Source organism: Cnephaeus nilssonii (assembly GCF_951640355.1).
Source record: "Cnephaeus nilssonii genome assembly, chromosome: 9".
NCBI lineage: Eukaryota > Metazoa > Chordata > Mammalia > Chiroptera > Vespertilionidae > Cnephaeus > Cnephaeus nilssonii.
The window spans coordinates 86,617,482-86,733,692 of record NC_137080.1 but is presented as its reverse complement, the minus strand read 5'-3'; the positions used below and the strand labels follow the sequence as shown (position 1 = coordinate 86,733,692).

Genomic DNA, 116,211 nt, shown 5'->3' with positions numbered 1-116,211 from the left:
AACACGCTCTTCCGTGCAGGAATGTTTAAAGGGTTAAAAAGATATTTGTAAATTAGGCAGCCGCTCAGAAGTAGCCTCCTACAGATATCAAGATGTGATTGGAGAACTGGAGGTAAAAATTAGCTATTTAAGCAAATAATTAGGACACAATTAAGGCCGATTTGGCTTCTTGCTGAGGGTAAATTAGACTCTTACAGAAACAGGCCAATTACCCTCAGGAAAGAGGGTAAAGAATTCTTTATTATCTTTTTTTTGAATTTGGTCTATTCTACATTGCTCCCACAGCAAAGCTATGTATGACTAAGTCCCTTTACTAGGCCTGACTTACTGATCAAAGTCCTCCAGTAACTGGGAATGGGTCTTCACCACGCTCTTTAAGCAACCTTAATTTTGGAATAACATATTACTAAAACACAAAAGAAGCATGCTTCCATGAAGTTACTCATTTTTGGTGTCTCTGTTCATATACTTAAGATGCACCTCATAAACATGTTTTGAAAATATCAATTTCTGGAAGTTGATGTTGGCAGGTGTTTGCTATTAGACATGCACTCAGGGTGCCTGGTCATCCTCCAGACCAGCGGTCGCCATCCCAGGGTCCGTGAGGTCCAAAATGTTGGCGACCGCTGCTCTAGATGAGCATTCGCCAATCCATAAAAACAATTTTCAGCCATTTCTTACAAAAAACAGGACCCAATCATTGAATTCAGTGAGACTATGGTCAGGTAATGTCACGTGGTACTCTTTACATATAAAATAAGACACCACTTTCAGTAGTAATACAATCAGATTTCTAAGGGTGACCTCTGAAGATACAAAATTAGCTTTTAAATTCCTTGAAGATTTTATTAGGGTAATTATAAACCCTACATAGATTCTACAGAAAGACTAGTAGCTTAATTTTTAACCCTAGTATACTTCTTAAACATCTTTCAGAGTCATGGGCCACTTCTTCCAGCTGCCTAACTAGCAAGTCCTCAGGGATTTGTGTTTGTTGTCGTTGTTTTTCCCCCATTAAGTCAAATGAGATAGCTAAGTCTGCTATAAAAATTAAGCATTTCAGGGAGGATTAAATAGAGCTATTAATTTTAGATAATTGAGGGTTGTACCTTATGCTAATCTAAACAGAAGGAAAATAGATAAATCAGTTTGATGGAAAAAGCCTATTTCTAAGTCAATTTTTTCTTAATAAAATATTATTGGACATTTTCCACATTATAAGCCTCTTTCCATTAGTGGACATACCTATATTATCTGGACCCATTATTAACATGCTTCCCTGTACTCTACTTGAGTTGCTCATGTTCCTGAAGGAAAAGGTTAAAATGTACTAAGTTTTTTTTTAAAATGGCATGAAATAGTTATCTAAAAGACCAAAATAACAACTTTGCTTAACTAAAATACTCCCAAGAAATAGGCATTTGCTAAAGAAAAATTTCCTCATATTTCTTATTCCATCTTTTTAAAAAATGACAGACTAGGATTTAGCCATGTATTCAACTCAAAAGAACAGAGTTAAAGCAGATCTCTTCTGGGGTTTTTCTGTGTGAACCATACCAAACATGAATGGAACAAATCAAACCCTGGGTAAACCAGAAGTCACAGGACACAATGGAGAAATTCCGGGACTTGGGGAAAGCACACAGAAAACGTAATTAAAAAAGAAAATTCTTCATTGTTTGGGGCCAGCACAGCTCTCAGTAACATGTTTTCTGTTTTCTCAAGGTCTGCCTGCTGCTAAGAGATGGCAGTGACATGTATGGACATCTGGGACATGCCTGACTTCCTAATACCACTTGGAGCTGGACAACATTTAACACCAACCAATCCCACTGCACAAGGCCCTCTCAGGACTCAAAATATACTTATCATGCTATAAATCATTTTAGCTGTGCCTCTCTCTCTAAGGCTGCTCTTGGGAAAGAAGAGAGTTGCAAGGAGAAATAGCAAACAAATATGGGCACCAGGCATCATGGGTCTGAGGGTCCTAATTATTCCCCCAAATGGGCTGCTTAAGGCAAAGAGCCTCAGACCCAAGATCTGTGCACATTTCTTAAATATGTCCAGAAATGCATTTATGTTAAGTTGGTCTTTTTTTTAAAGAGAAAAAAAAAAGCAGCATTAATAAAAGTGGTGTGGTTTTTCTGTGACCAGGTTTTTAAAGAAACTTGGACATTTTGAAGTTAACTATGGACAGTGATAAAGTCCCAGGAATAGGGATTTCCCAGGCTACATTTTAAGCCACATTTTAAGTGGGAGGGAAGCTTAAACCAGGACCTGTCTAGGCAACACAGGATTCTAACTCTCCTATGTAGACTTCTCATTCTGGTCTTGACCTTCCTAAAATATTTCCTTCCAAGATTCCTTAGTAGAGGGTGAAACAAAAGGCATGGGAAATACTTACAAAATATCCATATTTTGTCCCAATAGCCAATAATAAGTAATTAGCCTCTTAATTAGAGGTGAGTAGGATTTTAATGTTCAGATACACAATATGAGGAGTCAACATGTGGTACTTGATGGTGATGGCAGGATGATGTCAAAGTCTCATTTCTTAAAAGATTTGAGTCCTATGTAGAAGTAAAATTTCACATGTGAATTGCTGGGTAGTTGCCAAACTCTAACTAGTTTTCCAGGAATAATGTGCTCATTCTGATTATCAGGCAATGCCTTTCTCCAGGCTTGGGGTGTGATAAGTCATCGGAATTTGACCCCAAGACTATCTACAAATAACAAAACATTTTATCACATCCCTGCTGAGTCCAGGAATTCCACTTACTGCCAGCTCTCCACAAAACTAAGCTTTGTTAAAAGAATCATGAAGGTTCTTACTCCATGAGAAGAATTGCCCTATGTAGAAGCAGCAATGTTTTGACCCAAGTGTTAAGATTTATGTGCATAGTTAGCAAAATATTTTAATTCTAAGTTTTCTCTTATCACCCATTCTCATTTTCAGTTTTGTGTATTGAGACATTCCTTCCCTTCTTTCCCCCTCAATTTTACTACTAATAATGAACAGAAGCAAAGCTTCTTTAAGAAAAGCCTTAGTCTAAAAGTTTGATCATGAACTTGCTCCTGCACTACCCCACCCCAACTACATGGAGAACTTGTCTGTTCCACACAGAGGTACAAAAGATGTGAAATTCTTTTTTTAAACTGCTGCCTCCTATCAGGCTGCAATGTGATAAGAACACAAGTCTAAAGTACAAAGGTTATATTTAACCAGTGCTCTCCTGCGGTTTCAACAAGCACATTTTAAAATCCACTTCTTGTACACTTGAGAAAGCAAGTCCTATGAAGGCCCAGAACTCACTCAAGGGAGAAAAATCAATAGTAGGTCTGGCTGTTTTAACTCATAACACCATAGTACAGGGGACGGGAGTGGCGGGGGGGTGGGGGGGGGGGTGGATGAGGAACAAGAGATGAGAAAACCACTAGTTTTCCCAATACCTCTGATAGTGAACTACTGGCTAAACTCATGAACTTTCTTCTCCCACACAAAAACAGGAGTAGACAAAGTGCTGCTTTCTTAGCTTAAGAAGAGGATTAATATTTACTGCTCTCCATCCCAGCTGGTTATACCTTACTGTCCTCTGGAGCTTAAAAACAAAGAAACCTGGCCATCTTCCCTAGCCCCCCACTACCAAAACAGAAGTTTTTTTGGAAATGAGTCTTTTTTTGAAGAAGATTCATATGGATTTTGTTGAGAACAATGAGTCATTACTCCTCAATAAGCACTTTGCCAAGCATTTACCATCAATTATTTCATGACTGAATTCAGAAAGGTTCAATCACAAACTATGTAGTAAACAGAAGAGTTCACCATGAGTGGATTCTAAAATCCTGCCTTTCCAGTAAGCTGACCCATAGATGCTGTCCATTCTGTTTTTCACCTTGCTGCCTTCCCACTGGACCCCTCTCTGATTTTTCCAAATTAAGTTGTAGGTGAATCCTCCATTATCCAAGTCCAGAATAACACACACATGTGTACAGAACCTCACTGTAGCCCAAGAAGATATTTATTTTCCCACTTTTCCCCCCACAGATTCCTTGTTAACAATGTAAAAACCCATTTTTGTAATTTAAACAACAAAAGAAACACACCTCAAAATTCTTTCCTAGGATGAATTTGAGGACATAAGGATAATACAAAGTAAATGCACAAATAACAAAAGATGCAAAATTAACTGAAATGTTCATTTTTCCTAAAATTTCTCTTAAACAGCAGAGAAGTAGAATCAATGCTGCCACCTAGTGGCAAGCCAAACAAATTATGTAGCATCCTGGGGCAAAAAAGGATCATAGGGCCCAACACCTGGTTCCCTGCCTAATATTATCAGGCTATTACCTACCTTCCTGAAAAGAAAAGAAAAAAATCACAGCAACATTTCCCAAGCAATCCCTCCTTCAGAGTCCCAGTCCAATCATGGGAATACAGAAACCCAAGCATGGCCTGTTGACAGAATATTTCACATGAAACTTCCCTCTGATCATTTTTAAAGTCAGTTTGCCCAGTCCTTTGGCCCAGTAAGAATGACACAGGAAAACATGGACACATCCAAAATGCTCATCTGTTCAGAGTGTGTACACAGTAATTCTGATGTCTGTTGCCTCAAACACCTCCTCAATTATTGTGGATACATTTTCCCATTGCAGACGATCAAGACCACACCCAATCCTGAAAAAGATAAAACATCTCCATTGGTTGCGATGAAGGTATCGAGGAAATCAATCCTTCTCTCTTCCTTTAGGCTGCATTCACCCAGAGCATAAGAACAAATTATCTGACCTCACACTATAGGCAGTCCTGGTGGAAGCTTGGAATTCCTGTTGTGAGTCACCCAAGGCTGTTCCTGACAGCACCAACATCCCACAGCTGTCACTTCTCTTTTACCTACTTGTTACCACTTCCCCATTGTTTCAAGCAACATTTAGCAATGTATAACTGCTGTGACATGGGACAAACACTATCCATCTATGTCTACTGATGAAAACTAGCTGTGGGAGGATGGGGAAAGACTGGCATTTTAAAAATACACTTATGATCATGGAAAGTTAAGCAAGATAAAAGAAAAAGACAAAGGACAGGATCTCTGCAAAAAAAGAAATCAAGATGGAATGCTGAGAAATGTCAAGCTGACTGCAATTCAGTTCTTTGCAACACCCTAGTGAAAAACCTTTATTGACCCACAAAACTCTATTACCTAGCACCTTTCTTCTAAGATGTTACTTTACTGATCCTCAACATCTCTGGGGGGGGGGGGGGGGGGGGGGGAGAGAAAGGCTTTAAAATGCTAATCTCATGTAATGTGATGATTAAGTCCTTGAAAAATACTGTGATTTAAAAAAAGTTTATGATACATAATCTAAGTATATTGAAGACCAGTGTAAGACGAGGGACCCTGTAGTCACTTAAGTAACTTAAGAGCTTGAAATAAACCTGCATGTATGGTCAGCACTGACGCAAAACTAGACTGACAGAAAGAGAGATGAACCCAAGCTTATTTCCTGAAAAGGATACAAAGGGCCTACAGAAAAAACCCCAATGTCATTCCTTAAGTTCCCAATAGGTAGTGTCTAAAACATTACATCAGGGATATATCCTCTGGCTATTGCCCAAGGTGACCATCAACAAGCAGGCAATTTAAATGGTAGAGATCCTTTACAGCTTTTTTTGCACAGGATTAACAGGTTTGGGACACCTGAAGGGGCCCAGAGGAAAATCACAATTGCTCTGTCTTGGTTCTTAAGCTTATACTGCTTCAGGAATAGAAGCTAAGATTCAGGCAGAGGATTCTAGAAATTTAACAAATGTGACTGAACAACAGTTCCTCCCTACTACATAGGTTGAGGCAGGTGTGGGTTTTAATGACCAGCTCCAAGTCATTCAACCCAAGCTAAGAAATGGGTATGCTTTGGCTTAAGGTCTGGCAACTGGTCCACTGGTGATATTTCTCAAGTTTTGAAATTTGCCCACCTTTAAATTACGTTAGTATTTTGGATTAAGCTTTTAAGTCATTTGTCTAAACCCCACCAATCAAGTCTTCACTTAAGGCCCTGGATTTCCTTGCCTGGGCATGGAGAGGTCTGTGACTCCATTCTTCAGACAATGGGACTTCATGGCTTCTAAACTCTTCTGTAAGTTTTCGTAAGTTGGCTTGTGTGAAGCCCTTTTCTTTGTAATCTGAGTACAAAGAAAGAATTCAAACTTCTATTAGTCCAAAATGATAGCCAAAGAGAAGCCATCACATCTCCCAACATCCTGATAATTAAAACAAAAAGTGTATTTTTATAGAACAGTCTAAAGCAGGGATGACAAATGTCATACTGTCCCTTGCAGTTATGGGAGGCCTTCAGGAAAATCAACTAAATAGGGCCTGAGAAATTCAGACACTCCCAGGTAATAATCTTTCCTTCTCTCAAGCCCAGGAGGTTAAGAGGCTGTGCCTATTGTGTATTGTTTTTAAGCAAAGTAGGTGAAAGTCTTTGTGCCACTTCCAAGAGATAAGCTGCATATCTGTAACAAGAACCCATACCACCCAAAAATGTCCTAAGTCTATTTACTTAGAAACTATGCTTGCTTGCTTTTTGTTTCTCTATAAAAGAACAGAGACAAACTGGTAGTACTCCAAATAACACTGAAGCCCCAGCAGCCTTAAAGACAGCATTCAAAGACATGACACCACTTAGTGTGCTGTCCAAACCAAGCTCTTAGTGGGCTGGCTGTAGGTCACCAGCACCATCGCCAAGAAGCCACACTCTTTCTGGGGCCGAAGACCATGTGGACAGGGAAGACTCCCTCAGAGGCAGCAGGCAGGAAAGCAGCTGAGTGCATTTGATAGGGAAGAATGAAAAACTGCTTTGGGCAATCTGTCTCAAGACATTACAGTTTTTCTATCTCACTATGAGGAGGAAGGAATTCAAGTATGAGAGGCATCCCTAACTTTTCCAAGTCTTAGAACACAGGCCTTTGGAAGATGTCACAGTACTCCTTCCCATGAAGCTAAGATGCTTCTTTTCTAACCCGGAGCTCCACACACACAGCCTCACCTCTGGACCTGAGTTGGCATGAGATCAGAAGCTTTTTGACATGTTTAGTTGTCTAGAATGGACTATCATGGTCAACACAAATTCAGTGCAGCCTATCTGTTCACCAGTCCTTAGAACATATTGAGAATAGGCCCCATCTTACCAAGTAATATATGTATCGCCCATCTCTCTTCAGAACAGCCACTTCTCCAGATTTCTTTTCTAAGAAAAAGTTATTTAATAGTAGAAAGAAAAATGAAAATCAAAACACTGATCTCCATTCTTAGATTTTTAAAAAAATCTTTAGATTGGTTTACCTAAACCTATTGTCTCCTATGAACACTTTGCTCCTTATCAGCCTTCCTAAATACTGTATTCCTGAGCATCCAGCTTTCTTAATCATGTTTTCTCAACCATTTTCCTCACACCCATCTCCTGTCCTGCTCCTATTTTCAAGTACACCCTTACTGTTCACTTAAAAACTTTGTCTACTGCCCCAAAATGTTTTAGAATATACAGCATTCTTCCTTTGCCAAATATGTTCATTTTTACATACAAAGAGCTAATGTTTAAGCATTATGGGGAACGTAAGTACACAAAAAAGTTTCTAATTATAAGCTTTCCATCAAGAAAAAGTGTCATGTTCATATATTAACTATAATACAAAGCAGCAAGAAATTGCTTTTTTGAAGGCTGGGATCAGAATCACTGGTGGAGAAGGTGATTGAATAAGCCTACACTGTGGTCTGAGCAACTGCTTCAGAAGCTCCACATGACTCTAATACACACCTCTGGTTTTAAATCACTGGCAGGAAATGAAAGGAGGGGTTATGGAAGGAGGAGGATACTAAACTCCTAAATACAGTATGGGTAAACAAACTAATAACTGGATTTTGCTAAGCACTTCAGAATAATTAAGGTTTCCAGAGAAGTGGAGCATTATCAATAGAGCTTTATGGTAGAGGAAGAATAGAAACTTTTACAAGAATTCAAGCTTGGCGTGATAAAGGACCCAAACTAGAGACTATTTTTGTGGAGGAAAAACTTAATCTGATGAGCACAATAAAAGTACTCAGTGGTTAGGAACCTCCTCTTTACATGTATATCTTGTTTAATGAGTGTAACAGGTCAAAAGATGTTCCAGCCAGGGAATAAGAATTAAATTGTTTTCAAAAATCACGTTGAGCCCTATCTGGTTTGGCTCAGTGGATAGAGCATCAGCCTGTGGACTAAAGGGTCCCAGGTTCGATTCAGGTCAAGGGCACATGCCCGGGGTTGTGGGCTGGATCCCCAATGGGGTTGTGCAGGAGGCAGCCAATCAACCTCTCTCTCTCATCATTGATGTTTCTGTCTCTCCTTCCTTCCTCTCTGAAATCAATAAAAATGTTTAATAAAAAACAACTCACGTTGATTTAACAGTTCCTGCACCCCTCCAAATTTCTTCTTGAAGAGGACAGCTATCCCAGCGCCCATCCGACAATCCTCACTGATACAGTGGGCTAGAGAGTCTGTTTTGGGGCATGCAAAAAGGTCTCCTTTCACATAGGTGATCTAAAACGTGCAAATGGGGAAAATGTTTTATTAGATGCAGAAAAATAGTTACTTGTTTTCCTTTACAGTATCCACCACCCCTACCCACCTTCTTGATTAAAAGCCAAATCCTTAGAATTTAAGCAGTTAACCACACGAATCAAAGCATATGTCAAAGGAAAGTGATGGCTGGTGTCTGTCTAGGTTGTATTAGCCTTTCTAAAATAAATCAGCTATCGAAAAAAGAAAGACAATTCAATTACTGGTTTCATTAAAAAGTGTTTATGTTTTTGACCTCAATTATTCTGAATTTCAGTTCACCATAACTTAATGGTTATTACGCACTCTGCTTCCTTCTGCATCTTCATTAGGGCTGCCGGCCATGATACCGAGTTGCTATCTCCAGAATTTAAATATTTCTTCAGCTATGAGGAGGGAAAAGTAAAGAAAAATGCTTAGGCAGCCTGAATATATTATATTCAGATCGCCCTGACCACGCATTATTTCCCCCTCCCCCCCCCCCCCCCAACTTATATCTCTGAATGTGACACCGTTCAGCCTGTAGGAAATAAATACAAGACTCCCGGGGCCAGGAAGAGGGAAATGCCTTAGGTTGACGGCGGCTGGGCCCCGCTCGCATTTCGCGCTTTCCCGGGGCGCCCGCCCCGCCCTCCAAGAAAAGGCGGCCCTAAGACACGCCTCCGCCTTTCCCCGCGCCCGGCGGACCTAGGACAGCCCCGAAACTCGGTGGGTTTGGCCTAGAAGAAAAAAGGAGGGACTTCGCGCGGAGGGAGTGTGCTGCCCCGCGCAGGAAGGAGAGGGAAGGCGGCCTCTCCAGGCTCGCTCCCCTCTTCTGGGGGAGCAGGCAGGAGCCTGGAGAAGCCTCCCACCCTCTGTCTCCTACCCTGCAGCGGGTCAGCGAGGGTGCACAGTCTGTCCTTGGGTCCCGTGGGAAGGAGCGAGGAGGCTCGCTCTAAGCCTCAACGTACCGGGGTTACCCTTCACCTGAAGTCGGCCGTTAGGAGGTCCCGCCCCGCGGGGAAGGGCTTCATACCCGGCCCTGGTAGGTTGGGAACAGCCTACGAGACCAGGCGCGGAACCAATCCCGCCACAGCCCTTGAGTACGCACCTAAGATGGCCGCCCACCACCTGGGAGCGACGCGGGAACGAGCCCCTCTAGCTAGCTAGCCCAACCAGCACTCTTTGGTGATGGCCGCCGAACTTCCGGCGGTAAATACCGTGCAGTCTCCCGCCGCCACCCGAGCATGCGTAACGAGACCGCCACCTCGAGCGGGAAGGAACGGCGCTTGCGCATTAGCCCAGGGGTGTGCCTCTCGTGGCCGCAAAGAAAGGGGTGGGAAGTTGGCAAACGAGCTCGTTAGCGCCTGCGTAGTAATATGTCCAGGGCAGTGTACTAGTCGAAGGGACTGGCGCATCTAGAAGACGCCGGCGTGTTTTTTCCCGTAGGGAGGGGTAGCTATTCCGGAAAGTGGGCGTGGCTTCAAGGACGCCTGCGCAGTGCTCCTTCAACCAGGCGTGGGGCGTGCCCAGAGCAAGGTGTTAGGGGGCGTGGTCTCAGAAGCGCCTGCGCGGAGGCGGTTGGAGGGAGGCCCGATTCCCCTTTGTTCAGGTTCGCCATTTTGCGAGGCAGCGGCAGTGGCGGCGGCAGCGGTGGCTGGAGCCTCTGATTGGGTTTCGGAGTCCGGTAGTGGAGCCAATCAGCGCGGGCAGCGAACCGGGGGAGCGAGGCACGGTTAGTATAAGGAGCCAATATCCAGCGGCCCAGAGCCGGCCCCAGCGCCCGGATTGGCGGGTCTCGCTGACCACTCAGGAAAGGCCCAGGCTCCCGTCGAGCCCGGGGAGTCGAGCTGAGCCTAGCCGAGCGGGGCCCCAGCTGGCGGCCCCGGCCTAGACCTTGCGAGCGCCGCGGGGCACTCCCGGCCGAGGCCTTCAGAGGGCTGCCCCGCGCGGGGATGGGGCCCCCGGGGGCAGGCACCTCGGGGTCCTGTCCCTTGCAGGGTGCCAGGGCCAGCTGGGGATGCGTCCGGGTTCCCCCGACCCTTAGGCTGAGGTTCTCAGCGCCCAGGCTCGGGAGTGACGGGCTTGCCTGTCATGAATGTTTCTACACTCAGGTGCGCACGCCTCGGTGGTTTCCTCCGGGTCGTTCCGGCCTCACACTGAAGCCCGTCCTAGCACTCTCCGCGCTCCGGCCCTCGGGACGGGAACCTGCCCCCTCGGGGCTCGCGTCCCCCAGGCCTCCGGGAGCCGTGGCAATCCGCCGCCCTCCGGGGTCGGCAGGGGGGCCTGGGGAAGACTCGCGTCGCCGCCGCGGGGCCCCTACGTGCGGCGGGAAGAGGGGGCCGGCCCGGCCCGCCTCGGCGCCGCCCCCGCCGTTTCCCGGGGCTGGGGAGTCGGTTAGTGCGCCCACTCTCCCAGGTCTGCCGGGCCCCTCCTTTCATCAGGCTCGGCTCGGGACCCGGGCTGGCGCCGTTACCACCCCCTTTTGGCTCGTCATTTCCTCTCCCCGCCGCGCTCGCTGGGGCAGCACCGTACACCTCAGTCTTGGAGCCCGACCAAGCGGTCTCCCCTTTCTTGCCCGGGCGCTAAGGCCAGCCCACTCGGTGCCTGGAATCTCACCCTTAGAAGATTGCTAGCCCTTCCCGTTTCTTTCCCGCAGGCTGCACAACTTGCTTTTCATACTGTTACTTCTACCTCGTGAACTCTTCCTCCCTTGACAATGTACATTCGTTTTTCAGCTTTCTGTGTCACTTTGAACTGATCAGGCTTGACTTCTTAGCTCAACCCACAGCTACTCTTGGTTTACTTTTTCTAATATGCTTTCCAATTCCATATTAACGTGTGTGGTTTTTTTCCAGCAGATATTGTTGGGTTTTAGGGTAAGAAGAAATCTCTGTTGACAACCAAGTATGAAACAGTTAGTAGTAGGTACCAGGCATCAGTATATTTGATGGGGAGGGAGAGGGTAGATGTAAATAAGAATCTTCCCTGCCTAGTGGAGATTGACAGGTGAACAACTAATTAATACCTAGCGGTTAGTGATGTAACGGGGCCAAGTTTCTTTTTGTGAAGTACAGTACTAATGTGTGACTACCAACAGCCTTCTGGAAAGCTTAATATAGCCACCCTTTTGATTGGCCTGAAGGATGATTGGATTTCTTCTGACAAGAAAGAAGAGCATGGGCAGAGACACCAAATTGTGCTGTCTGAAAGGGGGTGAGGGGACAGAATGGGGCAGTAGGCAGTAGTGGTGAGAGTTTAAGATTGGGAAAACAAGTTTCTGACTTGTGGGGTTCTGTCCTATAACAGTGGCTTCTTTGGGGGAAGAAAGGGAGATTTCCCTAGGACTTTAAGAAAACTCTTTACTTATGTGAAGCACCTAGTGCAGTCCTTAGCACCCAGAGTAGGCCTTCAGTATGATGCCGGTTTTTCTAAACACATTTACTAAGGTCATACAACTGGTAGGTTTCAGAAAACAACTAATCCAGGGCTCTTTAATTCTTATCCACATTAATGGATGTGCAGTGTGTCTTAGATGTTTTTTTTAAAACATATCACTTTTAAAAAATATGTCTTTATTGACTTGAAGGGAGAGAGAGATAGAAACATCAAGGATGAGAACCATCCGTTGGCTGCCTCCTGCACACCCCCTACTAGGGATGGAGCCCAAAACCCAGGCACGTGCCCTCACCCGCTGGGCTATCTGGTCACTTTAAAACCACCAAACACTTGCTAGACTTTCTAAAACAGTGGTTGTCAACCTTTCGGACCTCATGGACCACCTGCTGTTCTAAAAGACGGTTATTGTCTGGTTACTTTTTTGCTAAACACCTGGAACTCCCACCTGTCTACAGAAGAACTTGGAATTTTGAGAGACAGTAGTCTAGCCTCTATCTTTCACTTGAGGTGTGGGGCCTTTTAGTCTGCTGTTCATATGTTGAAATTTTTGTGTCCTTGTTACTATGTTGGTTCTTCATTTGGAGTACTCCACCCCTTCCCACATCATCACATATAAATCTTTCTTGAACTTAACACCAGGTTAGATGCCATGTTTTCCTAAAGTCTTCCTTGATTTGTCTATCCCCGGTAGAAGAAATCTCTCCTCCAGATTGCCTTATTACCTTCTGTCTCTTAGATTCCAGTACAGATTTTTACTCCTTTACTAAACTTAAAGACTCTTTGAAGTTAGAATCTTTGTCAGTTTCTTTTTCTAAAACATTTAGGACAGTGTCTGGGACATGATACATCATTAGTGGAGAAAGGAGCAAATTAGGAATTCTAATCCAGAAACCTTGAGCAGTAAGGAAGCTGGACAGCTATTCGTTCTAGTCTTTTATCAAAGAACCAGGACCCATTTGTTGAGTTGTAAAATCAATTTAGTGGGCTAATGCTGGTAATTTTTATAATAAAATAGAAAGTAACAAAGTTTATATTTTATGTTATAAAAGATAAGTATTCATTACCTGACCAGCATGGCTCAGTGGTTGAGCGTTGACCTATGAATCAGGAGGTCACGATTCAATTCCTGGTCAGGGCACATGCCTGGATTGCTCAGATTCCCAGTGGGCGTGCAGGAGGTAGCCAATCATTGATTCTCTCTCATTATTGATGTTTCTATCTCTCCCTCTCCCTTCCTCTCTGGGGGGCGGGGGTTATATATATATATCTAGATATAGATATATATATAATCTACACTAATAAAAGAGAAAGATGCAAATTGACCATACCTCTGTAATGCCCACCAGCCAGTCAGGAGTATGCAAATTAACCAACAAAGATGGTGGGTTAATTTGCATATGCAGGCACAAGCCAAACCTGAAGGCTGAAGTCTTGGCTCCGCTGTGTCCTGGGTGCCGGAGGAAAACCTGTGCTGGCAGCCAGGGGAAGGAAGGCCAATTGCACGAATCTTTGTGCAACGGGCCTCTAATATGTGTGTGTGTGTGTGTGTGTGTGTGTGTGTGTGTGTGTGTATGTATGTGTGTGTGTGTGTGTGTATATATATATATATACACACACACACACACACACACTAGAGGCCAGGTGCACGAAATTCGTGCATGGGGGGTGGGGTGTCCCTCAGCCCAGCCTGCACCCTCTCCAATCTGGGACCCCTCGAGGGATGTCCAACTGCCTGTTTAGGCCCGATCCTACTGGGATAAATGGGCAGTCAGACATCCCTCTCACAATCCAGGACTGCTGGCTCCCAACTACTCGCTTGCCTGCCTTCCTGATTGCCCCTAACTGCTTCTGCCTGCCAACCTGATCACCCCCTAACCACTCCCCTGCCAGCCTGATTGATGCCTAACTGCTCCCCTACCAGCCTGGTCACCCCTAACTGCCCTCCCCTGCAAGCCTGGTCCCCCCCCCCCCAACTGCTCTCCCCTGCACGCCTGGTCCCCCCCAACTGCCCTTCCCTGCAGGCCCGGTCACCCCCAGCTTCCTTCCTCTGCTGACCTGGTCACCCCTAACTGCCCTCCCCTGCAGGCTTGATCGCCCCCAATTGCCCTCCCTTGCAGGCCTGGTCCCTCCCAACTGCCCTCCCCTGCTGGCCCTCTTGTGGCAGCCATCTTTGACCACATGGGGGCAGCCATCTTGTGTGTTGGAGTGATGGTCAATTTGCATGTTACTCTTTTATTAGATAGGATAGAGGCCTAGTGCAGGGATGGGGGCCAGCTGGTTTGCCCTGAAGGGTGTCCCGGATCAGGGTCAGGGTTCCTTTGGGGTGTGGGGTGGCCTGGGTGAGGAGCCTGTGGTGATTTGCAGGCCAGCCATGCCCCCCTTGCAACCCAAGTGGAGGCCCTGGGATCTGGGATTTATTTATCTTCTATAATTGAAACTTTGTAGCCTTGAGCGGAGGCCAAGGCAGGCCAGGGCTACAGAAGCTTGGCTTCCTCCATTGCTGGGGAAACCCAAGCCTCCTGCTCTCTCCATGGCTGCAGCCATCTTGGTTGGGTTAATTTGCATACTCACTCCTGATTGGCTGGTGGGCATGGCTTGTGGGTGTAGCAGAGTGATGGTTAATTTGCATATTACTCTTTTATTAGATAGTATATATATATATATATATATATATATATATGATAAGTATTCATGAAACTTTTGTTTCAGTTACTTTTTTAATGTTTGATAGGAAATGGTGTTTCTTACTGTGAATTGTGGTCAGAGAAGTTTGAAAGCTTCTAATCTAGACTTACCTGGTAGTGATTGTCAAATATGGTAATTTTGAGGGCTTTTACATGCTTACAGTTGACTCTCTGAAAGTTTAAGCTTTAAAAATATGTGTGGGTCCACATAAAATGTATTCCTAGTAATTAGCTACATTTCAGGTTCTGTGCCTTGAAGTGGAAAGAAGAATTTTCATGCTAGCCAGAATAAGCACATCTCTTTGAGGAAAAAAACATTTGAAACTTTGAGTTAGAAACAAGAGCTAGACAGACTAAATCTGGCTGATTTAATTTTGTCAGAATCTTGGGCAGAGTAGCACTTGAGAAAAGACAATGTCAGGTTTTATTACAGTTCTGTTATTGGCGAGAGGACTAGATCTTAGTTCTTGTCTTCTTGAAGGAAAGATTTTGATCAAGAGACAAAGTGCAACAAAGCAAGCAAAAACATACTTAGGACAGTGTAACAAGAGCCTAGGCTGCGCTGCTTTGGCTCACTGAGAAGTCAGAGGAAAGGGAGCCTTGGAGACAGGTTTGGGGGCTTAGCCTGGGACAAGCTGCTGCTGCTCATTGCTCCCCTGGTTGCATGTCTCACTGGGTCCCTTACAAGGAAGAAGAGGGGAAGGGAATGGCAATGGCGGGGATGTGCTGCCCGGGGGGCAAGCAGGCACTGGATCCTTTGTGTTGAGGGTATTTATCTCTCTCTTGCAGGTGGGAATCTCAGGGGAGGGTCTCAACAGAATATGCATCTGTTTTCCAGGTGTGCTCTTTCATGGTCCTGGGCCAGAGGTCATTAGTGCAGCTGGTCCTGAGGCTGCCATGGCATGCTTGTCTGGTTTTGCTGCTTTTCTAGGCCTGGAGCTGAAATACAACAGAGGCCTAGATGCTATCTTTAGGGAGGAAAAGGCCAGGGGTCTAAACCACATGGCTAGCAGTATGAAAAGTCAGGGAAGGAAAGGTTACCCTGGGGGTGATATTCTTTGTTTTCCCAGTTTTGCCCCTTGCTAGGCATCCAGGGCTTTCTGCCCTCTGGAGTTTCTGTACTAGCCCATTGTCCTTGCTCTGCTCATGTCTGTCTAACTGCCTGTAACAGTTCTGCTAACTGAAACTCACAGCAGTAGGACATATGGCTTCACTGAAGCTAGTTGTGTTATTGAATTCACCATTAGCAATCTCAATATCATGTTCCAGACTGAATCACTTTCACATTAATATGAGAGAGGATTGCTATTAGATTTGAAACAGCTCTTTTTTTTATCCTTCAGAGTAGAGTGGATTTAAATGTTTTTAATTTGGAGCAGTTGTGTTATGGGATTAATTAGTTAAGAAAATCTGCATGACCTGTTTATTAGTAACTCATATGCTATTTAAGTAAGATGCAAATTTCTGGAAATTAGTGGTCAAGAAAAGAATCTCATACAATAAGGAGATCAACTTTATCAATTAACTTTGAGATAAACAGTTTAGATACAAAGGGTAATTATTTTAAATTTAGGTTTGGATGAATTTTGACAAATTTATACACCTATGTAACCACCACCACAATGAGGATATAAAACATTTTTATCATACCCTAGATGATAAGCTCAGTGGTTAGAGTGTCAGCCCTTGGACCAAAGGGTCGTGGGTTCAGTTCCTGGTCCAGGGCACATATCTGGATTGCAGGTTTGATCCCTAGCCTCTGGTCATGGTGGGTAATGAGAAAATAGCTATCAAATTTACTTGTGTTGCTGATTATATATACCCCTTATTGACTAATCTATATATACGTAAATGCAAATTAAAACTACATATTTGCTTGGTGAGTATTTCATTAGAGCAATGGTAGCGAGTTGGAGAACTGTATGACCTGGTGCGTGATGCTGTGATGACACAGTCATCCTGTCATTTATGGCTCTTATATACTACATACCATTTTGGTTATGAGTGATAAGCTTAATTAATTTTTGTTAGATTTTTTCCTTTCAACATTTTAGTATAAAATTGTTCAAACTCACAGTAAAGTTAAAAGAACTTTACAATAAACACCTCTATACCCATCACCTAGAGTCTACCATTAACATTGTACCATACTTGTCTTATTAGATATCCATCTTTACACCCATTCATCCATCAGTCTTATTTTTTAATGCATTTCAAAGTAAATTTTTGCCATCAATACACTTCTTCCTAAATACTTAGATATGCACTTGAATATATTTTTATTTCTTTCACACAATATTGAGACACCTTGCAAGTGACTAATCTCATCCATTATGTGTGGATTAATAGAGAGTGGTGCCTTGCTTTGCTGCTATAATGTGCAGTTTAGTTCTCTCACACAATGTTATTCACTTTTTAGGATTTATGAAGGCCTAGAGAAAAATTGAGGAAAAGATTTATCTGCATTTTGTTTATATACCTGTGCCTCCCCGGTATTTCCAAGGAGAATTACCCTTAAATTTTTGAATCAAGTCTTTATTCACAGTTCTCAAATATCACTTCAATTTACCTAATTGTATCCTTATTTTCTACTGTTAAAGTGTATGAGAATGGTAAATTTGGACATGGACTAGCTATTTAATGATATTACAGACTTATTTATTTTTTAATATTTGAATAATATAGTAGAGACAATATCATTGTTATAAATTGATAAACAGAAAAGAGTCTCTTTAGAGATAGATGCTAAAGTATTTGTGGATTTGGGGAATAATATGGTGTCTTGGATTTGCTTCAAAATAATCTAGGGGACGGTGAAAAGTGATTGAGATATATGTGAAACAAGATTGACTATGAGTTGAAAATTGTTGAAGTTAGATTATGGCTATGGGGGTTCATTATAATGTTCTCACTACTTTTGTATATATTTGAAAATTGCCATAATAAGTTAAAATGATACAATAAAGGGTGGCATGTTATTAGGCATTCAAATTCAAGACTAGAAAAAATTTACGGTCTTTTTAGAGAAAATCATAGCCATTTAAAATTTTTCCTTATATTTAATCTGTAAAGAATTATTTTTGCCATTAGTATAATTACTTTTTATTTCTTGCTCTGGATTAAAATGCAAACTCCTAAATCTTTGCTAGGGCATTCTTACTTGGTGCCACTTAATGGAGATTTTGATAAGCAAAATAAATGTTTGACTTCAGGCCTGGGTAATTTACTTATACTAAATAATAAACCCTGAAGTTTTAAATATGTAGGGAACTAGAGTTACATGTTTGGCTTGCAACACCTGTTATAAATTAAAGAAACTGTTTCTTCTCTAAAGTACATGTGCAGACTTAAAAATCAGTGTTAAATAAGCCTGTAACAAAGTGATATTATAACTCATGAGTATTTCTAAGATACAGGTATTGCTTTTTTATTATTAAAAGGTAAGATTGCCAGTGAAATGGCTAAAAGCATTTTTAAAACATGAAATAGAATTATGATATTGTTGTCATGATTGTACCATGTAATCCTAGTTAAAAATGACACTGTATAAACATTTTCTATTTTCTTATGCTGATTTCTTACAAATAAAGTACAGTGATCAGTCTCAAAGTTAATCATCTGGCATAGCCTTATTGACAATCTCTACTCTTGTTTTTTTCCCAACATTTCTAATAGGAGTGCACCTCACAGTCTTCTCTAATCTCCGGAGTGAAATTCCCTGTGTACAGGATTCTAACTTGGAGGGACCATGGAGCAGTATACAGCGAACAGCAATAGTTCAACGGAGCAGATTGTTGTACAGGCTGGTCCGATTCAGCAGCAGGTATGGAAGTAAAACTGCTTTAAATGTCTCAGCAATGGAGCTGATAATGGCACTACTCAATTGGGGAATTATTTCAGAGATACCAGATCTTATAAAGAATGGGTCTAATGACTTGTGCTAACAACGAAGTGGTTTTTGAAGATTAAACTTGTGATTTCTCTCCTGTTTTCCGTGTTTAGAACTCTATATCCAGCCCGTGACCACTGAGAATTTGCTCTTCATGGGAGCCTGGTTTAATGTTTTTATTGATTTTAGAGCGAAGAATGGAGAGGGTTAGAGAGATAGAAACATCAATGAGAGAGACATATCGATTGGTTGCCTCCCACAGGTCCCCCACCGCCCAGGAATCAAACTGGTTACTTCCTGGTTCAAGGGTTGAAGCTCAAACACTGAGTCACACTGGCTGGGCTAAATTGCCCCATTTTATCTTATTAAAAGTCAAAACACCTAGTCTGTTTTCAGATGGAAATTTGGAGTTTTTATTTTCTCTGGATTCAATTTGTGTGTTTTTTCTACTTGATTAAGCTAGTGTGTAACCTACTAAGGTATTGGCCACAATACACAAACCAAGATAGTCAGCGTCTAAGAAGTCTACTGTTCTTTGACTTGAATCCTCTACAGTGTTTACTGTGAAAAGTTCTAGTTTACCATGAGGATAATAGACAGCCATTCTTCTGGATAAACACATATTAGAAAGCAATTCCCTATTTAAATGGGTTACTTTCTTGAATTTATACACAGGTTACATTTTCTGATGCTTTATATGTGGTTTTATTTCAGTGAAACTTCTCTTGTTTTTCTCCATAGGAGAAATTATGTATCAATTTAACTTTAAGATTAGGAATATTTTGTTTCTAAAATGGATCTTAGATAATATAGAAAAGTAGTTTGTAGGGAGGGCAAAGGAAAATTTGATGGTGAGTTCTATCTAATGATCAAGGGAAAGAGCTACTCTTTGTTAATAGAGTAGTTATTTAATAGAGTAGTTATTTAAACTTCTTTACTCATCTTTCCTTCCATATAGCTGCTGTGGCTCTGGCAGCTTCCTTCACCTGCCTTCTTTGTAAATGGGATTCCACAAAGGGCTCTCCGTTCACACCCATGCCCTGGTGGGTGAATTTTTGTTTTGTCAAAATTTGCCATCACAAAACATAAAAATTAGGTTGAAATTGCTTCTAAGGTAGTCTAATTGAGTAGAAGTAATCCTAGTGTGGGGACATGGGAACAGTAACCTCATGAAAATGATTTTGGTTCACAGTGATTTCCTTTTTGATGATTGCATGTAAGCCCCAGAAATTTTTCATTGTAGCTTCAAGGTTGTTAAAACCTTTGTTCTTGTGAACTGGTTTGAGGAAATAAAATAAAAAAAGGCATTAAAATAACATAGTAGGCAAAAGGATCAAATACTTATTTCTGGAGGGGAAGGGCTGCGTTAACAGTTTTTGTTTTAAGGGTAACTGTTTTGACATTTTTGAGTCATGGAAGTATGTTTTGAGTTCCACTCTGGAGACAAAGGGCTAATATCTTCAGTCCTACTACCTTCAACCAAACAGCTTCAGGATAGGGAGTCTGTACAGTTAGAAAGTCTTGTGTAGGGTGGGGTTGTTAAGACATCTCTCCCTCCACTATAAGAGGTAAGGTGATCTCATGCCTTGAACCATACATTTTCTTCCTGACACATTTCAAGCTCTTCCTGTTCCTGTTCTCAGCAGCAGGGTGGTGTCACTGCTGTCCAGTTGCAGACTGAGGCCCAGGTGGCATCCGCCTCAGGCCAGCAAGTCCAGACCCTCCAGGTAGTGGTGCCCTCTCTGATTCTCTGTAAGCACTGCATGAACTTCTCCTTTCCTCATGTCTGGTGCTGTTTGTGGTAGGATCTCAAGGAGGAATGGCAAAGTCAGTTGCATGTTTTTGATGCTAACTTGTCTTTGAGACTTACACCATGCCAGTTTTCCTAATGTTTCATGCCAAGTCATGTAGTGACTCCAGTGTGAATTTTCTGAAAACAGCATTTGGCTATTACGTTTCTTTGGGAATGCCTTGGAAAAAATTGTCATAAGGGATAGGAAGAAATTCTTACAGTGACATCAAAATCTATTTAGAGTTCAAACTCTGTGTCAGATTGCAAGATAAAATTTCATGAACTTTACTATAATAGTAGAGGAGAAAATGCATGCGCATTAGCTAGGCTAGATTGTTTTTATTAAAAGGGTAAATCAGGTGCAAAATAATCATTGTAACTTGGCAAGTTTTATCTAATCACTAGATCTCTTGTTAATCTCTTTACTATTTTCTAGGAAAATAGTGACCTGTTTTTTTTATCAGATCTGCAAAGATTATCCCATACCTCTAGATTGGACATAAGTGGGATAGATATACTTTCGATAGGTCTTAGGTGTTATAGCCACTATAAGAATTCTTACTTAACCAATTCAGTTCCCTAACATGTTGGCTAAGTTAAATATCCAAATTTGGCATGATATTTTGGCCAGCTCCAATATAAAATCAGGAGCAGGAGCATTAGTCTCTTCTGTGTCTATAGGTTACTTTGACTAAAATGACTGTATTTTTGAGAAACTGGTAAGACTTCGGTGCCCTATCTTTTTTCATCCACTAAAATGGAAGTAGTTCAAAGTAGGACCTAGAACGTAGAACCGATAAACATCCTGCAGTTAACTACCCATTATTGTAATCATTTTACTTTACCGTTTCAGCCCCACCCCCCACATCTGCCACCCACAGTGTTTGATGATGCCAATTCTGAACATAAAATAGCCTGAAAGAACCTAAACTTGTAGGTTCTCCCAAACTATAAATCTCAGAGTTCAGCTGCTTGTAATTTATGTTTTCATGCTTACTTCATCTTACTGATGTGTAAAATAATACTGTCATTAACCACTTTGGAATGGGAATGTAACATGCTCTTAACTGTATGGCTTTTTGTCTGATGCATGTATCCTTGCAATCATTCATATGTTGTAAATACAAGTGGGCTTCTTGGAGTCTCAAATGGTTTATTATGTGCAATCACAGCATGTCAACAAGGGGAAAAGTTAAGATGACAGCGATCTTGAAAATTATTATAGTTATGCCTTAAAACTTGTATTTCCTACATATGTAAATTTTATTTAAAAGAAGTGGAGACAGTTTATGGAAATAATAGAAACTATTCCTTAAAGGTCTCATTATTTTGGAAAACTTTAAATAGTACTTTTAGTTATTCATGCAATAAATATTCTGAAAAAAATCTTTCCTGCTAGAACATATGCACACATTGGAATAACGGGGGATTTGATTTGGGGTGGGGAAGTAAAGGGAGGAGAAAGTAGTGGAATCAGATTGTAAAGTTCTTAATTTTAAACGAATTTCTAAATGAGCAGTTTCACAAAAGCTAGGATTTCGAATATTTCTAAAGGTTCTAGAACATTTGGGAGGGGGTGCTTAATACCTAATTTACTCCTATACGTCTGATTGATAATTTTATTTGAACATTTTTTCCACTGGCATTAAGAATGACTATTTTAGTCATGCAAATATTCTTTTGTAATATTATAAGTAATTCCTCAAAGATAGAATCTGAAAATGAGTTTTTTACTTTTAGCTATTCTGTTGAACATTCACTTCATTTCACTTTTTAAATGGCTTATTTTTTGGCTTCTAGAAAGTATTCTATTAGCTAGGTATTTTTTATTGGGACTCAAAATGTTACAACAGAGCATTTACAATGGCCTGGCTTTTAGAGTTTTCTGTTTATTCATGGGAGCTTCAAAGTTGGAAATTTTTTTATATGCTTGAGTGCTTTGTATAATTTCCATATTTGTCATTGCTTCTGTTAAAATTAAAATAACTGCAGGTATCGCAGGGCCCAGTGCAAGGAATTCCATCGCAGATACTACAAACTGATCAGAAAATATTTCTAGGCAGTTTTTACTAGTAGGCTCTTTTCAACAACAACCAGACTAGAATTCCCAGAATATAAGGTGAAGAGAGTAAAGTATGTACATTTCATATATGCTTGAGAAAGGGTGTTCTGCATAAGATTCCAGAGTGGCTTGCTACCCAGCCTCCTGTATCGATGTGTAGTTTGATTTACTCCCTCCAGGTTATTTAGAATTTGTATTTAACCATCATCATCACCACCATTAGCTACCCTTCTCATTGCCTCCTCTTCAGCCCTCACTAGAGATCATTCCTGGATATTAGTCTAAAAAGGCAAATAGTCTTGACATTTTGTTTAAATGCTTCTTATGGAGTTAGCCTATATTTGGTGATAAATGCCTTATATCTATTGAGACTTCCCAAAGACTGGATATACTTCATTATATCTGACTTTAAAGTATTCAACTTGGCCTTTAGTCAAAAATACCATAGATGCTTGAAGAAGATAGGACTTCAGACTTATTATTGTGGGGGGCTCTCCTGCCTTTTCCCCCTCTAGCAAGGCAGCAAAATAGTTCCAGTAATTGTCTTTTAGTAAAAGCCATTTTGTGTCTTATGTTATTTCATTGTACTTATTTTATTTCATTCTAGGTCCAGGGGCAGCCATTAATGGTACAGGTCAGTGGAGGCCAGTTAATCACATCAACTGGCCAACCCATCATGGTCCAGGCTGTCCCTGGTGGACAAGGTCAAACCATCATGCAAGTACCTGTATCTGGGTCCCAGGGTTTGCAGCAGGTGAGTGGTATGAAAAAGTGTTTAGACAGAATATCAGAGTAGAGGTTTTTAAAGAATAGTTATTACAAGCTGTTTGACAATTGATATTGTTGCATTTAATTGCTTCCTACCCTCTCTTTGCATTTAGTCAATAGTCCATCTTTGTAGTACCAGTGATAAAGCAGAACTAGACAGAAATTGTACATCTCTGGTAAGGACTAATTAGACATGATTTTTGAATCAATGTAAAGAACATGAAGAGATGGAAATCTAGTTTTATAGAAGTAATTCATTGGGTGAGCTTTGTTGGCATTTTATGTCATTAAGGGAGGAAATTTATAATCTGCTTTGGGGATTCTTGTTTTTGCTCAGAAGTGCTATCCTTTTCATTTCTTTGAGTCATCTAGCAAGTAATGAAAAAAAGATATTTCAATCCATACCCATCACACACACCTTACACTGTATTTAGAGCAAAACTTAACAGACTTTTTAAAATTGAAAATAAATTAATATTTCTCATAAGAAGTTAGGAAAAGAACAAAATGAGCAAAAAGGTAGGTTAAAATTACTAAAGAAGAAAACTAACAAAAATGTAGAAAAGGTAAATAAAAGCTGATTCTTTAAAGAGATCAATAAAATAGATAAATCCACTGGAAAGACTGATTCCAAAACAGAAAACAAAGGTAAAAAAGACAAAAAAAATGTAGAAGAGATTAACACAAGTAGGTAGGGTGTTACATCAACTCTGGATGTTATGTGCAAATATTAAAAGTAGAGGGATTTTTATCAATTTGGCAAAAATTAAAAAAAAAATTATTATATCCCGTTCTACTATGGGTGTGAAGGAAAGGAAACACTTATTACGTAGGTAATTTCAAATTCTGAAGTCATTTTGGATAGCATCTTACTCTTAAATACATAAACCTATCCCACTTCTGAGAATCCTATAGGATGAAAAGCATTGATATATAGGGAGAAATGTACAAATACATTTATTGCAATATTGTGCTACCAAATAAAAGCTGTATTATAACCTGAATGCCTATTAAAAAGAATAAGGAAGTGGTTGAATAAGTCATACGATATTCATATATGGAATAGTATGTTGTTAAAAATAATAAACTGTTGACATAGAATGGTGGTTAATACTGAAGTACTTTTGGTAAAAAATAATTTGCACGGAAACATATACTATGTGATATTATCTTTGTAATTAGTAGCCAAACCCCTGTGTAATACATGTGTTTGTTAGCATGGGAATGGGAATGAGGAAGAACTATTAATTTTTTACTATATAGATTTTGTTTTAATAGTTAAAATGATCACATTGGTGTCTTAATGTTTTTGGAGGAATTTAATACAAGTTGAAAAAAGCCGTGATCACACTGCTTAATAAATCAAACTTCTAATTTTTCCACATTCCTTTGTTTTGTTTTGTTTTGTTTTCAAATCTTCACCTGAGGTTATTTTTTCCATTGATTTTTAGAGAGAGTGGACGGGAGGGAGGAAGGGAATATGAGAGAGAGAGAGACAGACAGACATTGATGTGAGAGAGAGACATCAATCTGCCAACCTCTGCCCTGCCTACTTTATTTTATTTTATTTTTGCCTTTATAGGTAAGGTTACTATAAATTTATTTGAGCATGATAGTTTTATTTTCAGTTGAATTCTTAGGGTAGTTTCTTTGGAGTGGGGAAATTGCTTGGCTAAGGAATGGGAACATTTTTAAAACTATTGGCGCCCTAGCTGGTTTGGCTCAATGGATGGAGCGTCAGCCTGCAGACTGAGGCGTCCCGGGTTCAATTCTGGCCAAGGGCACATGCCTGGGTTTCGGGCTCGATGCCCAGTGGGGCGCATGCGGGAGGCAGCCAATCAATGATTCTCTCTCATCATTGATGTTTCTATCTCTATCTCTCTCCCTCTCCCTTCCTCTCTAAAAATCAAAATATATTTTAAAAAAATAAAAAATAAAGCTGTTGGCATATTTTTGCCACAAGAGTTGTAGTGAGGATTAAAAATAGTTTTCACATTTCCCCATGAATAAATGTATGGCTTTAAATATATTTCCAGTATGTGTACTTTAACTCTGTTTCACACTATTTCATTTCTGTCCTTCTATTGTCTCCTCTTCATCCCCTTGCCACACCTTCTTTTCCACTCCTGAATGGAGCCTTGTGATGTAGTGTTAGGAACAGTGTGCTGGGGATTCAGTGATCTGACTTTTCATTCCCAGGTCTGCCATTAAGCAAGCTTTCATATGTCAGTTTTCTCATCTGAAAATGCAGTTTATATCAGGTGATTTCTAGGGTTCATTCCAGTTCTAAATTCTATGATTCTATGGTATGTATGTATGTATTTTCCCTTAAGAGTCTCTGACAGGGTTATTTTATTCTCCTCCAAGCAGGACTGTACATGTAACCAATCAAACCATCCTAGAAAAATTCTTTTCTGTTATCGTATATAAGGCTCTAGGTAAGATCCCATAGCCTTTCTTAGAATGCATAAGATTTCAGTTCTATTTTAGAAGAGTACTTCTTACTCTTTATTATATTGGATCCTCTATTTTAGAATTCCAGTGTGATCCTATGCCCTCTTCTTAGAAAAGGTGTAGATGTCCAGATAAATGGGACATATTGCATACAATTTTAGGTTAGGATCCCTGGCTTGATATAGACAATGGAACTGGAATAGAGAGCCAAGAAACAGAGTCCAGAATAGTGGAAGTTGGTATATGTATAACAAAAATAGTATAAAATGTCAGTGAATAAATTGTTTAAGAATGAAATCTATATGTATAAAAGCCAGGCGACTGGAACAATGGAACTACCAGAATGACCGGTTGCTATGATGTGCACTGCAGTGGCCAACTGGCTTGATCGGGGCCCTGATTGTCTGCCGCCCCCCCCCCCCCCCCAACTTTTTGCAGACCCTCACCCTGGCCAGCCCTATCCCTATAAGCCTCCCACCCCGATAGGCAGAGGGGATGGCCAGCCAACCACTCGCAGTCCCTCCCCTGGGCGGCCCCACTCCCGATCCCCCTGCACCACGATCGGTCCCTCCCCCTAGCTGGGCAGCCCCCCAATAGGCCTTGATCACTGGCCAGGCCGAGGGACCCCACCCATGCACAAATTTGTGCACCGGGCCTCTAGTAGATATATAACATGGAAGGACCTAAAGGGTATTATGTTAAGTGAAGTAAGTCAGACAGAGAAGGACAAATATATAATTTCAGTTATATGTGGAATCTAACAAACACACAGAAACAGACTCATAGATACAGAGAACAAGAGATGATTGTTAGAGGTGAGCGTGGCAGGGGAAGGAAGAAAAAGTGAAGGCGATTGAGAGGTACAAACTTCTAGTTATAAAATAAGTCTTGGGGACGGAATGTATGACAGAAAATTTACATACATACATACACACACACACACATATATATATATATATATATATAAAGAGGTAATATGCAAAATGTCTGGGATGCCGTAATGTCACAACTGCTCAGGAGGAGGCTGCACGTGCAGATGGGTGGGAAGGAACTGCGTGCACAGTGAGGCAAGCCACCGATGGCGCAGGCCCGGAGAGAATGAGGGCCTGTCAGCCACAGCGCGCTGGCAATCCTGCCTCTGCGCATGAGCTGCGGAGGAAACACCTTTTCTGACCGCTCATTGGCTAAGCTCTGGTATGCTACTCGCAGTGTTTTTGGTCACTTGGGTAATAAGAATCCAAGAAGGTGATCTAGGGTTTTTCCACCTCACTCCTGGAGAGGAAAATGAAGGTCCGCTGCTGGAGGGGCTAAGAAATGTCATATCCTGCCCTAGTCGGTTTGGCTCAGTGGATAGAGCCTCAGCCTGTGGACCACAGGGTCTGGGTTTGATTCTGGTCAAGGGCATGTACCTAGGTTGCAGGCTCCTCCCTGGCCGGGGCCCAGGTCAGGGCTCATGCAGGAGGCAACCAATTGAAGTGCCCCTCTCACATTGATGTTTCTCTCTGTCTTTCCCTCTCTCTTCCACGCTCTGAAAATCAATGGAAAAATATCCTCAGGTGAGGATAAAAAAAAAAGAAAGAAAGAAATGTCATATCCTATGAAAGACATTTTGAAAATGCCTAAAGAAAGTTTGTCATTTTTTTCGTGGTGAAGGGACTGGATTCCGTGTTGATGAAAACACCTTGGTGGCTGCGGCGGCCAGCAGTGGCAGCAGCAGTGGGGTGATGGGGGTAGCGCCTTCCCCTGATCAGCCCGGTCACCTCCTGCAGAGGTCAGTAGGACATCACCTGAGGGCTTCCAGACTGTGACAGGCGGCAGGCTGGGCTGAGGGACCCCCCTCCCCAACCCCCCCTTGCACAAATTTTTGTGCACCGGGCCTCTAGTCAATAATATTGTGATAACTTTATGGTTACAGATGGTTATTAGACTGACTTATAGTGACACTTCATGTGTACTATGTTGTACACATGAAGCTAATATAATGTATATCAACTAAATTTTAATTGAAAAATGATACAGAAACTCTCTATCTCATACTATATACAAAAATACTTGTTAGATTAAAGATCTAAATATAAAAAAGCATACTTGGAAACCTTAGATTCTTTTTCCAAGAGAATTTTCTTTATGCAATGGGGTGGAGAAGGATTTCTTAAAGGCATTTTTAAAAATTTGATTTGACTAGAGTAGCCCCTTCTTATTTGTGGGGATTATGTTCCAAGACCCCCATGCCAAAAACCATGGATAGTACCAAACCCAAATGTTAAAAATGGATGAATAAATTGTAGTATAATTATGTAGTGTGATACTTCATGCCAAATAAAACGAGTGAACTAGTTTGATTTTAATTGGCTATATCTTGAAAACAATAGTGACTGAAAAAGCAAATTGTAAAAGGATACAGTATGGTGTCATTTATATGAAATTTAAAGACTTATAAGCAGCACCATATATTTTTATGAATATACATGTATAAAATATGCTCTGTAATGAGTATCAACCAGTTTTAATATAGTATAGTGATTACCTTTTAGTTGGGAAGGGAAGGTTAAATGAAGGAAATATGGCAGAATACTAACTTGTTAAATCTGAGTGGTGACTGCAGGTGTGTCTAATATGATAGTCTCAATTTTTCTGATTGTTTAAGGACTTTTTATACATTTTTATACAATCCCAGCTTAGAGTTGGAAAAATTCGAAATAACTTGTATACCTCCAACATTTTATTATAGAAAATTTCAAACATAGACAAAAAAGAGAAAACTGATAAATCACCACACTCATCTTCAACATTTATCAGCATATAATCGGTCTTCCTAGTTTCATCTGTATTTACCTACTCTCTTAAGAATTATTTTGAATATATAAAATGTCATTTAATCTATAAAAAATACTTCAGAATATATTTTTAAATAAAAATGCTTTAAAAATAATGTGACTGTGCCAGCACTATCATCTTTAAAAAAACTGACATTGTTACTGTAATATCCAGTATCCAGGCAGAAGTCAGAATTCCCCATTGTTTCATAAGTGGAAAACAAATTAGCTCTCAAAATAATAGCCAAACAGTCCCAAACTGGTTTGACTCAGTGTGTAGAGTGTTGGCCCAAAGACTGAAGAGTCCCAGGTTTGATTCTGGTCAAGGGCATATACCTCGGTTGCAGGCTTGATCCCTTGGCCTTGGTTGGGGCGTGTGTGAGAGGCAACCAATCAATGTTTCTCTCTCTCTCCCCCTTCCACTCTCTAAAAGTCAATGGAAAAATATCCTTTGGATGAGGATTAACAAACAAATTAAAAAAGCAGAACAGGACTTCTGTTTTGTTGTTTTTTTCCTCTTCACAGTATTTTCCACTTTGTAGAGGAATGTGGATAACTAATACTCCAGGACCAAATGATACCAGTGTCAACAGCGTACTAACCTTTCTTTGTATTGTCTTCCACAGATCCAATTAGTCCCACCTGGACAGATCCAGATCCAGGGTGGGCAGGCTGTGCAGGTGCAGGGCCAGCAGGGCCAAACCCAGCAGATCATCATCCAGCAGCCCCAGACAGCCGTTACTGCTGGCCAGAGCCAGGTAATTTCACTAGCTCTGAACACAGCACAGCTGATTTAGAAGGGTCAAACAGCTGAACCATATATTTCACATGTAGTAGAAATGTGGGAGAAAACCATCAAAATATATATAGAGAGAGAGAGAACCAAGATGGCGGCATAGGTAAACACCTGAACTTGCTGCCGTGCACAACCATTTCAAAACTACAACTAAAAGACAAAACTTATATCATCCAGAACCATGGGAAGGCTGGCTGAGTGGAAATTCTACAACTAGAAGGAAAGAGAAAAGCACATTGAGTCCTGTAAGAGGTCCGGAGGCGCGCGCAAAAGGGGCTGGCAACTGGGTGCGATGTTGTCTTTTTCTATCAGGAGGGAGATACAAGCTCCTGACTGATCTGAACTCCAATTCTGGGTGAGACTCTGGGGACCCAGACTCATATGAGGAGAAACTAACTGGACTGTCTGGCATTGGGCCGGAACGCGAGGGCGGCTTTCTCTCAGGTGCTTGGAGCGATCATTGCTTCTGCATGGTGCTGCGAGGCACAAAGACCTGGGGACCTCTTTGGGGCAGGGCTGACGGGAAGCCATTGCTGTTTTCTCCACCCTGGTGATTCCCTGAGACCCCATCCAAGCTGTTTTCATAGGCTTTTTCATATGAATGGACTGGCCTTTTGCAATCTAAAACCTAACAAACTGCTGGTGGGTCAGAGAGCCCCAGAGCTTCCAAAAGAAGGCCCAAGGCTCCACAACAGCTTGCATTGCTTCACAGCTGGACCTCATCTGGGTACCTCCAAACCCCAAACAAATAGGAGGAATCTATAGATCTCTCTGTAGCTCCTGCTGGGTGGCCTCAGGCAGTGGCTGACTTTGCACCTCCTTGGAGATCCAAGAGCCAGTGTACCCAGTGGTCATAGTGAAACCATCCAGATTACAACTCTTCATATCCATAAGAGACACACTCAGGGGACAGACTCAGTGAGCACCAATGCCCCACTGAAGCAACTTCTGCCCCATAAAGGTGTCTCCAGCACAGAAGTTCTCCCTTTATAGACACAACTGCTCCTCACAGCCAATTGGCCTGGAGGTCAATTCCTCCCAGTGATACCAACAGCAATCAAGGCTTAATTACAACAAGACTGTGCACATAGCCCACAAAGGGGTGCACCAAGAGTGTCCACCTCAGGTAATTAAGGAGGCTGAGCCACTGGGCCCTATAGGACACCTAGCACACAAAGCCACTCTATCAACACGGAAGCAGCCAAAATGCGGAGACAAAGAAACAGGTCACAAATGAAAGAAATGGAGAAAAGCAAACTACTGGATATAGAGTTCAAAACCACGGTTATAAGGTTACTCAAGAATCTCCTAGAAACCTCCGAGAAATATAGTGAGACCCTCAAGGATATGAAAAAGGACCAATCAGAAATAAAGCATACACTAACTGAAAGAATAATATTCAGCCCTGTCCAGTTTTGCTCAGTGGATAGAGCGTCAGCCTGCAGACTGAAGGGTCCCAGGTTCAATTCCAGTCAAGGGCATGCACCTTGGTTGCTGGCACATCCCCAGTAGGGGGTGTGCAGGAGGCAGCTGATAGATGTTTCTCTCTCATCAATGTTTCTAACTCTCTATCCCTCTCTCTTCCTCTCTGTAAAAAATCAATAAGAAATATTAAAAAAAAAAAAGAACATTCAGAAATCCAACAGCAGACTAGAGGATCCCAAGAATCAAGTCAAAGATTTGAAATACAAAGAAGCAAAAAACACCCAACTGAAAAAGAAAAAAGAATCTAAAAATATGAAGATAGTGCAAGGAGCCTCTGGGACAACTTCAAGCGTACCAACATCTGAATTATAGGGGTGCCAGAAGAAGAGAGAGTAAGATATTGAAAACCTATTTGAAGAAATAATGACAGAAAACTTCCCCTACCAGGTGAAAGAAATTGACCTACAAGTCCAGGAAGCTCAAAGAACCCTAAATAAAAGGAATCCAAAGAGGACCATACTAGGACACATTATAATTAAAATGCCAAGGGCAAAAGACAAAGAATATTAAAAGCAGCAAGAGAAAAACAGTTACCTACAAGGGAGTACCCATACAATTGTCAGCAGATTTCTCAACAAAAACTATGCAAGCCAGAAGGGAGTGGCAAGAAATACTCAAAGTGATGAATACCAAGAACCTACAACTAAGATTACCCAGCAAAGCTATCATTCAGAATTAAAGGTGAGATAAAGAGCTTCACAGATAAGAAATAGCTAAAGAAGTTCATCACCGCCAAACCAGTTTTATATGAAATGCTGAAGGGTATTCTTTAAGAAGAGGAAGAAGAAGAAAAAGGTAAAGATAAAAATTATGAACAACGAAGTGAACAAATACATATCTATCAACAAGTGAATCTAAAAATCAAGTGAATAAAAAATCTGATGAACAGAGTAAACGTGAATATAATAGAATCTGGCTTAGAAAGGGAGTGGACTGACAATTCTCGGGGGGAAGGGAGTATGGGGGGTGTGGGAAGAGACTGCACAAAAATCGTACACCTATGGACCAAGACACTGGGGCGGGGGTAGGGGTAGGGTAGGAACTGGGGGGAGGGGAGCTATGGGGGTGAAAAAGAGGAACAATAATGATCTGAACAATAAAGATTTATTTAAAAAATTATCCTACCTAATAATAGACAAATATGCAAACTGACCACACCTTCGCTACGCCCAAGCTACGCCCACCAGCCAAGCCATGCCCACCAACCAATCAGGACGAGTATGCAAATTATCCCAACAAAGATGGCGGCTAATTTGCATATCAAGACAGCTTAGAAAGAAGCCAAGAGATGCTGAAGGGAGCAAAGCTGTGGAGAAGCAAGCAAGCCGGGGGGGTTGGGAGGGGAGGAGAAGGGAGGAGCGGAGGCGGGGCGGGGTAGAGTGCAGCAGGAAACCCTATTGCAGGATTTTTCCTGCAACGGGAACGCTAGTAAATAAATAAAATTTAAAAAAATAAAAGGGCGCAAAGGGTTTAAATCACTGTTTGTAGTTGGAGGCAATAGAGAGCGGGAGGAATAAAAATCTAAAATCTACACAGAGGGAAAAAATGTGTGTGTGTGTGTGTGTGTATTTTTTTTTTCCCCCAAGAAAAAGACTAGCCCTGGCCAGGTGGCTCTGTTGGTTGGAGCGCAGTCCTGTACACCAAAAGGTTGCAGGTTTAATTTCTGATCAGAGCCCATGCCTGCATTTTGGGTTCGATCCCCAGCCAGGATGCATACAGGAGGCAACCAACTGATTGATGTTTCTCTAGCATCGGTGTCTCTCCCTTCCTCTCTAAAATCAATCAAGACATATCCTGGGATGAGGATTTTTAAAAAGAGAAAAAGACTACATGGCCTTTTGTGATATTTTAGAATCTCTTAAATTGTGTTATAATTTCTTTCCTACAGACACAGCAGCAAATTGCTGTCCAGGGGCAGCAAGTGGCACAGACTGCTGAAGGGCAAACCATCGTTTATCAGCCAGTTAATGCAGACGGTACCATTCTCCAGCAAGGTAAGTATGCCCATTCATTTCTGTCTACTTTTGGGGGATTCATCTTCATTCCTTGAGCAAATGATGCTTCAGGAATTTTGTGGTGGTCTCTACATGACATATTTTTGAACAAAAAATAAGATTTTCTCTAAGTCTTCATTGATTGTTATTAGGTCCTTGTCACCAATACATGAGCAACGTCAATTCCATTTGGAGGAATCCCTAAGTAGTGGTTAAAAGATTGAGCCAAGTGAGGATGTAAAGTATAGCATAGGGAATATAGTCAGTGATATCCTAATAACTATGTATGGTGTCAGATGGGATCGAGGTTTATGGGGGATGATCACTTAGTAAGTTATGTAATGTCTAATTACTTGAGTGTACACCTGAAACTAATATAATAATGTATGTCAACTGTATTTGAAAAATAATTTTTTAAAAAGGACTGCTCATAAGGATTTAATCTTCTACTTAACACTTTCTAAATAGAAAATTGGAAATAGGAGTTGTTGCTTAGGTGTATATATAGGAGTTGTTGCTTAGGTGTATTTTTATCAGGGCCACTTCTTTGTTAATTTATTCCAAAAATACTTACTATGTGCCTATTATGTATGTAGAACTTTGCTAAGAAAGAAGAGCTTCTCAAAGAAACTCTAATAAGGGAGACATACATGTGAACAAATAAATGTAGTGCAGAATCCTTATGGAGGTATGTTCTAGGAATAAATCATGCATACAGAAGGGAGAGATGAAATATGGCTTGAGAGGAGAATGTATTTCAGAGAGGAGGAGATGGTGCAAACTGAACTGAAGAGCTTTTGGAAGCATTTCTCAGATAGTTAAATCTAAAAAGGATATCTCACTTAGATTCCATGACTAAAGGTTTGACTTATGATTAAGACTTAGCAGTATATAAGATCCAGTGGATGCAGTAACTGTGCTTTTGTTATGACTCAGGAGAGGGCCTGAACTGGATTGAGCACTGGCAGGAACTCAGAAAATGGTAAACACATTCTCCTCGGTGCTGCTGTTGATAGTCTGGGGACTTGGAATGCTTGGTTTAAGCTTTAGGCCTGCAACTGGCTGATTCCTTGTCAGTTTAGGATGAACAATTTATAAGTTTATAAAATTTCTTTCCTGAAGCTGATTGTCCATATGTACAAAAACTGGGGATAGCTATCGTCAGACTGACCCATAGAAGTGGAAGACTCCAAACTGTCTCGCCACCTATTGAAAACTATTATTGTAATGCCCAGGAAAGTATCCATTTCAAGGATAGATTTATTCAGAGCTAGAACCAAGAAAGTTAATAGAGTTTCAAAGATTATGATTACATGGGTTTTATATAGTAAACCAGGCAGAGAGTGGGTGAGTGCTTTTTTCCCCCTTATGCAGTTTAGTATGTTTTTCCAAGGTGATTAAATGTGTGCCAGATAGAAGAGGAACTAACTGTGTTCCCTTCTTTCTGTGTACCTGTTTTTTGTTTTATGTTTTATTTTCTTAAAGTTACAGTCCCTGTTTCAGGCATGATCACCATCCCAGCGGCGAGTTTGGCAGGAGCACAGATTGTTCAGACAGGAGCCAACACCAATACAACCAGCAGTGGACAAGGGACTGTCACTGTGACACTACCAGTGGCAGGCAATGTGGTCAATTCAGGAGGGATGGTCATGGTAAGAATATTGATTCTTCAGCTCACTGTTCTCATCTGTAATTTCTTTTCCTACATATCTGTCTTTGCAAAATTCTTGAACTTGCAATTTGATATCTCTCATAAAGCTTGTTAATAATGTTGACCTCTTGGCATTGAGATTGATCCTTAAGGCACTTATAGAGATCTACTTTTATAATAAACATTAGAGGCCCGGTGCACAAAATTCGTGCACAGGGGGTGGGGGAAGTCCCTCAGCCCGACCTACACCCTCTCCAATCTGGGACCCCTCGGGGGATGTCCAACTGCCAGTTTAGGCCTGATCCCGTTGGACATTCCTCTTGCAATCCGGGACCACTGGCTCCTAACTGCTCACTTGGCTGCCTGCCTGATCGTCCCTAACCGCCTCTGCCTGCCGGCCTGATCATCCCCTAACTGCTCCCCTGCCAGCCTGATCGCCCCTAACTGCCTCTGCCTACCGGCCTGATCGCCCCCTAACTGCTCCCCTGCTGGCCTGATTGCCCCTAACTGTCCTCCCCTGCTGGCCTGATCGCCCCTAACTGCCTCTGCCTCGCCCACCCCCACACCCCCAAACCCCCACCATGGCTTTGTTTGGAAGATGTCCGGTCTAATTAGCATATTACCCTTTTATTAGTATAGATTACAGTGAACCATAATTCATTGTGAGGACCTATTAGTCCCAGGTACTATTCTTGGTGCTGGAGATATAGTAGTGATTAAGCAGATTAAATGTGTGATATAAATACAGCGATAAGATAGGGAAGGAAAGTTGGGTGGTATGTGAAAGCTAAATCCTCATATCTCAAAATAGGATGTTAGTACATAGTACCTAAAATGGATAAATTAAGAATTGAGTAGCAGAAGCCTGCACAGAGAGGGAGGAAGCTACCAGAAGAAACAATACAGACGTTCAAAGTTAACATTGGGAAGGGAGTGTGGCTAAGGAGACTTGTTTCATCATACATTTAGTACAGTGTTTTGTTTTTGTTTGTTTGTTTAGAAAAATTAGTCTTAAATTATATAGTAAGTTAACTAAATTAGTTGTATAACTATAGGCATTAAGTAGCACTTGGTAAATTTATACCAATTTTCCATTGAACTGTTTTACCATATTGTCATACTAGAGGCCTGGTGCACGAAATTAGTGCACAGGTAGGATCCCTAGGCCTGGCCAGTGATCAGGGCAGATTGGGGCCTGCTGGCTACCAGCCTCCCTTCCCCGGCTGCTGGCTGGGGCCTTCCTTCATTCCGCACCGCCCCTGGTGGTCAGCACATGTCATAGCAAGCGATAGAACTCCTGGTCTCCTAGTCGAACTCCCGTAGGGACACTGCATATTAGCCTGTCATATATATAGATGATTACTGTCTGGATGACTAGATGGCAGCAGACATTCCTAGAGAATGGAGCCATGCGTGGACAAGAATTTGGACCAGGTTATGTTATTTCTAAGTGTGGCTTCGGGGCCCCCAATTGATAGATTTGTAATATTTGTTTAAAATGCATTTAGTGTAAGTGTTCTCCAGGAAGTGCATTTAACTGAGTGCCCTGTAAAAGCTACTCTTGTATAACATTCAGAATAAAATAGATTAACACAGATTAAGAAACTGTTTCCTATGTCACTATTTAATAAACTGGTTTTCTCTCAACACAGATGGTGCCTGGTGCTGGGTCTGTGCCTGCTATCCAAAGAATCCCTCTACCTGGGGCAGAGATGCTCGAAGAAGAGCCTCTCTATGTGAATGCCAAACAGTATCACCGCATACTTAAGAGGAGGCAAGCCCGAGCCAAACTAGAGGCAGAAGGGAAAATTCCAAAGGAAAGAAGGGTATATATAACATAGGGAGGGATGTAGGAAGAGAATACCAGGGTTCTACTTTAGGAATAAGTTAAACCTTTTATATGGTTTGTTTCCTTGAGAACCTTCCAAACAACTGAAGGCATATAGATAGCTGGTTGGTTTGTTTGTTTGTTTTTTATTATATTTTTATTGATTTCAGAGAGGAAAGAAGAGGGAGGGAGAGAGAGAAACATCAATGATGAGAGAGAATCATTGATCGGCTGCCTCCTGCATGCCCCACACTGGGGATCAAGACTGCAACCCAGGCATGTGCCCTGACCAGGAATCGAACCATGACCTCCTCGTTCATAGGTCGATGCATAACCACTGAGCCACACCAACCGGGCTGATAGCTGGTATTTTTTATAAAAGTTATCATTTGCTATATGTAGGTGCAACTACAGAAGCAAAAAAATAACACTGGCTTAAATTTTTTAAAAATTTTCTTACATAAAAGAAGTCTAGAGATAAATTATTCTGGGCTGGTAGCACATTTCCACAGTTCTCAAGACTCATTCTCCTCCTGTCTTATTCTAATTTCTTAGTTTGCTTTTTGTAGTCCAAGATATACTGCTTGGGCTCCAGCCTAAGGAGCAAATGGAACAAAAGAGGCAGCTCTCTTTTAAGGAAACTTTTAGGAAGTTTTATGTATTTGATTAGCCAAAATTTTTTTTTTAAATATTTTTTCATTGACTTCATAGAGGAAGGGAGAGGGAAAGAGAGAGAAACATCAATGATGAGAGAGAATCATTGATCAGCTGCCTCCTGCACACCCCACACTGGGGATTGAGCACGCAACGTGGGCATGTGCCCTGACCGGGAATTGAACCATGACCTTCTGGTTCATATAGGTCGACGCTCAACCACTGAGCCACACCGGCCAGGCTCATTAGCCAAAATTTAATTACATGGCCAGTTACCTGCAAATAAGGCAAGAAAATGCAGTGTTTTTACTAAGCAGCCATTTGCCCAACAAAAATTTGGTCTGTTATTATAGCAAAGGAGAGGATATATATATTAAAAGATAGGTAGTTATCTATGGGATAACTTTGGGGAGTCTTTTTTATTATATTCATTTAGCATTTACTTCTTATGGTAGTTATATATGGTTAGCTATCCAGTGTTTTCTCCAAAGCTTTCTCCATAATTCAAAGTCATAAGTGCCTCTGGTGGCTTTGATCACTGCTTTTTTAAACTATTGAAGATGGAATTTGTGCAGTAGATAACTATGCTGGTTCTAGCTAGTAGTTAAGTAGTTTTATTTCTGGTTTTAGAAATATCTGCATGAGTCTCGGCACCGTCATGCCATGGCACGGAAGCGTGGTGAAGGTGGGCGATTTTTCTCTCCGAAAGAAAAGGATAGTCCTCATATGCAGGTAAGAAGACTTGTTACTTTGTATTTTCTCAGGTGGAATCTTTTGCATTGTCTAAGCATTTTTCACCAACTGAATCTTTACATCAACCTAAAGCCCCAGGAGGTAAGAATTTTACAATTGAATCAAAGGTTTAGACAGATTAAATAGTTTGCCTAAGGTAAAATCTATATATAAAAGGCTAAGTGTCCGTCCAACCGGTAGCTATGCCATGCACTGACCACCAGGGGGCAGATGCCCAACGCAGGAGCTGCCATGAGGCGCACTGGCCATTTAAAAATAAACAGCACCATGGAACTGGTGCCGACAAACCAATGCTTGGCTTCCCCTAAGTGGGACACAGGCCCCGGCACCACCCTGGAGCGACACCCCACCAAATCTCAGCCTATGGCTGCCAAGACCCTATGGTGCAAAATGCAGCCCACGGCCCAGCCCAGAAACTGTCGCTGCGGGCGCCTTGTAATGATGTCACGTAGCAACATCTAGCTTCCTCTCCCTTGTGACTAGCCTCCTTGGAGTTTCTTCAGCCCAGGAACACAACTTGCTTTATAGCCAGGTACAAACATTTTACAGTTCAACCAAATGTTTGTGAAGCATTTTCCCATGCTTCATCTCATTTTATCCTCAGAAGTCCTGGAGTAGATAGATAGGAAACTTGGTAGAATCCTATTTTCTTTTCATTAGCAAGACGCAAATAATTGTATTAAAATATTTCTTCTAATTAATTTCCTTTCAGTGTTCACGAATCCATGCACCGGGACACTAGTACTTTATAAAATGGAACAACTGAAATTCAAACCCAGGCAGTAAAATTCCATAACTTACTCTGTAACTACTATATTGTACTGGTTCTTACATCTAATTCTACTGATTTTATTGTATTGACATTTCTGAGTCAATATATCTAAAATAGAACTCTTGGTGTGTGTTTTTTAATGCCTCAACCACTCATCTCAACATGTCCATCTACCAGTTACTAGAATTATCCAACTCTTCATTTTACCTCTAAAATATAATCTGAATCAGTTTACTTTTTTCCATTCCAAATGTCAGCCTAGTGCAGTGATGGGCAACCTTTTGAGCTTGGTGTGTCAAACTTCGCCAAAAAACTGAGCATAACTCGGGTAGTGTGTCACTTTGAGGAAAAAACATTATTTCGCAAATGTTTTATCCTCGGCATGCGGCCGCCTCAGCGGCCACGTGTCATCAGAAATGGCTACGCGTCTCAGTGCTGACATGCGTGTCATAGGTTCGCCATCACTGGCCTAGTGTAATCCTCTCTCTTTTGGTTCAGTTAATATAACAACTGCCTACTGGTCTCCTTTCTTCCATTCTTGCGCTGCTCTGGTCCATTAGCCATATTTTAGTGTGATCTTTTTAAATGTATATCATATCACATCACCATCTTGCTTAAATTCCTTCTACCCCTGCCCTTTCTCATTTGCACTTAAGACTAAAATCTAAAGAGCTTACCTTGGCCAACAAGGTCCTGAATGATCTAGCTCCTGCCTACCTCTGGCTTCATTTCCTCCTACTCCTTGGTTTTTATGCTCTTGCTATAGTGTTCATTGTTCGGTCTTCTGCCATTAGGACCTTTGTCTTCAATATAGCCAATTTGTAAAGCTTTTCGCCCAAGGAACTCTCCTAATTCTCTGTTCTAACAATATGACCTCAGTCAAGTTACTTAGCCTCTTTTAGCCTCAGTTTTCTTCACCTGTAAAATGGAGTGCTATTGATACTTCACAAGAATGTGAGAATGTCATGCAGTAAGTCACATTAGGCACCTACTTAGCCTAGTACTATATATTAGAGGCCCGGTGCATGAATTCGTGCATGGGTGGGGTCCGGCCAGCCTGGCCAAGGGGAAGGGACATAGGCAGTTGGCCAGCCGGCCTGCCTGCTGGTCGAACTCCTGGTCAAGGGGACAATTTGCATATTAGCCTTTTATTATATAGGATATACACTGAGTGGCCAGATGATTATGTGTTCAGAGATCATAATAATCTGGCCACTCAGTGTATATATACAGCATGTCCGACTGGCATGGCTCAGTGGTTGAGCATCGACCTATGAACCAGGAGGTAATGGTTCGATTCCCAGTCAGGGCACATGCCCGAGCTGTGGGCTCGATCCCCATTGCGGGGTATGCAGGAGGCGGGCAATCAATGATTCTACTTCATCATTGATGTTTCTATCTTTCTCTCTCTGGAATCAATAAAAATATATTTAAAAATATATATAGCATGACATGGCTTCTTTCGGTCTTTTTCTTAGCCACCTCTAAGGACCCTTAAACACTAAAGGTAGAGCACCACATAGGTGTGCTATGAACTCTGGAGTGTTCATTAATGGAGTGCCAGGCCAGAACAGATTTTTAATCCTTTTAAGAATAAGGTTTATTGTCTCATTTCCAAATGGAGCTGCATTTTAACCCATTTATGCAGACTTGCAAGCAGACCTTTGGTTTTCTTGGCAAAGTTGTATGTATGCCCTCGGTGATAAAGTAGTGAGAGCCACAGTTCCTGTTGCTTTTGCAAAGTACTTTAATCATTATTATGCTTTCTTTGTCTCTAGGATCCAAACCAAGCAGATGAAGAAGCAATGACACAGATCATCCGAGTGTCCTAACCCCAGGCCATGTGATGGAGATGATCAAGGTCATGTTCCTCACCACTGTTCCAGGAAATTGATCACTTCTTCCAATGGGACACTGATGATCACATTCTGCCCTTTTCTACAGGACAGAAACCCACTTAGTTTTTCAAAGTGGCTTGGTATTATAATTGCAGCAGTGTCTGGCAAATTGAAGTTGCAAGGCTTTGTCTCACCCTTTCAGTCAGGACCTATTTTAGACTGTTGATGACATTGACGTTTCATGGACTAGGATGATGCAAGGGACTCATGCCAGCCCAACAGTACCACACACAGCACTTAGATGTTGACTGGTGAAGCCAGCCAGCCGTCTGAGCAGCGGAGAACAACCTTCTCAAGCTAAACTACAATCCGGGAAGCTGCGGCCCACTCCTTCCCATGGAATCTAAACACCATCTCAGGCTAAGTGAATGGATACTGTATTCAGAGATGACTTCCAGGCATGGAAGTTCAATCTCATAATATGGAAATAATAAATTCTCTGAGATACATTCATCTAATCTGTGGTAATAATAAGAATCTCTGTCTGCCAAGATGATAGGTTGGTATTTTTGGACTCGAAGCCAAGAAAAAGCTAATTCTGGGGATAGAATGATAAAAGAATCAAGCACTAAAAATAATTGCTGAATCTTTTTTCGTTTTGGCCAGTTGTGGTCTGCTTGTCAATTTATTGACAGGTCATCTGGACCATAGTTCTTACTATGGCTACTTGTAAGACAATTTAGAAGGTATTGGACCTTGAAACTTCCTTTCCTAAGTAGAGAACAAAACAATACAACTATGCTGAAGTGCTGAGGACATTTGTAGTAACTCCTAAACAGAGAGGCAAACTAGAGATTTTCAGTCATAGGCTTGGTGACAGCATTTGGAAAATAGAAGGGTTTGTGTGTGTTTCAGCCTAGAAGAAGAAGAGAGAGAGAGGTATATATATATATACCCATGTGTTGTCGTATAGCATGATTCTTCAGTTGATGGATGCCTGGGATGGATCATTAAGATGAAGAGACTAATTTACATTATAATCTTTTTAACAACTGAAAGAGAGAAGTCTGAGATTTGGTCTTTGACACTTTCTGGAAAGCACTGTTCAATCAAGCTATCCTGGATGTTCTCCAGGTTACCTCCTAGACTTAACGTGGATGTTGGCTTCACTCCTGCAAGTGCTTTGTGCTGGCCCCAGAAAACGGACATTCTCATGTTTCCCATGGCAGCTGACTAGTTGGTGCCAGCTTCCATATGCTTCCCCCCTTTCTTCACATGTCTTGTGCAGCAAGGTTTTCACATTGCGTCTACATTTTGGGGACAAATTACAGACTGGAACTAGAGATGCCTATAGTGTAAGGAATTGGGCTACAGTTCCCAGAATGGGTTGTGTCTCATTTCTTTTCTATATGTTGAACCCTGGTAGAAGTAAGGTGATACTTCAGAAGAGTTTCTGCCTACCTGGAAACAAAGAAGGAAAACTTAATTCTTTTTGACTTAAATACCAAGAGTAAAGATTGGCTCTTTTTATATTTTACTCTAATTGTATTAAGAGAGAAAAAATATTTCACTCTCTAAAGAAAACATCATAAGCATTGTAATGGTCTAAATAGAGGTACAGAGCTATGCAAAGAAAGCAGGAAGTGAAATATATTTCTAATTCCTGGAATCGAATCATCTCCTGGCTTCCAGATGTCAGGAATGGAGGACTTATTCTTTGGTAGACTCGCTAGAAACTTCTGGCTCATAACATGAGTTTTAGATGTTAACTTTATCCAGTAATTCCCAAATTTGTCAAATGACAGATTACTAAAAACAATGAGAAATTTATATCCCTTGGTTTGTTCAGGAATCTTTAAGGTGCAGAGTTCAGAAAGAGATTCCTCAGACCTAATTTCTAGTACTTAAGCCAATAGTTCTAAAATGCTATTTATTTGTGTCTGTAAGTTTGTACATAATTCCAGCCTCATTGTTGCGGAATTATTTTTTCATGCATTTGAGTTTTGCTTGAAATTAAATGCTTCAGTTGTCATTGCATTTCAGCTAATTCATGGCCCTTTTATTGTGGTCATTTTTAAAACACCATAATAACCCACAAAGTGGGGGTGGGGGTGGGGCGATTAAGGTTTGGATTTTTTATTTGTTGCTAGAAGTTCTTTTATTCATTTTTCCTTTTGACTGTAGTGATGACTTAGATATAGAAAGAGTGAATGGATGAGTGAATAATTGGTTTAATACATAGTTACTTCATGAATGCTTTTTTTTTTTGCAGGATAATTGTATATATTTTAATTGTATTGGTACATTGAACATGTCAGTGTCTATATCACTGGACCAACAACATTTTGGCTATTGAGTGCCTGATAATAATGTCTTGATTTTCCTTTGGGACTCAATTATATATATTTTCTCCTCAGCGGTAGGGGGAGTACAGGTGATCTAATCATTGATGTCATTGCAATTGTTATTTTTAAAAATAAATTTATGAAAAAGTGATTTGAATTTTGAGAAGTCTACATACCCCTGGGTTCTAGGTTGTTGTTTATAATGTTGAAATTGATCTCTATAGACAAGACATAAGTAGTGTCCAAGCCTCTTACCTATCTCCTTCCTTTAATCTCTTTTCCTTCCCTTTTGGCCTTCCCACCCTGCTGACAGGTATTTTCTGTCCTCTGTGGGCTGATAATATATTTGGTCTTACTGGAAGTGTTCTCAAAATGCAAAGAAGAATTCCTTGAGTAAAATTAGCCCACCAAAATGGCATTGATTATTAGGTGTTGTACAACTATAGTGAAAATAAAAATGTTTAGTTTTTTTATTTCTGCAGGAAAGACAAAAATACTTTTCTGATTGTTAAAAATCCACAATGTACTCATAGTTGTACTGCTTTGTGTTCTCTATGAATCTGAGCAACAGATTGGAAACTTAAGTACGTCATTATCCAACAAAAGTCAGGAATTAAGAGAAAAACAGCCACAGGGAGCTCTCCCAAGAGAGACCAGATTGACCAACCCTGGCAGACCACAGAAATAAAAGAATCTCTCCCCTAACAATTAAAACGGGCCAACAGTAAAATAGCCTTAGTGTAACTTAAAAAACCATCCTGCGTTTGCTTTAGCCAGATGCCTAAGGAACTTGTCCTTAGAAATTCAGAGATGACCCGTTTCTACCCATGATATGACGCAAAGACCACCTACTAATATTTATCCCAGATCTTTTTTGTTGTAGAAGCATCTTCACTATCATATTTCTTGAAAAAACGAGAGCATTGCGGCTTTGAAAACCCTGCTCTTAGCTGCCCCGCCTTCCGCCCGTCCCCCTGCCCCGGAAGCCAGAGCTAGGGCAGAGGCCGGTGGGGCGGTACCGCTTTTGATTGGCGCTGCCACAAGGAAGCCCACACTGATTGGTTGGTGGGAGGGACCGCCATGCTAATTGGCTGCTACTCGGGGGACCTTGTTTCCGGTGGGTCGGCGGGCAATCCCGCCGCCGTCATGGCGACCGGCGACCGGGTGAGGGCGCCGCTTCTGTGGCCTGTGGAGGCCCGGTTGGCGGCGCTACTTCCCGACCTGCTGGTCTTCAGGAAGCCCCGGGCACCAGAACCCGAGCTGGCCACGGCCCAGGGCGTCCTCCTTGGCGTCCACGTGACTGGTGAGGGCGAGGGCCGGCGCGTCGCTCCCCAGCCCGCCCCAGCGGCGGCCGTTGGGCCTCAGCTCCCAGAGGCGCTTTTCACTGCCGGCCGCCCGCGGGGAACAGCGCCGTTTCAGAGCAGGAGGACTCCTTTAGGGATGTTCTGGCATAGCCCTGGGCTTCTCTTCAGAAAGGAGGAAATTGAGACTCCTAAAGGGGAAACCACGTGTCCGGGGCCACACGGCCGACTTTGAGACCTAGATCCTCCCAATACCGAGCATTTTCCAATAAGTACTTTTCCTCGTTCGCTTACTGTATTCGCTCAGTTCATTCTTTGCGTCTACAAGTATGTGCCCGCCATCGTTCCAGGAGTTAGAGAACGAGCAGCTACCTTGAGAGTCTGTCCATTTAACGGGTGTTTGGGGAGTGTATGTGTCTGGATATGAACATGAGTGATTCAAGGAGTATGAACACTGTATGAACATACAGTGATTCAAGGAGTTCAAAATAAGAGTTCTCCATAGAGCATGAATGTGTTCCCCTTGTGCTGTCTCTGTCTCTTGGGGAGAATCCTGTCGGTCCCTTGGCCAGCGGGCCTTAGAGAATGGTGGGAGGGGAAGCTGGCTTCCGATGAAAAGGGGCTTGCGGCTGGCCTCACCATCTGCAGCTCCTGGAGCAGTGGCCCCGGACTTCCCCAGAGGCAGCAGCCACCTGCCTGCCCCCCTCCCCGCCCCCCCCCCCACCTTAAAGGATGATGGAATTGCTAAAGCCCAAGACATCTGCCTCCTTTACCCTGGTTTGATATGTGGAGGAATAAAAGTTTAGGATTTTCAGCTAACTTAATAATGTCTGCTTTGTTGGTTAGGATTTACAGCATTAGTGGACAGGTTCAGCCTGACCTGCAAGTCGGAAGATGACCTGGACAAACTGGCCCACATTTTCAGTTATTACATTAGTGACATCATCGAGCGTGAGTGACCATTGTAGGGGAGCAAGGAGGAGTGGTCTGGGCTCCTGAGGGTTTGTAATAGAAGGGGCCCTGGGGTACTTTAAAAGGGACACTAAAGGATCATTCTTTCAGTGTTACTCATACTAGTTCTGACAAGCTACATCTTGGTCTGTAGCTGCCTTTCTGTCCAGGCTCACATCCTGTTGACTCGATGTTCAGAAACAGAAAAACGGCTAATTTTAACTTTGCATGTTTGTATTTTATTTCAAAATAAAGTATTCCTCAGGTTGTCTCTTCTAACAATGTAACGTGCCTCATGTGTGCATATCAAATATAATTTAGAAAACACCTTCCCATGCCAGTATTGCATTTTGGTCCTGTGAGGTAGGAATGAGTGTTTATTTTCTGCCATGTATTAAGCTCGTGCCTAATTTGGAAAAGAAACTCATTTGTTCAGTTAACATGTTTTTGAGTACCTACTCTGTGACACGCACTATAATAGGTGCAGAGGGTGCAAAACCCTATTCTTCACCTTTCAGTCCGGTTAGGCCTACCCAACAGAAATATCTCTGGCCCTATACCCTTTAGTACTTTTATAATATTCCTGTTCTTGCATGACAGTGCCCCATGCAGTTATGTCCATCATTCTGAGATTCACCAGAATACTAACTTTGTGCCAACTCCTTTAAAAACGATTATTTGACTCACCTCTAACCCCTGAGGAGCAAGTAGTAAAGGTTTTTCATTTTTTCTCACCAAGTGTAGATGAAAGGGGGAGATAGAAGTTAAGAATTAGGTAGGAATTGTAACGTCAGGAACTTCTGGGTACTAGAAATACAGGTAAATAAGACATAGTAGCTGTCCTTGGGGAATTTCCATGTTAATGGGATAGACAAATAATGAACAATTATAGATTATACATTCTACAAAGGAAATAAATGGATGTAATGGTTAAAAAAGAAGAATTATAGGGTGAGAGTTTCTATATTAGGGTAATCAGAGGTGGTGTTTAGGCTGAGAGGTAAATGATGAGAGGAACACCTTGTGAGGAGCCAAGTGTGAAGCATTTCAGACAGAAGAATGCCAAGTACAAAGTTTCTGAGATGGGAGAAGACTTGGCATATTCTGGGAAGTGAGAAGGCCAGTACGGCTAGAGCCGGGGTGGGGAACATCTGGCCTGTAGGGCATGTAAGGCCCACGAAATCATTTGATCTGGCCTGGCCAAGGCATTAGGGGTGAATTAATTAAAGCAGGCTAATTTTTAAGTTGATAATTTTGTATGGCCCACAAAGGATGTTACAAATACCCCAATGGACCTTGGCAGAAAAAAGGTTCCCCTGCCCTGGGCTAGAGCATAGCTAGTGGAAGAAAAGTGGCTTGAGGTGAGGTTGGAGATCATCAAGCTGTATAGGCCATAGTAAGGAGTTTGGATTATACATGTTAGTACAAAGGGAAACTGTGGAAACGTTCTAGCAAGGGAGTATGATCTGATTTACATTTTTTTAAAGCTCTTGTTAGCTGCCTTGGGGAGATTGGGTTATAGGGAGCTGAAGAAGGGTAGGTAGTAAGAATGGAAGCTGGAAGAGATCATTGGAACAGCTGTGAAAGATGATGGAGATTTGGTCTAGAGTAGTGGTTCTCAACCTTGGCAGCATAGATAACCGCTTGTGGAGTTTTTCAAAGTCCTGATGTCTACATCAGTTGAATCAGACTATCTTGAGGTAGGCCCAGGAGTTGGAAATTGAAAAGTTTTACAGGTAATACCATTGTGCAGTCAAGGTTGAAAACATTGGTCTCAAGATATGGCAGTGGAGTCATATGGCAATGGATTGATTTTATATATAGGGTTTCCCCAAAAAATGTATACACATACTTTAAATAATTATAAAGACGGTGTTTATTAAAATACATTTCATTTTCAAAATTAAGCTACCAACTGTTAAAGTGTATATACATTTTTGGGGGGACACCCTATATATTTTGCAGGTTCAACAGATAGGATTAACTGATGTATTTTTTTCTTTCTCTTTTTTAATACATTTCTATTAATTTCAGAGAGGAAGGGAGAGCGATAGAGATATAGAAACATCAATGATGAGAGGGATTCATTATTTGGCTGCCTCCTGCACGCCTCATTCTGAGGACTGAGCCCACAACCCGGGCATGTGCCCCGACTGGGAATCAAACTGTGACCTCCTGGTTCATAGGTCAATGCTCAACCACTGAGCCACACCAGCCAGGCTGATTATTTTTTCAGTGGGAAGTAGTGAGGAAAGGGACTCTCAAGTTTTCAGCTTTCATAACTGAATTAATGGTGGCATCACTTACCAAAATGGGAAAGTCTGAGCTTTGAGAAAGAAAATCAGGATTCTGTTTTGAATATATTGAGCTTGAAATGTCAATAAGTCATTCAAATAGAGAAATCAATGCATGAGTTGATGGGGAGAATATAAAGAGAAAGAGCCTAAGACTGAGGCTTGAGGAACTCCAGAGGAGGATTATGATTAGGGAGAAAGAACCTACAAAAGAGTCTATTAGACAAGACAGTGAGGTGTAGGATATTGTGGTATTTATGTAACCAAATGGGAAGTAGTGCCTCTAGAAAAAAAGGTGGTGGCTAGCTTGGTTGAAAATGAAAGGTGTCTAATACAGTGAGGTCAGAAAATACTGAATTTAGCAAGATGAATGCTGTTGATTATCTTGATAATTTTAGTGAAGTGACAGGGGTGGAAGTCAGATTGGAGTAAGCTGAGAAGAGAATGGTAGAGAAAAAATTTGAATGAATAGGATATGAGGAGAAAATTGTACTAGTATAGTCAACTCTGAGAATATTTTTACTGGGAATGTAGCACAAAAATGGCCCTATTAGCTAGAGAAGAAGGTAAAGTCAAAAATAGGTTAATTTTGTTGTGTTTTGTTTTGTTTTTAAAAATATTTATGGGAATGATCCAATAGAAGATAAGGGAGGGAGTGAAGTTCTTGAGAGGTTAAGCCAGGCTAGGATCCAGAGGACAAATAAACGGGTAGCTTTGAAAAGAACAGAACTATTTCTGACATTTTAGAGAAGGTGATATAAGTAAAGGTAGCTTTGAGGGGAAGCTAGAAGGGAGGAAGAAGGAACCTAAGCCTTGAAATACACAAAAAGACCTGAAAAGATATAAAGAAAAACTCAGTAGGGGTCATTGTTTTGATCACATATGATTCTTCTATGATCTGGTATAGCTCTGATTTTGACTTATTTTCCTCTCTCCCTTACTCAATTTCAGATGTACTCTGTTTTGGAGGAGATATCCTAAATATCACAGGTATTTTTCAGTTTTTCTGAATATTTTAAGGACTAAGGGAGGAAGACTACACTGAGTGGCCAGATTATTATGATCTCTAAACGCATAACAATCTGGCCACTCAGTATGTATGTGTGTGTGTGTGTGTGTGTGTGTGTGTGTGTGTGTGTGTATGTATATATATATTCATGCACTGGGCCTCTAATATATATGTATATATATATTCATGCATGGGTGGGGTCCGGCCAGCCTGGCCAGGGGGAGGGGACATGGGCGGTTGACCGGCATGCCTGCTGGTCGGACTCTTGGCCAAGGGGACAATTTGCATATTAGCCTTTTATTATATAGGATATACACTGAGTGGCCAGATTATTATGCATTCAGAGATAATAATCTGGCCACTCAGTGTATATTTAGGTAGAATTTGGCATATTTGTTTATTCAGTATTGTTTGGTTATTTAATATGTGCTGGGCCTGGAGAAACAAAGATGAGAAAGACACAATCTCTGGGGGTCTCCCAGTCTAATGGGAAAGCCTTGCCGATATTAACCCTTTGCACTCGCTTGCTTTTTTTTTCAATTCCTTTATTCTACTTGGGATTTAATTTTTTAAATACCCCAGATTTTACAAAGCGCGGCAGTAGAATAAAAAACTGGAGTTTCTTTTCATACAAACTTATTTATTTGGATTTTTTTATATTTCAAATTATTGATACATTCAAAGAGTATAAAAAGAGCTGCTACCGATGCTAACCGTGTCGAGTCACACTCGACATCCGAGTGCAAAAGGTTAAGCTCACATTGCTTTACATTTTACTTAGGTTGAATGACAGAAAAACAAGTGCCTGTAGAGTATTCGTGAGTGAACTAATGAGAAACTTGGTCATTAGTAGCAGAAACTAAATATAAGATAGGGAGGAGTAAAAAGTCTCCTATCTGGAGAACTCTGAGGATCATTAACAGCTTTATGCCACAGAGTTGAACCATCTTTTTATTTAAACTTAAACCAACCATAAAATTATATTTGAATATGAACCTACATTTTATGAAATACCCCTCACCTTCTTTTGGTAAACTGGTGGAATGAAGATTACCAAAACGATCATTAAACTACCCTTACTCTATCTTTAAACCTTAGTAACGTTTCACCTTCTACCTAGTCATGTTTATTTATATGCTCAGTCGTTTTGAGGATCTAAAGCAATATTTTAAGCAAACATAATATATAGAGCCAAGAATCCTTGCCTGACAACTTGCATGATACCTTCTGCATTATTGGTGTCTTTGTCCTGGTTAAGTGAGTCCAGATATTTGACCTCTGTCAGCCTATCTTTTGTCTCTGCAGGGAATGTCCTCCTGGCACTCTGGACAGTGGAACAGAATCAACTGAGTGACATCATTACCCTGGTGGCAAAATGCAGTCTGGAGATACAGGAGAAATTTGGGGTCTACCATACCAGAGAAGGCCAGGACCTGCAGCTAAAGATAGGTAGTAGCTACTAAAAGATATCCAATTGGAAAACAACAACCACAGATTAAAAAAAAAAACTATAAAAATTTTCAAAAGATAAATGACAAATTGGGTAAAAATATTTGCAACTTATATCATGTAGACAAAGGATGAATTTTTTTAACATAGAATACAGAGAAATAAAAAACACACACATAGAAATAAAAAAAACTAACATTCTAAGGGAAAAATGGACATGAACAAATAGTACATAAACAAAGAAATACATAAGATGGTCAACTTCATAATAATAAAAATGCCAATTGAGATCATTGCTCATCTATAGATACACAAAAATTCAGATGCTAAACACACTATTGAAGCTGTGAAGAGTAAGCCTTCTTATATGGTACTGATAGGAATAAACAATGATACAACTTCTATGGAAGATGGTTCAATAATCTCTATCAAGATTACAAATGCATTTATTCTTTTTTAAAATATATATTTTTATTGATTTTAGAGAAAGAGGAAGAGAGAGAAACATCAATGAGAGAGAAACATTGATCAGCTGCCTCCTGCATGCCCCCTACTGGGGATTGAGCCCTCAACCCCGGCATGTTCCCTGACTGGGAATGGAACCAGCAACCTCTTGGTGCATGGGACAACACTCAACCAACTGAGCCACACCAGCCAGGCAAATGTATTTATTCTTTATCCCAGCAATCCTACTTCTGAACATTTATTCTATAGGAATACCTGAGGATATATGAAATGTCATATGTATAAGATTATTGATTGCAATATGGTTTATAATAAAAGGTTGAAAACAATCCATCTGTAGGAGACTGATTAAGCACTAAATATGTCTACTCAATGAGATTCTCTGCAACTTAAAAAAATATGTTCTGATATAGCAATATCTCCAAAATATATATGAAAACAAGCAGTATTTTGTATGGATTTACTACAACTTGTTTCTCCATTTAGTTTTTTTAAAGTTATGGCTAAGAAGAATTCAGAGCCAAGACTCAAATTATAAGAGAAAGTTTATTTAGATAGTCACAGAGGTAGAAGAAGTGAGCTATAGAAGAAATGGGCTCAGGAAACAAGTTATAGCAAAGGGCCCTTGGAGATTAAGGGGGAGAGAGAGATGCTCCTTGAAAGATTCAAGACAAAGAAGAGGTTCAGGCATACTCCAGCAGGGAAGAGAGAGCCCTGGGGACGGAATGGGGAGGGGAAAGGTACCAGTGTGCTTCATAGAACCGCTATCTACTCACTTTTGATGGATAATTGAGTGCTCAATTTTTGGCTATTACAAATAAAGCTGTTATGAACATCTGTGTACAAGTCTTTGTGTGGACATATATATTCATTTCTCTTGGGTAAATACCTAGGAGTAGAAGGCCTGGGCCATATGGTAGATGTAAGTTTACCTTTTTAAGAAATTGCTAATCTTGTCCTGACTGGGTAGTTCAGTTGGTTAGAGCGTCTTCCAGACATGCCAAGGTTGCAGGTTCAATCCCAGGTCAGGGCACAACAAGAATCAGTGAATGAATAAATAAGTGAACAAACATCTCTCTCTCTCTCTCTCTCTCTCTCTCTCTCTCTCTCTCTCTCTCTCTCTCTCTCTCTCTCTCGTCAATCAATAAATAAAAGGGAAATTGCTAATCTTTTTCCCAAAGTGATCGTACTATTTTACTTTCCCTCTAGCAGTGAATGAAGGTTCCAATTTTTTCACATCCTTGTCATTGTCTGTTTGAAGAACTTTAACATTTCTCATAGTATGAATTTTCTGGAGATGTGTTTCCAGTGTTTGTATGTCTAGAAAACTATTTAAATCTTTTTTTTAAAGGTATTTTCATGGTATAAATTTCTAGGTTGACAGGGATTTTTTTCTCTCTTACATTAGAGCTGTTGCTCTATCTTTAGCTTGTGATGTTTCCAACAAGAAATCTGCCTTCGTCATTATTTCTTTGTATATAATGTGTCTTTATTTTTTCTTCTGGCTGTTTTTTTTTTTAATTTCATAGAGGAAGGGAAAGGGGAAAGATATAGATAGATAGGTAGATAGATAGATAGATAGATAGATAGATAGATAGATAGATAGATAAAGAGACAGAGAGAGAGACAGAGAGAGAGAGAGAGAGACAGAGAGACAGACAGACAGACAGAGAGAGAGACAGAGAGACAGAGAGAGACAGAGAAACACCAATGATGAGAGAGAATGATGGATCGGCTGCCTCCTGCATGCCCCTTACCAGGCATCAAGCCCACAACCCTGGGCATGTACCATGACTGGGAATCTAACTGTGACCTCCTGGCTCCTAGGTCGATGCTCAACCATGAGCCACGACCGGTCGGGCTTTTCTGGCAGCTTTTAAGATTTTTTCTTTATTACTGGTTTTAGGTCATCTTATGATGTGCCTTGGTATTTTTTAATGTTTTGTTTTTCTTCTTACTTGTGCTTATGGTTCATTGAGGTTCTTTGATCTCTGGGATTTTAGTTGTTATCAAATTTAGGAAATGTTCTGCCTTTATTTCTTCAATTTTTTTCTGTTTCCCTCTTCTTCTGTCCAATTACAACATGCTATACACTGCTTGAAATTGTCCCATGACTCACTGGTGCTGTGTTCAGTTTTTCTTTTCTTTTTTCCCCTGTCTTTCATTTTGGATAGTTTCTATTGCTGTTTATTCAGATTTACAAATCTTTTTGCAATTACCTTTATTCCTGCCTTGTGTGTTGTTGTTTTTAATCTCAAGCCTTGTAGTTTTTATCCTTGGAAGTTTGATTTAGGTCCTTTTTTATCTTCCATGTCTCTGTTTGTTCAACCTATTCTCTAGGTTCTTGAATATATGGAATGTAGTTATAGCTCTTTTTATATTCTTGTCTACTAATTTTCATTTGTGTTATTCTGGGTGATGTTTGATTGATTGATTTTTTTTTCTCACTGTGGATCATATTATCCAAAAAGTTGCATGTCTGGTAACTTTCAGTGTGTACCAGGCATTGTGAATTATACCTTGTTGAGTGCTAGAGCTATAAAATATTGCCATAATATTCTTGAACTTCATTCTGAGATGTGGGTAGCTTGATCCTTTCAGGTTTCACTTTTAAACTTTGTTGGATGGGACCAGAGTTGTGTTTAGTCTAGGGCTAGTTTTGCCCCATTCCTGAGGCAAGCCCCTTCAATGTCCGGAGAATTACTAAGTTTGACACTCTGGCCAGTGGGAACAGGAACTATTCCCAGCCCTGTGTGATATCAGGGATTTTCCTTCTAATCTTTTCAAGTGATTCTTTCCCAGGCCTCAGGTGGTTTCTTCACATTGATGCACTTACTAGTACTCAGCTAAAAGCTTGAGGGACCCTGTACAGTTGCTGGAGTTCTTCATCAGTAGTCACAGTGCCCTATTACCTTTAGCCACCTGGCCCTACTCAGACTCCTAGCTTTGTCTCCAACTCAGGGAGTCTTCTGGGCTGCACCTGGGTTTCCACTCCCTTAGATGTGTCCTGGAAACTTGACAGTAGTTGGGGTATCAGAGGGTTCATCTTGTTTTCCCATTTCCCAGGCATCATTGTTTTCCATTACCTGATATCCCAGTATCTTAAAAATTATGTTGTGTATTTTTTCCAATTTACTAGTTCTGAACATTATGGTAAATTCACTACATGTTTTCCATCTTGTCCAAAAGCACATGTCTCTGCCATTTTCCCCTTGTTTTTATTTGGATTAGGTGACTTAGCTCCTGTCTGTTAAAATATTGATTACTCATCAGCCCTGGTTACATGTGAGGAGGGATGGTATGGTCACTGTGACAGCAGTGTCTGAGCGTAACCATTAGGTCTCTGCCAGAAGGCCCTAGTTGTCCATTCGAAGAGCAATTAGAAGCCTAGGATCTCTTGTTTCTTCCCCCATACACCTCTGGCCTGTTTGAGTGTCTGTCTCTAGTTGTGTTTGAGACAGAAAGAAATCTGAGGCAAGGTATTATTTTTCAAGTTGAGCTCATCTAATATTTCTGCAACTATGGGCAATAACAAGATAGGCCTGATGCAGAGAGCAGTGTGAGGATTCCAGACCCCTCCCTTTGTATATTCAATTGAGTTTGGCTATTCACCACTTGTCTCCTTTTTTCTGGATAGGTCTGTCTGCAGGTCGGATTTCCCAGGTTATTGTTGGAGACGAGCAACGACAGTACCTCTTGGTGATTGGGCGGGATGTAGATGATGTCCAGTTAGCTCAGCGTTTGGCTCAGGCAAATGAGATTGTCTTGTCCTGGAACTGCTGGACACTCTGTGAGCAGTACATGTTTGAAGTGGAAATCATGAAGGAGGATGAAGCTGTGAAGGTAGGAAGCTGGCACCATCCATTGCACATTCTGCAAAGGCCTTTCTACTACACATGGCAGGCAGTGCTCTGGTGGTGGTCACATATTGCCTAACCAAAACAACCACCATTGCAACTCTGTTTTGGAGGGAGGTGGGGGATATTTCCCCAGAAAGATAGACGAGGCAGAACAATAAGGCTAAAAGCGTAAATAATAAACAAAGGAAATGGCATCCTCAGCCCCTATGTTAAGGAACCAAAGGTAATTCAGTTGATGGGTGGGCACAGAATTGAGCAGTTTTCTTTCTATAGTTAAGAGATATGCGGATCACTGACCCATTTGATTTTGATGAGCATTTTGACAAGTGCCTCAATTATCTGCCACATTACCGGACAAGTGCTAGTAAGTTACTTTGTTCTTTCTACCCAAGCCCAAAATTTTAAAGATTAATTTTCAACATGGCTGGAGACATTTCATTTGTTTTCCTTTTCTCAGATACTCTAAGAACTGCCCTGGAGTTGGATCCAGACTCTGCACTTGAGCAAACTCTGCGGAAGCACATAATGAAAAACCTTTTGAAGAAGGTTATTTTCTAGTTCTTAAGTCATCATGTAGACTGTGCATGTGTTTGTGTAGATAAGTGTACATTTATATGTGATGTCCTATGTGCACTGATTCAGTTTGTCTCCTGCACCAATTACTGGGATGACCTATCTTATAATTTTAACTAGATTTCTCAATCCTAGGAAGTAAAAGCCATATTTGGTTTTCAGTTTGTCCCTCAAGAAACTAATATACTGTATAGCAGGGTATATATACTTGGTTAATTAATATGTGTTGGCTAAGTGTATATATATAAACACATGTAATGACTAATGGAATTGGAAATATCAAACTAACTCTTAGAAAATATAAAAGCTTAACAAGTTTCAGCAGTGAATTAGGTTTAAAGTCAAACCGTTTTCATTCCAAGTGTACTGGTTTGTATATCTTATATATCTCTCAAACCTGAATTTTCTTTTAAGATTTGGTCTGATACCCTTAACTTATTTTGTCCTACTCCCCACAGAATGTAGAATTAAAATTCCTAAACATGATACTGGCAGTTGACAATACAGGCAGGGTAACTCACTGTCTTTGTAGATTGACGAAGGCCAACCTACGGAGTATATATCTGAATTTCGTACCGTGACTATGGTTTTGGTCAGCCTAGAATTTCACAAGACAGGATGGATGTTGCATTTGTGTCATCTTATCCAGGAGGCTGCATTATACATCTCCACAGTCATAGAGAAAGGGGGTGGCCAGCTGAGCCAGATCTTTATGTTTGAGAAAGTAAGTACAAGGGAACCTGAGCCATAAGCATTAGAGGTGAGTGAAAATAATAGTCTTGTATGACCAGTTTGCCTCTCACATAACACAGACATAAGTCATATTCCCTGCTACTGATTTTGCAACAAGCTATTTTACATTAAAACTTCAACTAATAATAGTCAAGGAATGGAATGTTCTAGTTAATTGTCAGAGAAATCAAGGGTTACTCTCTATATCCTTTTTTATTCAATTCTTGTTGAAAAATCCTTGTGAAAGCATAAAGAATCTTCTTCTGACTCTACTAGTAGAGTAAATGTAATCAGATCTTTCTTAGATAATTAAGTAGCTTGAAAAAGAGTTGTTCAATACTTGACATTATAGGTGAAGAAAGTGGGAGCACACAGATTTAGCTCAAAGTATGCACTAGAGATTGAATATTTGAAGTTCTTGCTATTAAATTTTCTTACGTTTTAAATTTTAATTCTTTGAATAGTTAATTAAATTAGGATTTTATTTCTTCTTCTTAAAATCTCCATGTTGGTGTGGCCTAGAGCATTCATTTCAGGAATCTTATAGAATCCTATATTCCTAACAGAAGACCAGAAAAGACCTGGCTTTATTCAGGGAAGTTGGTTCATTTGTGTCAAGCCATATTCCTTCCCCAGTTAAACTCTCTTTTCTTTCTTGTTCTGTCCCAGGGGTGCATGTTCCTCTGTGTGTTTGGCCTTCCTGGGGATAAGAAGCCAGATGAGTGTGCACATGCCCTGGAAAGCTCTGTCAGCATCTTCAACTTCTGCTGGGAGAATCTTACTGAGACCAAGTGAGGAGGAAGGTGGGGCAGAAGGAGCTCCTCAGGCCCCAGGGGGCTCTTCGGGCATGGTAGGAGGCTGTGACAAGTAGCAGGGTTTGAGGACATCCACAATCTTCCTAAAGGGGAGGGAACATGCTAAGGGAAGTCAGAAAACAAAATCTATTAAGAAATCACTAGTTACAGAACAGTGTCCTAGATACCCAGAGTAAATGAAGATACATTTCCATCCAGTGGGGTGGGAGAGGGGGAGGAACAGAATGCACATAGCAAGATTGAAGAACACTGCAAAGGAACAAGCAAATGTGTACATTAATATAATACAAATAGTATATATGTATGTGGAGGGAATGCAGAACAAAGGTTGTCTGTCTACCTACTAGGGAGGGGAAGGAACCACAGCTGGTTAATGCTCTCCTTCTGGCTTCCACCCTTGGTCTTTCCCAGACCCATTAAGTTTTCCGGAATTCACACTGATATGATCACCCTCCTGTTCATTCACCTCACCTTCCCACCTTCTATAAACTCCTAGTCCTAATTAATAGAAAATTATATTTTCCCACTAGTTGCACTATGACAAGGTTGGTTGGAATTTTTCCAATGACATCTATTTCCCACTAGAAAACTATGGGGAAAGTGTATACATGAATGATTTGAAAAATAGTTATATCTAATGTTAGCATTGAGTCAAAGATTGCTTGCCATATTTTTATCAAGATAAATAAAATTATGTCACATATTTATATAATGCTTTAAATTTTATAGAATACTGTAATATATGATACCAGTGTGAAAATTTTTCTCTGTCTTTATACATGAGGAAACTAAGACCACAGAAGAGAAATTATTAACATATAGCAGAGCTGGTAATGAAACCCAGATCTTCTGTCCTCAAATTCTGTCATTTTCATTACCCCACAACTGCCTCTTATAAAATATACTCTCCAAAAAAGATAGCATATATTACTAATGTGATATAATTGTAGAGGCATACTCATGGAATGTTAGTACTGAAATTTACATTATCTAATCCAATTCCTTATTTTACAGATAAAAAAGATGCTACAGTTGCTTCTTATATACTCAGACTCTTAGCCCATGACAGATATGTGTTGGCACTTCTTTTAGTCATGGTGGGGTCTACAGATACTTCTACAGCCTACTTTCAAATCTTATCTCCACTATGGGTGTGCTGGGCCATCTCATCCATTGCTGGTCTGTTCTGCTCTTGAATTTTGCATTGACCTATATATTTATATATTGAAGAAAGAACATATTCTTCATCAATGAAGAACATTTTTTAACATACCTTTATTGATTTCAGAGAGAAAGGAAGAGGGAGAGAGATATAGAAACATCAATGATGAGAGAGAATCATTGATCTGCTGCCTCCTGCACACCCCCTACTGAGAATCCAGCCTGCAACCTGAGCATGTGCCTTGACCAGGAATTGAACCATGACTTCCTGTTTCATAGTCAATGCTCAACCACTGAGCCACACCTGCAGGACAAAAACATTTTTAAAAGAAGGAAGGAACATGAACTGTTAGGAAGAACAAGGGGGATCGTAAAGTACTATAGAAAGAAATAAGAAGTAACCAAGGGAGAAAAGTGTTATTTGTTTAATTATCATTGTCTTGTTAATAGCTGAGTTTCTCGCATGCATAACTATATTCATTCAACAAGCATTGGTTGAACACGACTATGAGTCATTCATCGTGCTAGGTTTGATGGACATAAAGAGAAATAAGGCACTACCTCCTCAGCTAAGTAAACCACTCTCTTTAATACAATGAAATTTAACTGCAGGAATAAAATGCTGTAGGAGCTGCAACAAAGTGCTATGGAAAGAAATAGTTAATTCTCACCAGAGATTCCAGAGAAGTCATAACTATAGAAATAAGTTTGAGCCAGATTGGGAATAAAAGGAGTTTAGTATGTGGAGAAAGTGGGAAAAGGCATTTTAAACAAAAGAAGCATGATGAAATATTATAAGGTTTTTAATATTGTTCTTGTTATGACAGCAGAACCAACTGCCTGGTTCTTGTCTTGGGTGTCTCTTTTATTTGCCCTGGGCAGTTGGCCCAGTGAATGAATGGTAAGAGTCTTCAAATCTGTCATTCCGGTAAATTCTGCAAGAGAATTTTAATGTCTCAGGAGACAATAATGTTAGGATTGTTGTTACAATTCATGTCCTATGAACAACTGAAAATTTATTTGTATATTTGACTTAAAACTATGCTCACTGCACCCTCTTTCTCCAACCACATATCTTGTTACTTCTCACAGGAAATTTTTAAGTCAGTCAAGTAAATCTACTTATTCTCTGTTCATTGCCACCTTTGAATCTTTGCTCTCCTAGAACAGTATATGCCCTCTCTTAAAATAATTCATATTTTCAGTACTTTTCCATCCATGGACTAGGCAGGACCACTTCTCCCTTCACCTTTCCCTACTCTTGAACTATTCCACTCTAGCCTTCTTGAACTATTCAGTTTTGCAGAAGCACACCAGATTCTTCAAAGTCTGTGCCTTTTCCACTAGACAGAATGCTGCTGCCCCATTTTGGCAGTACTTCAACTTTCAAGATCCAATCATATGTCCTCTCCTTTATGAAATACTTTTTTTTTACTCTCCAGTTAATGCTTCCTTCTGTTTGCTCTGTTAATTTGCTGTATTGATCTCTAATATGTAGTATTTGCCTTGTTAACCTATAATTATGTCTTTTCTCCTTCCTCAATCCCTGTCACTCTACTCCTCAGATTGAACTTCTCCAGGGAAGGGTATTCTTGAACAGGTCCATATTGTATAAACACCCAGCCCAATGCTTGGTACTGTACATACTCCTCAATGCCTGTTAAATGAATGAATGTATACGTGTATGAATGAATGAAAAAAATATTACTTATTTTTTAAAATGTTTATCCCAAAGTCTAATTTGCTTCAGGAAGCCTTCCATCAGCAGCCTGATGTTTTGGTTATTCCTTTACTCTGACATGCTAGCATTATTTGATCCATTAGCCCAGTTCTGACATCAGTTGATCTGTTTAACATTCAGGTTTTATCTGAGGCAGTGTGGTATAGTGGAAATAACATTGGTCTGGGAGTCAGAAGGCCTGGGTTCTCATTCTAATTCTACTGTTGACTTTTGCAGTGTGACTCTGGGAAAGTGAATTAACTTTTAGTTGGTGGTGGTGGTGGTAGTGGTGGTCAAATGAGGTCCAAATATCTGCCCTATATACTTCACATGTTTGTTGTTAATTATCCCTTAAAGGATCAGACGAGGTAATCAATTTGAAAGAACTTCAAAAAGCATATATAAAGTATCTGACAGATATAAAGTATTATAGCCATTTTACTAATAATTACTCCCCAACTAAAACTCCTGGAGTAGGGGGAGCCATTCTGTTCCTTTTGGTTATTTCTCTAATATTCATTATTTTATACGCATCATGTGATGTAGACTGACAGCAGCCTCTGCCTTTTTCATTCTGAGCTCTAAAACTAGTCTTCTGGATCTGGGTAATGGCCAATCTAGTGCCTGACCTGGAGGCTTCTGACTGTGTTGTTGCTTTTCTGATCCCCAGGCTTGTTTCCATCAGTATCACCAATGGACCAGTATTCTGTGGCGTGGTTGGGGCAGTAGCAAGACATGAATATACAGGTAGAATAGGACACTGGACTGTTAGTTCTCTGACTTGGGGGGTAAAGATGGAGGAGGTGATCCAAAAATTCTGCATACTTTTTTTTTCCTGTTTCCTTGACACAGTTATTGGCCCGAAAGTGAGCCTTGTGGCCAGAATGATAACTGCTTATCCAGGTTTGGTGTCTTGTGATGAGGTAACATATCTAAGATCCATGCTACCTGCTTACAACTTCAAGAAACTCCCAGAGAAAATGATGAAAAACATCTCGAACCCTGGGAAGACGTATGAATATCTTGGCCATAGAAGATGTATGTGAGTGTCATTATGTAATGGTTCATTCCCATCTCTTTTACAGAATCAGGGCATAGTAGTAATCAGTGTTTGATTGTATGACATTAGAAAGAAAGATGCTTCTAGTACCGACCTGGTGAAATAAGAGACATAAGAGAAGGGCTTTGTTCCTGAGATCCTCAGCTTTTATGTTGAGCTCTTCGCTAGTTCCTCAGTGAACTTGTTATCCAACAGGAAGAGAATAGCAATAGGTCATTAATCTAGGCGTTATTTTTTTCTTTCTGTACTTCATACTTCCCTGAACATAGAACAATCAATAATACTTCTTTCTCCATTCTGCCAAATTTTTAAAAAATGCTTTTTTACGTAACTCTGTATCTCTTGAACAATCTGAAAGTACTTATGTATGAGGACAATTTTTTCTCTGTTAATTGGAAGTATATTATCTATCTATCCCAATCTATTTTTAATAGACACATTTCCCTTTGTCTTTTGTCCTAGCATGTTTGGGAAGAGACATTTGATCAGAGTGAGAAATAAAAATCACCCTTTGTTTGGTGAGTTTTCTTTTCTATCTTAAATTGTGTATTTTTCAGCTATAGACGGTGATTATGATTAAAAATTTTTCAAGATTAAATGCTTCTAAGATGTATCAGAAATGGAAAGCAGCCTTCTTAGTGCATTTATGTTCGTTTTGAAGAGGACTTGCCATTTCTTTTCCATATTGAATGTTTAAATTTCAGGGGGAGTCTTATCGCTTTGCCTGAGAAGTACCAACATTTAATAAGAATCTTTGTAAGTCAGAGTTCAGCTATTGAGATCTGACCAGCTTGTTGTGGCTCATCTATAGAGGGAAATTTTTCATCCTTAGACAGTGAAGATAGCATCAATTTACTTACACTGTAAATTTTCTATCTTTATTTGTCTTTTATCTGTATATATTAGATAGTCCATTATCTTTACATAGCAATGATGGACTTTCATTAAAAATTGTTATTATAGAAATTTTTACAAAAAGCTAAGACATATCCATGTGGTACCTAATTGTCCAGAATGTCATTACTTAGACTCTGGAGCAAACCACCATGCCCAGCACACATCTGTAGAGGCCAAAATTAATTTTCTGGGAAGATATGTGAAGCTTCACCAAAGAATGGGATTCTGCCAAGAATTCTGGGGAAGAAATGGCATTCTGAGACTTAATTTTTCAAGTTAATTCAAATAAATTGAGTCTACTAAAAAGCACAAGAGTGTTAGGTGCTCCCTGTCTCTCTACAGACCGGGAGAAAGAACTAGAAGCCTTCCAAATGGCACAGCAGGGATGTTTGCACCAGAAGAAGGGACAAGCAGTTTTGTATGAAGGTGGAAAGGGCTATGGAAAAAGTCGGCTGTTGGCTGAAATAAACTTGCTGGCTCAGAAAGAAGAACACAGGTAAAGACACCTGCTTTCTGGCTTGATGTGTGCTTCTCTTGGGGCTCCTTCCCTTTGTTGGTGAGACTCTTGTGTCATTAGATTCCGCATCCTTGGGCTGGTAGAGTGAGTAACCTCTCCATGGGTCAACGGCCTCCCTGTGACCATAGTAACATTCCCCAGGGTGTTGTCCTTGAAGCTGAAGGAAGCAGATTCCAAGCAACACTTCTATGCCATCCAGACCCTCATGGCCATCTTCTTTGAGATTGATACATGCCCGGCCTTTTACCGGCAAGAGTGCCTACATAAACAGCTTTGTGGGAAAGTGGAGGAACCACTTCACTGCCTTTTTAATGACCTCTTCTTTGTAAAGGTAAGGAATGCAGTGTCTTTCTGAATTAGATTACTGATGTTATAGGTACATGAATTCATGCACCAGTGGGGTCCCTTGGCCTGGCCTGCGGGATTGGGTCGAAACTGGCTCTCTTGCATCCCACGAGGGGTCCCGGATTGCGAGAGGGCACAGGCCAGGCCGAGGGACCACACCAGTGCATGATTGGGGCTGGGGAGGGGCGCGGGAGGTTGGCCAGCCAGGGAGGGACGCGGGAGGTTGGCCAGCCAGGGAGGGACTGCAGGAGGGCTCCTGATCAGCCGGACCCCAGCAGCAAGCTAAGGTACTGGTCAGAGCATCTGCCCTCTGGTGGTCAATGCACATCATAGCAAGCATATGAGAGGCCTTAGCATATCATTAGCATATTACACTTTGATTGGTTGAATGGCCAACCAGACAACCAGACACTTAGCATATTAGGCTTTTATTATATTGGATATGGGCTAAGAACACATAGTTAGCAATGGTGGAGGTGAAGTTTGAAACCCTTTTGACAACAAAACCCAGGCTTTCTCCTTTTTGAGGAGAGTGAATTCTAGGATTGACTCTGGCACTTGCTAGTTGTATGTCCTGGCACAAATCACTTAGCCTCCCTGAGCTTCAGGTTTTTCACTTGTGAAAATGAGTTCTGTACTTATAGGGTTTTTGCATGGATTTTAAAGGAGATGGTATATAAGAGGTTGCATTGTAAATGTGAAAGTGCTAAATCCATCAAGATGATCCTGACCAGTTGAGCATTCCCAGCAATTGTCTCTATGTCTTCTCTAGTCAGTTTGCAATTGTTGCTCTTTAAGCCTATCTTCCCATTTCCTGGCCATGGAGGATGTCGCTTGAACCAGCATCTGAATCTCAAAGGCTTCCAGTGGTCCAGGGTGCATGTGGTACCCAATAGAGAGTAGGCTAAGAATACCCTGGTCCACAATCCATTTTTTCATCCTCCATCACTTTTTCTAATCTACCCAGCCTGCAAGGAAGTTTAATGGAAAATAGAGAAAACTAAAATCTGTTCAATCCCTCAGCATAGCCCTGTCTTAAGACAGGCCTTGCCTAGGGCTCTGGCTCTGGCCCTGCCAAAGTGGTTAAGGAGTAGCCCCACTTTGGTCCTCAGGTCCATGGTAACTAATGTGCCTTGGCCTTGCACAGGAAACAATGTTAGGTGATGTCTGTTGCAGTTGTTTCTGGCAAGTCTCATGCACACATTCAACCTGGTATACTTGGAATAACTGGGGTACTGGAGCTGTCCAAAGTGACATTACTAGTCCGACCTGTCATTTATTCCTTAGTCATGACCCTTTAAGAGTTTGCCAGAGTCTGGTATGAAAAGGAGCTATCTCTCTCTAACTACCAATGTACCCTCTGATGTTTGTAACACCATGCCCAATACTGTATAATCCCATTCTCACTCAAAATAGAATAATTTTCGATTCCCTTTTGAGAATATGTATATTTTTATTAGATTGTCATTTTGAATGCTAATAGATGAGTTATTTTTCTGCTCAGTTTCCCTTATCCTTCGAAGTTTCACACATGGATGACCTGGCCAGACAAAAGAAGATTAAAGAGTGTTTTTTTCAAGTGCTACAGGAGGTGGGTACTTTTGCTACATACCATTAACTCCCAATATGTGGAGATGGCTTATGCTCATTTTAATCTAGCCACTTCACACCTTGATTTAGGCATTTCTTGGCCTGCCTATTTGTTGATATCTTCATTGTATCTATTTTTAACCTTGAATCCATCATATAGCACAGCACACAATAAAGGTCTTTGCTTTTTTCTGATCCTGTTTCTTAATGAAATTTTAACAGCTTGATTTAAAACAGTGGGCTGTATGCCCTGGCCGGTTTGGCTCAGTGGATAGAGCGTTGGCCTGTGGACTCAAGGGTCTTGGGTTCGATTCTCCAGTCAAGGGCATGTACCTTGGTTGTGGGCATATCCCCAGTAGAGGGTGTGCAGGAGGCAGCTGATTGATGTTTCTCTCTCATCAATGTTTCTAACGCTCTCTCCCTCTTCCTTCCTCTCTGTAAAAAACCAATAAAATATATTTTTAAAAAATAAATAAAACACAGTGGGTTGTAAATGCAGGTGGATAGCTATTAAAAATACAGATACTTAGACCCCCCAACCAGAATTACAGAATCTATAAGAGCAGAACTGTGATAATTCTGGAAAGCAATCTAGAAGTAACAAGTCAAATTTTAAGAACATGCATTCTCTAGACCCAGCAATTCCACCCCTGGATTTATATCCCAAGGAGCGTGTTTATTGAATTGTTTGTTTGTAGAGGCTAAGGAGATATTGGCATGAACTCATAGATGAACACCGTGGACTATATTGCAGAAGTTAGAAGTAAGGAAAGAGATGAAAACATAGCGACACAGAGTCATCTTAAAAACATTCCTTAATAAAGAGAAACAATGAATCTGTATTATAGTGCCATTTATATAAAAACAATATTCTTGACAAAACAACTATGCACATTTACAAGAACAACATACAAATGAAAGGTTAAATGATAAACACATTAAAATGGTTACGTGTGGCAGTGGGGAATGTGGGTACTTCTTTAAGTGAGGAATGTGGATTAAACCAAATACAATTTTTAAAAATCTACATGAGTGGGGCCTGGAAATTGGTAGTTTTAGCAAGCACTCCCAGGAAATTCTGATTTGCAGTCTGGTTTGGAAATGACTGGTTTAAAGAATTATGAATTCCCTTTGCACAAGGAAATATTTGAAAGCTTTAAGTTTCATTTGGAGAATATTTTTATGCTTATTTTTTGTTAGAGTATTTTCTTGTCCAAAGAAACTCAGTACATTTATTTAGAATTTAGATATACAGGCTATATTTTGTATTTATAAAGTAAAATACTACCTGGACTTAGATTATATTTTACTCGGAAAACCCCAGGTTATATTGACATTTTATTTAAATTATTGATGAGAAATTCATGGTAGATTTGCAAGTCAGGTGACTTCATTTCTAATCAGATGTTGTCATTGTCTCTTTGCTGTTATTTCCAGGCAGTGAGGGAAACACCACTGATTTTTCTCATTGACGAGGCCCAGCATATGGATGCAGCTTCCTGGGAGTTTTTGGGAACATTACTCTCCAGTGCACCTATCATCATGGTGATGACATTGATGCCTACCTCCACCCTGTGTGGTGGGGCCCAGCACGTCCTGCAGAGCCCTCAGGCTATGCTGAAGCCCATTTCGAAGTTAGCAGCAAACTCACTATTGAAAATGGCATGTTGGGAACTAGGGGCGGTGAGCATCCCCCAAGAGCTGCAGATGTGAGTGGCTGGGACTAGCTGGGCACTTCATTAAGGGAGGAATGGCATTAGTAACCATGATGAGACCCAAGACTAGATATGAGGGTAGACAGTCCTAGTAAGCCAGTAAGAGGCTACTTCTCTGGGCTATCCACCAGGTTTTCACAGGACAGATAGGACTTGGATGGCTTGCTTAATGTGTCAGTTATATGTGGTCAGGCCAGTTTCTGCCAGGCCATTTAGCAAGGGAACATTAGTTCCTTTTAACATCAACAAAGGCAAAATAGTTAGAAAAGAAAAGTTACTGCCAATATAACTTTCAAAGACAATCAGAATTTTGTTTACATTTCTGGGTTGCTGCTTTCCTCTGTTATTGTATATCGAGAGCTGACTTCAACAAAAGAAGAAATATTCCTATTATGAAATACCCTTATGTGTGGCTCTCTTCAAGTGGGCATCTTTAGTTAGCAATCCCGTACTTACCTCTCTACAGCTACCTTCTTCGCAGGTGCTTGGGAAACCCCCTCTACTGTAAGGCTCTTTGTCGGGACCTTCTCTCTAAGGACATATTACTCTTTCATGACCTACAAAAGGGAGAGGAGGAGAACAGCAAGTGGGAGACCCTCTCAGGTAAGCTGAGCGCCCCAGGGTTCTAACCTTGTCCAGCTGCATCTCCCAGCCCTTATAAGGTACATGCCTATTCTCTGCTGACATTATAGGTAAGATTAGGCCTCCCTAGCTAAGTGAGTTATACAAATAATATGAAACTATGGTGAAAATACTAAATACCTGCCTCAGATAACTAATCAATCTAGCAGCACAGGAGGTGGGAATAGGAAAAATGGAGCCTATAAGCATGACAGTCCACTAGAGAGGATTTCTAAACATGAGAGTTCAGTAGAGAATTGCACATTACATAGAGAAGTATGACTTGAGGAGTTGGATGGGGGAAATGAAAGAAGGGAGGAGGGTCGGAGAGGAGGAAAGGAAGAATGTGTAAATCTAGAAAGACATCCCAGAACTGTGGTATAATAGAAGGGCTATTGGCAGGTAAACAGGAAGAGTGAGAATGTTAGATACCACATGGTACAGAAAATGTTAGTTTCTAAGAGAAAAGTAGAAAGCAGGCAGGATGGGTGGGGTAAACCACTTAAAACGTGATATGCTCCATTCATCTTCATCCTTTCAGTTTCTTGGCTAAATTCTTGCATTTTTGTGCCTTTAAAACTGCAGTCACTGAGCATGGTGCTTTCCTCAGTCAAAGTGTTCTTTCCCTACAGCCAATGCCATGAAATCCACAATGTATGGTATTCCTCCTGTCAGCTCTGAAGAAGACCAGAAATTGTATGTCTGCACAGTCAAGGATGAGGTGAACTTGGATACAGTGCTTCTCCCACCATTGTTAAAAGGCATGTTCCTCAAAAAACTCAAGTGAACCAGTAACAGATGTCATTGCAATTAGTAATTTTGTGGATGACTGAGTATAGGTCTCTTATTATCATGCTAGTTTCATTTTTTAAAATATTTTTATTGATTTCATAGAGGAAGGGAGAGGGAGAGAGAGATAGAAACATCAATGATGAGAGAGAATCATTGATTGGCTATCTCCTGCATGCCCCCCACTGGGGATCAAGCCCATGACCTCCTGGTTCATAGGTTGAAGCTCAGCCACTCAGCCACGCCAGCCAGGCACTAGTTTTATTTTCTTCTAAAAAAAAAGAAACCTGCCTTCCAGAAAGAAGTTCTGACACTACCCGAAGAGCCCCTTAAATAATTGTAATGCTACTTGAGTAATGGTGTACTTAAGTGAGCCCATTGTTTTCTTTGGGGCTGACTGATGACCTGAAAACGTTTTTTTTTTAGTTGTTTAACAAAAGCATGTCCTGAGTTTCTCTTTGTGCATATTCCTGTGCTGGAGGAAACAATAAGCAAGGGAGAAAATGCTGCTGAAATTTAAGAAACTCTGGTGCTAGTGAAGAGACAGTGTTACGCACATAGCAGGAGTTTAATAAAAAGAGGGCAAAGTAAGTTTATAATGACTTATAAGGTAAAGAATTAGGCATAATTAGACAGGGATGTTTTTCTTTTTAGAGATGAGTTTTTCTTTTAATAGTCAAGTGTTTGTTGGGCAGTGTACTATATGAAGCCCTCTGGAGGGATATGATAATGAATAAACATACCTTCAAGTCAAGGATGGTCTTGCTGAGAATATGAGACATACATATGAAATAACATGGTAGTTAAGAGCCAGGACTCTGGAGTCAAAGAAATCTGAGTACTGTTGGCTCCTGCACTGACTGGCTGTGGAACCTTAGATAAATTAATTGACTTATGTAAGTCTTAGTCTTCTCATCACTTAACTGAGGGTAATGATAGTTCCTACCTACCTCATGGGGTTAGTTAAGGATCAAATGAAATAAATCATGGTACATAATAAATATTCAATGAATGTCCACTTTTATAAGCTATTCTGGAGGTTTTTAAGTCCATGTAGAGACAGTTTATACTCCTATAGCTATGATAGGCCACACTTGGCAATGGCTTTACTAACATAGAAGGACCAAGTCAGGAAGTACAGCATGCTAGCAGAATAGCAGCGAGTGGTTTTCTTCCGTGGGAGTCCTCACAGCAGTTTCCACCGCTACTCTCTGGAGCCCCAAGGAATAGCTTAGTTGTGATGGAATGAGATCACGATGGATGGGTGCATATAAGCCCCATGCCCCGGCTAAAAACTGGTATCTCTTATAATAGCCCCCGTATGCATAACTTCCAGGCCCTGCAAGGGACATGACCTGTTAAAAGATTTACTACTACCAAGAAAGCCCAAAGCTGTGGTTTACCTCTGGTGTTTATAGCTTCTTCAGTTTCCTTAATCCAAATGCAGCTTCCAATCAGGGGTCATTAATGATAGATCCTCCCTTCCCCCAACTGGTAGGCAGAGTATGACGTAACCTGCGGCCTGGAAACACCTGAGTACCTAACCAGGCACCTTATATGAACTATACATTGAACCACCAATCAACACCTGACAAATACCCTAAACCCTTGTTCCTATATGACCATACATTGAGCCACCAATCAGCGCGTGCTGAGTACACTAAGACCTCATTCCTTCCCATTCCGCCCCTCAAAAGGTGTGTTCACCTCCTGATTGATTTTCTCATTCTGGTACCAAAACCCAGGATTACAGGCTTTATTAGGGGAAAGAGACCTGCTGGGCTGTCTCCCAAGGGGAGAACAGCAGCACATGCAGAGGTGAACACGCCTTTTGAGGGGAGGAATGGGAAGGAATGGGGGCTTAGTGTACTCGGCACGTGCTGATTGGTGGCTTAATGTATGGTCCATATGGGAACAAGGGCTTAGGGTATTTGGCAGGTGCTGATTGGTGGTTCAATGTATAGTCCATATAAGATGCCTGGTTAGGTACTCAGGTATTTCCAGGCCGCAGGTTATGTCATACTCTGCCCACCAGTTGGAGGAAGGGAGGATCTATCAATTTTTAGTGTAAGCAACGTTACCTGGTAATTCAGATGCCATTTGTCAAGATCCTGGGAAAGTGCTAGGAAGTTAATCCAAGGTCAGCACTTTCCACAGAGAAGGGAAAAGGATTTGTTAGCTCATAAGCTAAAATTAATAGCTCAGTCTGCAAAGCCTTGTTCTAAATCAGGGGTAGGGAACCTTTTTTTTCTGCCATAGGCCATTTGTATATTTATAACATCATTTGTAGGCCATACAAAATTTCCAACTTAAAAACTAGCCTACTACCAAATTATTTTGCAGGCCTTATACAGTCCTTGGCCAAACATTCCCCTGATCTAAATGAAAGGCTAAAGCTATATTGTGAAAGGCCACATAAATTATAAAAGTATTTAAAAAGGAGCCCTAGCTGATTTGGTTCAGTGGATAGAGCATCGGCCTGCAGACTGAAGGGTCCCAGGTTCGATTCCAGTCAAGGGCACATACCTCGTTTGCAGGCTCGATCCCCAGTAGGGGATGTGCAGGAGGCAGCTGGTCAATGCTTCTCTCATTATTGATTTTTCTCTCTGAAATCAATAAAAAATATATATTTAAAAAAGTATTTAAAAAGGAGATTGACATGATTATATTTGTACTTTAAGTGTATAACTCTGCCAGTACCTAATATGTTATTGGGATAAGAATGAGGGGAAACTGCAGATGTTCAAAACAGGGTAGTATAGTGGTCCAGGTAAAAATGACTTTTTATACTAAAATTGTTTAGGAGGAAACATATGCAAGAACATTTAGAAGGAGGATAAGTGGGCGACCAGTTGGTTGTGAGGGAAAGAAAAAGGTTTAGAATTATTCCAAGATTTTTGGCTTGGTGACTTACTGGTTCAAAACAACTGCTTTAATATATGTATCATAATATGGAGAGATTTACTCTAATGCTTAGAGTTAATTAGCATCTTTATAATTATTAGAGTTCTGGGACCAGGAAACCTGGCCTCCATGTTTAGTCCAAAGTAAGGAGAAAAAGTCTGAGTACTTATTAAACATGAAAATGGGAAGAATTGTTAGTTTAGCTCCGTGGTAGGCAAACTGCGGCTCACGAGCCACATGCGGCTCTTTGGCCGCTTGAGTGTGGCTCTTCCACAAAATACCACGGCCTGGGCGAGTCTATTTTGAAGAAGTGGTGTTAGAAGAAGTTTAAGTTTAAAAAAGTTCGCTCTCAAGAGAAATTTCAATCATTGTACTGTTGATATTTGACTCTGTTGACTAATGAGTTTGCCGACCACTGGTTTAGCTGAATGATTCAGCTATATTTAATGGAAATATAATGATTTTTAAATATATTATAAAATATATAAATATAAAATATATAATATATAATTGATAGCAAAGTGTCAATTGTCCTCATTTGTTCTCATGCTTCACCTCTAGAGTTTAAGTGATGTGGTGGAAATCTGATTATTGTTGGTTGAACAATGAATGAAGCATGAGAACAAATGAGGACATGGAAATAAGGCTCTCTGATGAGGTTTGGCTGAGTGAAGTAGGGGGTAGATAAAAAGTGAGCCTTTATATTTTTTTAAACAAACAGATTATCAACATAATGCATTACATGTTGTAGAAAAGCTTGTTCATTGCTGATTTTTTTTTCTCTAGAAATAGCTGTAAACCAACTGGATCAATTGAGCCCAGAAGAACAGTTGCTGGTTAAGTGTGCTGCAGTCATTGGTCACTCCTTCCACATAGATCTGCTGCAGCACCTGCTGCCTGGCTGGGATAAACATAAGCTCCTGCAGGTGCTGAGGGCTCTTGTGGATATACACGTGCTCCGCTGGTGCAACGAGAGCCAGGAGTTTCCTGCTGAGCCAATATCAGTGCCCTTTTCTGTTGAGGTTATTGAAAAACACAAAGAGGAAAAGAAAAAGTCAGGTGAGGAAAAGCTGGATCCTTGTTCTCTAGCCTGAACAGAGAGCCTGGGGTGGGAATCGGGAAGGAGTAGTTGGAGTGGGGATGGAATCTGTGTTGAGAAAGAGCATCAATATCATATATCAAGGGCCTCAGTCTCTTAAAGCTTATAACTAAGAAATGGGAAAATAATTATTTTAATCATGAAGGAACCATGGTTATAGTGAATGAATAGCTTGTATTTTTTCAAAATTGTCTTAATTTCAAGAATTCTAACTCCTTGTTAGCACCATGTGTCAAGTATTTGTGTTTTAATTTTTGGTTCAGAAAATATTGCCATAATCCTTTATTGGCTTCTAGGTAGCAATAATAAGAAAGATGTATAAACTGTTTCTAATTTTAGAAAGTCAAAAAGAAGATAAATATATGTGGTACTGAAACAGGTATTCTCAAATTCTCCACATGAAAGAATAAACTTGTGACATAGAATACTCAAATTACATATAATCCACAAATAACTTTCTTCTTACTTTCAAATATGTTTGCGTCTTGTGTTTGAACAGAGCATTTCGGATGATTTGATGTTTTAATAATTTGTAATACAAAAGCTCATTTTAGGAGGAACAACTAAGAAATCTATCCAAGTGTACTTCTGTACCCCTGATCATTTCTTTGCCATGGTACTTTGTACTAGATATGGTCAATATCACTCTCAGATTGGTGTAAAATTCTTTATACAAAGTAGGCAAATGGGAATTGTAAATGAAATTTCTTTAAAACTAGCAGCATGTGCTTAGGAGTTTGCTACATGGTAGCATGCAAGGACTTTAAGGGAGGCTCTCACTTAGATTTTTCTGTATTTCAGATGCTGGCTCTCCTCTCAGGCAAAAAGAGGAACTATTCCTACCTCAACCTGAGGTGCTGGAATTTGGAGTGCCTCTGTTACGGGAAGCTGCTTGGGAGCTGTGGCCCAAGGCACAACAGAGAGCCCTGCATCTCGAATGTGCCTGCTTTCTCCGAGACTTGGCCTGCCGCTGTGGGAGTTGCCAGGGCGGGGACTTTGTCCCCTTCCACCGTTTTGCCATCTGTTCTATCAAGAGCTCCAGAGGGACATCCCGATTCTGCAGTTACAAGGATACTGGCTCAGTGTTAACACAAGTGATCACAGACAGATTACAGCTGCCTTCTCCCCAAGGTAAACCCAAGGGGGCAGAAAGAGGATATATGGACGGCACCTCTCTTTATTCATAAGCTCATATCTCTTCATCCAAAAGGTAAAATCACATTAAAGTAGAAAAATAGGTGGAAATAGCCATTTATCCCTGAAGTACCAGAGATAAGAAAAGTGTAATCTCTGAGTTAAAAGGAACTTTAGAGGTCATACTTATTTGCATTGGCAATCTGGGGTAATCTTTGGTAAATTCCTTAACCTCAGTTAATTGAGAAAAATAGCAGTATCATTTTATAGGGTTGTTGTGCCAGGCACATGGTTAGTACACAGACATCTTAATTATTGTTTTTTATTGTTATAATTAATTATTCCACTCAGCACACATGTATGGAGTGTGTATCAGATGCGGTTAAGAATACAAAATGAATGAGCCTTGGTCCCTAAAATGATCAGTTTTGGGGGTGATACAGACATATAGAGAATTCCAACATGGAAAAGGAGATGAAAATGGCATACATAGGGGGTGGGTACCTAAAGAAGGGGCTGTTAGCCGGCCCAAGGAATGAGTAGAAGAAGACTTTTCCTTGAAGGGGATACTGCCAGAAGTTAGACTTGGAGCATAGCTACTTAAAGAAGGTTGGGTTAGTGGACAGATGTTCCCCAAAGCCTGTAACCCTTCTGCCACATCTCAGATAAGCGTTCATGCATCTTTGTTTTAACATTTTCAGTTCTTTTACCTTACAGGACATCCTATTTCATTGCCAGCAGCTATTAGAAAGTCTTTTTCTTCATCAGTGTGAAATCTACCTTCTGGCAACTTCACCCATTTGTCAGAGTTGTGTCTTCTTCTATAGTTGAAAACAGCTATCAAGATCCAACCAATCTTCTCTTTTTCTACTTTGATAGAAAAAAAGTTGGTATTGGTGTTGGCAGGGGAGAGGGATATGAAAGAGATGGTGACGTATTGGAGGTAAAGGACTAAAATGAAGGATTGGATCTATGATCCTAATACCTCTTCTAGCTGTAACATCTGGTGACTCTGAAGGTAGGCCAGTAACTTGGAGAAATTGGTCATTGACTGATGAACTCTATGAGCATTTGTACTTTTGCACTTTCTGAGGGCAGAGGACAATAACAGTGAGTGTCCTAGTCTGATATTGTGATGAGATTATGCTATCATTCACATTTCCTATGTGGCCTTGGTTTTGAAGAGGTCAGTTTCAGCTTTGGATTAGACATCCTGATCAATCTATATGAGAAAGGCTCCAGACTTTCCCAGCACAGCTGAATCCAGAAGAGGCCTCTGTGCATGGCCACGCAGGTCCTGCACAGATCGAGAGGGTGCTGCTCACACAGGCTGTGAGGTGAAGGCGCATCGCATAGTGCTGCCAAACTCCAGTTTCTTAGTTACCTTATCCTTACCTGACATTATTTGACATCAGAGAGCTGGTACTTAACACAAGTCCTCTCTACAGCAGTTCTCTTAGACACCTTCCTTTTCAATCCCACCACTCGTGCTTCTGAGCCCTAACCCTAATATGTAACACTAGAGGCCCGTTACACGAATTCGTGCACCAGTGGGGTCCCTCGGCCTGGCCTGCGGAATGGGGCCAAAACTAGCTCTCCAACATCCCCTGAGGGGTCCCAGATTGTGAAAGGGCACAGGCCAGGCTGAGGGACTCCACTGGTGCAGGATTGGGATCGGGGAGGGATGCGGGAGGTTGGCCAGCTGGGGAGAGACCCTGGGAGGGCTCCAGGGCGTGTCCAGCCCATCTTGCTCAGTCCCGATCGGCCAGACCCCAGCAGCAAGCTAACCTACCAGTTCGAGTGTCTGCCCCCTGGTGGTCAGTGCACATCATAGCGAGCAGTTAAGTGGCCTTAGCATATCATTAGCATATTATGCTTTGATTAGTTGAACGGCTGACCAGTGGACCAGACACTTAGCATATTAGGCTTTTATTATATAGGATGTCAACATCATTACCAGTGTGTTCCCAGTCTTTGCTTTTTTATCTTGGAGAAGGCGGCTGTAAAGGAAGAGTCAAATCTAGAGGATAAAGGCTGTTGAAGGCCAACTAAGTAAGGTTGAAAACCTGCTGGCCACCAAGACTCTAGTGCAGGCGTCCTCAAACTATGGCCCGCGGGCCACATGCGGGTGTTTTTGCCGTTTTGTTATTTTACTTCAAAATAAGATATGTGCAGTGTGCATAGGAATTTGTTCATAGTTTTTTTTTAAACCATAGTCCAGCACAACGGTCTGAGGGACAGTGAACTGGCACCCTGTTTAAAAAGTTTGAGGACCCCTGCTCTAGTGGACTGTGGCATCATATGCTCTTGTGATTTTCTCACTAGGTTTTAGGTTTTGTGGTTCACTCTGCTGTGTCCATAAACCCAATCACGACATTTTCAGGGATTCCTACTATTAGAAGTAGCCATCAAACCAAGTAGATACATTCTATATTTACCAATAGTGAGTACCTCCTGGGAATTAAGAACTGGTTTGCAAGGTTTGAGAACTAAAAGAGTTACGATTTGAATTACAAATTGTTGCCTTTGAGGAATTTGCAATCTATTATCCTAATTTTGTGTGCAGGCAAATACTAAACATAAACTTATCATTATTATAATGGGGAGGACATGGAAATTATGCCGTGAACTAAGCTGCAGAGGAAAGATAGGAATTTATAATGTCCTCAGTTAATTCAAACAGAGGTAACTAAAGATAATCATCTTTTTCTCCCTATAGATAGTTTTCAGTTCCAGACAAAACTGTCCAGAAGTCGGGAGGCCTTCACAAGTGCACCCTGCAGGTAGATGGAGATGCTGAGAATGGGCTGGAGGGGGCAGAAAGTGAGACGCAGCTGACCACTAAACTGGGCTCACCTCACCTGCAGACCAGGAAGGCATCTAACCACCTCAGATCTCTGCTCAACTTAGTAGAGATCCCAAAAGGCAACTTTTGATTCTTTGTAGAGAAATTATTTCTTAGTGGTTAAGAAAAGCTTCCAATAGCTCTCAAATGCATTGTACACATAGCAGAGGTTTTTTTGTTCAGCTATAAATTTGCCTTCTCAATTATTTTTGAACCCAGCTGATATTAAAATGAACTTATATTTCCTAACCATCTATCTCTGTTTTTAAAATGCCTGTACCACTGATATTAAATGTCCCTACCTTGAGTTCACCAGCCATGCTATAGTCTTCTCTCTTATTCAACTTGATATCCTACTTTTCAAACATAAACCTATCCATATTTGACATGAATCACCTCCACACATGCCTGTGTGTCTGGCTCACACAATTCTCCTTTTTTAAAATACTAAGTGGCCTCCATCTCCTTCCACTTATCAGAATGTTCACAAGCCTTCAAAGCCCTCCTCAGTGCCCACTTTTTTTGATCATTCCGTCTCAGAAAGACCTGATCTCTTTTGAACTCATGGTACCTGTGGAAAGTGCCCTGGACTAGTAGTCAGAGAGGTGAGCTCTAGTTTGGGTTTACCCAGTAGTTTTGAGTCCCTATATAAGTCACTTAAGCTCTCTCAATCTCAGTTTCTTCATCTGCAAAACGGTGGTAACTTTTGCCTGCTGGAATGACAGGGTTATTGCAAGATAAGATGGTGATGGTATACAAGATAAATTCAGATGTGCTGTGACAAAGTTCAAATACGCTAAGAGATAAATGTATTATTATATATTGCTTTCTATCACTTTTGTGTTTTTATTTAGCACATTGTTAATTTACTCTTCGGGTGTGGTCGTTTCTCCATTTAGTTCGTGAGGTATTAGATTGGCTTTAGGTTTTTAAAAATCTGTAATAGGACTTTGCCATTATAGATTAGGCCCCTGACTTTTAAAAACTTACAGTGATGGAAGAGAAGGATAGACAGAATTAATGAGTTATAAAGGAAAGCTTCCTGGGAAACGTGGCTTGGAGTCCTGGTAATGCCTGACAACAGTGGCTGCACCTGGCCACGCTCATTTCTTCATCTTCTCTCCACAAAGGTCAGAGGAAGAGTTCCTGGATCGAGTGAGCAGGACGCTGGCCCAAGCCAGCCCTGAGAACGACCTGCTGACCACAAAGCCCTGTCACTGTGAGGAAATCCTGAAGTCCGTGCTCTCGCCCCTCGCCCAGCACTGCCTGGTCATCGGAGAAAACACCTGTGCATTTTATTACCTGCTGGAGGCTGCCGCTGCCTCCTTGGACCTGTCAGATAACTACATGGTGAGCAAGCTCTGCTTTCTGAGATGAGCCCTTTTACTTGGGGGATTCAATTGGATTTCTTACTATCAAGTTACCTGGAGAGAAAGTGGGTGCGAGAAAAGACCTGGAAAGGGTTTAGGAGAAAACATGAGTGGGAATGTGGTACTGAGAACACCAAGCTGCCGGCCCTGCTCCTGCCTGGCCATGTGCAGTTCAGCTCCCCATTTCTAACTCGAAATCCAACCTGATTGAAGTGCATATCTTGACCCTCATCAGATCCTTACTCCAGTCTTCACCTCTAGCATCATCTGAATCCTAATCCAGTTTCTCCATCCCTTGTGTGGTTTGGAGGCCTTCTTTTATTTGAGGAAGGCAAGCAGTCTTCTGGGCCAGCCCGCTGCATTCTCGTTTTTGAAAAAGCGCAAGGTGAAGATCTGTCAGTTTGAGGAGGCCACTTTCTGTCGTCTTCGGTCAGAGGTGAGAGCAGAGGTGACCTTGAAGTTTGGGTTATTTCTCCTTGATGGTTACCTTATTATTTCTTTTAAAATCCCTTTGATTTTTTGTGTTTGTGTATGTGCAGTTATAAATGTGATAATATGATAAGAGGTGTACAAATTCAAAACATGAAAATATATAATATGTAAAAAGTGAAACAACCTTCATATGCCACCCCCAGCATAGTTAATAATCTGGCTATATGCACAGTCATATCATTATTATTTTGTTATTTTAAAAATAGAATCATATTCCTCATTCTCTTCTGTAGCTGACTTTTATTCTTAATAGTGAAGATTGAACATATTTGTGTATTGGTGTACATCTAATCACAGTTGTAGCTGCCAAGTATTTCACTGTATGCATATATCAGAGTTTACTTACCCATTCCATTCTTCAGGTGCACTATGGTGAACATCCTTGGAAATATCTTTCTCCTTTTGTGAGAATGTTTCTGTAGTGAGGGAGAAGATATGATTTTACATTTATTTAGTAAATATATTGCCAAATTGTTCACCAAAAATATATCAATTAGAGTTTTTTACACTTCTTTACAGCCTTACCAACATCAGATATTATTAGTCTTTTAAAAACTTGCTAATACATAAATGAAAGTTATCTTAAATAATATGGTACATTATTTTTACATGTTTATTAGTCATTGATTTTTCTGTGAATTGCCTAGTAATGAGGTGTAATAAAACTGTGATGTATAACTGAAAGTTGCTAAGAAAGTAGATCTCAAAAGTTCTCATCACAAGGAAAAGAAGATGTGTAACTATATGTGGTGATGGACATTAACTTATTTTGGCAATTATTTTGTAATATGTACATATAATGAATCATGTACAACTGAAACTAATACAATGTTATATGTTGTTTAGATATCAATAAAGAAAAAATCACATTGCCCACATTAATATACTCAATAAAGCTAGAAGAAAAAAAAACCATATGGTTGAAAATCTCCCCAACCCTGTCACTTAGCCACTGTGTCCCTTCCCTAGTGTTATGAATCTTTATATGTGAGGTGATATTTCAGGTGCTTCCCGCAGCATCTGAATCTATGCCCAAATGACAGTGCCACCTCAGTCTAGCAGCATCACTTTCTAGACCAGAACCTTCCTCTACTGCTCACTGACAATGTGGGGGGTACTTTCTCCTTAACCCTACTTTCTCCTTTATTTGCTCATGGCCCTAGTAGTGCTTGATAGAGTAGCCAGGCTCTGCTCCAACTCAACGCACTCACTCAAGCACCTCGTTGGCCCTACGTGCACATCCCAAAATAGAAGAGCCAGTGTGTTATATCGAGGACCTTGTTCAGGGTGCTCTTCCCACATTTACATTACTGTTCTTATTTTCCCATGTCTAGGTCTGTTTCAACATGGGACAGATGACCTTGGCCAAAAAACTGGCTAGGCAAGCCCTCCAACTGCTGAAAAAGAATTTCCCTTGGACCTGGTTTGGAGTCCTTTTCCAAACATTCCTGGAAAAATATTGGCATCCCTGTTCCCTGAGCCAGTCTGCAGACAACCCTAGTGAGAAGTGAGAAGCTGGCCAAGTTGCGCTGGTCCCCTTTAGGGCCACAGAGACACTAAAGTAGGACGCAGCCTAGAGTTTTGCCATATTGACCTCAGACTCTTTTTTTTTAAGCACATCACAGACAGTTCTAGTTCTGCCTTATTTCCTAGCCAATTAGATGTAACAGAATGAGGACTTTTGTTTTGGGAGTGTGGTGTTACCCTGTCTCTTCCAAATAGTAAAGATAGGTGTGTGTGTACATTCATGGATATACAGATATGTAACTAGGTAGCAATTTAATATTTGTCTGATATAAAAATTGCTACCTAAGTTATTGAGCTATAATCATTAAAAAGAAATATATTTAATCAAGATAGCAATTCAAAGAGTACACCTTTATTTAAAAACTTCGCTGAACTTTTCCTGGTCAAGAGGGATGAGTTAAAAAGGTCTAAGAGGTTAGAAGTAGTTGCATCCAGAAACATTTCTGAGTTTGGAAGTCTGTAGCTGGCCCATGGATGGGTAGACTTGGGTTTCTTGTGGGGAGGGATAGTTGGGTGCTGGTGAAGAATAAGGCATGCTAACTACCCTGGGCTTCCCAACAGAAAGAAGAAGTTGGCAGTCCTGCAGCAGCGGGTGCAGTGCCTCTCGCTGCTCTGGCAGCTCTATAACCTGGAGGCCACAGCCAGCAGCCGCAGGTTTGCCTGCCTGGCCACGCTGATGCAGAAGAATTCAGCCAAGGAGTTTGCAGATGAAGCCCAGGTAAACCAGTCCTTGCTTTACCTCCAGACCTACTCAGAAACCTAAAATGCTAGGGAGTCAGACGCTGCCAAGTTCCTGGGTTTTGCATGGTTCCACAATAATCCACATTTAATAGGAAGCCACTGATCATGGGTTTGAGCATGGTTTCTCAACTTTATAGATGGGTTTTCCAGGCATGAAGCCGCCTGTGAACTTGCTGAACTGAATGTAGAACTGTGTGTGTGTTCAAAAGAGCATTTGGGGAGTGGCAGGAGGTCGGGAAGGAGTCATAGCTTTCATCAGATTCTCAAAGAAGTTCACGATCTAAAAAAAAAAAAAAAAGGATTTGAATTGCTAACTTAGGAAAAAGAAGGAAGAGAAGTATGTCTTCCTAATTTTAGTGCCCCCCCCCACACACACCTCTCTCTCATCCATTTGTCCAACAAATATTTGATGAACACCTATTAGGTCCTGGCACTGATCTTGGTTTCAGGGAAATAGATAATAGAAAAGTGAAATATATGATATGTTAGGTGATAATAAATGCCATGGAGAAAAAATAAGTGGAGGCAGGGGGACCTGGGGTTCTAGGAGTGGTGGGTGCAGTTTTAAATAAGGCAGTCAGGGAAAGCCTCACTGAGCAGGTAACATTTGGGCGAATATCTGAAGAAGGCGAGAAAGTAAGCCGCATGGCTATCTGGGAGAAGAGTGTAAGGCAGAGGGCACAGTGAATGCATGAGGCATGCCCTCTGTTTGAGGAACAGTGAGGAGGCCAGTGTGACTAGAGGGGGAGGAGGGAAGGAGAGAGAGGAAGGAGATGAGTCAGAGGGAGGGGTGGGTGGCAGATCCTACAGGCCTTATAGGCCACTGTAGTCGTTTCAGCCTTTATTGTAAAGAAGATGGGAAGCCTTTGGGTTCTTAGAAGAGGAATGACAGAATAATCTTATACTTTAATAAGATTATTCTGGCTGCCATATTGAAAATAAACTGAAAGGGGCAAGAGAGGAAGCTGGGAGACCAGTTAGGAGGCTATTACAATACCACAGGCAAGAGATGGTTGGCTTGGCTTTTGGTGACAGAGGAAGTGGGGAGGAGTGGTATTCTGTGAAGAGAGAGCCAACGGGATTCACTCACAGATTAATTCTGGGATGTGAGAGAAAAGTGTCAAGGATAATCCCAGGATTTGCAATGTGGACTTCTAGAGGGATAGAAATGTTCTTAATTGGGATGGGGAAGTCTGTAGAAGGAACAGATTTGGAGGAAGATTGGCTGCAAGGTTTTGGACAGATTTAATTTGAGATGCCCATTAGACATCCAGGTGGAGATGTTGTGTAGGCAGTTGAATATACAACTGTGGGTTCATGACAGAGGTCTAGGCTGGAAATAGAAATAAGGAATCATCAGTGTATAAATGGTATTTAAAGCCATGAAATTCAGTGAGATCACCCAGAGAATGAGAAAAGGTCCAAGGGCTGAGTTAATAGCTCCAGTGTGAAGAGGTCAGAGCCATAAGGAGAAACCAGCACAAGAACCTGAGAAGTTGCCAGAGAAACAGGAGGAAAGCCGAGAGAGCGTGGTGTCCTGAAGACCTAGTGAAAACTGTTTTGAGAAGAGAGTCATCAACTATGTCAGATGTGCACATAGTTATACCAGGGACCTCGCAGCAATGCTGAAGAGCTCCAAAGAGCAAAAATCGGAAACCTTAATTAGAGACAACACAGATGAGGTTTGGCCAGTGTTCTAAAAGGGCAAGTCTGGGATTGGAGAAAAAGAAGAGGGGCAGGTTGAGAAAATGGGTTGTCTAAAGAACAGGCAGTGAGAATAATCAAATTAGACGTGTAAGGGTGAGAAGGAGTATGTCTTCATAGCTGAAGTGGAGGTGCGTGGTAGGGATACCAGGAGTTCTGAACGAATGAGCAGCATGGCACCAGTGTGGGCACTTATGCAGCAGAGGGACGGGATGGAATGTAGTGTAAATGTACAATCAGAATATTTTGCCCTATGCTGTTGCCCCGCAGGTTGTCTCTACCTACGTGGCCCTCTCCCAGTTCTCCCAGAACGTGGGTGACAGGGAGAAGTGGCTGCACTGCGAACAAATGGCCATTCAGAAAAGCAGCCTATGTTGGTTCTCCAGAGAGGGGTTGTTGGCCACAGCGCAGCTCATGCAGACCTTGGCCTACACCAAGCTCTGTCTCGGCCACCTTGACATCTCCATCAAGCTGGGTAATGGGGTGGGGCTGGTGGGCCTGAGGCTTTCAGAGAGGCCAGACTCACAGCCAGACCTCACAATGCTCTTACCTCCTTAGGTTTTCAAGCTCATGAGATGTGCGGGCACCTCAGGAAACCAGCTCTGGAGAATCTGGTTCTCTCAGTTCTCTTTAGATCTGCATTTCTCAAGAAGAAGTATTAAGATCATTTTTTTTTCTATTCATGCTTAAGAGGGGAGGGTATGATCTCCCATAGAAGATGAAATGAGAAGTGACAGCTGTTCATTCCCACAGCTGTCTCTTCTCCTATTACTACAGGAAGCACTGTCATAGGTGTGGGGGTCAGCAGTGGGAAGCTGAGCTCCTTTTTTATAATTTTTTTCTTCATTTTATTTTTTTCCATGTTCATTTATCCCCCTATACCCTCTTCTACCTCCATCCACGCCCCCCTACTCCCCACTCCCACAATCACCACACTGTTGTCTGTGTCCATGGACTTTCTCTCTCTCTCTCTCTCTCTCTCTCTCTCTCTCTCTCTCTCTCTCTCTCTCTCTCTCTCTCTCTCTCTTCCTTTAGGGGGGGTAGAGAATTACAGTAGTTCAAGACCCTGGAAACTGTCTTAGAGGCATTTTCCCACTTGTTTGCTTAGAGAGAGCTCTGGTCCCAGGTACAGATGCTCTCTGTATAAATGGAGCTGTGGAGAGGAGGTGCACGGGATGTTAGGCTGCTTGGAAGGTATAAGATCCCTCCTGTCCTGCACTGTGCTCCCCACTCCCTAGCTGGTCCCAGTGGCTCTGTCTCTTGGCAGATTTGATCTGTGTGTCCATGTGCTGGACAGTCAGTGGGCGCTCATTTCCCAGGGTCATGATATCCTTGGCCTGGCCTGCTTCTATTCCGCTTGCTTAGATCTGCTGCTCTACGGAAAAGGTAAATCCTGTGCATGGCTCTTTTGTACTCCTGAGGGATTCAGACCTTAGATGGGGCCCGAGGTTGGGAACACAGGCAGTCATGAGCTGGCCCCTGGCGTGGCCTCTGCTCCCAGCTCCTGGCTCTGCAAAGTCTAGGAACCACATTGTGATTCAGGGGTGTCTGCCTTACATATATCTCCTCCACTGTACCACACACCTTCGAAACCAGTTCCTACATGGACAACTTCTAGTAGCCTGGCTACCTTCTCTGTCCACAGGATTGCTGTGCCGGCCCTTTGGAGAGTGTCTACGTTTCATTCAATACTATGAGCACAGCTGCGTGCTAACCTCTCAGAGCAATGTCATGCTGGGGGTCCACTCCTCTCTGGCCATGTGGTAATGTGTGGTGCCAGTCTTACTCCGGGTCTTTGGGGAAGGGTAGAAATTTAAGGACCCATGAAGTCATTATTTCACATCTCTGACCCACTTCTAAATACTGTTATCTCCCATCTTCATCTTATTAGAAGAGATCTTCTTTTCTTTTTTTTCCTCAATAGGTCTAGGTTTATATATAGGTTGAGGGTTAAGTTTGGGGTTACATGTAAGTGCTAGATAACCCATGGCAAGGCTGAACATCAATAGTCTCCTTTTAAGTCTTGCATGCGACTTACATGCAAGAAAGTAACTTGTATGCGAATTAGTAACCTTGGCCACTTTCCAGTATCACAATTCTCACTATCAAGGAGGTCTCAGAGCCTTAAAAAAATGACGCCTCTATGAAATAGCCATGGTTAGTAATCGGGACAGAGCTCAGAGCTGCGATGTTTTTCCCTCCAGGTTTGCCCAGGACTCACAGTGGGACCTGTTTGAGTACCACTTCTCCAAGGCTCGCCAGTTGGTGAAAAGAACCAATGCCTCACTGTTTGGTTCACATGGCTTTGTCCGGTTCCTAGAGTGCCATGTGCTGATGTTACAGAAAGTGCCCGGGGGTGTCTTCATGCACATTCCCCCAGAGACTCCGAGTCAAGTCTTAAAGGTACCTGTTCTCTACTGTCCTTCAACTAATAGTTAAGGTGTAGTTTGACCCTGTGATACTCTTTCGGCCACCTGCATCTGTCCCTTACTCTTCTCTTTGTTGCCTGTTTCTTTTGTCCCCTTGAATCCTTTTCTCCCTCCACCGAGAAAGTCTTTCTGCCTATCTCATGTACCCTCCCAGATATTCTTGCACGTAGATCAGGACTGAATCACAAAGGCAGGAGAAACCTTTGCACACCTACTGCCCAACACCATTGAAACGTTAACCATCAGCCCTTCTCAGTGGACCAGTTCTGGCAAGTCTGTAATTTGGCACATCTCCCTACAGCTCTGCCTTCTGCATCTAAGACTTTCTAGTTCCTCTGTTCAAACCAACTTTCTGTGCCTACTTTGCCACCAATAACTTGTCCTTGTTCCCCCAGCCTGAGTGAGTGTGCTGAGTGGGGGCTGTTGTAAGTGCTGATAGAGTGGAGTGGAGAGAGGGAAAGTGCTAATCCCTGAGTTAAGGGACCCTCCTTTCCTTTCAGTACTTTAAGGAGTTCTTCTCTCGATGTGTGACCTGCCCTGTCTATCACCGGTGGGTCTCTGAGCTGAAAGCCTCTGTAATGAGATATGGAAAGAGAGAAGTCCTGTCCTTGACTAACATCATCAGGCCTTTGGACACCTGCTTCACCAGGATTTGGATAGAGGGAGAATTCCTGGAGGAAAACAAATCCTTTGATGGAAATTTAGCAATACAGAGTAAGCATTCCTTCCTGGAACCTTTGTCTGAGAGACACAAAGAACAGTCTCTGATTCCTACTCACAAGCAGCCAAAGGCTTCACCTCCAAAGTAAGAAGGGACACCCAGGTGTAAGGAGTTAGTCCTTGCTCCAGAGGTAATTACTGTCTTCTCACGAGTCCTGGGCCCAGCCTAGACCCATTGCTACTTAATGTAACAGCCTCTCCCAGGCTTTTGCTTCAGCGTCTGGAATCCTTAAGTGTAGGAAGTTCCTCCTCGGTCCCAGCTTACACAAGATTGTTCCCTCGAAGGTCACTAAGGGAGAACGAAGGCCTTAGAAATCACAGTGTAATGTGTGTGAAGGTAAATGGTAAGATATAGACAAGAAAAAGAGGAGAAGGAATATAGTATCTTGCCTCAGGGCCCAGCAAATCGTCTCATTTTACAGGGTCATGAGTTAAATCTGTATTTGCTGAGACTATTCTTTGTGTTTGTGATCTTCTTTATGTTCCTGGTTCCAGGGTTTGACAGAGTGACTGATGTCAAGGAGAACAGGGATGAAGAAGAAATTCAAGAATGTAATATTAAAACAAAAAAAATAATCTGAAGGGATCATGATTCTCTTATTGTATATAACACAAAGAAATGCCTCAAGTTCTCCTTTTTAAGATACTGTATATTTTAATAAAAGCCTGTGTTTCTGGCCCTCACTGGTTTGGCTCAGTGGATAGAGTGTCGGCCTGCGGATTGAAGGATCCTGGGTTCCATTCTGGTCAAGGGCAATTGCCTGGGTTGCCCGCTCGATCCCTAGTGGGGGGCGTGCAGGAGGCAGCCGATTAATGATTCTCTCTCATCATTGATGTTTCTATCTCTCTTCCTCTCCCATCCTCTCTGAAATCAATAAAAATATATATCTATACTAATAAAAGGGTAATAAGCTAATTAGACTGTGTCAACCGGCCATCTTCTGGACGTCTGACTTGCTTCTGGACAAAGCCATGGTGGTGGGGGCCTAGGCAGAGGCAGTTAGGGGCAATCAGGGCAGCAGGGGAGGGCAGTTGGGGGTGAGATCAGGCCAGCAGGGGAGGGCATTTAGGGGCGATCAGGCAGGCAGAGGCAGGGGTGAGATCAGGCCTGCAGGGGAGGGCCATTGGGGGCAACCAGGCCTGCAGGGGAGAGCAGTTAGGGACAATCAGGCAGGCAGGAAGAGAGGTTAGGGGTGATCAGGCAAGCAGACAGAGGGGTTAGGGGCAATTAGGCAGGCAGGCAGGAGAGCGGTTAGGAGCCAGCCGTCCCAGATTTGTGAAAGCGATGTCCCCCAAGGGGTCCCCAATTGGAGAGGGATCAGGATGGGCTGAGGGACCCCCCGCCCCGTGCATGAATTTTGTGCACCGGGCCACTAGTATCTACACTAATAAAAGAGAAAGATGCAAATTGACCGTACCTTCGCGATGCCCAACAGCCAATCAGGAGTGAGTATGCAAATTAACCCAAGAAAGATGGTGGGTTAATTTGCATACACAGGTTCCAAGCACCCAGAGGTGGGGCGTTCCACACCATCCCAGCAGCTCCGTGCCTCTGGGCAGCATGGGAAGTCAGAAAGGCAGCTCTGGGCCAGAGCGAAGGCAGAAAGGTGGCTCTGGGCCCAAGTGAAGGCGGTGCTGGCAGCCAGGGGAAGGAAGGCCCATTCTTGCACAAATCTTCGTGCATCGGGCCTCTAGTATTTATAAAAAAGCCTGTGTTTCTGAAGCATGAAATTTAGATCTTTCTTAACTCTGGACTGTCATTTGCACAACTGTAGAGAAATTAAAACTGGGATAGATCAGAGGTCTGGGAGGCTTTCCGATGAACTGATTCCATCACAGATAAGGTAGGATCCATTAGCAGTCAGGAAACAGCCCTAATGAAGAGGTTGTCATTACAAAGGAAGGCTGGCAATGTGGGTGCCTTGGTGCTGACCACTTTTGGCACAGGTGTGGAAATGGCTGCTAAGAAACCAAGGAATGCCTTGGCTCAGTGGATAGAGCGTTGGCCTGCGGACTGAAGGGTCCTGGGTTCGATTCTGATCAAGGGCACATGCCTGGGTTGCGGGCTTGGTCCCCAGTGGGGGGCGTGTGGAAGGTGGCCAATCAATGATTCTCTTTTATCATTGATGTTTCTATCTCTTCCTCTCCCTTCCTCTCTGAAATAAATAAAAATAAAAGAAACAAGAAACCAAGGAATCTTGAGAGGTACACAGTAGGAATTCGTTTTTTCTTTGTGGTGTATGATTTGGGCATTTCCATGAGAAACTGAAATTGCCAGAGGGTATATGACTCCAGCTCTTTTCTTTATTCTCCCCTTTTGGAGCTGCTGTCTTTGGCCTTTATCTGTTTGATGGTCTTTCTTCCACAGAGTATGACCTTCCCACTGATTTTTATGCTTATAACTCAATCATCTAGTGTTCATAAAGTCAGTTAACTAATGATATGATAGCTACCATTTATCCTTCACTCTGCTTGAAATACATTCTTTAAATCCTCATATCAATTCTGTGAAGCAAGTATTTTTATTACTCCCATTTTATAGATGAAGAAACTGAAGCTTAGAAAGGTTTTGCTCTAAGAAACAGCCACAAAATGGTGCAGCTGGAATTCTAACTCCAATTTAATTACAGAGTTTATGCTCTTAACCACTAGGCTCACTGGCTTTCCTGGGACCTAGCCTATAGTCAGCTACCCTGCCCCAGGCTTCAGCATTCTGTTCAAATGACCACAGTCAGAACTTTAAGGATGTTTGGGAAAGGGAGGCCTGGACTTTTAAATTGTCCTGTCTGGTCTACACATACCCTCCTCCCTCCTCTTTTACCCTTCCCCTCCCCCTCCACTCCCCTCTTGTTTCCCTTCCATTTTTCCACCCTTACCCCCTGCCTCCTTTCTCCTCTTCTACTCCTTTAAATTTCTGGGAGGCAGTATAGAGTAGTGGTCAGGAGCAAGGACTCTGAGCCAGGCAGCCTGAGTCAAATTTTAACTGCTACATATTAGCTGTGTTACTTTCGTCATATAATTTATTTTCTTTATGCTTCACTTTCCTTTTCTGTAACTAAGGATTAAAAAGATTGTCATTGTGAAGATTAAATACATATAAAGTGCTAGAACAGTGCCTGGCACATAGTAGGCACTCAAGAGATGTTAGCTGTTATTATCGATTTAATTTTTATATTTAAAAATAGATAATACATATATGTGGTACAAAATTTAAAGAACAAAAGTATATAAGGGTGAAAGTTTCCCATTCCTGTCCTCCAGCCACCAGTTTCCCTCCCCAGAGCTGATGTGTGTTACCCTTCCAGTGTGTCCTTGTAGACGTATTCTATGCACATGCAAGCTACGGGATGTATTTGCTGCACCCTTCTTTCCCACAACGGTACTAATAAGACATTGCTCTTTCCTTTTTTACATTTATTTCCCCTTTGGAAATTTTAAAAAGAATTTTATTGAAAATGGGAACATCTTTAATAGTGTAAACAATAAAAATAAAGTTAAAAAAAAAATCCAAACGCCTTCATCATTCTTTATCTCAAATTCCATCATAGCATATTCTTGATCAGGAACTCAAAACAACAGAAAAACAATGAAGAACAAAGAACAAAGGAAATCTGTAATTTTTATTCTAAAAAAGTAACAAATTTTAGCCCTGGCCAGTGTGGCTCAGTTGGTTGGAGAGTCATCCTGTACCCAAAAGGTGATGGGTTCAATTCCAGGTCAAGGCACATACCTAAATTATGGGTTCTATTCCTGGTCAGGGTGCATGTGGGAGGCAACCGATCTCTCTCTCTCTCTCTCTCTCTCTCTCTCTCTCTCTCTCTCTCATCAATAAAAAAAAAAGTACATTAATTAATTAATTAAAAAGTAACAAATTTTATACCACTCTTTACCACCTTTTATATTCTGAAGTTTATTCTCCACATACACAGAATAATTTGTTTGATATTGTAATAACATTGATTAGAAACCAACAAAGGTTTAATTCTACCTGCTACAAACTAGCAATATATTTTACATAAGATATTGAACCACTTTAATGAAAGTATTAGTTTAAAAGGTTATAATTACTAACATGTGAATGAAGTGAACTTTCTTGATGAGTTTTTGTTGAATTTTATCAAGCCTTTTTATCATCTATGCAGATGTAGTTATGTTTCTTTTCCTTATTCATTTGATGTGTTATATCATGGTAATGTTTTCTAACAGTAAACTATTTTTAAAGAGGAGAAAAACGAATTTTATTGAGATAAAATTCAGCCTTTCAAGGTGTGCAATTTAGTACATCACAACGCTGTGCAGCCATCACCACTAAGTCCAGAACATTGGTAGCACCCCAAGAAAGGAATTCAGTGCCCATTAGTAGTCACTCCTCAGGCCCCCTTACCCAGACTCCTAGGTTTGGATTATTCATTGCTAGTGTCTAGAAATAAAACTGATTTTTATATATTGATTTTGTACCCTAAAACTTTTCTGAACTCATTTACTTGTGTGGTGTGTTTTTTTTGTGTGTGTGTGTGTGGATTCCTTAGAATTTTCTATGTATAAGATTATGTTCTGTAAATAGAGATAATTTTACTTCTTCCTTTCCAATCTGGATGTCTTTTATTTCCTTTTCTTGCCTTATTGCATTTGCTAGACCTCTAGTACAATGTTGAATACAAGTGGCAAGAATTAACATTCTTATTGTTCTTAACCTTAGGGGGAAAGCTTTAAGTATGGTGTTAGCTGTGAGTGTTTGTAAATACCTTTTATCAGGTTAAGAAAATTTCCTGCTAGTTTGTTGAATGTTTTTATCATAACAGGGTGTTGAATGTTTGTTGAATGTTTTTATCATAACAGGGTGTTGAATTCTGTCAAATGCTTTTTCTTCATCTATTGAAATGACCATGTGGTTTTTGGTCCTTTTCATGGCATAAACTAGTAACCCTTTCTATTTGTTTCTCCATCTTCTTTTACTGGTATTTTGTTGAGGATTTTTGGGTCTACATTCATAAGGGATGTTTTCTTATGATCTCTTTGTCTAGTTTGTGCATCATGGTAAAACTGGCTTCATAGAATGAGTTGGGAAGTATTCCTTTCTTTTCTATTTTTTGGAAGAGTTTGTAAAGGACTGGTTTTAAAATTCTTTCAGTATTTGGTAGAATTCACCAGTGAAGCCATCTGAGCCTGGGTTTCTCTTTGTGGGACTTTTTTAAATTAATTAAACCTCAACTTGTTACTAGTCTATTCAGATTTTCTATTTCCTCTTGAGTGAGTTTTAGTAACTTGTGTCTTTCTAGGAATTTGTCTATTTCATCTAGGTTATCTAATTTGTTGGTATACAGTTGTTCATAATATTCCTTATAGTCCTTTTTTATCTCATAAGGTCAGTAGTTCTTCCTCCACTTGCATTCCTAATTTTGTAATTTGAGTCTTCTCTTTTTTTCTTGGCCAGTCGAGCTAAATTTGTTACTTTGGTTGATCTTTTCAATGGGTCTTAAAAACAGAGAGAAAGAGAGACATAGGTGTGAGAGAGAAACTTTGCTCAGTTGCCTCCCACATGTGCCCCAACCAGGAATAGAACCCAAAACCTAGGTATGTGCCCTGACTGGGAATCAAACCCACAACCTTTTAGTGTACAGAACGACCCTCCAACCAACTGAGCTACCTGTCCAGGGCATTAAGAAATGTTTTATTTTTTTACATATTTGTTAGTTTCCAAAGTTATTTATAACTTCAATCCATTGTGGTCAGAAGACATACTTTGTATGATTTCAATTTTTTAAATTTATTGAGACTTATTTATGGTCAAACATATGATCTGTCCTGGAGAATACTGCATGCATATGCTATTGTTAGAGCATTTTACAGATGTCTGTTAGATCTAGTTGATTTATGATGTTCATGTCTACCTTGTTGATATTCCACTTAACTTGTTCTATCCATTATTGAAAACTAGAGGCCCGGTGCATGAAAGTTCATGCACTGGAGGGGGGGGTCCCTCAGCCCAGCCTTCCCCCTCTCACAGGATGGGAGCCCTCAGGGGCAGGAGGCGACTCGGCAATCAGGGGAAGGCAATGCCCCCATAACACCTCTGCTGCTGCCACTGCTGGCAGCGCAAGCCTCGGCCATCCCTGGTTACCTGACCCTTGGGCGGCCCTGGGCGGCCCTGGGTGGCTGGGCAGCTGCCATCCGAGGCTTTCCTGTGCCTTGGGCCAGCCCTGGGTGGCTGGGGCGCTGAGGAGACTGGGGGAGTCCGGAGGCAGGCGCGTGGAGCGGCCAGACCTGCCTGGGGGCAGGCCCGGCCATACTTCATGCCTGCAGCCCCAGTGGGGCTGAGGGGACTGGATGCCACCATCTTGTGGCTGTGGGCACTGCCATCTTTGAGGGAGTGGCATTCAATTAGCATACTCCCTCCTTATTAGATAGGATGGGATACAACTATTACTGTTTGTCTATTTTTCCCTTCAGTTCTGTCAGTTTTTGCTTCAAGTATTTTGAAATTTTGTTAGAAACATATATTATTACTAGAGGCCAGATGCACAAAATTTGTGCACGGGGTGGGGTCCCTCTGCCCAGCCTGCACCCTCTTGCAATCTGGGATTCCTCAGGGGATGTCCGACTGTCAGTTTAGGCCTGATCGGGCCTAAACTGGCAGTCGGACATCCCTCTCACAAGCCAGGACCGCTGGCTCCTAACCGCTGGCCTGCCTGCCTGCCTGATTGCCCCTAACCACTAGCCTGTTTGCCTGATCACCCCTAACAACTCACCTGCCTGCCTGATCACCGCTAACCACTCACCTGCCTACCTGATCTCCCCTAACTGCTCGCCTTCCTGCCTGTTTCCCCTAACCACTTCTGCCTGCCTGCCTGATCATCCCTAACCACTCACCTGCCTGCCTGATCACCCTTAACCACCTCTGCCTCGGCCCCACTGCTGTGGCTTCGTCCGGAAGGACTTCCGGAATGATGTCCGGAAGGTCATTTGGCTGTCCTGTCTAATTAGCATATTACACTTTTATTGTTATAGATATCTTCTTGATGGATTGACTCCAACATCATTAGAAACTGTACTTCTTTGGTTACTGGTAAAAATTTTTGTCTTAAAATCGATTTGATCTGATATTAATATAGTCACTCCAACTCTCTTTAACTAGTTTGCATGATATGTTTTTCCATCCTTTTACTTCCAACCAACATGTGTTTTTTAATCTAAAATTTGTCTCCTATAGTCAGCATATAGTTGGATCATGTAGTTTTTTTTTTAATATATTTTATTGATTTTTTACAGAGAGGAAGAGAGAGGGATAGAGAGTTAGAAACATCGATGAGAGAGAAACATCGATCAGCTGCCTCTTGCACACCCCCTACTGGGGATGTGCCCGCAACCAAGGTACATGCCCTTGACCGGAATCGAACCTGGGACCCTTGAGTCCGCAGGTCGACGCTCTATCCACTGAGCCAAACCGGTTTCAGCTGGATCATGTAGTTTTTAATTAGTCTGCCAATCTCTGTCTTTTAATTGGAATGTTTAATCTGTTTACATTCAATGTAATTACTCATAAGGTAGGATTTATGTCTGCCATCATATGTTTTCTATTTGTCTTATTTCACCTCTATTTCACCACTGTCTTTTGTTATATTAAATAGGTACTTTTAATTTTATTTTATTTTTAATTCCTTTATCATGAGCAATGATGGAATTAATGTATTTCCCTTCTCTCCTTCCCTCTTCTCCCCCAGCCAGTTGATCCTCTTCCTTAGTATTTTCCTTTGTACTGCTAAATATGCTTTTGCTTCTGTCAGGTTCTGAAAAGTTCAAAATACATTTAGGTCAGGGTGAGTTTTATCCAGAAGAGTTCTTTTTAGACTTCTTTCTGCCCTTCCCCCTCCTTCTCCCCCGACCTGGCAAGTCCTCAGTCATCTTAGCCAGGGGATAATGAGGGCTTAGTTGATTGGTGGACTGTTGCCTCCACAAGGGTCAGAAGTAAATTTAGGTTCTGTCACAGACTAGACTCTATCAGGAACACTCAGAACATCCTGCCAGAGCTCCCTAAAAATAGCACCACTGGGCTTACACAGCTGGAGCCCAGGGCACAGCCCTGCTCTGGCCCTTCTCCTGAGGTGCCTAGACCAAGCTAGGGCCCCTCCAGATGGTGGTAACTCTTTATGCCCAGCTCTCCATGATGATAAGAAAACTGGGTTCCTGAGCACCTCCTCCTCTCCACTAAAGTCTTTCACCTCAATATGGGCAAATGTTTTCAAATTGAACTGTTTCGGGAGAAATCCTAGCAGAGATCTTAAAGGCCCTCCAGTCCAGGCCTAGATTAGCTTTCATTTATACTTAACCATGTCCACAGCCTTACCGTCCACACCTCCCTCCCCCATGTCTTTTCTCCACTGGGCTCTTCCCAAGCTCCCGAGTTCTGGCCAAAGGGAATAGTGCTGGATAGCCACCCAGAGAGAGAGAGAGAGGCAGCTCTGCTCAAGGTCTGCACAGATCCTTCTCTCCTGGCATTTGAAAATCCAGGAATAATATTGATGCATATTTCCATTTCTGTCCTTATTCCTGTTTCTTTTCAGCCCCCTCTCTCACACCCCATCTGTCCTGAGTCTCCTTTAATCATTATCCCCCTCCTCTCATACATTGTCACATCAGAAGATGTCACTTGTTTGCAAGGTGTACAGCAGGAGCAGAAAATATGTCTAGCCTCAAGGAAATGAATCTATACTTCCAGGTATCATGAGAAAGGTGGGAAATACTTTTGAAAAAGCCTTCTTTGTGCCCCTTGAATTCAACTGCACTGCCATGTCCAGAGCAGGGAATGAAGGCCCCGCCCCTGGCAGGACAGGCACCAACTCGAGTCTTTTCAGTTCACAGGCCATGTAAGTAGTCAGACCCAGGCCCTTCCTTTCCCCTCAACCATCAAGAGCGCATAGATCATCATTGAGAGTTTATTTAGCCCAGTGGTGTAATGGCAGAGGCGCCAGCGTGGGAGGCTTCCCCAAGAGACCCAGGTCACACCAATCATCACTTTGCAGGTCAGAAGTCAAGACGTTAGATTGGACCCTAAAGTCCCTAGTTGCCCTGATGCACTGAGGACGTAGGGCACGGGCTGGCTGGTGGACGCACAGAAAGAACCTGTGGTCTCTGTGAGCACACCGTGTGGTGAGCAGCTCAGCTGGGCGGAGTCTGGCCTTGAGGAGGATCCTGCGCTGGCTCCCGGGAGGGCCCTCCCCCCCTGTCCCCTCCAGGGAAGATGACTGTGGCATACGTCACAGGCTTGGAGCAGCTCAGGACCTTAGGAGGCAGAGGGGGTGATGAGGATGGGGCTGGGGCTGGGGGTTTCCTTGACGGGGGCTCAAGAGATAGGTTGCTATAGGTAGTGTTGTCAAAGGAAGGTGGCGAGTCGAGCCTGACGTATGGTACGTCCGATGGCACATCTACAGCCAGTCCAGAGTCATCGGTGTGGACCACTGAGGAGAGCGCCTGTAAGAAAGCAGGCAAATCGGGCAGAGCACGCCTCCCTCAGCCCCAGATCCCTGGGCAAAGCCCAGGACCACACTGCCTCTGTCTCCGGAATCCTGAATATGTCAGCGGGCAAGAGGACTCCTTGAAGATTTTTAAGTCCCAAGTTTTTCCCCAAGTCTGGGAAAGTGGGAAGGTAAGACCATGCATCAGTGTTATTCCTTGGCAGGACAAAGGATTTTCAAATTTTCCAAGGACCATTAGGAAAATGGTTTGGACCCCAACTGGGTCCCAGTCCTCCCTCCACCCCATCAACCTGGGACCTCTCAGGGAGCCTGGCTGGCGGAGAGCCTGGGGAAATTGGCTGGGAGCCGGCAGAGGCCTCCCTCTTACCATGCCCGGACCTCCGCTGCTCTGGGATTGGCCAGGGACGCCACGCCTGTTCCCTGGTAACACAGAGGACAGCAGCACCGTCTGCCCCTGTGCCGGCTCAGAGCCCAGCCCTCACCCCCTCAGAAACCTCAGGCTCACCTTCCCCACTCCCACCGCTGAACCTTTCCCCCTCGGAGCCACAGCCCCGCCCAGCCTGCCCTGACTCCCACCCACCTGCTGCTTCCACAGCTCCCGGCCAAACCTGCCTGGACACCCACCCCCTCCCCAACTCCAGAGCCCTTTCCCCACCTCTCCAGTCCCCTGTCCCCAGTCCCACTCCCCCACCCTCTCCAGTGCCTGTCTTCACCAGGCCTGCTCCCACTGAACTCCTTCCTCCCCTCCCCGCTCAGGGAGCTAGGTGGCCACTGAGCCACCTCCGAGCTCTGCCCTCAGGGTCTGAGGAACTCCCGGGTCTGGAGACCTTGCCACTACCTCTGTAAGGGCAGACCTAGATTCCCGGCCTTGTCTACAAGACCGGCTGATAGGCCCGGGGAGGCCACGCTGGGATAGAAGAATGGACCACCACCTACCTTTCCTTCTGGCCACCACAGCAAACAGCATCACCGCCACCACCAGCAAGCTCAGCAGGAGCACAGAGCCCCAGATCAAGGGGATGCTGCGGGACACGAAGGGACAGGTGAGCTTGGCCCTGACCTCGCTGGGAGCTGCTGGCCAGGACTCCTGAGCAGTGGCTCAGGGGCAGTTCTTGGTGAGCCATGGTTGGGAGAAGGAGGTTTTCGGAATGGAGTGAGGAGGACAGGCTCGGGCGGGGCAGACTAGAGACATTATCGAGGAAGGATGGCTGTCGACCCCGAGGGATAAAGGAACCGTTGTTGAACCCAATGAAGAGGTCTGTCTGTCTGTCTAGCTACCTGATCAGAAGTTCCCCAGGAAAGGAAGGAAGCATAGGGTTCCCTTTGATTTACTCTGGGGCTCTGAACAAGCCGTAAGCCCACCTCCACCCTTGTCCCAGCCACCCAGGGTCCCATCTGTACCTCGTCTCATGCTGGCTGGGCTCCAGAGGGCTGGCACTGCCGAGGGGGGATGAGGAGGGGTCGTCAGTCCCACTGTCAACCTTGTAGAACTCCTCTTCCTCCTCTTCCTCCTCTTCCTCCTCTTCCTCCTCTTCCTCCGTCAGGCCAGGAGCTGAGTCAGAAGGAATATTTAATGAGCACATACCCGCTGTGGGCAGGGCTCACGGTCCTGTGGGGTGAGCGGTGAGCGCAGGGCGGGGAGGAGGGAACTGAGGAGAAAGGAACACAAAGAAGGGGCTGGGTGTTCCTTAGGGGCACGCACTCTGGGCGCCAGGGGATGGCATTCCTTGTGCTTCACCTGACCGTGAATATGCCACTTCCCCCTGCTCCAGTGCCCACCCGCTTCCCCTGCATGGCTCTACACGGGCTCCGCACAGCCTGCGAGGCCTCTCCACACCCCTGCCACCTCGTGGCCCCTGCAGGCCACTGAGCCACCTCCGGGCTCTGCCCTCAGGGTCTGAGGAACTCCTGGGTCAGCCCTAAGGTGAAACACGCCAACTGACCTTGCTGGGGGACCTGCTCGGTCCCCGAGACTCAGTTTGGTGACAACGTGCTCAACTGAGGGAGGTAGCAGTGGCTCCTCTGAGCCTGGTGATCTGCCTTTGGAGCCTGGCCAGTCCTTCTAGAGCAGTGGTTCTCAACCTTCCTAATGCCGCGACCCTTTAATGCAGTTCCTCATGTTGTGGTGACCCCCAACCATAAGATTAATTTCGTTGCTACTTCATAATTGTAATTTTGCTACTGTTATGAATCGTAATGTAAATATAGGTATTTTCCGATGGTCTTAGGCGACCCTGCTAGCGGTTCTCAACCTGTGGGTCGTGAACCTCTCCCACAGGTTGAGAACCGCTGCTGTAGAGCCTAAGACCATCGGAAAACAGGTATTTTCACAACAGCCTGTCTTACTGGGGAAAAAAAATTTAACACTTTAAATTGTTCTTTAAATCAATGCTTAGATGTTAGATAGCTGTAGGCTTTGTGAATTAAATCTATAAAAATAAAGTGCTTTCCCTACTGAAATTAGGGTTGAGAAAATTAGCTTAAATACGGAGGACACTTTAGGACTGGATGGACTGGGGTAGTTGAGGCATTGCACGTACCCCACCTGTGGGTGAGCAGGTACTGGGTGCTCCATGAGGACTGACTTAGAGAATTAAGTAAGATATTTCAGGCCATCAAACCCATTATTACAGGAATTTTTAAAAACCTGATGATATAAAAGAGTAATTCAAGTCGATACGCCTGAATTAAAACTTTGTTTAAAACATTTCTGTGAAAAAAAAATAACCTCATTCTCCTTGGAATGCTGGCCCAGGAGGCCATGGCCTTGGGTGCGGAAGAGGCCACCTTCCTGGGGGGACCCGCCTGTGCAGGAGGGGGCGGGGCTGCACTGGCTGTTTTATCTCAGATGCTCACCCAGTTTGGTTTCAGCTCCCTGCGGAGCTGTCAGGAGGATGTCTCCTCCCAAGTCCTCTTTCCCAGCGGCCCCCACCCTCAAGGACCCAGGGGCCACAGGTGGGAGTGGGGAGGGCAGGTCTGAGGTGCGGTGATGTTGACGATGTGGGATAGGTAACTCACCTGCTGGGATAGGTAACTCACCTGCTGGGATAGGTAACTCACCTGCCGGGAGGACCTCCAGAGCCACCCTGTGCACTGTCTGGGGCCCAGTGGCGGCCTCCACCAAGCAGCCATACTCCCCGGCATCCTCCTCCCTCAGGGCGGTCATCTCTACCTGCAGCAGGCCACTCCCCATGTCCGTGAGGAAGGTGCGGCTGTGCCCTGGGGCTCTGCGGTCCACCGCTGAGGACACCAAGGGCTGGCACCTCTCCGTCAAGAACCGGCACCACACCTTCCGAGCCCTGCCGTCCTGGGGTCGGTAGAGACACTGCACCCGGATGGAGCCGCCCACCCGCGCCTGCAGCACCTCGGGGAGGCTGCCAGCAGAGCCCTGGCCTAGGGAAGGAAAGGATGAAGGGATGTTAGGTAGGCGCTGGGGGAACCTCCCAGCCCACCCACTGGCCTAGGGGCACAGGGACCCCTCAGGGCCTTACACACGGTATTGTTGCCACATCATGTCAATTATTTCTAGGCATGGAGCAGGGTATAGGGGGCCCAGAATTCGGCAGCTTCTGAACCTCACCTGCTAGTCCCAGGAGCAGCAGCAGGAGCAGGTTGGGACCCATCGCTGGGCTGGGAGATGTTGGCTGGGGCCTTGCTGGGCACTGACACAGCACTCCCCTGGGGCAGGAAACATCTGCCTGGGTCACGTGGCGCTCTCGGTGACCAGGGGGTGGGAGACAGACACTGGTGGGGCCTCCATGGGTGGGGATAAGGAGTGCCTCCCAACCCTGGTTGGCTCAGTGCTCAGGAATGGACCCGAAGACAGGGCTGGGCAGGGCAGGCTGGGCCCAGCTAAGGAATAAGGAGGAAGATGAAGGCAGCTGGAGGGCATTAGGGAAGGAGGAAAGATGACTTTGGGGTCTTCCAAATACAGAATCTGAGGATGCAGAGCTAGGAGGGACAGAGGGAGTGTCCTTCCCAGGGTCTCAGGCCTTCTGGTCCTAATTTCTGTGTGAGTGTCCCCACCCCAGCTCTCAGGCGATTGTCCTTCTCCTGAGGTCCCACCTCACGACAGGAAGTCCCACCTGATGTGGGCGGGGCCTGTCTTGTTTATTCCGCTTGGAGACCTTTTCACTGTGGCCCCACTCTTTCAGTTCTGGGAAGTGCATTATTTCTTTGATAATTACTTCCCCGTTTTCTCCCCCCCCCCCCTCCCTTTTTTTTTCTGGAACTCCTTAATTAGTTGGATATGGAACCTAATGCATTCATCTCATTTTCATACCCTTTCTCTCTTATCTTCCTTCTCTTTTGGTCCATTTCATTCTGATTTCTGAAAGATAGCCTCATCTTTTTCTTCCATCCCTTCTATTACTGGCTTTTAAGGTTTTATTTTTTAGTGTTCTTCATTCACCAGATTTCCTGTTCTCCAAGCAGTTCTCCATTATATCACACTTTGTCTTAGGAATGCACTACCCTCTCTGCTGGGGAGACAGTTCTTTGTAAAGATGTTCCCGTTCCTGCCTGGCCTGGGCCTCCTGAGCGCGGGCCCGACCAGGGTGTCCAGGTGAGTGAGTAGCGGACACTCCGAGAGACAGTCTCAGCTCCAACGAGGTTTGCTTCCGTCCTCTCCTCCCTCCCTGGGGAAGGTGGGGTGGTTTCGTTTTGTTTAAATTTTATTTTTCACTTGCAGTTTACATTCCACATTATTTTGTCGCCGGGTGGGTACTTGTTTGGTTTTCAGTAGAAGAGGACCCTGAGCCTCAGGAGTTAGGAACTTGCTTTAAGTTTCCTAGTAGGAGGCAAAGCTGAGGTTTGAAACCAAAGTACCTGACCCCCTTCAGCCCAGGGTGCCCCCAGAGGGCCCAATGGCGAGGAGAGGTTCGCCCACCGGGCAGCCTCCCTGCCATCTCATCGTCGGTGTGGTACCTGTAGAACGGCACCGGCCTGGGAGGTGGAACCAGGCTCATTTTGGGCTCCACTCGGTCTGTTCTGTCCTGCCCTGCCGGGGGCGTGAGGAGGAAGTTTCCCGTGCCGAGTCAGAGGCCAGGGAAACAGATGGGACCAGTGGAGCCGCCTCGTGGGGAGCGGGCGGGGCGGGGCTCTGAGTCTGCATCAGGGGTTCAGAACCCCAGGCGCCCAGCCCAGGTTAGCGGCAAAGCAGCCACGTGGCCGAGGGCACGAGCTCCTGCCCCGGGACGTGAAGGATGCCTTTCCTCCCCAGTGGCCCTCCCCGGGGTGGTCTCGGCCAGGGCTCCCCTTCGCTCGTGGCCTGGGTGGGTGTGCGTACTGAAGAGAGCTGAGACTCACTTCCTCACCTCCCACAGTGCTGCCTCTGCCCACCTTTGTTTATTTCCGCCCATTTAAGTTGTACATTTAATGTGCACCACTCAATGGCTTTTAGGACACTCACAATTTTAGGACGTTGTCATCACCCCAGAAAGAAGACCCACATCCCTTAGCACAGTCACTCCCCACCCCCAACAACTGCTAATCTACTTCCTGTCTGTGGATTTGCCTTTTCTGGACATTTCACAGCAATGGATCATACCACTTGGTGACTGGCCGCATGCGCTGGTCATAATGTTTTGAAGGTTCCCCCACGTTGTAGCGTGTCAGCGCTTCATTCCTATTGTCAGATAATATTCCATTGTATGGATGTATTTTACTAGTTGGTGGACGTTTGGGTTATTTCTCCTCTTGGCCACTGGGAACAGCGCTGTTGTGAGCTCTGTGTACAGGTGTGTGTGTGTGGACGTGTGTTTCTCGCAGGGCGTCGCTGTGTCCTGTGGTGATGCTCCTGTAACTGGTGGAGAGAGTGTCCCGACCACCTCTAGAACGGCACCGGCCCGGCCCTCCCAGGCCCCCTGACCGCTGACCGACTTGTCTCCTGTCTGCCTCCTCTCCCCTCCGTTAGAACCGGGCTCCTCATGGGCCGACATCAGTGCCTGTTCTGTTTGCTCTGTGTCTCCAATGCCTGGCACGGGGAAGAAATGTGGAATAAATAAATGACTGAGCTGGAGGAAAGGGCACCTTGAACGCCAAGTGCAATTGGATTTCCAGGCTCTACCGGGACCTCTGGGTAACCCTCGTCCTTGTGAGCCTCAGTTTCCCGTCTGTGCAATGAGGGGCTTTAGTCAGGAGTTTCCGGTTCTGGGGTGCTGCCCTCTGTGACTCAGGTCCTGGAGGGGAAGTAGGGTGATGAGAGCACAGCTCCAGGGAGAAGAAGGGACGAGTCAGCTGGGAGCTGGATGGACTCAGTTGGGGGTGGGAAGGGAGGAGGGGCCTGGGCAGGGAGGCCAGCAGTAGTCCGAGGGAGGCAAGAGGAGGAGAGGAAGATGCGGCTAGAGAAATTCCAGAGGAGGCATGAGTGGGCAGTTAGCTCTAGGAAAGGGAGAGGAAGAACAGAAAGATTGCCCAATGAGCCAGCCGCTTTTCCTCATCGAGATTTATTCTCCTAACCCTGAAGCAAAAGAGAACTTCAGGATGCCCCAAACAACCAGTTAAACGTGAAGTCTCAGCTTTATTTGCGAGAATGTTTGCTGTCCATGCCACACACACACACACACACACACACACACACACACACACACACAGCCCTGGGGCCCGGGGAAGCAGAATGCAGGCAAAATGGTGTTTTGCCAAAGCAGAACCAGGAGTCTTGGTAGCTGAGGGGCGAGTGCACAGGCAGGGTGTTCCCTGCAGACTTCTCCAGGTGTCTTGTCCACGTGGGTCCTCTCCTCTCAGGTGTCTCTCAGCTCTGCAACACACGGAGTCCTCACACACCCCTCTCGGCCACCACGCCCTCTCTCCCCACCTCGCCCTCTCTGCCCCGTCCGCCCAGCCGCACTGCTCTCCAAGCTCACCTGTCAGAGCCTGGAGCTGGTCACCTGGGTCATGGCCACAGTCAGGCTCACTGGCCGGGGGTGTCCCCCGTTTCTGCCCATGCCAGGCCGCAGCCCAGAGGGCGCTGGCTGCTAGCAGCTTGCTGAGAAAGATGCAGGCCAGGAGGAAAAGGATGGAGGTGGGTGGAAAGGGGATCTCCTCTTCCGGGAGGCTCCTTGGAGAACAAGGAGAGCATGTGGGAGGCCTTGGGGTGGCCTCAGGGAAGGATGGGGAGACACCAGGAGCTTCCCGGGGCTTAGAGTACCCCCACCCCCACCACCCACCGCTGGGATGGAGCTCCGTGGGGCTCGGGAAGCCTGTAGTCAGGAGACCTGAGTTCTAGGCCGGGTCTGCCTGCCGAGTGCAATGCAACACACCACCTCCCCCGCTGCACAGTGCCTGCCCTACGTGATGGATGGTATGAGATGTGTGAGCGCGTGGCGGGGCACACGTGTGCTCCATGGTTATATTAACATGTTTAATACCAGTACACAGACAGGAACCAATCAGAACTGATTCTGGTCCCATCAAAGGAGCGGATCTGGGGACCCCGGTTTTGTACTGAAGCACTAAAACTTCACTGTTGCTGGATTGTGGGGATGTCCTGGGGCTTCCAGGGGTGCAGGGGCTGACCTTTCAGGATTCTTGGGGCCACAGCTGTTTACAAACTCTTGTGAAAGAATTTCAACGTTTTAGCGCCTGGCAGTCACGCCAACCCACACAGGCCGGCAGCTGCTTAGACAGAACCATCCCCCGCCCTTCACAATCTGACTGCCTTTGACTCTAGCCTGGGACCTGCAGTCCTCACCCCCTGGCCCTCTGCTGGGCGGGGTCTGCGGGATCTTAGGGGAGACCTGTCACTGTACCTAGAGACGCTGTGCTCCACCTGGGCGTCCTCAAAGCTCTGGGACTGCTCGGGGGTCCAGAGCTCACCGGGGTCCTGGCCATCGAGGGGGTCTGTGGAGACAGAGCCGGAGACCTTGGGGAGGACCTGCTGGGTGGGTGAGGCCTGTTTGGATCGAGCTGTTAAGCCCCTGAGCCTCCGCTCCCTCGCCTGTGACGTGGGGCAGTTAGGAGCCCTCCGCAACACCAGTGCTGCGGATTCAGTGCGACCTCCTTCACAGTGCCCACCACCTCCCAGAGCTCAGGAACTCTCGGGGTCTTTGGGAAGATCACGCGGAATAACGGATGTATTTGCAAGTCCTGCGTGAACTGCCAAGCCACCAGCCTTGGATTATTGTTATTATTATTATCATTGTTCTGCCACCCTCTAGGGCGTCGGCTGGGCCTTAGACCCAGATAAGGCTGAAATTTCGTGTCCTCACCCCCTACTCCCTCTTCCCACTTAGAAAGGTGGTGAAAGTGGGGCTTGGGGTCTGGGGCAGGCAGTGCCCCCAAGCTCCCCACCTTAGACAAATAGGACCCTGGAACCTCATTTCCATGATAAGGGACATGCTGGGGGAGGAGCTGGGAAGAAGAGAGTCAGAAAAGGAACGGTAACCCCGATCTTTCCATTAGGGCACACTCACCTTCTTGGTCCCCCCCACCCCCCAGCAGAGGCTTCCCTGGAGGGTATCCCCCAGGCAAAGCTCGGGGTGGAGAGGACCTGGGCAGCCCTGGAGTGAGGATGCAGGCAGTTCAGCAGCTGGAGGCTGGGGCACGGCTGTCACCGTCCCCCCCCCCCCGCTCCCCCACCCCCAGCACCTTTGACTCTGCATCGCCTGTGTGCTCACAGGAGCCCTAGGTCAGCAGGACGGACACCATCATCCACTTAAAGATGAGGAATCACAGAGGTGTGCATGCTGCCCAGGGACACAGAGTCCCTTTCTGCACCTGCTTGTTTTCCTGCACCTGGTTGGAGCTTAATTTATGCTGGTAGGTCCTCTGGGTGGTTGGGTGAGGGAATTCAGGAATCTTCTCCTACTCCTTCCGGACCCCCTACCTGTGCACTTCCCAACCGATGGGCATGGATAAAGCCGTTTGGGGAAGCAGGACCACAGATGGTGCCTTGTGCGAATTAGAGAGGGGTCCCTCCCTTCGGTGTATACAGGGGGCGTGGCCTGGACGGAGGAGCCAGGTGGGACTGTGGCTCCTGGTGCAGTCAGCAGCCCGCACAGCCACCCACGGTGGCCTCCCAGGACCCCCGGACCGCAAAGGGGTGTCCTGTGCACAGACACCAAGGCAGGAGCCCCGGTCTGAGGACCTCCAAGGGGCCGCCCGCTGCCCACTCACCGGCCAGCACCTCCACCAGGACCTTCCTGAGGGTGTCAGCCTCGCTCCCACGGAGGCTCTGGCACTGGTAGAGGCCAGCGTCGTGGGCTTGGAGGTTCCGCAGCGTGACGGTGAGCGTGCCGCCCAGGGCATCGTCCGCGACGGCCGTGCTCCCGTTCCGCATCTTCAGGAAGGACAGCAGCCACGAGCTGTGGGTGCTGACCACCCGCTGGCACGGGCCCTCTGCACCCAGCTGGCGGCACCAGGCCTTGCGTCGCCCCCAGTGCTTCCGGGAGTCATAGGGGCAGGACACCCGCAGGGACTGGCCTGCCAGGCCCCGGAACACCGTGGTGTTGAGGCCTTGGGACAGCTCTGGGGAGGAGACATTCGTTCACTCTTCCACTCATTTATCAAATAGTTACTGAACACCTACTATGTGCCGTAGGAGACATTCGTTCACTCTTCCACTCATTTATCAAATAGTTACTGAACACCTACTATGTGCCGTAGGAGACATTCGTTCACTCTTCCACTCATTTATCAAATAGTTACTGAACACCTACTATGTGCCGTGAACAAAAGAGACAGAAATCCTGCCCTCACAGGCTTGGGTTCTTCTAGAAGTTGGAGGAAGGTGGCGCAGCCCAGGCTGTGTTTATGGCAAATTGGGAGCCATGAGACCTGCGTCCCGGGCCTGCCTCTCTCATCGGGACAGAGGAGTCGGCGGGGTTGTGGCCCGTGTGCAGGGAGCAGCCGCACAGCCACCCCCTGGCCCCGGTGGGGCTTTCCCTGGCAGCCCCGAGGCTGGTTCTGCTGAAGAAGTAACTGACCCCTGGCCCTGCTTCCAAAAACACCCGGTCTCTACGTTCCCGCCGGGTCTCTGCACATCTTCTCCCCATCACAGGAAACGAGGCTCCTCCTCGCCCCACTCCATCTCAAGAGAGACGCCTGGTGATGCTCTCGGGCCTGGGGCTGCTCCCACGGGGGCTGGGCAGCACCCCGCGCTGGCCACGCTGTACCCCTGCCGCTGCCCACGCTGGCCCCGCTCCGCGCTCTGCTCTTTCTGACCTTTAGCTCCGGCTTCCCTATTTCTGCGGCTCTGTTCCCCTTTCAGGATGGACTCGTCTCAGAGTTATTTTGGGGGAGACACGAGGCTGCTATTTTGGGGTCCTCCTTGGGGTGGGGGAGAGGGGCTCAGAGCACCCATCCACTTCCAGGGCGGAGGCTGCCTGGGAGTCACCCAGAGCCCTCTGCCTCAATTCCCCTCTCGGTCCTTCTCCCTTCACCCCATCTTCAACCATACGGGACAGAAACTTGAAAGAGAGGATTGGGGAGCTGGTGGCCTGCCTTATGGAGCCAGAGAAACCTGGCGAGCAGTGGCCCCTCCACACGTCTTCCCATTCACCCCTCTGCTCTAGGCCGGCCGCCCCCTCCCCAAACCCCCCCCCTCCACCCCCTCCACGCCACCCCAGCTGATAAACGGCAGGAGCCAGTCTCCATCGGGACAGTCTCCCCACCCAGGTTTGCCTGTTGTTCTGGGGGAGTGAGAGGCACCCTTCCCCCAAGGAGGAAAGGCAGTTGTGGGCCAGAACCGGGGTGTCAATCCCCCTAGCTCACAGACAGGGATATTTGGCCCCCTCACCTCCCACCCAGGTGAGGACGAAAGGGCCTTCTGAGCCCGGGACGGGGCACCCAAAGGACACGCATCTCAGCCCCAGGTTCTCTCCCCTCCCCGCTGCCACTCCTCTGGGGCTAGTCATATGCTGAAATGGTTCATAAGTTTCGGGGCTCTTGCCAGTGCCCCCAGACTGCCCCAGCCACTAGCTAGTGCTGGAGATGGCGCCATCAGAACTCCTTCCCCTCCCACGCGGCCAGAACCCGCCAGCCTTCACACCTGCGCCTGCATAGGGTCTGACTGCGGGCCCAGATCCCCGGGAGGGAGGGAGAGCAGGAGGATGTGGGGCGGCGGGCAGAGAGGGGACTTGCACCCCCTTCACTCAGTGCTCCCCCGCCACCACCCCCCCCCCCCCCCCCCGCGCCCCACCTGCCATGTACTCCAGGCAGGGGAAGGAAAGAAGACCTCCGCGGGGCAGGGCGGGGACTACCTGTGACGGAGAGCAGGAAGAGCAGCCGGAGGGGCCCCATGGCAGCCTGCCCTGGCAGAGGCGGACGCAGAGTGCCTTGTGCAAGATCCCGTCTTTCCCTTGAACTGCAGAAAGGAGAGGGTCGGGCAGTCAGGCGCTGCCCACAGGAACTGGCTCCTGGCGGTTGAGCAATAGTCAGGACTGGGGTCTGGCCTTATGATTCAGGGAGGGGTGGCGGGTAGAGGAGGAGAGGAGAGGAGAGGAGAGGAGAGGAGAGGAGAGGAGAGGAGAGGAGGAGCCGCTGCTGCAGACCTCCGAGACGCCAGCCCTCCGTCTATGCCAGCCAGGGTCACCGCACGGCTGGGGCTGGGCAGGGTGCGAGGCTGCAGAGCCTCGCCGGGGATCGCTGTCCCGTCCTCACAGCCGGGCTCAGGCCCTCCCCCAGGGTCACTGCCTGCATCCTCCGGTTCCAGCCTTGCAAGGGGTGAGACGTGTCTCCTCTTGGAAGGACCCGCCCCAGCCCCTCTAGTCCTTCCCTCTGGCTGGCGTCCCCGCCATGTGGAGCGTGAAGAACTCAGGCTGGAGCCAGACTTTGTGGCTTTAGGTCACTTCTCACCTCCTGTGTGTGCAGGCACAGCCTCTCTGTCTCAGTTCCTGTGCCCGTAAAATGAGAATAATAACCGCGTACAGGGTTACTGGGAGCATCACATGGATTCCCACAGGCAAAGTGCTTTAGAACAGGGCCTGACACACAACAAACATGCAACAACACTAACTAGCACTGTTACCCTAGTTAGCAGGACACACTTTAAGCACTCAACACAATTAACTAGTACTGTTACCCTAGTTAGCAGGACACACTTTAAGCACTCAACACAATTAACTAGTATAATTACCATAGTTAGCAGGACATACTTCAAGAACTCAACACAATTAACTAGTATAATTATCCCAATTAGCAGGACACAGTTCAAGCACTCAACACAATTAACTAGTACTGTTATCCTAGTTAGCAGGACACACAGCAAGCACTCAGCACAATTAACTAGTACCATTATCCTACTTAGCAGGATACACAGCAAGCATTCAGCACAATTAACTAGTATAATTATCCTAGTTAGCAGGATACACAGCAAGCACTCAGCACAATTAGCTAGTACTGTTATTCTAGTTAGCAGGATACACAGCAAGCACTCAACACAATTAGCTAGTACCGTTATCCTAGTTAGCAGGACACACAGCAAGCACTCAGCACAATTAGCTAGTACCGTTATTCTAGTTAGCAGGACACACAGCAAGCACTCAGCACAATTAACTAGTACCATTATTCTAGTTAGCAGGACACACAGCAAGCACTCAGCACAATTGACTAGTACCGTTATTCTAGTTGTCAGGGGAAGAAACAATGGGCTGTCTGTGAGAGGGAGAATTTTCTCTGCCACCCGGACTCTCCTGCCCAAGTTTGGCCTCCTGAGCACAGCCGGCGCCAACCGGGGGCACATGCTCACATGACCAGTATTTTGTGCACACACACATCTTGAACTCCCACCATCCTGTGGGGACAAGACAGGACGTGACATTTTCTGGAGATCTGGGGTGGGGGTGTGCTTTTTCCACAGGTTTGGGTCCTGTGAAGGGTGATCCAGGCGAGATGGCTGTGTGAGTCAGGACGGGGTCAGGGAGGCAAAGCAACTCCCAGCGGCAGGAAGCTGAGTCGTGCTGGCGGAGGTAGCAGGAGAGGCTGGGAGCCCAGTGCTGTCCTCCATCTTCAGGGTCTACTTGGGTTTCCTGCAAGCACTCTGATTTGTTCTCACTCATTGATTTGCCCATATTTACTGTGCATATAGCATATAGACAGGGAATGTGCATGGAGATGGGTAGTTAATGGTGAACATGAGGTAGTCCTTCACTGAGAGTCAACCACCCAGCCTTGACCTACGGCCCTGGGGATGAGGGCCTGAGGTCACCTGAAGATCACTTATAAGGCCCTTCAGCATTATTGGCATATAACTTAATACACAAAAATTCACCCCATCAGGGTGTCCAGTCCTATGAATTCTGACAACCTGATACATCTATATATCAACCCCCATAATCAGAATGTAGGACATGTCTGCCAGCCAAAAAACATTCCCTCGTGCCCCTTCAGTCAGTTCCTTCCCTCCAATCCAGGCCTGGCAGCTACTGATCTGACTTCTGTCCCTAGAGCATCCTGCCCCTGCTGGAACGTCACACACACGAAATGACACCGCATGTCGCCTTTGAGTGTAGCCTTTTTCACTTATCGTGATGCATTCAACATGCACGAAAATCGCACTCTCAGGAGTTCATTCGTTTTGTTGTTGAATAACATCTCACTGTGGCTGACCCACAGGTGCTTTATCCATTCACCAGCTGATGAACATTTGAGTTGTTTCCAGTTTGGGGCAACTGTGAATAAAGCCATTAGACACATTTATGTACATACTAGAGGCCTGGTACATGAAATTCGTGCACAGGTAGGGTCCCTGGGCCTGGCTGGCAATCAGGGCCAGCAGGGGCCTTCCGACTGCTGTCCGGGGCCTTCCTTCTCCTGGCTGCCAGCTGCTGGATGCCAACTGGGGCCTTCCTTCATTCCATGCCGCCCCCTGATGGTCAACACACATCATAGCAAGTGGTTGAACTCCCAGTCGGTCAAACTCCCGAGGGGACAATTTGCATATTACCCTTTTATTATATAGGACTAGAGGCCCGGTGCATGAAATTCATGCACTGGGTGTGTGTGCGGGTGTGTGTCCCTCAGCCCGGCCTGCACCCTCTCCAATCTGGAACCCCTTGGGGGATAACCGGCAGTCAGACACCCTCTCACAATCCAGAACTGCTGGCTCCTAACCGCTCGCTGCCTGCCTGCCTGATTGCCCCTAACTGCTTCTGCCTGTCAGCCTGATCACTCCTAACTGCTCCCCTGCTGGCTTGATTGCTCCAACCATCTCTGCCTCGGCCCCGCACCCGGGACCCAGGATTCTCTCCTCCAGCCGACCACAGTCACCTGGGATCCAGGCTTCCCTCCCTCTGGTTAGCCATAGGCGCCTAGGCCAGCTGCAGCTGCAGGGGATGGTGGGCAGGTGGCTTCGCCTGGGCTGCAGCCGCAAGTGCTGGCACCCGGTACCACGGGGTGGATGGCATCTTCATCTCCTGGGCTGCAGCCAGCCTCAGGCACTGGCACCCGGTTTCTCCATCTCCCCCAGGACGTGGGGCGGGTGGCTTCTCCAGCTGGCTGCGGCCTGGGATCACAGGGCAGGCGGCTTCTTCATCTCCTGGGCTGCAGCCATCCTCAGGCACTGGCACCCGGTTTCTCCATCTCCCCCAGGACGTGGGGCGGGCGGCTTCTTCAGCTGGCTGTGGCCTGGGATCACGGGGCAGGCAGCTTCTTTGTCTCGCTGGCCACAGCCAGCTTCAGGCACTGGCGCCCGACTTCTCAGATGCCCACAGGCTCGGAGCAGCTGGGAGGCGGGGCCACCACCATCTTTTCAGGTTAATTTGCATACTCACTCCTGATTGCCTGGTGGACATAGCAGAGGTACCGTCAATTTGCACATTTCTCTTTTATTAGTGTAGGCTAGAGGCCCAGTGCACGAAATTCGTGCATGGAGGGGGGATGTCCCTCAGCCCAGCCTGCACCCTCTCCAATCTGGGACCCCTCGAGGGATGTCCGACTGCTTGTTTAGGCCCGATCCCGGTAGTCGGACATCCCTCTCACAATCCAGGACTGCTGGCTCCCAACTGTCGCCTGCCTGCCTTCCAGATTGCCCCTAACCGCTTCTGCCTGCCAGGCTGCTCACCCCCTAACCACTCCCCTGCCAGCCTGATTGATGCCTAACTGATCCCCTGCCAGCCTATTTGCCCCCAACTTCCCTCCTCTGCCAGCCTGGTCACCCCCAACTTCCCTCTTCTGCTGGCCTGGTCACCCCTAACTGCCTTCCCCTGCAGGCTTGATCACCCCCAACTGCCCTCCCTTTCAGGCCTGGTCCCTCCCAACTGCCCTCCCCTGCTGGCCATCTTGTGGTGGCCATCTTGTGTCCACATGGGGGCAGGATCTTTGACCACATGGAGGCAGCCATATTGTGTGTTGGAGTAGTGGTCAATCTGCATATTACTCTTTTATTAGATAGGATAGAGGCCTGGTGCATGGGTGGGGGCCAGCTGGTTTGCCCTGAAGGGTGTCCTGGATCAGGATGGGGGTTCCCTTGGGGCGTGGGGCGGCCTGAGCAAGGGGCCTGTGGTGGTTTGCAGGCCAGCCACGCCCCCTGGCGACCCAAGCGGAGGCCCTAGTATCTGGAATTTATTTACCTTCTACAATTGAAACTTTGTAGCCTGGAGTGGAGCCAAGCCTCCTGCTCACTCTGTGGCCGGCAGCCATTTCTGTTAGGGTTAATTCACCTTCTATAATTGAAACTTTATAACCTGGAGCAGAGGCCTAGGCCGGCCAGGGCTGCAGAAGCTTTGCTTCCTCCGTTGCCGGGGACAACCCTGGCCTGCTCTCTCCAGCTCCGTGGCTGCCACCATTTATGCTTGGATTTGTTTACCTTCTATAATTGAAACTTTGTAGCTTGAGTGGAGGCTTAGGCCAGGCAAGGGCAGGCAGAAAGCTTGGCTTCCTCCATTGCCTGGGAAACCTTGCTCTCTGTGGCTGTAGCCATCTTGGTTGGGTTTATTTGCATACTCGCTCTGATTGGCTGGTGGGCGTGGCTGGTGGGCGTGGCTGGTGGGTGTAGCAAAGGTACGGTCATTTTGCATTTTGCATATTACTCTTTTATTAGGTAGGATATTTGATGTGGACATTTGTTTTCATTTCCCTCAGATAAAAATCTTAGCAGTGGGAGTGCTAGGTCATGTGGTGAGTGTGTGTTTAACCCTTTGCACTCGCTTGCTTTTTTCTCGATTCCTTTATTCTAATGCTAACCGTGTCGAGTCACACTCAACATCCAAGTGCAAAAGGTTAACTTTATGGAAGCATTGCACTATTTTTGCAAAGTGATTGTACCATTTTTGCATCCTGGTCAAGACTTGACATTGTCAGATTGCTTTTTAAGTCATTTTAATAGATTTATGGTGATATCTCATCATGGTTTTAATCTGTATTTTCCTAATGCCTAATGATGTTGAAAATCTTTCATTGTGTATATCTCCTTTGGTGAACTATTAGTTCAAATCTTATGTCCATTTTTATTATCATTATTAAGTTGTGAGAATTCTTTATATATTCTGTATATAAGTCCTTTGTCAGATTTGTGATTTGCCAGTATTTTTTCAGCCTCTAGCTTGTTGCATCACTTCCAAAGGGTAGAAAATTTAATATTGATAAAGTCCAATTTATTGATTTTTTTTGTTGTTGTTTAGAATTTGTGCCCTTTGTGTCCTACTAAGAAAATTTTGCCTACCTGAAAGTCACATTTTCTCCTGTTTTCTGTTAGAAGTTATAGCTTTAGGTTTTCTGTTTTGGTCAGTGATCCATTTCAAGTTAATTTTGCATGTGGTACAAAATATGATTTGTGGTTGTTGTTGTTTTTTAGTTTGTTTGTTTGTTTTGCCTATAGATACCCAATTTACCAGCATCGTTTGTTGAGAAGGCTATCTTTTCTGCCTTAGTATCTTTGTCACAAATCGACTGGTGTGTTGGTCTGTTCCCTGATTATCCATTCTGTTCCATTGATCTATGTGTCTATCTTTTCACCAATATATCACCATCTGGACTACTCACTGTAGTTTTATGGAAAATCTTTAAATCATGTGGTGTGGGTAATCCAACTACATTGTTCTTTTGCAAAATGGTTTTGAATGTCCTATACATTGCCTTGCCATGTAAATTTTAGAACCAGCTTGTCGATTTCTTCCTCACTCCTCCCCTCTTCCCCCCTCCCCCCCCCACACACACTAAAAAGAGAGCCTGCTGGATTTTTGCTTGGGATTATTGGGTCTGCAGTGCAGTTTTGGGGGAGGGGGAGACTAGACATCTTGACACCACTGAGTCTTCCAATCCATGCACACAGCTTAGCTCTTTGTGTATAATTTTTACTCTGCTTTTTCTCACCAATGTTCTATAGTTGTCAGCAGACAAATCTTGCACATATTTATTAAATTTCTACCTAAGTATTTTATGGCTTTGCTGTTATTTTAAACTAGAGGCCCGGTGCATGAAATTCATGCATCGGGGGGTGTCCCTCAGCCCAGCCTGCACCCTCTCCAATCTGGGATCCCTCTCACAATCCAGGACTGCTGGCTCCCAACTGCTCCCCTGCCTGCCTTCCTGATTGTCCCTAACCACTTCTGCCTGCCAGCCTGATCACTCCCTAACCACTCCCCTGCCAGCCTGATTGATGCCTAACTGATCCCCTGCCAGCCTGTTTGCCCCCAACTTCCCTCCTCTCCTGGCCTGATCACCCCTAACTTCCCTCCCCTGCAGGCCTGGTCACCCCTAACTGCCTTCCCCTGCAGGCTTGATCACCCCCAACTGCCCTCCCTTTCAGGCCTGGTCCCTCCCAACTGCCCTCCCCTGCTGGCCATCTTGTGGTGGCCATCTTGTGTCCACATGGGGGCAGGATCTTTGACCACATGGAAGCAGCCATCTTGTGTGTTGGAGTAGTGGTCACTCTGCATATTACTCTTTTATTAGATAGGATAGAGGCCTGGTGCATGGGTGGGGTCCAGCTGGTTTGCCCTGAAGGATGTCCCGGATCAGGGTGGGGGTTTCCTTGGGGCGTGGGGCAGCCTGGGTGAGGGGCCTGTGGTGGTTTGCAGGCCGGCCACACCCCTGGAAACCCAAGCAGAGGCTCTGGTATCTGGGGTTTATTTATCTTCTACAATTGAAACTTTGTAGCCTAGAGCAGAGCCAAGCCTTCTGCTTGCTCTGTGGCGGCAGCCATTTCTGTTGGGATTTATGTATCTTCTATCATTGAAACTTTGTAGCCTTAAGTGGAGGCCTAGGCCGGCAAGGGCAGGTGGAAAGCTTGGCTTCCTCCATTGCTGGGGAAACCCAAGCCTCCCTCCTGCTCTCTGTGGCCATATCCATCTTGGTTGGGTTTATTTGCATATTTGCTCCTGATTGGCTGGTGGGCATGGCTTGTGGGTGTAGCGGAGTGATGGTTAATTTGCATATTACTATTTTATTAGATAGGATGTTTCTAGCTTCCTACATCTTAGGCAGAAGCAGAACTCAAAACTCCCATAAATCTTGCCCAGGCTGGTGTGGCTCAGTTGGTTGGAGTATTGTTCTGTACACCAAAAGGTATGGTCAGGGAACATACCTAGGTTGTAGGTTTGATCCCCAGTCAGAGTGCATACGGGAAGCAACTGATTGATCTTTCTCTTGCTTCAATATTTCACTTGCTGTAGACAGTGCCTGGGAACGCACATGGGCATTTCTTTAATTATTGTCAGCTGAACTCAGGGCGTTAGGCAGAGCCACGCCCTGGGAACATGCTTCCCCAATGAGGCTGGACATGTTATCAGTACTGACTTACCTTTGTCCAGGGGTCGGGAGCAGGCTTTGATATGTAAATCCAGGCAAGCACCAGGAATGCTAGGGCCTACTCAAGCATGCAAATAAGCTCCTTTGATCCTAAGTTTTGGTGATACTTCCTGGTATTTGGGGGTATAAAATAAATGTGCTGCATGGGCTCAGGGTCTTCCTGTCCCTCCATCAGAGTGGCAGCATCCCACCCAGCTTCCAGCTTTATAAATCTATCTCTGAGTCTTCTTTCTATCTTTCTTTCTTTTATTTTCTCAATCCCTGGTCACCTCCACTTAGAACCGGTTAGTTCATCTCTCTCTTCATGCTGGACGCGGAAAAGGGAGATCCCCACCATATCTGACCCCCACAATTTGCTTTGATATCTCTCTCTCTCTCCCCCACCTCCTTCCCTCTCTCCCTTCTTCCCTCCTCTCTCTAAATCAATTTAAAAATATATATTCTCAGATGAGGATTGTTTTTTAAGTCCCATGAATCTTCATTTTACTTTCTGGCCTGTTTATGCTCCATTTTGATTCCTTCTTCTCACTTCCTTTCTACCTGAAGAAAGGGTTCATTTTCTTTCTTTAAACCTTGTATCAAAGGGCAGGCACCAATAAATCTTTACTACTTCTTCTCAGCACATGCATATCAAATGTCCTCATATTTTAGCTTGCGCTAATGTGTGGTTCAAGTTCCTGTTCTGCTGGGGCTGACCAGCAGACCCTGAGCGACAGATGAACAGATTGCTCTGACACACATTTCTGTGAAAGAGAGAGCTAAGGGACTGTTCTACTTTAGAAGTAAAAAGCAGTCCTGTTTGTCTACCTTCTTAGGCTTTTATCGTCATAACAGCTTGAACTAAAATTAACCTCTAGATACAATTAGCAGGGCAAGCATCCTTGAGAAAGTATATGCTTCTACAAGGTCAGGTCTTTAAAGACTAAACATGGAGATCTAGCAAAATACCCCAGGGGATCGGACTTGTTTGGAAAAGTCAAGGTAGGGGCTGCCACCTTCAGCAAGGTCCCCTCAGAGGCCCCCAACCTTTCAGAGAATCCTCCTTACAGACATTCCAACCAAGTCCTGTGCTTCCCCACACTGTTCCTCATATCTGAGCACGAGAATATTTGTGCACCACACCATCCCAAGCAAGAGTCCTTCCTTTCTCTTTGCTAAATCTGAGTTCCAAAATACCTGCCACCTCTTCCCCTCTGTCATTATTTCTGACCATCATCATTCACCAATGCACGCATTTAACTGCCGTGAGTGTGCCAGTCACGGTGCTAAGGAACTCTCTCTCTTGAAGACTCAGTATTCCCAGATATGATGGTGACCATTGCAGAAGCTTCAGAACCAGGAGCTCAACTGGACACATGAAGTGGTCCTCATGTCCAACTTTGGCTGAAACTTCACAGCTGCCTTTTCAGAATGCCTGGAGGTTGCCTGGTAAACCCCCAATGACAGCTGTTCCAAATTGTCACCCTCCTAAGCACACACTTCTATCCACACCCCTCCTTCTTCCCTAAGAATGAATCAAGTCCGTCTTAGGTGAGCATCCTCACCCTCTTTCAGATCCTCCATTATCCTCTCACCCCAAATCTAGTCAACATCAGCAGCCAGAGAAGAACCAGAGTCTGGTCAGGACCATGGCCAGCACCCAGCCTGCACAGACCTCAGGAAGGGTGCAGCTGGAACAGCTGGTATAGGACCAAACTATCAGGGCATGCTATCAGCCCAACCTGGGAAAACCCCTCCAGCCCTGCTGAGAGGTGGGCTCGAGAGAGTAATTGGTGGTGTCCACCCACCCTTGGCCATCAACCTCAAATAGCAGAGCCCACAGCTGTCATTTTCTGATGAGCAGCCCTTCAAGACTTTCCCAGTTCCCTCTTTGGTCTTGTCTTGATTTTACTTGATCACACCTTCCTGGATCCAAATCCCTGCCGTCAAGCCCCAACCTCGCTCTTACCTCTGACCCCTTGCAGACTTGACCTTCTCTCACCCTCTCTCTGTATTTGTGTCGTCACTGTCTGGCACTTCCAGTTGAGGCAGTTCCCCATTCTAATTGAGGGCCTGAGCTCTTGTCCGAGGCCAACGAATCTTCTGTTCAGGACAGGACATCTCTGAGGCAGTGAGTGGTAGAGGCAGGGACCCAGGCACTGAACCCGGTACAATGCGTCATAGGCACCATAGGGGTGAGACACAGCGTGGGGATTCTCACTGGCTGCCTGCTTGGGTCAGGACTGGTCCAGATGCTGGCTGGAGAAAATGTCTAACCTGGGGTCACCATGTGGGGACTGGAAGGCTGAGTGGGACAGGCTTTGGGTTATTCTGCTATTTACTAGCTAGGTGGCCTTGGGCAAGTTTCCTAACTCAGTCTCTGGGTATGTAAAGTTATGGCACATTGTTAAGTGTTCAAAAAAGTAGCTGATATTACTTTCTTTCCTCTTAATATTATTTTTCAAAAATCTATCTTCCTCCTACCTATCTTCATCCCCAAATTTCATTTCCTTTTCCAAGATGACCTCTCCCTCTCTCTCTCTCTCTCTCTCTCTCTCTCTCTCTCTCTCTCTCTCTTTCGACAGTCCCTAGGAACTTGCTTTCTCACCTACAGCCTCTCTTGTCCTCTTCATCAACACCCCCAGCACCTTTCCCCCATATTCACACAGGCACAGTCTCACCTGCTCTGAAGACCCCTCGTTTGTCTCGGAGTCCCCTTCCATTGCTGCGCTTTCATTACCAGGTACTGTGTTTTGCTGTTCACCCTCTTCAACTGCTCCTTTGAGTCTGCCCCTTAGAAGTTACCCATGGCCTCCTTCCAGCCCTCCTCTCCTTGGCTTTCCTACTACCTGGGGCATTCTTGACACTGTGCTCGTCATCCTCAACTCCTGACCTGCCCCCGACCCATGCCCTGCCTGCTCAGTCCTGCTCTGCCCCCAGGAGAATCTCCTCTGGACCCCATGACCCAGGTTCCCAGCCCATCGGCTTACTGCTCGGTCCAAGCAGAGGGGGAGATTGGCGAGTTCGGACAGGGCTGCTCCTCTGTAGCCACAGCTCCTGCAGGTGCCCCTTTTCCACAGCTGCAGCGATACCGTTCTCCCCCTGTTCTTCCAGGTCTGGGTGTCAGCAGCTCCCTGGCTTAGGCATCACCACCCCCCGCTGGCTCCCTGTCCTGCCCATGCTCTGTAAAGACCCGGTCAAAACCAATGGGCACTTGGACCCTTCTGTGTGTACATCTGTTCCTGGAAGGGGACCTGGCCTCCCATACCCTCTCCTTGTTGGTATTCATTCTACTCTTCTAGAAGAATGGAAAGTCCGGAGCACTCTTCCCAGGAGAACATTCCTTTATTCCACACATCTTTGCCAAACACTCACCACGCCCAGGCACCACGCAGGGTCCTGGAAAGCTCAATAAACAGAAGAGGCACTTCCTCTTGTCATTGGACCTGGCAGTGGTGTTGTGATTGTAAATCTGTAGCAGTTGGATTCTCAGAAGTCAATACCGTGGGTTTTAGGAAGTAAAGTGAAGGCCTCAAATGCGTCATCAGAGAGAGTTTGGGACATATCTGGCCACCTCGGCCAAAAAGGCTCATTCGGGCATCTAATCTGGGCGTGATTGGGAAGTCAGGATGCCCACCAGGGTGGAAATGGGGACCCTGGCTTTGACCCCAGAGGTTGCATCCTAAAGATTGCCCTTGCCATGGCTGGGAGCACAGTGTCTTAAAAATGAAAGAGGGTCATTAGAGAATTGCAGCCTTTCTGGAGAAAAAGAAAACAAGTTTCTCCGGGGAGAGGCTGATTCCCACGCCAGTGCCATGTGGACCCCACATGGTGGCACTGTTTCCTCGTAATGCCCGTGCCTGAGTGCCTGAGTGAAGGCACCAGTTCCTTCTAGGCACCCAGTCCACCAGGAAGTAAATCCTGAGGCCAATGTGCGTCAGGGCCGCCCTTCAGAACAGCCTCTGACCACAAAACCCTTTTGAAATTAAGTCTCTGAGACGTCAGCAGGAGCGCGGGGGTCATCACTTCTGCCCGGATTGGAGTAGAAAGCAAGAATAGTCCTAGAGACAAATCATTGGCTTCAAGATTGGATCAATTTCCCCAAAAATTGTAAGTAGAGACTTAAAAATTACAATTTAGAAACATTAGACAGTTTTTACAGACCCAGTGTTGACATTGTAAATATCAAGCTCTACCAGCACTTCATTGATTAGGTGACATACATCAAGGTTATCAGCAGTCACTCGGCAGCTGACATGTTCTACCTTCAAGCCACAGGCAGTCAATCACCTGCCACGCTGAGGGAGGCACCACTGAGAGGGAGATGATGTCTGTTATAAGAATAACTATGTTAAATGTGTTCAGCACTTTAAAAATCTTTTAAAAACTACATTGAATTCATTTTTACGTGAAAAATATATGAAAATGTACTCTTAAAAGGTGAAAGTTGTCCATAAGTCAACCACTTAAAACACATGAGCATTTATTGAGTGCTAACTATGTGCTAGACCTTGTCCTAAACACTTTAAATGTGTCACAACATATGTATAAGGTAATATTGTGACTAAGATCCAGAGAAATGAAATACCTTGCCCAGGATCAAACAGCAAGTGCCAGGTGGAAGTTAGGTTTAGATCTGAGTAGTCTGGCTCTAGAGCCAGTCCTATCAATAATTTCTCTGAGTGAAAT

The 116,211-nt window shown here is 44.0% G+C and overlaps 5 protein-coding genes across 21 annotated transcripts; 2 read left to right on the top strand and 3 right to left on the bottom strand.

Moving 5' to 3' along the window:
- Positions 1–3,913: 3,913 nt before the first annotated feature.
- Positions 3,914–9,898, bottom strand: OARD1 (O-acyl-ADP-ribose deacylase 1). Of its 6 annotated transcripts, none has more exons than XM_079780787.1 (6): positions 9,798–9,898; positions 8,905–8,984; positions 8,436–8,580; positions 7,193–7,251; positions 6,072–6,184; positions 3,991–4,678 (listed from the first exon to the last, which is right to left on the bottom strand). In XM_079780787.1, exons 2-6 carry the CDS (start codon positions 8,941–8,943, stop codon positions 4,576–4,578), a joined length of 459 nt encoding a protein of 152 aa, XP_079636913.1. In that variant the 5' UTR covers positions 8,944–8,984; positions 9,798–9,898; the 3' UTR covers positions 3,991–4,575. The 6 variants fall into 6 exon arrangements, with proteins under 6 accessions (XP_079636914.1, XP_079636913.1, XP_079636910.1 ...); XM_079780784.1 differs by having other exon boundaries at positions 9,689–9,828; XM_079780783.1 differs by lacking the exon at positions 9,798–9,898 and adding an exon at positions 9,549–9,678.
- Positions 9,899–10,175: 277 nt separating this feature from the next.
- On the top strand, positions 10,176–42,839 carry NFYA (nuclear transcription factor Y subunit alpha). Of its 12 annotated transcripts, none has more exons than XM_079780778.1 (10): positions 10,176–10,312; positions 18,336–18,483; positions 20,196–20,276; positions 23,011–23,157; positions 29,068–29,199; positions 32,611–32,716; positions 34,202–34,368; positions 36,020–36,193; positions 37,480–37,581; positions 40,153–42,786. In XM_079780778.1, the coding sequence occupies exons 2-10, from the start codon at positions 18,409–18,411 to the stop codon at positions 40,204–40,206; spliced, it is 1,038 nt and encodes a 345-aa protein (XP_079636904.1). In that variant the 5' UTR covers positions 10,176–10,312; positions 18,336–18,408; the 3' UTR covers positions 40,207–42,786. The 12 variants fall into 12 exon arrangements, with proteins under 12 accessions (XP_079636904.1, XP_079636908.1, XP_079636902.1 ...); XM_079780782.1 differs by having other exon boundaries at positions 34,220–34,368; positions 40,153–42,785; XM_079780776.1 differs by having other exon boundaries at positions 20,196–20,279; positions 40,153–42,784.
- An 861-nt stretch (positions 42,840–43,700) lies between these two features.
- LOC307105160 (adenylate cyclase type 10-like) lies at positions 43,701–84,093 on the top strand. The gene is made up of 32 exons (XM_079780659.1): positions 43,701–43,860; positions 44,705–44,809; positions 48,055–48,093; positions 49,418–49,561; positions 53,664–53,869; positions 54,160–54,250; positions 54,344–54,432; positions 54,992–55,183; positions 55,861–55,982; positions 59,558–59,634; positions 59,740–59,929; positions 60,410–60,465; positions 61,187–61,340; positions 61,503–61,692; positions 63,211–63,297; positions 64,734–65,005; positions 65,478–65,614; positions 66,265–66,393; positions 70,112–70,384; positions 71,226–71,555; positions 74,278–74,341; positions 75,534–75,753; positions 76,084–76,209; positions 77,600–77,772; positions 78,354–78,510; positions 80,508–80,712; positions 80,796–80,892; positions 81,505–81,623; positions 81,883–82,000; positions 82,442–82,640; positions 83,167–83,380; positions 83,882–84,093. The coding sequence occupies exons 1-32, from the start codon at positions 43,704–43,706 to the stop codon at positions 83,965–83,967; spliced, it is 4,818 nt and encodes a 1,605-aa protein (XP_079636785.1). The 5' UTR covers positions 43,701–43,703; the 3' UTR covers positions 83,968–84,093.
- Positions 84,094–92,390: 8,297 nt separating this feature from the next.
- Positions 92,391–96,566, bottom strand: TREML1 (triggering receptor expressed on myeloid cells like 1). Its single transcript, XM_079779818.1, has 6 exons — positions 96,440–96,566; positions 95,920–96,252; positions 94,261–94,411; positions 93,796–93,881; positions 93,227–93,279; positions 92,391–92,854 (listed from the first exon to the last, which is right to left on the bottom strand). Exons 1-6 carry the CDS (start codon positions 96,480–96,482, stop codon positions 92,543–92,545), a joined length of 978 nt encoding a protein of 325 aa, XP_079635944.1. The 5' UTR covers positions 96,483–96,566; the 3' UTR covers positions 92,391–92,542.
- A 2,848-nt stretch (positions 96,567–99,414) lies between these two features.
- TREM2 (triggering receptor expressed on myeloid cells 2) lies at positions 99,415–104,097 on the bottom strand (the record flags this gene model as incomplete). The annotated part of the gene is made up of 5 exons (XM_079779682.1): positions 99,415–99,616; positions 99,723–99,916; positions 100,608–100,698; positions 101,974–102,324; positions 104,058–104,097. 5 exons carry the CDS (start codon positions 104,095–104,097, stop codon positions 99,600–99,602), a joined length of 693 nt encoding a protein of 230 aa, XP_079635808.1. The 3' UTR covers positions 99,415–99,599.
- Between the last annotated feature and the right edge of the window lie 12,114 nt (positions 104,098–116,211).

Excerpts from the sequence above, each read along its gene's own strand:
- OARD1 (XM_079780787.1), bottom strand. The coding sequence starts at position 8,943 with ATGGCCGGCAGCCCTAATGAAGATGCAGAAGGAAGCAGA. Across the intron at positions 8,581-8,904 it reads AAGATGCAGAAGGAAGCAGA|ATCACCTATGTGAAAGGAGA; the intron begins GTGCGTAATAAC and ends TGCACGTTTTAG. Across the intron at positions 7,252-8,435 it reads GCAGGAACTGTTAAATCAAC|AAAAGAAATCTGGAGAAGTG; the intron begins GTGAGTTGTTTT and ends ACTTTTTCTTAG.
- NFYA (XM_079780774.1), top strand. Across the intron at positions 29,200-32,610 it reads TTACTGCTGGCCAGAGCCAG|ACACAGCAGCAAATTGCTGT; the intron begins GTAATTTCACTA and ends TCTTTCCTACAG. Across the intron at positions 37,582-40,152 it reads AGGATAGTCCTCATATGCAG|GATCCAAACCAAGCAGATGA; the intron begins GTAAGAAGACTT and ends CTTTGTCTCTAG.
- LOC307105160 (XM_079780659.1), top strand. The coding sequence starts at position 43,704 with ATGGCGACCGGCGACCGGGTGAGGGCGCCGCTTCTGTGGCCTGTGGAG. Across the intron at positions 61,693-63,210 it reads ATGACCTCTTCTTTGTAAAG|TTTCCCTTATCCTTCGAAGT; the intron begins GTAAGGAATGCA and ends TTTTCTGCTCAG. Across the intron at positions 77,773-78,353 it reads GCAGACAACCCTAGTGAGAA|AAAGAAGAAGTTGGCAGTCC; the intron begins GTGAGAAGCTGG and ends GCTTCCCAACAG.
- TREML1 (XM_079779818.1), bottom strand. The coding sequence starts at position 96,482 with ATGGGTCCCAACCTGCTCCTGCTGCTGCTCCTGGGACTAGCAG. Across the intron at positions 96,253-96,439 it reads GCTGCTCCTGGGACTAGCAG|GCCAGGGCTCTGCTGGCAGC; the intron begins GTGAGGTTCAGA and ends TTCCTTCCCTAG. Across the intron at positions 94,412-95,919 it reads TCTGGAGGTCCTCCCGGCAG|CTCCTGGCCTGACGGAGGAA; the intron begins GTGAGTTACCTA and ends CTTCTGACTCAG.